General features: G+C 42.0%; 7 protein-coding genes and 1 non-coding gene across 12 annotated transcripts; 4 read left to right on the top strand and 4 right to left on the bottom strand.

Annotated features, from left to right (window-relative positions):
- The first annotated feature begins 12,799 nt into the window (after positions 1-12,799).
- LOC146641396 (elongation factor 2b-like) lies at positions 12,800-20,435 on the top strand. The gene is made up of 13 exons (XM_085397279.1): positions 12,800-12,953; positions 14,122-14,336; positions 14,563-14,744; positions 15,126-15,337; positions 15,435-15,613; positions 15,903-16,008; positions 16,276-16,528; positions 16,672-16,867; positions 16,960-17,326; positions 17,452-17,805; positions 17,913-18,095; positions 18,651-18,783; positions 20,061-20,435. Exons 1-13 carry the CDS (start codon positions 12,951-12,953, stop codon positions 20,252-20,254), a joined length of 2,577 nt encoding a protein of 858 aa, XP_085253405.1. The 5' UTR covers positions 12,800-12,950; the 3' UTR covers positions 20,255-20,435.
- On the top strand, positions 16,139-16,206 carry LOC146641397 (small nucleolar RNA SNORD37). The gene has a single exon (XR_014909833.1). It is a non-coding gene; the product is annotated as a small nucleolar RNA SNORD37 (small nucleolar RNA).
- Positions 20,436-25,526: 5,091 nt separating the features above from the next.
- Positions 25,527-30,468, top strand: hmg20b (high mobility group 20B). Of its 2 annotated transcripts, XM_085399130.1 has the most exons (9): positions 25,527-25,604; positions 25,942-26,097; positions 26,828-27,028; positions 27,159-27,279; positions 27,362-27,414; positions 27,501-27,567; positions 27,703-27,918; positions 28,128-28,260; positions 29,883-30,468. In XM_085399130.1, exons 2-9 carry the CDS (start codon positions 26,017-26,019, stop codon positions 29,893-29,895), a joined length of 885 nt encoding a protein of 294 aa, XP_085255256.1. In that variant the 5' UTR covers positions 25,527-25,604; positions 25,942-26,016; the 3' UTR covers positions 29,896-30,468. The 2 variants fall into 2 exon arrangements, with proteins under 2 accessions (XP_085255256.1, XP_085255257.1); XM_085399131.1 differs by lacking the exon at positions 29,883-30,468 and having other exon boundaries at positions 28,128-28,264.
- Positions 30,469-33,192: 2,724 nt separating this feature from the next.
- On the top strand, positions 33,193-80,357 carry unc13a (unc-13 homolog A (C. elegans)). The gene is made up of 42 exons (XM_085397461.1): positions 33,193-33,519; positions 39,335-39,364; positions 39,457-39,556; positions 41,270-41,387; positions 41,620-41,743; positions 42,095-42,165; positions 42,271-42,325; positions 43,068-43,097; positions 44,678-44,873; positions 46,053-46,172; positions 47,585-48,400; positions 48,914-49,007; positions 49,908-49,954; positions 50,123-50,201; positions 53,795-53,869; positions 53,969-54,188; positions 55,220-55,447; positions 55,950-56,091; positions 56,568-56,737; positions 56,869-56,984; positions 58,958-59,121; positions 59,248-59,401; positions 59,593-59,661; positions 59,972-60,061; positions 60,457-60,591; positions 62,650-62,783; positions 62,977-63,062; positions 63,935-64,061; positions 64,177-64,273; positions 64,981-65,124; positions 65,333-65,410; positions 65,544-65,621; positions 65,792-65,880; positions 65,965-66,111; positions 66,838-66,961; positions 69,797-69,826; positions 70,901-70,957; positions 71,106-71,186; positions 71,673-71,820; positions 75,832-75,924; positions 76,331-76,490; positions 76,572-80,357. Exons 1-42 carry the CDS (start codon positions 33,498-33,500, stop codon positions 76,858-76,860), a joined length of 5,427 nt encoding a protein of 1,808 aa, XP_085253587.1. The 5' UTR covers positions 33,193-33,497; the 3' UTR covers positions 76,861-80,357.
- A 22-nt stretch (positions 80,358-80,379) lies between these two features.
- On the bottom strand, positions 80,380-93,926 carry LOC146641393 (unconventional myosin-Va). The gene is made up of 35 exons (XM_085397462.1): positions 93,751-93,926; positions 93,024-93,134; positions 92,722-92,890; positions 91,109-91,253; positions 90,843-90,999; positions 90,460-90,603; positions 90,264-90,345; positions 90,058-90,165; positions 89,856-89,968; positions 89,509-89,777; positions 89,337-89,418; positions 88,979-89,119; positions 88,703-88,834; positions 88,496-88,579; positions 88,293-88,409; positions 88,087-88,184; positions 87,913-87,999; positions 87,308-87,628; positions 86,315-86,471; positions 85,872-86,111; positions 85,536-85,745; positions 85,351-85,444; positions 85,112-85,260; positions 84,804-85,010; positions 84,586-84,686; positions 84,332-84,446; positions 83,398-83,503; positions 82,938-83,060; positions 82,461-82,612; positions 82,083-82,172; positions 81,849-81,981; positions 81,474-81,771; positions 80,811-80,985; positions 80,641-80,721; positions 80,380-80,553 (listed from the first exon to the last, which is right to left on the bottom strand). Exons 1-35 carry the CDS (start codon positions 93,775-93,777, stop codon positions 80,392-80,394), a joined length of 4,980 nt encoding a protein of 1,659 aa, XP_085253588.1. The 5' UTR covers positions 93,778-93,926; the 3' UTR covers positions 80,380-80,391.
- Positions 93,927-94,055: 129 nt separating this feature from the next.
- Positions 94,056-105,303, bottom strand: mbd3b (methyl-CpG binding domain protein 3b). 2 transcript variants are annotated; one of them, XM_085397459.1, is made up of 7 exons: positions 105,163-105,303; positions 99,444-99,603; positions 98,292-98,429; positions 97,970-98,060; positions 97,614-97,791; positions 96,425-96,577; positions 94,056-95,172 (listed from the first exon to the last, which is right to left on the bottom strand). In XM_085397459.1, exons 1-6 carry the CDS (start codon positions 105,174-105,176, stop codon positions 96,430-96,432), a joined length of 729 nt encoding a protein of 242 aa, XP_085253585.1. In that variant the 5' UTR covers positions 105,177-105,303; the 3' UTR covers positions 94,056-95,172; positions 96,425-96,429. The 2 variants fall into 2 exon arrangements, with proteins under 2 accessions (XP_085253585.1, XP_085253584.1); XM_085397458.1 differs by lacking the exon at positions 105,163-105,303 and adding an exon at positions 100,583-100,914.
- Positions 105,304-105,514: 211 nt separating this feature from the next.
- Positions 105,515-108,272, bottom strand: LOC146641391 (cytochrome b-c1 complex subunit 10-like). Its single transcript, XM_085397460.1, has 3 exons — positions 108,093-108,272; positions 106,180-106,311; positions 105,515-105,751 (listed from the first exon to the last, which is right to left on the bottom strand). The coding sequence occupies exons 1-2, from the start codon at positions 108,152-108,154 to the stop codon at positions 106,191-106,193; spliced, it is 183 nt and encodes a 60-aa protein (XP_085253586.1). The 5' UTR covers positions 108,155-108,272; the 3' UTR covers positions 105,515-105,751; positions 106,180-106,190.
- A 510-nt stretch (positions 108,273-108,782) lies between these two features.
- On the bottom strand, positions 108,783-133,514 carry tcf3b (transcription factor 3b). Of its 3 annotated transcripts, none has more exons than XM_085397455.1 (21): positions 132,961-133,514; positions 130,068-130,164; positions 128,134-128,206; positions 123,374-123,447; positions 122,678-122,750; positions 122,108-122,148; positions 121,778-121,910; positions 121,247-121,293; positions 117,356-117,452; positions 117,172-117,272; positions 116,819-116,912; positions 116,634-116,692; positions 115,985-116,060; positions 115,472-115,533; positions 115,114-115,311; positions 114,280-114,391; positions 113,987-114,134; positions 113,666-113,719; positions 112,367-112,596; positions 112,121-112,272; positions 108,783-111,989 (listed from the first exon to the last, which is right to left on the bottom strand). In XM_085397455.1, exons 2-20 carry the CDS (start codon positions 130,140-130,142, stop codon positions 112,127-112,129), a joined length of 1,893 nt encoding a protein of 630 aa, XP_085253581.1. In that variant the 5' UTR covers positions 130,143-130,164; positions 132,961-133,514; the 3' UTR covers positions 108,783-111,989; positions 112,121-112,126. The 3 variants fall into 3 exon arrangements, with proteins under 3 accessions (XP_085253581.1, XP_085253582.1, XP_085253583.1); XM_085397456.1 differs by having other exon boundaries at positions 114,280-114,388; XM_085397457.1 differs by lacking the exon at positions 130,068-130,164.
- Between the last annotated feature and the right edge of the window lie 8,436 nt (positions 133,515-141,950).

Genomic DNA, 141,950 nt, shown 5'->3' with positions numbered 1-141,950 from the left:
CGACCCAGAGGCATGGAAACATGACGAGGAACAACAGATGACCTGACGATGAATGAATGAAAACACACAGACTAAATACTTGCAGGAGGTGATCAGAGGAAGTGGAAACATGGGGAAACATCTGAGGCTAATATGACTTAACGAGACAAAGGAAGCACAGCCAACTACAGTTTTAGATTTTAGGTTGTGAAGTATAGGGTTGGATGGAGGCAGATGATTCACTGTGGTGACACCTAAAGAAGACAAAAATGTCCAACTTCGCCTAAATTTGTGTTTAGCAAAAATTATATTAAATATTTGAGATCAAGAATCAGATTTTCAGGCACATCCTGGATCGTTATATGCAGCATTATCCTAGTATTTTTATTTTTCCCTTCATTTGTTTACGCAGGACAGATTTCATATCCTTGACTACACCTTGTGATGGAATGCAGGCTAACTCGAGCACAGGACTCCCTGAGACAATTTATTCACAGGAAACAATTGTGCAACAATTTCTTGCAGCAAGAATCTTTGTTTAGATGCAGATTCGGGTCCACAAATCATAAACCAATCGACAGAGTTCTGAAGCCGAACTGCACTAACACTGCTAGTTCAGCAATCAGGAGGTGAATGAAGTTTTTCCCTTAGCTTAAGAAGAGACAGAGGAAATCAGCAGATGAGCCACAGGTGTGATGGTCAATGTCGGGTGTACTGGCACAACACGGAGGCGTGGTTAATTCAAGCACAACCAAAACACACAGGAGAGTGAGAGAGCACAGAGCAGAGACAGACAGAAGAAGGGCTGGAGGACCACGACACGCCAAAATCGTTGCAACTGTGCACTTCTGATTACATGCCAGGAACAGTAATACGTTTATCCCTCTGGAAACAAACATCATTCTCTGTTTGCACAGCACTGCTCCTGTAGATGGCTTAGGCTTTTCCGTGCTAGATAACCAGCCCACGTTATGAAAAATTGGAAATTCAACATTATGAGAAAAAACCATTATGTCACACAATTGTGTTAGCATCTGCTGAAATTTGAAAAGTAAAATCACTGGCATGAAGTCATCCCAGTGATTTAGCATTTCAATCAGAATGCCTCAATCATTTGAATAAAGTCAAGTACAATGGAATTATACTGAATAGGTCTTTTACATCAAAGCCTTTGCTGTAAAAGCTCAGCTGCCAAAGACAGCAGACTGCATTCAACATGTAGGCTTTAAAATACAGTTTATTACATAATCATGATATTTTAGGGTTAGACGATACATTAGCCGTGTAGAAAGCTGCTGCACATTTTTATGTACTCAGTTATAAATCATATGGTTATAGCATTCAGTCTGTTGCCGCGTTCACTGCACTTGATCTCAAAATTGTCATGGTCCTGGGTCATTTTGGCCCAGCGTTTTGTGTTTCCTTGAAGTTCATTTTTGTGCTTTGTGTTTATTCTGATTTTGTATTGGTTTAGGGTTGAACCTGTAGTTTGGTGTGTGTATTCAGCCCTACCTGTGTCTGTCCTTGGTGCTCTGTTCATGTCCCCGTGTTGTGTTGTAAATCAGTCTGTGTGTTCCTGCTTTACTTTGAAGGCTCATGTTCTGGATTTCCTATTCTATTTTGAAGGTCTGTGTCTGTTGTCATTGTGTTCAACTTGTGTCCTCCGGTCCTCATGTGTATTAGGTTCAGCTGTTCTTCCCTCCTGTGTGTGATTACCTGATTACCTTGTGTGTGTGTGTGTATATTTAGTGGGTGTCAGTCTGTGTTCATTGTCGGCTCGTCTGCGTTCTATGGTGTTCCTGTCTCTGCGTCTCTCTGCCCCGCACCCCTTTTGTATGGTCTCAGGTTTGTCATTTAGTTCTCCCAGTTTAGGTTTCTTCAGTTGTTTTGTCATGCCTCACTGCCTGTTTCTGCCATTGTCACTTTGTAAATAAACATCACTCGTATCATCAGTCACTGCTGCATTTTGGGTCCTCCCTTTCCTCCACACCACACGGCTCACTCCGCCAGCCGTGACAAAAATAACTCTTGTTTTTTTTGATTTCCTTCAGCTTGCCTTGGTCTATTGAGACTAGTGTCAGTAAAGACGCTGGGATCCCAGCTACTTAAATGGATTTCTGCTTTGATGAATGTGTATGCTCGAGCAGAATGCTGAGTCTTTCAATCTCGGAGACCATGTCTCGATGTTTTAAACCCTGCAGTTTCAAATAGTCTGAAACTTCTCTGTAGTTGAGTCTACAGAGTAGTAGCACTGGATAGCTCTCAAAGTTTAGCGTTGTCACAACTAGACTTTTCATTCAAGGAAGAAAACAACAAAATTCTCCACCCTTTATAAACAGCAGTGATAAAAAAGGGTGCCAGATTAAACTTGCACCTTGACTAAACAGCAGTTTCTTTGGCAATTCAAAGACATCATTTGCTAATTGGACATAAGGAAAAGAGTGAGTGTGACGTGTAGTTATATAATCTGGAGTTTAAGTACATTATTGAATGTTAGAGCATAAATTAAAGATTTCTATTCTGCTAAGAAATGCTAATAGGTAGACTGAAAGCATTACCAAGAAACCCATTTGTGGCAGTGCTTGCTCAAGAGGTGTAACTGACATTTTGCTAAAGGGAGTTTGCATGCACAGTATATGTGTCTAATGCCGCGTTTCAGTAAAGCCTCTTTGCTGGCATCGCTCTGAAAGAGAGAAAAAGTGTCCTGCCAGAATTAGATCATGAGTCACTTTTAAATCACAGTGCTTTTTTTCATGTAAGTGCCTTTTTAAGGCTGTTTGCATTCAGTCACTTAATGCCCACAAATGCAAAATGTGAGATGAGTTAAAATGCAAACTGTCAGCTATTGTTAACTACTGCCATTACTTTTGTAATCAGTGCCTGCTGCATGATATAATGTTGGTATATCCTCCCATCACTCTCCGCTGCCTACTCTTCTCTATTGTTTCTCTGTCATCTTTTCCCTCTGCTTCCCACCCATTCTGTCTTCACTGATCCTGTCCTCTGCTTTTGTCCCAATCTCATTTCTCATTCCCCATTTCCCTGCCAAGTGTAGGTTTTGACAAACCTAACTGTGAACTAGTGGATTTTCTTCTAGTCCCAAAACAAAAAAGTTTGTCATTAAAACATTTGCCACCGGAAAGCAAATACAGCCATTTATATACATAAGGGAAAACTATAGAGATATTATATCAGACTCTAACTAACACACACCTTTCTATTGATTTCTCTGGTCTCTGGACACCCTTTAAACATCAGCACGTAAGCAAAATAATTAAACATCAGCATGTAAGCATTGTGATTAAATATCAGCATATTACCACTGTGATTAAACATCAGTCTATAAGCTCTGTGATTAAATACCAGCACATATGCATCGTAATTAGAAATGTTAAATTGTCCCAGACAAGAGTCAGACTCCAGTTTCCTAATCAAAAGTATGGCGTGCTGTTGTTGCTGAGACTCTACCTGCCTTCTAATGCAGACTGGTTAGAGTTTTTAAAAAATTGTCACCTCAAGGGGCTTTACACTACAAGGTAAAGACCCAACATTAATTCAGAGAAAACCCCAACAATCAGATGACCACCTGTGAGCAAGCACTTGGTGACGGTGGAGAGTAAAAACTCCTTTTTAGTAGGAAGAAACCTCAGAAGAGCCAGGCTCAGGGAGGGGTGGCAATCTGCTGTGACTGATCGGGGTTCAGGGGAGGAAGACAGGACAAAAGACATTGTTGTCTTACCAACTTAAACACATTAATAAATATGAACATCTGTTTAAAATGTCAACAGAGTGCATTGCTCAACACATGTTACATTCTTTATGCTACCTGGAGAAAGGTTTCACCGACAGAGAGTGATTTCAATCCATGTAAGTGAGTTGTGCAAAGTATCTGCTTGGAAATCTGGTAACACTAAACTGCAGTGCTCTAACAGCTGTTTCAGTCCTACAAGCACAACCTGAACATCCTGTTGACTCAAACTCCAGAACGAGTTGGCATCGGGGACAAAAATGCAACTTAAACAGTGACATGAAATGACTGAAGTGCTTTTTGAAGGGGACACATACACAGAGCGTTAAATACAAACTTCACAGCGGAGCGGGCATTGTAGTAGAGCGATTATCACAGCAGTGTTGTTCAAACAGCTCAAAACAGCCTCTGTTTACATTTTACTGACCAGGATCCTCTTGGGTGCCGTGCACGTAATGATTTTTTTTCTGCCCAGAGAGAAAGGACAACATCGGTTCTTTATTCAAGCAACTTAAAGAGACACAAATAAATCTGTCATTTTGGTTGTTTGTTTGTTTTGTTGGGTAGAGAAGGCTGACATGGTTTGGGCATGTGCAAAGGAGGGACAGTGGATATATTGAAGATGGAGCTGCCAAGCAGGAGGAAGAGGAAAAACCACAGAGAAGAGTCAAAGACATGTTGAAGGAGGACATGCGGGTATTGATATCAGCATGGGTTTTTTTGTTGTTTGTTTTTTGGGGGGAGGGAAGGGGGGGTCAATATGTAGAATAGAATAGAATGGAATTAGAATAGAATTCAACTTTATTGTCTTTGCACATGTCACAAGTACAAGGCAACGAAATGCAGTTTGCATCCATCCAGAAGTGCTTTTGCCATAATATAGATATATTAATCAGAATCAGAATACTTTATTGATCCCTAAGGGAAAATATTTTTCATTACAGTGCTCCATTATAAACAAACATTAACAGAGACAGACAATACACTAAGAATTACAAAATATATATTAGCAATAATATAGATATATAGATATATTACAGAAATGGGTCTGTTATAGGTATGAGGGTACAAAATGTGGGTCTATTATGGATATGTTACAATGTACATGGTATAGGTATGTTATGAATATGCTATAACTATAAATATGGATGGATGTGTCCTCTCACCACTACTGTTCTCCCTCTACACTAATCACTGTACCTCCAAGAACTCGGCTGTTAAACACCTAAAGTTTGCAGATGACACCACCGTCATTGGCCTCATTCAGGAAGGTGACCTGCATACCGGCAGGAAGTTGAGCGGCTGGTACTCTGGTGCAGTTAGCACAATCTGGAGCTGAACACTCTTAAAACTGTAGAGATGACAGTGGACTTCAGGAGACATCCCTCAACTCTGCCTCCCCCTCGCCATATCAGACAGCCCTGTGTCGACTGTGAAGATCTTCAAGTTCCTGGGTACCACCATCTCCCATGACCTGAAGTGGGAGACCAACATCAACTCCATCCTCAAAAAGACCCAGCAGAGGATGTACTTCCTGAGACAACTGGGGAAGTACAGGCTTCCACAGGAGCTGCTGATCCAGTTCTACACTGCGGTCATTGAGTCTGTCCTGTGCTCCTCCATCACAGTCTGGTATGGTGCAGCCACTAAACAGGACAGGAGCAAAAACGAGCAAAAAGTTGTTGAGCTCATTGAGAAAGGAGACATCAGAGGATGCAGGGGAGGGTTTGGTGGTCCTGTAGTCTGTAATGGTCTGGAGTCCTTGCCACATGTGTCGGGGGTTGGAGTTGGAGAAGTGTTCTTCTACCTTCTTTTTGTAATGGTGTTTGGCTTTTTTGATACCCCTCTTTAGCTTAGCCCTGGCTGTAGGCGTGTGCATCTCCTGACCTGAAGGCGGTGTTGCGGGCCTTCAGGAGGCGACGAACATCCCGCTTCATCCAAGGCTTCTGGTTGGGGTACATGGTGACCCATTTCTGGGTGGTGACACTGTCTGTAGTTTTGGAGATGTAATCCAGTACAGATGAGGCCCAAAGACTTTCCCTCTGCTTATTCTCTCTTCTTGTTAAGTAAAGAACATTATTCCAAATAACACACTTTACTAAAATTGTCAAAATGATGAGCATCATACCTGCTAAACATTAGCATAAAATAGCACATGTAGCAAAGTGAAGCATTACAGCTGTTAGCATCTTTGCTTCACAATACTACGACAAGCTCAAAGTACCTTGTTTTTCCTATCTTTACAGAGCCACCAGCAGACTATAAGTCACATGGGCTAACGACATTTGAAATTGGTAAAACTGAACTGAATTAATTATTGTTATTGTATTGCTATTCATCCATTGGTATATTTAATATTTCTTAAAAATCTATTGATATATTTCTCTAACATTATCTACACATACATCTTTTACAGCATTACAGAGAGCCTTCAGGCTACCTCAGCTGACACTAGAGGCTGGAGACTTACAGTGAGATCACTTGGATGGTTTTGCTTACCCACTAAAATAATGTAGATTACATGCTCGAGGAAGCAGCACCCAAAGGACACTGGGATTACCAAAGATGACCTTAAGCGGCCTATGAACTTTTATTTTTCAGGTGTGATGGCAGAAATGAAAATGTTCTGGTCAGTGAACATTTCTGGCTTTTTGAATTTTGCTTTGGGTTTGTTCACCTTGTGGCTCAAGCCACTTTATGTTTCATGTCTTTCTTGTCAGTACTTTAGTTACTCTAGCATTGAAGTGTCCACATACATGTTAAGATCACCTGATTTCATCGTTTTGGACGGAAACTGGCATGCAAGATTTTATGACATCCACATTTCCCCCGTTCTATGAATTCATCATATCAGACAAAAACAGGCATTTTTTTTACAATCAATGTTTAGATATCTTGAAAATGTGTCCACTGCAACAAATAGATTTCAAATAATTGTGTAATTTTCTTATTTTGGAGTGATTAAATGTTAATTTTCTCTTTAAAAAAAAAAGCAGTAGTCGCCCTCGGTAACTCAATCAGTTTCAAAGACATTGTTCTTGGATTGCCTTATAATGGATGTATTATTCAGCTATAGCTGACGAGAAGTCTAACTAATGGATTTCACCTTGCATGTAAAGTTTAGTGCTTCCAATCAAGACCATCTACCTTGAAACAAGCTTCAACATCAACTTCAAGTGCATTTTGTTTTTTTATAAGATTGCTTATCTGTAATCATAAATAAGATTTAATCACCCTGAAATGAAAATGAAAGAAAAGGTTAAGGCTTAAGAGAGCAAAGTGAGGCTGATTATTCTGAGGTCAAACTAAAGGAAATATCTGGATTTGGCATCTCAGACTAGTGTCACAGAAAGTATTAGCGGAATAATATTCCTTAAAAAAAATTTGAATTTTAACAAAAACCATTGCCAGGTATGTCTGATGTGATAGGAAACCATACACCTGTAAAAATCTGGGGTCATTTCAATGCATGTCCAGTTACTCAAGCTCAACTGCCTGTCGTCTCTCCCTGCCAGTCATTCAGCTGAGTGTTGTTTACAGATATGACAGCCCAATGGGAGCAGCAGCACGAGGCTTGAGAAGCAGCACAGGTATGTTAAATTAGAAAATTTTACACAGCCTACTTGTTGTCCTCAGAGGTAATTAATGCTGTCAGACTGGTGTGTGTGTGAGTGAGTGTGTGTGTTTTTATATGTGTATGCACGTGTCTCTGTGTGCTTTTGTTTGTCCCTGTGTGTCCATGTCCATGTTAGGTGTAACTGTTTTCTAATTCCGTTATTAAAACAGTCATCCCCCCAGCGCTCATCTCCTTCCACTATAGTGGAATTTTTAAGCCCTTTAAACAATGCTTTTTAGGGCTATAGCATGTCTGTACAATTCATGCAGAGCTCAATCTATCGATGGGTATCATGTAATTCTTCATGAATTATTTCCTCACACATTATCATTGTAAAAAGGTGTCAATTTTAAACGTGCACACTATGACGTGAATGCAATAAATGCATTTACATAAGCTTCTGAGTTCAGGCAGAACTGCAGGCATAACCTGGAAAATGGATGAATTATAAATAAGATTTGTGGATTGTGGATTTCGACAAAGATAACATTCATCATTCAAGTTTATTGCCATGGGAGATTAAACAAACATATCCTTTGAATATAAACAGGATAGCAGCCACAGCTTCTCTGGCTGTTTTCCCCTCAAAGTTATTTGCAGCTCTCTGTACGCACATGAAAGCCACAAAGATTGAAAAGAGCTCTGCAATTATGACGAACAAAATAAGAATAATACTTTGTTTTCTGGGGACTGGTTGGAGCAATCAGTCAAGTATAATCCAACACAACACCAGGGTCTTTATTTGCCCATGATTATAAGTAAAAACTGAGCTGAAACAGAGAGAGGTAACCATTCACACTCACATTCGTACCTATGGCCAATTTAGAGTCACAGTTATCCTAACTGTACTAATTGCATGTCTTTGAGTGGTTCATCTCCAGGTACCCTGCTTCATCCCACAGTCAAACACGGGGAGAGCATGCAAACTCCACATACAAAGGCCCCGGGTAGATGGCGAAGTTGGACCTTCTTGCTGTCAGGCAACCACTGTTCCACTTATTTTATATTTTAAAAAATATCCTTTCGAAGAGTAGTTTCATACCTTTTTTAATGCTTGTTTTGATTTTTAGAGGATAATTCTGTTAACGCTGCTTCAATGTATTTATTATTTTATGCATTTACATTAACTAAACCTTGAGTATATCCTTACTGCATCCATACAAAGTGGTTGGTTAGTAGTCAGGTGCTACTGAACAAAATCACCCAAGATCACCCCATAATCAGACCATGCAATGCAAAATCCCAAGAGCTGTATCCCACATTCTACAACCGTCAGTTAACACGCTAAATGTTAAAATTCATTAGAATAAGACTAAACAAGCAGGCTTCATTTGAAAGGGTTGCCCAGAAGAAGTTTCTGGCCTCTGGCTCTGGCAAAAAAAATACAACACCAAGTGGAGATGTTTGGTCATATTGCATAGCAACAGATTTGGTGAAAACTAAACACAGCATATCAGGACAAGCACCTCATATAAACTGCTAAGATGTAATTGTCATACAAGAGGACAATTATCTCATGCAACGCACCAAATTTACAATTTACAATACAAAACAAGGACTGAAAAAAACAAAAGAATCGAGGTGTCACAATGATCTCAGTGAGACTACCTGTTTAAAAAAACAGATTCAATAATAACAATATAGGCAGAATGTATGCCAGTGAGAAATGTGTGGTACAACTAGTGATGAAGATCATCATTAGGGGTTAAGGATTCACAATTCCATCATTTATTTATTAATTAGAACAAAGCTATTGTTGCTCTATCTTCGGGTTGCCTGTATAACAGGTGAGTGGCACATACAAAAACAATAGAAATGACAATCATGATAATGGATATGAGTAAATCTGAGTAGGCTTCTGTGTTAAAACCTGGAACTGATGTGCCATCTACTGGATAAAAAAAAAAAAAAACAACAACATCACATTAACGATACTCCCTCTTGTGGTGTAACGGAGGAATAACTACCCTTCCTGCACTATGTTATTTTTGGAGACTGGGGCACACATTATTTTACAACAATCAAAGAAAATACATATTTGAACAATCATACCATTTAACTAACTATAATATTGTAACTAAAGATTATTGGGGGGTGTCCTGTTTTGTCCACAATGTCTTTCTTGTCCTTACACAAGTCCACTCTTTTACAGTAACAAGGTCAAAATAACAGTCAAAGTAACAATTAAATTATGTTACATGATACAGGTAACATAATTTCATAACTCAGAAATGTATAAAATGCTTGGTACAACATAGACCTATTTACATGTTCAAACTCAGCACCGGATGTGCTTGGAAACTGTTCAGCTGTTCACAGTCACACCTATTCGTAATTTTCATGTTGTTTTAGAACTTGAACACTCAAAAACTGTAGAGAAAGACAACAGGTTAGTTACCAATAATACTCTTTCTATTTCCTCTTGTTTGAGATTGTCCTCTCTATATTTAGGGGTTTGTCTTAATTCTGTTATTAATTACTATTTTTTTTTCCCTACTTTCCTATTTTTTCTCACTAAAACTCTAACACTTTGCTCAGGGATAGTTTTAGGTTCAGGGCTAGTTTGCAGTGGTCACAGGGGGAATCCAGCTGGTACTTTAGGGTGAGCCGCCCCATAACCTGTCCACTGCCACTTTTCTAAGCCCAAGGTTTGTACACATTCTGTGTGAAAATACCATTCAAATGTAATCAAGATTCTTATATTCAATGAAAACAAACTTATGACAATAGTAATACTGTATGTGTATCCTTAGACATACAGCTGCTCCACTGTGCTTACACTGAAACCTGACACTGGCTTCGATAAAACACATAAAGGTAGCATAAAGGTAGCAGGTAGTTGTTTAACACCTTCCCAAAACAGCTGTGACTCTGAGTAAATGCAATGATTTATATTGTATTCATAACAGAAATATTAAAACAACATAACAAGTGAGAAAATGTACCATTTTAAGAACAACCGTAATATTTGACAGACTGAGACACCTCAGTGACCCACTTCACATTTATCATTTTTATATGTTTGCATCAAAAAAATGTTTAAAACAAAAACTGGTTTAATGAATCCCCAAAACAAACTACTCAGTCTCTAACTGACATTGGGTAACATTTTGCTGCATTCGAAGACAGCTGGAAAGTCGGATTTCATAATTTCGAATGAAGTTCTTAAGAAGGTTCTTACAGTTTTTGCTCGTTGCTTGAACACTATAAACCCATGCTTAGACTAAAGTAACACAACTTGAAGCTTTTGTTACCATACCTCAAACACATGTACCCATACCTTAAACAAAAGTGCTGCTTTGCACTCTGGTTGCAATTATGCAACACACTTACTCCTTTATGCAACACACATGGTCCTGCATGCTACACTCTATTTCATACATAAGACACTTCGTTCAAAAATGAAATTTCAGGGTGCCATTTGGAAAACACATGTATCCAAAATACAAAACACATCGGGTAATTGCAACCACTCAAATATACACCTGAAGGCACTTACTTGCAAAACTGAACACCAATTAGCCAACCACAAAAAGCCCTCAGTTTAGCCATTTCAAGAACTTTGCAAGCATGGATGGAGGGAGAGCAAGAGGAAGAGGAGGAGGAGGTCAAAGAGGCCATGCACGGACCCATATTTCTGATGATATAAGAGCAACTTTGGTGGACCATGTCATCAACCACGGCCTGACTATGAGGGAAGCTGGGCAGAGAGTCCACCCACATCTAAGCCGCTTCACAGTGGCATCTGTAATAAGAAAATTCCGACTAGAAAACAGGTCTGTCTTCATCTCACTGCCTTCTACTCCACTCAGATGGTTTTATAGTACTGTTCTACAGTATATCACCATATCAAGTGTACAGCGTACTGCAGGGTGCTAATGCTCCTTTTGCAGCCAAAGTGGTAGTTTCTGTGAAACATACCATGATTACTTATATTGAAGTACAGTGTTGTACAGTGGATGATACAGTATATACAGTAAAGTACTGTAAGAAAAATAAGCAAACCGATGACAATATGTGGTTGTATTTCTCTAGAATGACTCGAAGACCTTCTGGGGGAGGACGCCAACGCCTGTTCACACAACGGCAGGAACTTGCCGTTGTGGACCTAGTGAGGGCAGACAATGCCATCCGTCTCCACCAGCTACGAAAGCAAATACTTGCAGACAGGCAAGTGTTCAACAACATAAACCATGTGAGCATCACCACCATCAGACGCATCTTGGGAAAACACAGCATCACCATGAAGCAGCTCTACAGAGTCCCATTTGAGAGGAACAGTGACAGGGTCAAAGGACTTCGAGCTGAATATGTACCAATATGCCTTCTGAATGAACAATGGAAATGAAAGACTGCAGTGTTTTATATAAAGTAGACTAGTGTGTTCCCCCTGCTCTGTAAGTGTTTGCATATGATGCAAGTATGTGTCATTTTGTCAACAGAGTTACATTTTGACAAAGGAATGTTAGGTTTTGATAGCAGAGTTTAGGTTTTGAGAGTAGAGTTTCAATTTGGTGCAGATGTGAATGGTATATTTCCCAGTGTTGTGTCATGTTTACTTGTGTTTAGGGTTTTGGCACAATGAGCAAAGTTTTGCAAAATGTGTTCAGGCAACGGGCAAAAACTGTAAGTTTTAACTCGGGAAACTGGGGGGATCTCGGTGGCAGCCAAGAAAATAATGCTGATCTAATGGACCATCTTTTTTTAGAGGAAAAGAAATAATTAACCATCCAGCCATTCACAAAGGCAATCAACCATAATTGACAAAAGATTATAAATCATCATTTAAATTAGTTTACCGAGAGTATGTTCTATATTAAAATGATAAAGACAGGACATCGTATTAACTGTCTCCTTTCTGGGAAATGTTGTTCTGCCTTTAAGAGGATTATCTTCAGCTATAATTTCTAAAAACTCTGTCTTTAGTGTATACTCTTTACCAGTGCCATTTGGGATGCTGTTTTGCACAATAGCTGCCCTTTTTTTATTTCTTTAATCTAACTTCATGTTTTATTTCTTTATTTTTATCACTGTTGTATTTCATATTGTAAGGACTACACTGGAGACCTGTGGACTTTTACTTTTAACAGTGTTGTTTTTATTGTTGATTATCCTAATTTGTTTATTTTTACCTGTTAACATATCTAAATTTAGTATTTGTATGACTGGTACTCACTTTATTTTCCTGCTGACCTTGTTAGTGAAAGAGGCAAATATTTTACCGTTATCGAGCTACACTACAAGACGAAATCTCTGGATGTGTTTTTGTTTGTGTTTAGAGCATGGTTACTCTGGACAGTCCTGTGTTTCCTTTGTCGCCAAGTGTAAACTATCGTGATAACATATAAATCGCATGAAAGCACCCGGAAGCAGCTGGAAATTGAGCCACGTTTTCCTTTATTTTGTGCATGGAACGAAAGTTCGAGTGCCCGATTTCAACTTATCGAATGCACCATTACGTGATGACGCATGTGGCTGACGCAAGCAGTATAAAGCGCTATTTTCTGACGTCAGCGCCCTCTTCCCTGCCTATGCCCTCGTGAGGTGGGCAGTGTAAAATTCCTTGTCTCTTTTCTCCACCAAGAGAATCCAAAACCATCTGTCAAAATGGTGAGTTGATGTTATTTTTTAAACTGAGTAATGAATTGTTGGGCACATAAGCTTTCCTCGCTGTCAATATTAAGTTGAGTATGTGAATATTGTAAGGATGTATTGTTACTTGCATAATAGTGTGTGTGGTCTGTGCTCTGATCAAAATGGCAACCATTTTGTTATCTGCCGGTGGCCTGCAAGGCCCGCGAAGGCTGACTAAAGGCAGTTTGAAAATGTTGCTAAATCACACATATCTATTTGCCTACGTTAGTGCCTCCGTGGAAGGATTAACGTTTCTCCCGACTCTTTTAAAGGTTAAAATGATAAATTGTAACCGCTAATGTAGCTAACTTTACAACGACTGCGTTTTGCGGCATCGTTAGCCGTCGTTCCAGTAAATTGTCACTTATGGCCATACAAATGTCACAGAACCAAGATATGAGTAGGCTTTTGAAAATTGAAAACGTAATGGGTCAAGCCAAATGGTTAAAAAGTGAGCTTGACCTCGTTCTGATCTGTAGGAATAATTTGCCGGTACGTCGGCGCTGTCAGTGTTAGCATTTAGCATGGATTCAAAGTCTGTACACGTGGCCTGCTCACGCCGACGTTATGCCGGGTGTTTGTGTTTTAACAGCCTTTTGCCAACGTATTTTTAAGTAAGGTGATACTTTTTTAAATATGATGGTTTCAAATCGATATTTGGATAAAACCCGGGGCAGACGACTTGGATACTTTTTTAAGCCAAACGTAGACAACAGTAACGTCATCTTTGATGATGGCGGACACCCAACGCCCAGGGTGGAAGTGCAGCACAGCTGAGTTTACCTTATGTAAGCAACATTTTTACAGGGCTGAGGGCGCAGTTATTGTTAGATGTAGCAAATGAACGATCCATGTATACTAAGCAGAATTACACAAAGCGTGAGCCACAGAGCCTGTTGTTTAAAATAACGGACATAAAGGGGGTGCACTTTTACCGTTATCCCGTCTTTAGTATCTTGTCCCACATTAGTTGGTGTCACAAATGATGCCTTTAACCTCATCTGCACTTAACAGGAGAATCAAAATAAAATAATCACAACATTGTATTTTCAACTCACTTTCTTAAATTATTTTTATTTTAAAGCTTAGGGCCAAGAAAATCAGACATGTGTTAAATGGTCTAATCTTGACTCTGTCCCTTCAGGTGAACTTCACCGTAGACCAGATCCGTGCCATCATGGACAAGAAGGCCAACATCCGTAACATGTCCGTGATTGCGCACGTGGACCATGGAAAGTCAACTTTGACAGATTCCCTGGTGTCAAAGGCTGGCATCATTGCCTCAGCTCGTGCTGGAGAGACCCGTTTCACAGACACCCGCAAAGATGAGCAGGAGCGCTGCATTACCATCAAGTCAACGTAAGGATTTTTTTTTTTTTTTTTTTTGCATTTTAATTGATGTGAGATTTTTAAATTTAAGACAACAAATGTGCTGGGATTAAAGAATCTCATATCAGTTTCATATAGAGCTCAATTTTCTTAATACCTGTACAGTGTATCGTAGTATTTGGTCATTATGTGGTATGTTGGGCTATGTTGAGCACAGAATTTGTGGTAAAATTAAATGTTTTGTCTTAACTTGCAGAGCTATCTCCCTGTACTACGAGCTGAGTGAAAATGACACCGCCTTCATTAAGCAGTCCAAGGATGGCTCTGGTTTCTTGATCAACTTGATCGATTCCCCAGGGCACGTTGACTTCTCCTCTGAAGTGACTGCTGCTCTCCGTGTCACTGATGGAGCCCTGGTTGTGGTGGACTGCGTGTCTGGTAAGAGCCAAACCAAATATTTGTGGGCTTTTAACATTTTCACCTGCCAGTTCCAAGACCACAAAAAATAAGATACTAGGTGTAGTAGAACTGCAAGATATTTTTTTAGCTGTCGCCCAGCTATTTAATAGTGACCTGCTTTAGTGTTTGTGTTTAGATTGGTTAGGAGAGATGAGTATTGGCATTGGGTTTCAGGACAAGTTTACAGTCAACATGACTAAAGAACTGAGAGTAAATTGTTTCCATGCATTAAGAATATGCTCACACACCAAAGGAAGACTTGTGCCAGCACAGTCCTTGATACTTTTTTTGCTTATCTGAAATAAGATTTATAACTTTACATGCTCTTCAATTAGTTGTCGTATTATGTGTCCCTACTAGGCGTCTGTGTGCAGACTGAGACTGTGCTCCGTCAGGCTATTGGCGAGCGTATTAAGCCAGTCCTGATGATGAACAAGATGGACCGTGCCTTGCTGGAGCTGCAGCTTGAACCTGAAGACCTTTACCAGACCTTCCAGCGTATTGTTGAGTCTGTCAACGTAATCATTTCCACCTATGGCGAGGATGAAAATGGACCTATGGGTAACATCATGGTGCGTAGCAGTCTGAACGTTTTAATTGGAACAAAGATTTGTCCGTTTGTCTGAGTACTCAGCACAGTTGCTGATATACTGTTGTCTCACTTTCAAGGTTGATCCAGTCCTCGGCACCGTTGGCTTTGGCTCCGGCCTCCATGGCTGGGCTTTCACCCTCAAGCAGTTTGCTGAGATGTATGCAGCCAAGTTTGCTGCCAAGGGCAACGCCCAGATGACACCCGTTGAGCGCTGCAAGAAGGTGGAAGACATGATGAAGAAGCTGTGGGGTGATAGGTGCGTTTCTAATACATAGAACCTCAGCTGTAGTGTTGAGGGCTGTCGAGATGTCAGATTGAGTGCATGGGGGCTCTCTTAAAGAGACCATTTCAGAGGGAATTGTGCAGAGTTTAAAGTGTGATTCTGAGCATAAGGTTATGATGGGAAATTGCACAGGGTGGGTTTTTTTTTTTTTTTTTTTTTGCTTTTATACATTCTAATTTAATAAAGTAAATTAACAGTGGCTTCTGTTATATAAATGTTTTTAGTGTATCTGTAATGATTAATTACACTTTTTCTTTTCTAGGTACTATGACACAGCAAATGGAAAGTTCGTCAAGTCTGCAATTGGAGCCGATGGCAAAAAGTACCCCCGCACCTTCTGTGCTCTTGTTCTGGATCCCATCTTTAAGGTATGAAACCTTTGATAATGTTTAAATATTTAAAAAGGGTTAACTGGAAGAAGAAATGGCAACACTGGCGGTCCGACCTTATGTACTTGTTAGTCTGCCTTAGTCAGAATAAAAGTTGCCTTGTATGCCTGCATGTGATGACTCAAACATTCTTCACTTTGACCTGACTAATCAGTGATGACAACCTTAAGCCTGAGCAGGCGCAGATGCTTTATTAGCATGTTCATAATAAATTGCACTGAACTAATATAAATGGTTTCCCTCTAGGTGTTTGATGCCATCATGAACTTCAGAAAGGATGAAGCTGCCAAACTGATCCAGAAGATGGACATCAAGTTGGATAATGAGGACAAGGATAAGGAGGGCAAGCCTCTCCTGAAGGCTGTCATGCGCCGCTGGCTGCCCGCTGGAGAAGCCCTTCTGCAAATGATCACCATTCACCTGCCTTCACCTGTCACTGCCCAGAAGTACCGTTGTGAGCTCCTCTATGAAGGACCTGGAGATGACGAGGCTGCCATGGGTATGCAGCTGATGTATTTCAAATTTGCTCATGCACCAAGCAGTTGACATTGTTTGAAACACCTGCTTAAAATAACCCAGAATTTTAGTCGTTGGATTATTATTTTTAAGCTTGACATTGCTTTGCGTGTTAATGGTCATTAGGTATCAAGAACTGCGACCCCAAGGCTCCCCTGATGATGTACATCTCAAAGATGGTCCCCACCAGTGACAAGGGTCGCTTCTATGCATTTGGTCGTGTGTTCTCTGGGTCTGTGTCCACTGGCCTGAAGGTACGCATCATGGGACCAAACTTCGTCCCTGGCAAGAAGGACGACCTCTACTTGAAGCCAATTCAGAGGTTGGTTTCAGCATCTTCTTAATTAATTATTGGCAATAAATTTGTGAGGTAGGTAGGCCAGAACTGATTTGTCCTGCTCTGATCTCTACCAGGACCATTCTGATGATGGGCCGTTACGTTGAGCCCATTGAAGATGTGCCTTGTGGTAACATTGTGGGTCTGGTTGGAGTGGACCAGTTCCTCGTCAAGACAGGCACCATCACCACCTACGACCAGGCACACAACATGAGAGTGATGAAGTTCAGCGTCAGCCCCGTTGTCAGAGTTGCTGTGGAGGCCAAAAATCCCGCTGACCTGCCTAAGCTGGTGGAGGGTTTGAAGCGTCTGTCCAAGTCTGATCCTATGGTGCAGTGCATCATTGAGGAGTCTGGAGAGCACATTGTTGCTGGAGCTGGAGAGCTGCACCTGGAGATCTGTCTGAAGGATCTGGAGGAGGATCATGCCTGCATTCCAATCAAGGTAATATATTGAATTTAAGTAAAAGAGCACTGCACTTAATCTTAAGGTTTATACGACAGATGAGATATTTAGGCGTTATTTTGATATGTCCCTCTAAACATTTGTGCATTAACACTTTTTTCCAGAAATCTGATCCTGTGGTGTCCTACAGAGAGACAGTCAGTGCAGAGTCAGATATCATGTGTCTGTCAAAGTCACCCAACAAGCACAACCGTCTGTTCATGAAAGCCCGTCCCTTCGAGGAAGGCCTGGCAGAAGACATTGAGAAGGGTGACGTTACCTCTCGTCAGGAGCTCAAGGGCCGTGCCCGTTACCTTGCTGACAAGTACGAATGGGACGTCGGCGAGGCCAGAAAAATCTGGTGCTTCGGTCCTGATGGAACTGGCCCCAACCTGCTGGTGGATGTTACCAAGGGAGTGCAGTACCTCAATGAGATCAAGGACAGTGTTGTCGCTGGTTTCCAGTGGGCCGCCAAGGAGGTAAGAGCCTTGAGAGTATACTCGTGAGTGTAATATAAGCATTTTAAAAACGTTCTATCCAGTGATTCATGGATATTTGTTTAAAAGTGGTGTTTGAATGTTTTCAGGGTGTCCTCTGTGAAGAGAACATGCGTGCCATTCGCTTCGACATCCATGATGTGACCCTGCATACAGATGCTATTCACCGTGGTGGTGGCCAGATTATCCCCACAGCCCGCAGAGCTCTGTATGCTTGTGAGCTCACAGCTGAGCCCAGAATTATGGAGCCCGTCTACCTTGTCGAGATCCAGGTCAGTGTTTTTCCCCTGTGATGTTTTAGTTTCCAATTCGTAGCTCGTGGAAAATGGCACAGGGAAAGTTATATCCAAAGCTTGTGTCAATAGGTGGCTTGTACGGGACAGAAAAATAAAAAAATACTACAGTTATTAAAGTCATTAAAAGTGAAGTACGGAATACTTGGATTTCGGTGTTGGTGCAGTTAACACTTTGATAGACTGCTACGTTTAAAAGGGAGCCAGAAGGTTTAAAAAAAAAAAGTTCGGTATTCTGGTTCAGTGAATCAAATTAGCTGAGATGAAGTATTTCATTGCTTAATAAGTACCCAACTTTGACTAAAGCAGAGTCTCTAATAATACAGTTTAAATGGTTGAGTTGCAGGGCTGACGGTTGCTGCCAGCTAAACCTTGTAAATCTCTTTAATTCTAAATCTTGTTGAACGAGTTTACCACACCTTTCAATGCACTACAGAGTTTAGTAATGCTGATTTTAGTCTTTTTATCACAGCTCACTTTAATAGCATTAAACAAACTGAAGTCGGTACCACTCACCATCTGTTTGCTCCACAGTGCCCTGAAGGTGCAATGGGTGGGATTTACGGTGTGCTGACCAGGAGGCGTGGTCATGTGTTCGAGGAGTCCAGGGTCATGGGAACACCTATGTATGTCATCAAGGCCTACCTGCCTGTCAACGAGTCATTTGGTAAGTCCTCTTTTGTTCTGAAGAGTCAAACGGCATCATCATCTAAGCTTAATTTATGTTCAGGTTTCAATCCCAAGTTCAAAAATTACCAACAGGTGAAAGTTTGCTTGTTTTCTGTATTTTAAAATGAATATGAAGCTGTGTTATATTTAGTAGGGGTGCAACAATACTCGTATCGATATTGAACCGTTCGATACAGTACTTTCGGTTCGGTACGCATATGTATCGAACAACACAAAATTTTTAATTTATTTTATCAACTTTCCTTCTGACAATGCTGTCTGTGTTGAGTGCTCAGTGGATCTGCGCTCGACAGTGCAGCCTAGGCGGAATAGTCGAACGCAGATTCACTGAGCGCAGGGCAAGCTAGCGAGACAGAAGTTAAGCTCTCCTTGCAACATGGCAAATTGAACCTCCCCCACCCTCATTCAGATCTGGCGTTTGGAACTATTTTGGTTTTCATGTGACGTATGACCCTGAAGGTAAGCGCGTCATGGACAAAAGTAAAACAGTATGTTGGATGTGCCAATGTTCAATTACATTGGTGGGAACTAGTGCGTTAGCGCAGTTAGCTCCTTAATGTGTCCAGCCCCACACACGGGGCGATCTGCGGTAGCTCGTTAACAGAGACTTGCCGTGTTGTGGCGTTAACATCATTTCAACTAGATTAACGCTGACAGCACTAGTGGGAACACAACGAATATGACAGCACATTTACGCCGACATCATCCTAGTGCAAAGACAAGTGGAAGCAGACAAAAACAACAAGCACGCATGCTACAAACTTTACCAGAGTAATTTAGACAGCCGTTAGCACATGATTCTCCTTATGGGGACCTGATATGTTTAATATGCTGCTGAGACTATAGCCCAGAGGAAGCGTATAGTATAGCTTTTATTTTGGAAAGAGCCATTTCTCTGTAATAAACTCTCTTTTCCAAAGATGAGTGATTTCTCGATCAGAGATTTATTTTTTTTATTACTTTGTTGTTTCAGCAACATTATATTTAAAAACTTTACTTTTGAGTTAAAATATATATTTATAATTTTAATAAATGACAAATTAAAAAAGCATGAACTTTTTTTCTTTTCTTTTTTTTTTTTGTATCGAAAAAAATATTGAACCGTGACATCAAAGTATCGAACCGGACCGTGAATTTTGTGTATCGTTGCACCCCTAATATTTAGATGTGACCAACAGGGGGGAAAAAATGTGTTTTTCAAGTCATGTGATACTCTGAGTATACGAGGTATTAAATAATACTTTCTGTCACCAGGTTTCACAGCTGACCTGCGTTCCAACACTGGTGGCCAGGCTTTCCCACAGTGCGTGTTTGACCATTGGCAGATCCTCCCTGGAAACCCACTGGATGCCACATCCAAGCCTGGTGTAGTTGTCCTTGAGACACGTAAACGTAAAGGTCTCAAAGAAGGTGTCCCAGCCTTGGACAACTACCTGGACAAATTGTAAAAGCTTGGACACCCCTCTTGGCACTTGTCTCATTCCTCCATGCCCAACACATTTAAGTCTACGTTGTGGGACCGGACTGTACAGAACAAAGTGAGCACTAATGTTTGCCAAAAGGATTGACAATAATTAAGAAATGACTACAAAAATTGTAAACGATAAATAAAAGAAAATAAAAACTTTATGTATCAAGCTGCTTTCTTTATTGGGGATGATTGTGTGGGTAGTTTTCTTTTTTGTTTTGCCCACTCGTAAATCTGGTGAAAATGTTGAATTTGGAATGATTATTCTTTATTTGCTTTTAGCCTGGCCTGTACTTCTTTCTTTTCTATATACCCCTGCTGCCAGCAACACCTGTGGCTAAAGACAGTGTTCTGGTTGTTGGTCCATCCCATTCCAATAAATGTGATTACTCAGTGCCTCAAAGCAATTTCATTTGGCACAAATATTTACTTTTGACTACCATCTAAAAATCAAACTGGGGAGCTGAAACAAACTTATTGGCCAGAGACAACATTCTTTAATGTGCAGCACTCCACATGTCTAATAGGATAAAGTGATGGCAGTTTATACTCTGAAGATTAAAAAGACTGGTGGGTGGGTGTGTACATCCATGAGCATTTTGTTAACTGTTTGATTTTATTGTACTTAGGGCTGCTCAATTAATCGAATTTTAATCACGATTACGATCTGGGCTTTCAACGATCATTAAAAATGACTGAGCCGATTATTAGACCCTCCCTCATGCTTTACTCTCGCGCTGCTCCGTGTGGTAAGTCAAGCGCACCGCTCTCCATTTCGAACACGCGTCACAACAATTAAGAGGACCCGAGGGAAGCTCGGAAAGCTAAGCAGAAGTTATTTGGAGAGGAGAGTGACTGCCGTTGGTTGAAAAGAGGTTAAAAAAAAAAAAAAACTTCAGTGGTGTGGAAACATTATGGGTTGGCGGAGTTAGACGTGGATCAAGTAGACAGTGTGTAAACTTTGCTACGATGTAGTAGCTGCACCACAGAGCAACACTGCAAAGTTGACTAAACATAGATGTTTACATTTTTCATTTATTCAATTCAATCTTTATTGGCAGACTACATGTCCATAAAAACAAGACAAGAAACACACACACAACTCCCCCCCCACACACACAACACAAGGTATACCATTAAATATATATATGTATATAAATAAGTATATAAAGCATTTGTAAAAATATAAAACCATAATATACATAAAACACAATTACTTAAAATAAATCAATAAATACACAAACACTTTAACCAGTGCTTTCTGAGACTGGATGAGTAACGGGAACCACTCACTGTCGGATCTGTAAGTGCTAAAATTATACTGTTACTCGAACCATCCAGTCGTTCTCTAAAACTGAACATTAACTTTCTTAAAAGTGCTTTAAAAGTCCAGACACCCACAGCTACAAACATCTGACTGGCACTACCACTTCTAGGTATCCTGCAAAGGATTCTCATCGCATCATTATATGCAACATGCAGCTTCTGCATGCTACATTGTTTGTAGGATGACCACAAGGGGGCAGTATATAGCGGTGTGCAATACGCTTTAAACAAAGCCACTTTAACTGGAAGTGAACAAAAGCTGAATTTGCGTGCAATAGTATTTGCCTGCACATAGAGCTTACATCGTTGTCTGTATATGTCATCATCATCATTCATTTGCTCAGTAATAAAGTGACCGAGGTATTTCACCTTTTTATGAACTTCAAGAGTTTTTTGTGCCAGTTTAAACAAAGGGAAATTTAGCTGTTTATCCTGCTTGGTTCTACATATCAAAACAGCACTTTTAGCAGCATTGTACTCAATGTCATATTGCACACCATATTCAGTACAGACATTAAGAAGATCCTGTAACCCAGCACTGCTTGGACTAAAAACAACCAGGTCATCTGCATACATAAGATGATTTATCAGTGCTTCACCTAATATACACCCAGTGTTACAGGCTCTCAGCTGTATGGACAAATCATCGACATATAAATTAAATAAAATTGGAGACAAAATCCCACCCTGTCTGACACCATTGCTGACACCAAAGGGGGCAGAAATACTGCTTCCCCATTTAACCTGCATGTTCTGATGTTCTGATGAGCGTACCAGTGCAAATGTTTATATTGCAAACATTTGCACTGTTATCAGTATTTGCACACTATTTTATATTATTTTTTAAAGTCATTATTCAATACATTGTTATTGTTAACCCTTTAAAGCCGGTCAGAGCAGCACACTCCGTTTTGCGTAACTATTTTTAAATCCCTGTAGAACCTGAACCGCTAAGCTAGCGCAATAATTTGTTTTGCATATGAAACCGGAGGAGTTGTACTTACATCTTATGCCATCAGCTTGTCCTCGGTCACGGTTTCCTTCCACATAAAGCTTTGCAAAAATTGCATAAAAAGCGCTTGCAGGAACAAAAACATAATATTCCAGAAACACGCTTTGCCGATCCATCAGCTGTTCCTAACACTTTCCACTTTGAAAAAGACGTCAACTCGAACTATCGCATTTCCTGCCCGAAACCGGAAGTGATGTCATTTTTGCGGAAAATGTAGTTTTTTACTTGTAGGCCTTAAGTAAAAAACTATACTATACTATACTTATACTAGTGTTTTTATAAGTCATGTTTGACTCTATACTTTTCTGAATAGTTGCTGGGATGCTTAGAACTCGAATTGCACAGCTGGAAATAGTTTATTTTGATGCACGTGCTGTTTTCTTTGCAAATTTGCATCATAGGATTGTTTTTTTTTTGTTTTTCCTGCAGTATATAAAAATTGCTGTATCTCCAAAATAAAACTATGAAGACACTCAAAATAAATTTCCTGTTGTTGTAAACTATTTTTTGCAACTTTTTTGTATTTAAAGTTTTGAGGGATAAACCTCTTAAATTTCTCCAAGTAGAAATATATGTAAACAAAACAAAAACGATTTTCAATTTTTTTGTAGTTTATTGCACTTGTTTGCAATTAATGTAGTTACTATGGACTTAATGCATACATATTATTAAAATATGGGCTATAACAGTTGTATTGATGTATAGCAACTTGAAATGCTCCCACAAATGGCACTACAGCATGTACAAAAAAAATAATATAAGCTCTGGCGGACTTGGTTCTATGGTAGGTCTTAAAGGGTTAAATAAATATCGTCAAATAATCGTGATCTCAATTTCAGTGAAAATAATCGTGATTATCATTTTTGCCATAATCGAGCAGCCCTAATTGTACTGCAGTTTAGAACTTTGAAATCTAGTTAATGTCTCTTCAAGCCTATGGGGAAAATACACATATTTATTGGCATACAGTTAATAGTATATAACCGATATGGTTTTGTACAGAGATTTGCCTGCTCTGCTTATTGTCTGGTGGACATGAGTTCTCCAACTCAGATGTCACATGGATGTATTCATCTGTTGCAGCATGAGCAAAGTGGCTTTCCTGCATTTCCAGCGCTGCATAACAGCCACACCCAGAGCGTTCGGTGGGGCGGGGCTTAGTTGTCACAACGAAAACTTGTCGTTAGTAAGACTTCCTGCCTTAAACTACTCTGTGAGGCTTGATGCAACACTGGACATTATCTGTTTTCTAAGTCCTGTGACTTGTGTTTTTGAAGGAGTATTAGAAAAGTATGAATGGGTCTGTCATTCAAATACCGCAGGCTGACTGACCTAAAGCCTTATTTGGCTGCAAATCTCCTGGTTAAGACTTTAGAAATTAAAATAAAATCTAATACGGATGCACAAGAAGGAGCTTTGCCAGTTAAGTGTCAGGATGTTTGATATTTAAAGAGCACAAGTGTAAAAAAACAAAAATTGCATCATTGACTGATTTTGGTGAATTTAATGGTACACAGTTTTAGTAATCTTCCATTGAATCTCTGTTCAGTCAGTGAGTAAAAAAGAGAGAAAGGAAAAACAATGTTAAAAATCTGTTATGTTTTTTATAAACTGTCAAAAAAGTAGTTTGATATGTTTTGAACCGAAGTAAGGAATATCTGACGTAAGCACTCCTCTAATGCCAGCTGGTGACCGTTTGCAGTTCTGCTTGGAACATAGTTGCTATTAAATAAATTTGTGTCCCACATCATCTTTGAATTAGTGATGATCCTCAACAAAGATAAATCACGAATGACTGAAGAGGGTCCTGCACTTCACATGCACGGCTTCACAGCATTTTAATAAATAAAAAATCTGACCTATTTCCTTGACCAACACCACAAAAAGTAGAAAGAGTGCTTTTCACGTTGATTAATCCAATTCGAGTACATTTCCCTGCTTTTTCTTAAGGGATATGGGGCAGGTTGTTATGATTATATGCCAAAGTATTATTTCTATTAAGAAGTAAACTTAATATTTCAACAAGCGAGAGAAATTTTTTAGAAAAGAGATTTGGGAGAGAATTGCACAACAGCAAAGATGCCAAGCAAAAAAAAAGATCTTTAAAGCATCAAAGTTCGAGTTAGGTTTTCTTCATCAGATGCTGCAGCGGATTTTCTGTAAGTAGTTTTCAAGTAGTGGTATCCACGAGAATGCTTAAAAAACGTAAAACTTTAAAATAACTGCCTAAACAGGTCCCCGGAGGCTTGTCAAGATGGCTGTCGAGTTGCCAGACTTGCTTCAAGCAGGATTTTATAACAGAGGTTGAAAACCACCTTTCCTGTATGTGCACACACCAGCAGTTACATAATATGACCACCAGAGGACACCAAAGTACGTAATGGATTTTACAGCAGACGTGGAAAGCACGACCAACAGCTGACAAGAAGCCCAAGCGAATAGCAAACGAACTTCCGGTGAAGACTTAAAATAAAAAAGTACGAAAAGGTCCTATGGCCACGTTGTGCGCATGTTTCACTGATATGTGTCACATAGTGGTGAATGCTTCGGTTTAGGCGACCCTGAACTAAGAGCCACAGTGGAAAACATTTTTACTGTCAGCCTTACAGCAATAGAGAAGTAATCATGTAGGAGATCTGTAGAGTAGAAAATAAAGATAAACACTGCTTGTGTTAAGCTGTTTTGTAAAAAAAAAAAGTACGTAACTTACACAACTCCAACCATATCTACACGACGACAAAGCGTCTTACGTCACTACTTCTATTTTCGTCCTGCCCTTACAGCTCTTTAAAAATTCATAACATGTTTAAAACCCTGCCTTTGTATTTATTCCATCTGATCTGAGTGCGGCGCATACTGGTTCTGGGTGGAAACGGGGGGTGGGGGGGTGAGAGGGGGTCTTCGACCAGCCAACCAATCACGAGTCTCCCAATCGACCAATCAGGAGACAGGCAGGCTGTTCTTCCTGTTTGGCTGAGGGATTCATTATCGGGTGAGTAATAAAATCCAAAAAGTAGAAATATATTTGTAAAAATCTATAATTTTCCGTGGTGAAGAAACACTTCTACTTTTAGGAGTGTCTGATTTTAATTTTTACCACCAGAAGGGTGGGCGGTGTGGCGGTGTGGATTATCTTTTATTGTGTAGATTTCTGCCCGTTGTTTGTGTATGTGCGTGTGTGAGAGCTGCGACTAGTTAACGTTAGCCACACTGAACTGCTAGCAGTCAGGTTAGCTTGAAAATCGGCGTTATTGTGGGGAAATAGCTAATTATAATCGATGCTAGTAAATATATTTTGTACACTACTTAAACCTTCTAATTCTGCACAGATTTCTCCCCACGGAATTACTCTCTAACGGATAAACACGTTTTTATTCTGAGAGTCAGCTGCACGGACACAGATCATGGGAGGGATCAAACAAGAGCAGAGTGATGCATCACATCAGCCCAAAGCTTCACAGACAGCGGATCAACCCCCAGAAGAGGTGAGCACCGCTGCAGCTGACTAAAGTGGACTGGATTTGATGCAGTCAATTTCATTTAAATCTTTTAATTGGGAAAATAAGGGTGTTCATATTTGGTTAAATACTTTGCTTCAGCAGGTACACTCAGGTTTTTAAAAAAAAGTTTTTGGACTCCATGGAGGGTCCTGAAACTAAGGACACACTGTGACTCATTAGTCTGCCAGCAGGGTCTTGATGGAGTGCTTTTCTGTGTCTCTTCCATCACTGTTTTTGCATGCTCTTTAGATGTGGGCTTTAACTGGGCCATTGCAGCACCATGCTTTTTTTTTTTCAGCCATTCTGTTGAAGGTTTGCTGCTGTGCTTGGGATCATTGACCTTTTGCATGACCCAGTTTAATATACAGAGGAGTCAATGGTTGACTCATTGACTGCAAAACAAACCCAAATCATTACCCTTCTTCTGCCATGCTTTACAGATGTTTTGAGGTGTTTGTGCTGATATGCACCAAATGTGTTGTTGTGTTTTATGGACAAACATCTCTGCCTGGGTCTCATCGGTCCAAATGGCATAGTTCCAGAAGCCTCGTGGTTTGTTCAGATCTATATTTGCAATCCTGAGCCCTGCTGCCATGTTCTTTTTTTTAGAGCCAGTGGATCTTAGCTGATTATTAAGGCAGTCACTAGCTGCATCAGGAGGAGTTAGATTAGACTGTCCTTGCCTTTCTGAGACTGTTGTTTCATCCATCTGCAGCCCAAGAAAAGAGGCTGGCCGAAGGGAAAGAAAAGGAAGAAGGTGCTGCCAAATGGTCCCAAGGCACCTGTTACAGGATATGTGCGCTTTCTGAATGAACGGCGAGAACATATGCGGGCCAGATACCCTGATTTACCTTTCCCAGAAATCACCAAGAGACTCGGAGCAGAGTGGACACGATTAGCTCCGATGGACAAACAGGTAGCTTTTAAAAGTGTCCCATGCACATGCAGATTGTTCAATATAACACAAAATAACGTCATCAGCTGGATATTTAGTGATGTTTTGCACAGGGTGTTGTTGTATTTGAACATATTTCGTATACCAATAGCGTTATCTGGATGAAGCGGAACGAGAGAAGATGCAGTATGCCCAGGAACTGAAGGAATATCAGCAGACTGAGGCCTATCAGATCACCAGTGCTAAAATACAAGACAAGAGGATCAAAAAAGGTAACAACTACCCTCTGCTTACTGCTTTAGAGTTGCTCTGTCTTATGTGAGCTGTATGTAATGCACATACAATTTTTTTTAGAAGACACACCATCTGCAGTTATCGGCACTAGTTCAGGATCCTCCTTAACAAAGGTAGGTGACGCTCTAATCAGTTATTACTGTTTTCTTCGGTGTCACTTTCCCGTCAGTTGTCCATTTGCTGACTCTTTCTGTTTTAGGCTTCTGACCTCTCAAACAGATTTGACATTCCTATTTTCACCGAAGAGTTCCTCGATCAGAACAAAGGTAACAGAGGAACTGACAGCGCCTGACTAGTAGTGTTAAGACAGAACTGTGCCGTTGCTCTGTTAGGTAATCGGACATTCTCGATTAAACTTCCAAGCCCGTCAAACTCTTTTTATTTTTATTCTCTGCGTTCAGCTCGAGAGGCAGAGTTGCGACGCCTCCGTAAGGCCAACATTGAGTTTGAGGAGCAGAATGCAGTGCTGCAGCGGCACATTAAGGACATGTACAATGCTAAAGAGCGCCTGGAGGCTGAATTGGGGCAAGATGAGAAACGTACCCAGGCTCTCCAGCAACACTTGATGGCCATTAAGCACACACTGGTCAACAGTCTCTCATCGGTGCCCTTGCCAGGTCAGCATTGCTTGGGTCAGACTCATGAAGGGAAATGCAGTAGGAGGGCAAAACATTAGATAATGCTGCTGTTATTGAATCTCTCTTTTTTCCTGACTTTTAAACATGTGGCTATAGCAACAGCAAGGTTTAGTTTATACATATTAGAGTCTCGTCTGAAATGATCAAAATTAAACATTTGCAGTCAGTTCTGTATTTATCCTGAACAGGTACTGGGGAGACAGCATCTCTTGGAAATCTGGATTCATACCTGAGTCGTCTCAGCGGAGTGCTCGAGGGCAACCCTCATAAACACCGTGCCCTGCTTACCCAGCTTTGTGAGGTCCTATCTCACCTGGACAGGTAATCTAATTATTATATACAGTACTCAGACTGATAGGGTGGATAATTTAAAATAGAATACTGGGAGCTGTAATGGAGCGAACGGATACTCTGTGTCGTCTTCCAAGAGATATATCGATTTGCTTGCCAAACACTGGCTCTCTGCGAAAGCAAAAGGTTATACCTGAGTTTGAATAAGTCTTTACACTTGAAATGCAATGTGATGGACTCAGACTGGGTGTAAACACCATCAGTTTTTTTTCCCAGTTAGTGGTCTGGTCTTTGTTAATGTCAGCTCAGATGCAGCGTTTAGTGTTTAATGCTGCCAAACACATTTGACAACAGCTCAACACTTTGGCTTATCACATCCTGTTTTTGTCACAGATGTCACACCAGAGCTTTTTCTCACACTCCCTCCTGTGGCGACACAGGTGTTCGTGTCAAAAATATGAAGCTACGTCCAAAAGCTGGTTAGCTGCTTTGGGTTTTATACATATAAACAAACAAAATGTTGTTTGTTACTTGGTCAGCCTTATTGCTCAGTTATAGAAGAGCAAACATAAGACAGCCTCCTTTGCAACTAGGAAAAGCTGGTGGTTGCCTGGTGATTGCGTTGAACTTTTTCACATTTGACCAACTGTTGACCCAGATGTTGAGCATTCCCCACCATAAAACATCTGGGTGACCACTTTCGATCTCGAGGTGGCAGAACAGGTCACCTGGTGGGAGGCAACCTGTCTTCAAATCATCTGAGTCGGTACTACTCAGCCAGTCTGCAACAGCAACAGATTCGCGATTTTTGATTTAGTAGTGTATTATTATCACAGATCGGATCGAATTGCTAACCCGGTCTCAAAAGTTTTATCCCTGACCGTGTCTGCAAACGTTTGCAGTCTGTTGCCATCTTCAAAGCAACTTTTCTAGGTGCTCCAAAGTTGCTTTGAAGGGAAAAACTGATTGCAAGTGATGCAGACCTGATCCCTGACTTCGAACCAACAAGATTACAAGTTCATTGGACACGGTTGCACTAATTGTAGTCATTCGGCTGTCTCCAACCACTGTTTTCCTGGTGTAACTGTAGCATTCGCTTTTGCACTTTGTTAGTTGTTAGCAAACATTTTAGGCTCTGGTTGCCTGTCGTATGTTTACCTTTAGTTTATTCATTTCGGGTCACACCCTTTATCTCTTGAAGTGAAGTTGACTTTCCCTGCTTCACTAAATTGCCGCTTCTATAGTCGCTTCTTGCATGGATGCTTCTTTAAAGGCTGCATTTACTGCACAGGCATGAATGGTGTCAGTTTTCTCATCAAGAAAGTGAACAAACCAGTTATTAAAATTTCAAACCATTACTTAGACACTCATGCGCTGTTATTAAACATATTTGTCTACATTATAAATATAACTTTTACCTTCAGAGGTGGTTGTGTTTGAAATGCCTCCAGAACTACTGTGTAGGGCTCCACATTTACTGATTACTATATTATTTTCCTTCAAAATGAAGCACGCTTTATATGTGCATTACTATTTGTTAACAAATGCAACACACTGTAATATTGGTGCAAAAATTGCACGTGTCCAGGGTCTCCATTTTATTGTTTTGCTTTATATCTTGTCTCTAACGACATGTTTTCATTCCTTGCCAGTGAGAAGTTATGAGGAGGCTGCAGACAGAGACACACCCAGTCTTGGATCACGGACACGCGAGAGGCTTGGTGCTTTTAGGTCAAATCATTGCCAATCAGCAGAGCATGTAGATAGGAACAGGTACTTCAGAACAACACACATAATCCATGTCTGCATGCCTATAGTTTATGAATATGTGTGGACGTGTGTATTCCCACACATACATTTTGTGAATGTAAGTCTGTGCGGCGGGGTTGAGGGGGCTTTACAATTCATAAATGTCATCAAATAAAATGTCATTTTACTTTCTGCTGCCTTAATTAAGTCTTTTGGGAGTCACCTTTCCCTTATCGTGTAGTCGTCTACAGGTACATGGCATGTACAGCAAGCCGAATGATCAGTTTACTGTAAATGATTTGTGGCGTGTGTTTGGCGGAGGGATGCATAAGTAGTTATTTTTAAAAACTGGAAAGGGGTGAGTATGCATGGTGGAATTTCTATTGATAATGTCAGGTTCTGAAATGGACAGTTTGTTTGCCATGTTGTCAGAAAACTGAATATTTGTATTTTTCCAGATGTTCATTAAACCATTCTGAAAATGGAGAATTTATGCACATTTATTGCTGACATAATTGTTTAAAGTGCACAGCCTCGTGTTTAAAACAAATAACAAAACAGCACGTCACACCTGCAGAGGTAGACCCCACAGCAGGTAACTAATTAGACGTGGTTTTGTTACATTCACTGACTGTAAAACGAGGAACTGTAATGATGCAGGGGAAGCTCCGTCCCAGCAGAGGGAGATGTGGGCCCACACACGGTTACAGCAACAGCAGCTGAATCCTGGACTAGCTTCACTGAGGCGTGCTTCATATTTTGCGAGTGTCATGCCAAGGTTTAAAAACGTCATCATTTCTGGTATTTAGATTTTTAAGTTGGTCACAAACAGCTGATGTGCTTCCAGTCGGGCACACTAAATCAACTTACCTAATTACTACCTTCTTAAACTGGATGTTTTTTTTTTTTTGCACCTCTGAAATTTTTAAATCTCAAACTATTAATGGTAGAGGAACGGGGAAAATCAAGCACCGTCAAAACCATCTCCCAGCCCATCTTGAAGTATTTGATGAATTTTCTTTACTGTTCCCATCTTAAGATAGGAACAGTAAAGAAACACGGAGGCACTGGAGACAGTTTTGATGGGCAGGAGAGACACCTGTGCTGTCATCGTGGCCAAATGCTGCCTAACTACACTTTGGCTGAACGTTAAATTTGTGATGTTAGGAAGACCAGGCCTTCCTCCCGCATTTCATCTGACACTGAAATGCCCAGTTCTTCCTGAAACGATCAATATTTACTAACGTCATAGATGTCATGACAAAGGGGTGAGTGTGTGTGTCACATATCTGTCAATTTTTCATTTGAGTAATTCATAAAAACGCTGCTTCGATTGTGAACTCTTAGATACATTCATCTGTACAAATCACAAAATTGAACATGGATTTAAAAAAAGATGAGGATGGGTATATTTACTGTGGAGCTGGAAGTATAAAGCATATTTATCTTTTCTATGTTAAGCTCACCAGCACAACAAAGTCTCTTCTGCTTCCAGTCCAGAAATACACAATCCGTCTGTGCTGGTTTGAACAAGTGATTGTATGCTCTCGGGCTGTGTAGCAAGACATTTGGCAGTCCATAAAAGTTTTATTTGATTTGAAATCTGCAGGGAGTTTCTGAGAATGGAGTTATAACCACGTAATTTGTAGGAAGGCTGTACTCTGGAAAAGAACAGCACTCAGAGAGGTCTTTGAAAGTGACGTGGATTTGATTTTTAACCAGAGTGCAGAGACGGCAGACCGGTCGGCAGCAGGGGAGTCCCATTACCAGAAAGGGAGAGCACAGTAATGATACCTAAATACAGGAAGGCCAAAGCCAACCTGTGTTTACATTCTTCTACAAGCCGACTTTAACAATGCAAGGCTTTTCATGTGCCCAGACAAATCAAAGGATTACTGAATCCATTTGTGTGCATATAAAGGGGAAGGTTTTAGAAAACCTATAAGCATCTGCAGCTGATTGTATAATGCAGGCGATTGTGGAAAGGGCACCGATTTCCATTTTCTGCTGTGAGCCTTGACTTTGTCAAAGAAATTCAACTTTATGAAAAATCTGGTCAGATGAATGTGTTACTGTTTACACCTTTTCTTCACTATTTGCCATTAGTAATAGTATAGGTGATGCTAATTAATATAAACCAATATATTTGGAAATGTTTTGAGTCACCCTTCATTTCTTTATGTTTTGCTTCATAGGCAACAAATGTTTTTGACATTTTTAAAAGTGCTTTGAGCAATGCAACGCCAGCCTTTCTGGAGGGAAAGTTTTAAAGTTTTGGGGCATTGGCTGCTTTTTCACTCACTCTCAGTCCAGTCCTTGTCTTTCTTAGTCCGTCTGCCTGCTGCAAACGCAACAAGTCTTCATTTCTTCAGCTGAATCTATGAAAAATATTTTAAAAAGTGTTTTTTCATCAACTAGGTGATTCACAAACTCCTATTAGCCAAAAACTTGGCACATCTCAGCATGATGTGCAGTGTCTCCTTAAAAATCGTTGTAGTATATACATGGAAAAAGTGCCAGGTTTAAATCTACATCGGATCAACAGAATCTAAAAGTCCTTAAGAAAACTTCCAGCAAAAACCTGACACAAGATCTGAGATGTGCATCTGGACCTTTAGCCGATCCAGCTACTGTTCATTGAAGCCTCATCTGAAACGGTCTCAGTGGAAGGAAGAAGTCATTCTTAAGGAAAGGAAACAGGGAGGGAAGGCTGAGGTGCGCCACAATATACAAGAACTGGACTGAAAATAAATTTGTGCCAACAGGTGTGATGGAGTGATGAATCCAAATTGTCATAGTTTGATTCACCATGCAATACCATCTGGAAAACATGTGATTGGCTTCATTTTTCAGCATGACAGGGATCCCAAACACACTCCCAGTGCAATTTTAATCCACGCCTAGATTAAAATCCACAGTGGAACACTATCAGTCATGGATTCCCCCCCAGAGCCTCAGCATTATTGAAGTAGTGTGGGAACCAAAAGCAGCCAACATCCAAATATTGACTTCCCTCCCCCCCAAGCCCAATATAAAGAAATGAAGGGAGACTCGAGTAGTCTGCACATTACTGTATTTTTCCAAAAATGTCCAAAGTGTAAAGTTAGAAGTTAATAATCGGGGATTTCACTCCCCCTCCCCCACCTTTACACACCACCACCACGCGCTCTTACGTCACTGCCAGGAGCTGTCCACGCAGCGGTGGTGCTGAAGCTGAACAAGATGGCTGTGTGTTGGGGACCGGAGAGCTGAGAGCGAAGGGGTGAAAGAGTCTCAGATATAAGCAGTCAGCTCATTCAAACCAGAGCGACAGGACGGCGGAGCTGGCGTTCACCCTGCAACTGTGAAAACTTTCATTTTGATCAGCTGTAGCGAATCCCGTCGGGCTCTGGTCCTGCTCGCTGGCGACGGCAGGCTTCTCCATCTCCCGCCCAGCCATTCATCCCCGGACTGTATACTGCAAAGATTAGCTCTGCCAGTTAGGAAGCTGGATCCTGTACTAAAGGCGCAAATAAGAGATGTCATTGCTGTGTGTTGGAGGTAAGAGGAAAAACTAACAGTCTGTGCGCTGGCTTGACTTGCTGTCCGTTTCCTTGACCTGCTGATGTGAGCAGTTTCCATAGCTCCAGTAGTATCTTTACAGCTTTTGGAGGGTTGCTGGTGATACTTTTACAATAGCCACCTCCTGCAGATAACATTACGGAAAAAATCTGGGGCTGTTAAATGATCATTCGATGCAAATAGCAATCTATGAGGCAATATTTCCCATCACCTGCATGTTAGTTTGAATTTTTTCGCTAAAATATATACAGAAATCTTGCACTCCTCTTGCTGTCCATGCTAACGGTCCAGCCTCTTTTTTTCCTTTGATTTTCTTTTTCTTTCTTTTTTCTTTCTTTCTTTCTTTCTTTCCTTTCTTTTATTTATTTATTTATTTATTTTTTACAAAAGCTGGCATTGCTACAACCGGATCGATTTATGTAGTAGGCGTATGCTTCTGGCAGCTACTGTCAGACATAGTAAAGCAAGATGATATCCACTCTGCTCGTCCCTGTGAGGAGTGTTTTATTCTTTATTTTATAAAAGGTGATAGCATTTTGATTAAATATGTCGAATGGATCCCTCTCTCAGTTTCCACACATAAGCTCTGCAAAAAGGCGTGTTCCTTTAGGCTGCTGGGTTTCTTTACATTACGATTTCCCCTAACCACGTGACTCATTGCAATGCTATAAAATTTCCATTTCTCCCAATCCGTCCTTAAACATTGCGAGATTTTCCAATTGTTTCCTGTTATTTAAAGACCCAAAGGGTTATTAAATATTGTCTATGATGTTTGTAAAAATAGAAATCTGGTGTCTAGCTGTAAAGGCTGTCAGTGAGGTGTCGATAAAACCTCAGCTGTCACGCTTTTGCTGTAAAACCTTTGCAGCATTTACAGGAAGTCACATGTGGCTGGTTTGGGGCTTCATTTCAGGCATTTTGTATGAGGAAAGGACTTCAGATCTTCATTTATTAATACATTATTTATTTTTTAACTGATGAAATGTGAATCCCTTGTTCGTAAATACAAATTTACCCACGTAGCTTTCCAGTTTTCCAAGTCTGCTTGTGCTAAAATTTGGAGAGTGAATTTGGGGGTGAGCACTTCCTTTTCCCCCTACATAAGGAACTCAAAGTTTGTCTTGTGTGAGGAGATTTGTGCTTAAAATGACATTTTTCCTAAGAGTTTTTAAAAGTTTTCTGCTCTCCCTCCCAACAACAAAAACTTTCTCATGTTTTTTACAACAACGTCTTTACAACATATCCAAAGAACTGGCTTCTTTAGAGATGGCATTATAATTGCAGCTACAGCTGTGGGAGAACCACAAGTTTATGTAATCTAATATCTATCTATTTGAATGCATGCTGAAACTGTGCACATCTCTGCCTGTCGTGAGCCACTTCCTGGATACTGCTGCTCCTTTTACTTCTCGCTGAATTGATATGAGTTTTCCTGTTATTACAAATATTTTTTTATAACTATTTAATACTTCTAATGCTTAGGATCAAATATGTGCTATGCAGAGAATCTCTCCAGAGTTTTGGTGCATTTCCAATTCTGAAAGGCTTGATAAGTTTTGTGTTTTAAGGCTTGGTGAAGAAAAGATGAAAAACGGGAATTCCTCGAGCGTCTTCCTGAGATTTAACAAGAGGTTAGAACAGGCTCTTAGTGTTTGCAAAGAGGCTGCTTTGCTGCTGACACCAGTGCTGGAGCTGATTGCACAGATGTCAGGATTGAGATTCAGGCTCGTTGGTGGTCCCTTTATGTCCTGAAGCTTTGTTGGCATAGCAACCCCATTGGTATTTTAGGTCTCTGCTGGCATTTTCTCATTAGCTTCTAAACACACTGTAATAGGCCTGCAGCTAGGTTAATATTGATACTATGTTCTTCCTTTCATGGTGGATGGGAGAAGAATAGGGAATTATGGGATGAACAGTATGGGCTGTCATGCTGGACTGCAGCAGTCACACAGTTTGCCTGCTGAGATGTGTGTGTGTGTCTCATGATGTTAGATCTGGTCTGTGAAATGATGGATTGTGCTACAAAAGCTGAGTAAGTAGATGGCAGCCATCCTTACTGTCACGCTATGTAGCAAGATGCAAATTCAGGCATTATAGCTTTATAAATGAGTGAGCCATGGCACATGCGCTCATTAGCATTATTGTATAATTTAGCACCATACAAACCTTGACTACATTTGTCTTTTAATGTCTCGAAAACACTGCTATGTTACTGTACTGTAAATAAAGATCAGGAGCAATCATAGCAAAAAAAGATGACAGCAAAGGGCAAATTTTTTATTAATTGAAGTATGTGCAACAGTTACAATGAAGCATTCACATTCTGTTGATAACAATGCTTAGGCTGTAGATACTCTTTCCTGTATATGCTATATATAATCTTTAAACGGCTGACTGGCAGTTGTGCTCTCTCAACGCATTTAGCATAATGGCACTCTAATTCTTGTTGCAGGTATTATACTGTAAGGTTTACTGTAAGATAAAGACCCTATAGTATTCTGGAGAAAACCCCAGCAATCAAACAACCTATGCGCTAGCACTTTGCAGCGGTGGGAAGACAAAAGCATGACTGGGTGGGGGGGGTGTGAGGAGGAAGAGAAAAGAAAAAGAGAACAGAGGGAGACAGGTGAAAAACCATGGGCTAAAGGAGAGAAGACACAAATTTAATGACATGCTGCAGGCATATATAAACGCGCGGGGAGTAAAAGAGAGGTCAGTGGAGAAGAAGTGCTCGGTGTATCACATGAAGTGCTGCAGCTGTCTAAACTTATAACAGCATAACTACAGGTTGGTTAATTCACCTGATCCAGCTTAAACATTAAGGCAAGGTTTTATTCTAACCTTTAAAGCAGAGAGGGTGTCTCTGCTGAATCCAAACTGGGAGCTGGTTCCACAGAAGACAGAAAAAAGCTGAAGGTTCAGCCTCCCATTCTACTTTTAGAAACTTTAGGAACCACAAGTTCTGCAGTCTGAGAGTGAATCACTCTAAAAGGATAATATTGTGCTATGAAGTCTTCAAGATACTATAAAAACTGCTAAATTCAATTCTAAAAGAAAATAGAAATAAGCCCTCTCTCACTCTCTCCCTCACTCATCAGTCTCACTGCAGCATTTTTGATGATCACATTGTTACTTACTAATACCTTCGCCTAAAACATTGTGTCTGACCAGATACTGACAGATACTGGTTTCTGGTTTCTAAGGCTATCAGGACCAAATGTAGCAGCCTCAGTTTTTTGGGTTTGGGAGAAGAAAATTGCAGAGCAACCACCCCTTTATGTAGTTTAATGTCATCTGGCTTCATAGATAAATAAAGCTGAAGATCATCTGCATAGCAATGAATATGTATTCTGTGTTTTCTGTTAGCATTGCTTAAGGGAGGCAGGTATAATGTAAATAGAATTGGTCCCAGCACAGAACCCTGTGGAACTCCAAGACTCCCCATTTACATATACATTTCTTAAAATCTTACACTCAACTGTATCAAATGAGGGCTAACAGCAGAAACACAAAAATTAGTCCACTATCAGCCATCGGCCCTAAGAAGGTCATTCGTAACCGTCACCAGTGCTTCTTCAGTGCTAAGATCAATTCTGCAAACTGATTGAAACTCTTCAGTTATCCTATTATACTGCACATGATCGCCCCGCTGTTTTACAGCCACTCTTTTGTAGGTCTAAAGGCTAAGACGTCTGGCTCAAGTAAAAGCTTTTAAGTACTGGTTCAATTATAGCCACCTTGAAAGCCTGTGGTAGACATTAGTGACTACTTAGACCTTATTTACTAGTTAACATTATTAATAGACCATCAACTTCTAGTTGCACTGAGGTCACTGTGACTGAATATTATTTAGAAAACAGGGATGAGCTTTAATCACCAATTATTTTAGACTTGCAAGCTGTTTGTTTTTTTTTAATGAATGACCATTCAATCAGTGTTCTTTTCTTTTTTAATTATAATATTTGTAATTTCCTTCTGTGCGCTCCCTCTTCAGTACTACAGGTTGATATTGCTGTTGCTGGTCTCAGTATAATGGCTCTGATGAAATAAAAAGAAATAAAAAGCCCCTTTAGCTCCTCTGAACCAGGGCACGAGTAAAAGTATTTGTCCAATTTCCCCGAGTGAAGAAAAAGAAAATGAAATCCTGTAATCACCGTGGCACCGACTCAACATTTTCTGTGGAGGTTTTGCACAAAATATGTAACTCTCTTTATTTTTCACCCACACCGCAGCAGTAACTAGCTACAGCAGTGTTGGTTTAGTCTCATGCCTGTGAGCAAGTAACCCCTCCACCACCCCACCCCTCTTCCCCCAGCTCTTACACACACACACACACACACCTCTCCACTTTCCAGCACCCCCCCACCCCTGTCACACTGAAGTGGTTATTTTTAGTGTTGGGGATGCAGCTCACTCTGCCTGCATCCGGCTCCACAGAGAGATTAATGGAGCACAAGAGATAGAAAGGGAACACACGTGCACACTCACCACATGGCAGGGGAAGCTTGTAGGGGCGAGTGATTGACTGAGAGAGAGGGAGAGAGGACCGATGGCTGGTGAGGAGAGGACTGTATATGTGAGAGAGAGAGAGAGAGAGAGAGAGTGCTGGCAAGGGTGCAGCCGAAGGTGCATCTGTCAATTACTGCCTACTTAAAAGCAAAGTACCCATTTGAGCTCGTCTTTGTCGAATGCATGTTCAGTGCAGTGAACCTTCCTCACCCCTTTGGCACGACTGCCTTGTCAGCAGCTAAAATATCAGGAAGGAGACTTTACTTTGATGTTGGCTAAGAACACACATGCTTCACGACACTTCCTACTCTGGCACTGGTTTCTTGAATCTGAATAATATTTAAGTGATAAGAGTGATCCCAGGGGTTTCCTGGGGTGATGCTATTTTTAGAAGCCAATTTTTCCACAATGATTATCGCGCCTGCTCTCTGTCACTGACTAAGTAAATGACTCAGTGTCTTTCTTTGTCATCATCATATTTGAAACTGTATTTTTTGCCTTTTTTTTCTATTTACTTTCCTCCTCTATATTAGTGAGTCGGGCTGTAGGCTGTGCAATATAAAGAAATTCTTCTTTACATCCGTTCATGCGTGCATGTTGCTGAATTTCCATTAGATAGATTTTAAGTAGCCTGTATTTTTTTCTTTAAACCTAACGTCAGTGAAATGAAGCAATCATCAGGGATTAAATACCAGTCCGCTGAATATTAATACTTCACTCTTGAACATGGGGATGATGGGAATCGGCAGGGTGCAAGACTAAATGAATAATGAATAAGTTTTTGACGTCACTGTGGTTTTAAAAGTCATTTGGGTACCTCCAGTAGACCCTGCGTGGAGAAAATGGCTGTGGCACCTCAGCAGAGATTCGTCTGTTGTGTACAATAAACCGCAGAACTGTTCAGTGTTTTATCCATCAGCCTGTGTTGACAGGCATGATGGAAAACACACGGGTATCGTTCAGGCCATCTGTCCATCCAACAAGTCACTCAGAGACCCTGACGTCTCCTGCTGAACGGATGTAGTCTTTCATATTGAGAGCCTGGCATCTGCTCAAAGAGCAAAGTTTAGTTGTAGACCTCACACTTTCTCTGTAAAATGCCAGACTACTGTCAGTCACCAAGCAACCATACTTTGATGCACATGAGCTACAGGCAGAGGCTCGCACTGCAAGCACAGGATGAAGCCTTTGAGATCCGATGATGGAATATGATCTCTTAAAAAATACACAAAAAAAAAAACCCTGACAGGCTAATTTCCTTTTTCTTTTCTCAATTTGTTCACAGTGAAAAAAGGCAAGCTTGATGGACCACAAGGTGAGTTGTGTCACGGATGTACTGCATGAAGCTGTTGATTGTAAAACACTGGGGTCATCGAGACCAATGTTTGAATCTGTTCATTTTCGCAGAGAAATTCAACACATACGTGACCCTGAAGGTGCAGAATGTTAAGAGCACAACCATCGCTGTCCGTGGCAGTCAGCCATGTTGGGAGCAGGACTTCATGTTGTGAGTGCTTCTCGTCCTGACAATGAAAAAAAAAAAAATCCAGGGAATGAAGTTGGAATAAGGCAAACTTTCCACACCTCTCCGGCATGTGGTTACTTTAGCAGCTACCAATATAGCACAGCCAAGTCTCCAACCAAGATTGTCATAAAACGAGTTTCAGCTTTAAGAAAAGAGAAGAATGCATGAAACGAGGACAGTATTGTGGCGTTGATGTTTTTAACTGCCGGTTGGAATTGAGACAACCTTTTAAGAGTCAAAGCTGCATTACCTTATTAAACTATCAGCTCTATTGTTTTATTTCCATAAGACATTTATAATGTGAACATATTCTTAATTAGTGAAACTAAACCCGTTTTCTCTGCAGCCCTGAACTGTCCTAGACATTACCTGGTGCACGTGCATGTGAGAATTCAGACATCTAATATGAAGCTGTCTTTAACCTGTGTGATGTCCAGTTTCACCCACGTGAGGAGTGAAATTGATGTTATCAGGGTGCTGTGGGAGTCAGCTGTAACATTTGTGTCGCAGTTTTTTTTGTTTCTGTTTTTTGCTGCCATTCTGCCTCCCTTCCACTCATGAGTGATGGGATGAAATAACACCTCTGCTGCTGTTTGCTCTGCTCCGGCAGATTTCACACATCTAGTCGTGAAAGTTTCTCCCCATTCAAGCTTTATTAACACCTTAAAACTCCAGAATATCAATCCAACAGAAAAACTCTGCTACAGTCATGGTGCTAAATTAAATGTAAGGAATATCTTTAAAGAAGGGCTTTCCTCTACTTTTCAGCTTTCGGGGTCAGCACACCATCCAGCAAAGTCACCTGAAGATGTGTTCATCTCCTAAGGAAGCACTTTACGCTCATTATTAGGGTTTTTTCTTCATTTAAACCTTAGGAGCATCACTGTTCAGTAACGGGAGATGCATAGTGAGCTGATAACCTGCAAGCCAGATACGTAGTTGCATTACAAATCCATCCATCCATTCGCTTCCGCTTATCCTTTTCAGGGTCGCGGGAGGCGCTGGAGCCTATCCCAGCTGTCATAGGGCGAAAGGCGGGGTACACCCTGGACAGGTCGCCAGTCTGTCGCAGGGCCAACACACAGGGACAGACAACCATTCACACTCATATTCACACCTAGTGACAATTTGGATTAATCAATTAACCTATCCCCACAAGCTGCATGTCTTTGGACGGTGGGAGGAAGCCGGAGTACCCGGAGAGAACCCACGCAAACACGGGGAGAACATGCAAACTCCACACAGAAAGACCCCGGCCTGATGGTGGAATTGAACTCAGGACCTTCTTGCTGTGCGGCAACAGTGCTAACCACCGTGCCACCGTGCTGCATTACAAATGTTAGCTGTATATGAGCTTTTGAGTTCACTGTTGTTTATCACACATAAATATAGATAGTTTCTGTCTGTGCAGTCACTTATATGTTGTCGGGAGCCTGGCTGACTGTCACCTGTGCTTTTCCATCTTCATGCTGAATGACTCATTTCCCTGAGCAGATTGAATCATGGTGCATATCCATCACCAGATTAAATTCAGCTCCTCGAGGAATAAACTGTATTTTTGCTAAAAGTCTTGTGTAAACAGCTCAAGCCTCCACTCAGCTCATGACAGTATTCTGTATTTAACTTCTTTTTTTTATTCCTCCTCATTTTTCTGTTTGCTTGTCCTTTTCTTATTCCGCCATCTCTACTGAGCAGTGAAATAAACCGCCTTGATCTGGGCCTCACAGTGGAGGTGTGGAACAAGGGGCTGATCTGGGACACCATGGTGGGCACCTTATGGATCCCCCTGCGCAGCATACGGCAGTCCAATGAGGTTCACCACATTCATCTTTCTGACTCAGACCTTTGGTTTTATTGGCAATGCTTACTAGCATTTCTGAATTTAGCATACTCAAACTCACATATTAAGCCGTAGATGAGAAGATTGATGGCACTGGTCATTTGTACGAAGACAGCAAATTAGATCCAGGGCAGAGATGCCAAAATACGTATTGATCACACAGTAAGTGTTGCTGCAGTCATGTTTGTTCTTCTGTCTTTTCCAGGAGGGACCAGGTCAGTGGCTGACCCTCGACTCCAATGCGATCATGGCTGAGAACGAGATCTGTGGAACCAAAGACCCGACCTTTCATAGGCTGCTGCTCGACACACGCTTTGAGCTGCCACTAGGTTTGACATTTATCAGTGTTGTGTCAATAATAACGCTTAATTTATTTTGTATTAATTTGAATTCCTTTTTTTTTTTAAATGTTACTAGTATTAGTACTGCTGCTACTTTAGAACTCTAAAGACTGTCTCATGATTCCTATTAGTACTTTTTCTAGTAGTTGCCTGATACAGTTTTATTACTACTTCTACTACTAATACAACTAGCGCTCTAATGCCAGCCCTACTCTTTGATATAACTTGAGAAAATTCACTTTAAACTTTGGCAAAACAGTATCAGCACAAAATCTTACAGCGTAGCGCCCAATATTTCACGTGCCAAGTGGAGAATCTCAAGTGTTTCTGTTTCTGCAGACATCCCAGAGGAAGAGGCCAGATACTGGGCGAAGAAACTTGAACAACTTAATGCCATGAGAGATCAAGATGTAAGAATTTTATTCTGCTGAATACTCTTTACTGTATTACCACAACTTTTTCTGCATTGTATTGTTTCCTTATTCGTCTGTTGTTGCCGCTTTTCTTTGCCTCAGTACGCCTATCAGGAAGAGCAGGAGCGACCACTACATGCACCATCCACACAGTGCTGTGAGTGCCGCCAGCCTCCTCTTCTGCATTTACCTCCTCCTGCGCCCGATCCTGCTGTGCCCTTTTTATGCCTCCTGTGTTTCCTCTCCCCACTCCCTCTCCTCTGGCTCCTCAGCTTACTGAGAAGAGGCGTAGACAGGAGGTTGAAATGAAGCTAATAGATGAAGGAAAGGTTAGCTGGCGAGAGGAAGGAGAGCCGATGAGATTAATCACAAATGCATGCCTGCCTGAACACTAGAATGACTTACAGGTGATAGATCCGTGATGAATGTGAGATGACATACGGGGGGTGTCAGACACACTCCCACGCCTGTCCGCCTGTCTGGCAGTGGTGACACTGGGAGCAGGTGCATAACTGTGTGGATACTATGGACCTGTGGAGAGAGGGGTTTGGTTTGCATCACGGTGCTTGTGTTTGTGCAAAGAAGATGTGTGTGTTACCTAACTGCATCGAGGCCAGCTGCCTTAAAAACAGCTTTTTCTAAAGACCTTGTGTTTTTCTCTGCTCAAACACACACACACACACACACACACACACACACACACACACACACACACACACACACACACACATAGACAGCCACTTATAAACTCTCTCCACACATATTTACATCATAAAACAATTATTTCTGAGGGCTAACGATCCTCCTCGTTTGTTTACCCTGGTTTTGTTGACTGCTTGTGTGTTTAATTTGTGGCCCAAACCTAATTTGGTTTTTCCAACTCCTTTATCTCTTCGCAGGTAATTGGAGTCTGTGGGGAGATCAACAAAGTAAGTTTCTTTCATGCAGTTCTGCTAACAACTTGGAGTAATTCTGTATTTATTGTCCATGTCTCACTTAATGTAATGATCTCCTTGCATAGTATTCCTCAGAGACCATTAACTGCCAAAAAAGTATTTCTTCTCCACACATCCTCCCTGAACTTCCTCTCACCTCATACCCTTGCTTTTGCAATAATACCTCAAACTGTTAAAATGAAATTGAATGCAGCTCTAGCCAAACTCAGGATGCATACATATTTGATGAGATAAAGATGAGTTATTTTCGAGTGATTCATTATGAGACAGGAAGCACATAACCGAATAACTCCCACTTGCATCTCAGGCACTGAACTGTCTAAAACTCTGTTTCCACAAAATCGGAATCTTTTGCAAATCGTTTCAACCCGCTGGTCGACCTGATCAAACATCTCACAGCTGTATGGGTTTATTAGCAGCAGGTCAGTCTTTCATGAAGACATACTGTGGATAGGATGAATCATTTAATAAAAGACTGCGTGGGGGGAAAGTTTCACAATTTAAAAATAATTATACAGAATCTACAAATCAAGATCCAAAACTACGGTGGCCCTGAGAGGCCAAACGGACGGCAACTTAAGAAAACACCAGCAATAAGAAAGACGCAGCAAAAGCGCCCAAACACAATGGAAATAGAAAAACGACAATGTAAATAGGAAAAAAGAAAACATAAATAGGAAAAACAAAAACAAAAATAGGAAAAAACAGATTTCCAAAAGCACAAGGGAAGTGTTTCTGGGGAGACAATAACCCGACGGACCAGTTGTAGGAACCAAAACATGCTAAGAATTGCGCTGGGAGACAATTAAAAGAAGTGGAGGATCTATTGGTTTTGTGAGGAACGAAAAGATGAGAGGTAAGTGTGCTAGCCTAACTATTAGCCTAAAAATCCGTCATCAGTATTATATGAATCATGATAAAACTACCATGTTTTGGGTTCCTGCAACTGGTCCGTCCGTTTATTGTCTCCCCAGACACACTTCTCTTGTGCTTTTAAAAATCTGTTTTTTCCTATTTCTGTTTTCGCTTTTCCTATTTCTGTTTTGTTTTTTCCTATTTCTGTTGTCGATTTTCCTATTTCCATTGTGTTTTGTGTGCTTTTGCAGCGTTTTTCTTATTGCTGGTGTTTTCTTAAGTTGCAGTCCGTTTGACCTCTCAGGGCCACCGTAAAAAACAGTTTTCTCTGTTTCCTGTAAAAACGTGTCTTGTTATTCTTTTATTCTAGCCTAACAATCTTTAAGTATTTGTAGGTCAATACAGTTACATTGTAATTTAAATTAAAATAGATTAAAATTCCATTTAATTATAGGGGAATTACATAGTCACAGGCCTACAGATGTTTCCCCCCTGATTTTTAGGCTCTCATTTAGGATTGAATGAGAAGGAAAAAAACTGGATTCTGAGCAGAGACTTCAACTATCTGAAAAGAAACAAGACCACCCCCCTTCTCTACGCCCCAGCTCTTTCATTACACACTCAATGTACTCAATGGTCGTCATCTTTTTGTCTCGCCAACCTCACTTCGTTCTGTCTCCCGCTGTTTTGGTGAACAGACGAGGACCCAGACAGCGCAGTGGATGACAGGGACAGCGACTACCGCAGTGAGACCAGTAACAGCATCCCACCTCCTTACTACACCACCTCCCAGCCCAATGCTTCCATGCACCAGTATCCCATGAGGCACCAGCACCACAGACACTCCTACACTGACGACATCAATGAGCTGGACTATGATCACAGAGCTATGAGGTAACAGGCGTACTACTACTGAGACTGAAAAACAGGGTTTTATTTTGCCTATGTGCACCATAAAGTTTAAATGCAACATAGAGAGAGGAGTTTTTGGTCACACAGAAGATCTAAATGTTTTAACGTTGTGAATTTAACATCACGCTGCTCGTAAACGGAGCACTCCTCCCCGTCTAGCTCATAGCCATGAGACAAGTGAGCCCCTGCGGCCTTGTTTTGTTGCACTGTGTTGTACATAGTAACATGTCCCACTGTGCTCTCCTTCTCTAGAGAATAACCCTGGCCTCAGTGTATACAAGCATGCTGGGGTGCAGAGTTCTTGTATACAGGTTTTGTATGAAGCAGGCCTTTGTGGTTATCTTTCACGTGCGAATGCGTGTGCGCGTGCTTGCATCTGTGTGTGCACGTCGAGTGTGTGAGCATCAGAAACCCCTTGTGATTTCTGAACATAATGGTCGTCACTTTAGACATGTATATATGAAAGGAGGAGAGGCTCTAAACTCATGCATTTCTCAGAAAAGCTTAAATTGAAAGTTTGACCATTTGCTTTGTCAAGGCTGAGATGGATATAATAAATCTCAGCGTCAGTGAGACGTCTTTGTGCAGAAGCTTAATGGACAGGTTCATATTTTCAGCAGGTTGTACTTGCTGTTATTGTTTCTCCTTTTTATACTCTCTGTAAAGAGAGCCCTTCCCCATCCACTTCCAGTGTAAATGATGAGTGAAATCCATATTCCTTGTCCCGTGCAAATGTATTCATCTGAAGTTAATATGAGTTTTCGGTAATCTGATTTAGACGAGCAAAGAGGCCGTGTTCAAAAGATATTCGCTTATTAGTGCAAAATTCCCTAGAAGATGAAATTTCCCACTGAAATGACGGGAATATCTGCATTTGGTTGAAATAACCTCAGCCTCATATTAACTCCAAATTAAGATTGAGCCAGGACTGCTGTGGATCATTAAACGCTGGCGGGAAGAATAACAGCAAGTGATATTTTCATGTTCATGTGGACGCCTGACTGATGTTTTAAGACAACTTTGTGAAGTTGTCGTTAAGCAGGCGGCACAGAGGCTCAGTTTGAGTTATAGCTGTCTTTCCAATATTTGCACTGAGCTCTACTGATGCTCCTCTCCCACCTCTCCCCTCCTCCCCACCTCCTCCCCTGCTCCTCTTACCAGACGCTATGATAGTTTAGACTCGGCCACCAACGGGCGCAGTGATATCGACTCAGGCTCAGGGTCGAGCCGGCGCACCAGTCGTCAGTATTCTCTAGACAGTAGGCACTCGCTGTCCGATAGGTGGGTCTCTGTACCTCGTCTCTAACTTCTCCTCCTCTTCCTCTTCTTCTTCCTTTTGCTCCAGCCTGTGACTCCGTCTCGCTGTGACGTCAGTGGTGGACTTGTCCCGTCCTCCTCGCTCGCTGTGCTTGCATGCATGCGCTCTTACCCTATCTTTGTATATGTATATTCTGTATATTTTAGAGGAAACTACCGAACCTGCATCTATCCTTACTGTGTTCCTGTGAAGAATCACAAACGATCACGCTTGTCCCCTCAATCTTTAGAAGTTCTGTGCTGTGTCGTCTTTACATGTGTGGGTGAGCGATCGGTGGGATGCGTGTGTGTGGTGTTTCGTAACAGTCGGAGACAGAGAGGTTAATTGTCGGTTGGAGTTTGTAGAACTGCCCGTGTGAGTCTGTGTGAGCGTGCCCATCTGTTTTCATGACAGCTTGTTATTACAGCTTCACTCTGTATGTGAGACTTTAAGAAGGGCCCTGTCTTATTGTGGGTGTCCCATACTTGGTAATTATACACATTTAATTTCCACTTGTGAGACAGCAGGAGCCCGTCAGCCCAATAATGTGGCCGAGCAGAGAGGCCGAGACAGATTGCGTTCTTTTTCATCTTCATTTCATCATGTTTTGTTTTACATTCTTTGTGAAGAAAGAGGGCAGACATGTGTTTAGACTCACAAATTATGCAAGCATTTGTCACTGTCTGTGTTAGTCTTTGAGACGGAAGAGAGAGAGAGATTGCAGGATAGGTTATGAATAGGAAAACTGGGGGTTGGTGTGATTGAGTATTTATTTGTCCATTCAGCCATACTTTTGTGTCCTTTACTGTTCGTGCACTATGCATTATTAAACCAGCAGGACTGTAATCAATAGAGCCGAAAACAACAAAGCCGGTGTTTGTGTGCGTCTGTCAGAGTGTGTTTAAGGAAATAATCTTTCTATGTGTCTCATATCTCTCGCTGATTCAGTATAATGGCTTCATTTATCATTGTGAATTTATCTGCTTTTTTCCACCAGTCTGCTAAATTATCCTGAACCTCGTCAGGTTAACTTCTTTTGTTTTAAATTAAACAATTTAAACGTTTACTTTATGAAAAATGCATCGTTGTGTTTCTGCAATCTAGTGTGCTTTTGTATGAGTGTGATTCTGTACAAATTTGTGTTTGAACTAACAATCATAGTAAGCATTCCTGTTACTAAACAGATGAGTCCCCTTGCAGTTGCATCACTAGTCCAAAGCCCATTCTGGGTGTGATTTAAAGTCACTCCTCTTCTCCTGGTGGTTAGCTCTCTCCCTTTCCGGTCCCAACACAAGCTCCTTTAGTATCTCTGTGACACCCAAACGTGGAAATAGATATAGTTTACTTAATAACCAAAGGCTTATCTAACACGTGTTTTCGTTTCCCCTGCCTTCAGTCCCACAGACAGTCGTTACGCTTCGTCGGGAGAGCTGAGTCGAGGCAGCTCGCAGCTCAGCGAGGAGTTCGTTCCCGAGGACGGTGAAAGCTTGAGAGGTTCGGAATTCTACGATGAGAACGACTCCTATCATTCCTGCCACTCTTCGGTCAGCTACGGCAAGGAAGATTCCCCAGGTTGGGATGGTGAGGATCACCAAGGCATCTACAGCGATGAGGGAGGCTACCTCAAAGATGGAGGGGAGGAGGGGGCTCTGTATGACGAAGAAGAGGGAGACATGTATGGGGAGGAGGGAGATTACAACTATGAGGAGGAGGAGATGTCATATAAGGAAGATGAAGAAATGTATCCACTGGATGGCACACTGAGTGAAGACCAGGAGCCTCCCTATACCCCCACACCCACAAGCACTGCCCCCACCTTGATGCCCCCTTCTGATGGTCTCTCCTCCACCAGGCCGCCGTTGGAGAAGCAGACGTCACTGCATCAGCAGCGACTTGCCCAGGATCGGCCTCAGTCTCCCAGCACGGCTGCTGGCCTACCTCCGGTCTCACAGGACAGCACAATGGCCCCTTCTCTTGCAGATTCCACCAAGCCTCCCTTTGCACCCACACAGCAGGATCTCTTTGGCACAACTACAACTACACCCACCCCCACAACTACATCACAGGTTCCAGCTCCAGACAGCAAGCCTCTGGAGCCTGAGCCCAAATCTGAAGTGCCAAAGGAGGAACCTCAGCCCCCCGAGCTTCCTCCGGCAACAGAGAGTGTCCCTCTGGCTCTTGAACAGAAGAAAGAGGAGCCTCCTGTTGCAAGGTGAAGTTGCATATTGTTATAAAGGGAAAATTTCAAAATTACTTATGTAGTTATGTATAGATGTACTTCAAGTTGCTATGACCTACACATGAAAACACCAGTAAAGGGACAAGGACGGGTCACTACTCTTTACTGACACCAACTCAGTATGTGTGGTCTCAGCTCCAAAGACACTTCCCTTTACATCCAATTTCACTAAAATTACCTACCAGCAAGTATTAGCCTAAACAACACCTGCACAAAATAATTAATTTTAAAGTTAACACTAACCAACCACTTACTGTATGGAGATAAAATCACTTAAAATAATGTATTCACATACCAGGAAAAGCGTATTTTTAGACAGACACACTTTTTTATTATTTCAGACAAAATAATAATAATAATAATTTTGTATTAAAGCCTATATACCAATCAACATGCTTGTGGTTAACAGATGTTGCTCACCTCTTCATTTCACTGACTTAGCGTGCGGCAATTGTGAGCTGACTTCTTTCTCAAACCATATTTCAGCTTCCCAAAAAGGGAAATCATGGAGCCCGGTCCTGCCAGAGCTAAAGCCAACTGGCTTCGACTTTTCAGCAGAGTACGACTACAACTACAAGAGGTACTGCCAGGATGTGTCTGTGTGTGTTCAGTTTACTTGTATGGTCCTCTTGCTTGCAGTCACTGTCAGGTGAATCCCTTCATTGGCAGGAACGGATCTTAGAGTGCGGTTCTGTTGCTGCTCTGCTGATTGCCTTGTTGCATCAATCCCTGCATGTCCTGTTCTTACTCTGTATTTTTCCAGCTTTCGTTGACTAGTCTGTCATTTTTCCCAGTTTTTGGTCGCAGCTGTGGATTATATTGTCTTGTGTTTGATAGTTTCTGTTTACCCCCTGTATTGTTTTTGCCATTTCATTATTTTCTTTTCAGTTGTTTGCCATCCTCGTAGCGAATGCATGTAGTCCATTCTGATTACCCATGGCAGGAGCTGGCTCTCAGGTGGGTGTGCCCTGTAGTGTGTTAATAAATCTAATTTGTATCGTATGTATCTGTATGGCTCACAGATATTTATGATGAGCGCAAGACGCACATAGGAAGCTGTTGCAAGTCTGTTAAGCGTCCTTTCCAAAGCCTGGTGTTTGTATCAATCAGGGCTATTTCTGTGTATAGTGTGACGTTAGTATCAGTGCCGCATGTCATTGTTTGAAGAGCCAAGCGGACAAAGAACATGTCTTTCAATAATGGAGCAGATAGAATTAGAGAAATGATTACACGGATAGCCATCCCGCTGTAATCTTCTTCCACAAACACAGAACTCACTGCTGATGTCAATAATCCCCACACTCACTAAGAAATACACACAGTGTAGTTTTTTTCACTCTGTTGTAAATCATGACTTTGAGAACACCTGCAGTCATTGAGCGAACTACAAACTACAATTGGAACTACAGCGTTGTAGTTTTCTGGAAGGCTGCCTTTTCCCGGTTTTTCCATCTCATCTTTTCCTTCTCTTTCTCCACAGGCCCGAGGAGAAAGTGTTGGCATTGCCTCTCTGCTTTTGTCAGCAGGGTAAGTAACCATGAGGCTGACACCGCTGCAGCTATTGAAAATCTATAACTTATCGACCAAAAAGAAAGACCAGTGTCTCAGTGCATTTATTTTGTAACTTATTCACAGTGAAGGTTCTAGCTGTTAGCTGAAAATATAGCCGATGTTTAAAGTATGTTTTCTCTCCAGGATGGGTGGTGCTCTGTATAGTATTGACAGCATGCCAGACCTCAGGAAGAGAAAAGCAATGCCTCTGGTCAGCGATCTGGTGAGTTTCTGCACTAATCTCTTTATGTTCCCGTGACTAAGTGTCTCACATTTCCCAGATCCATCTCACTTGGCTCAGCAGTCCGTGCTCTCATCCTTAAATGTTACTCCTGTTTTCTGTCTGATTCTCTACTATGTTTATTTTCACGATCTTTTCTAATATTCTACTATTTTTACTCCTGTTGTTCTCTGTCCTTTACTCCACTGCATCCATGCTGTTAAAGAAAATGCATTGCCCTGCTGTTAAAGTCTGACAGGGCATGAAGCAAGGCAGAGAGGCCAGCGGCAGAGGCCAGAGGTTTTCTCTGACTGACGCTGATGTCTGCTACATGCTGTCATATAACAGACCTTTATTACCCCACCATGCCATGATCCCTATGCCTTTTTGACACTATCTCATTACCAACACATCTTTTGCAGACTTCTATTGTCACTTTTCTTAGAATGTAGACAGACGCACTCTGTATCTCCGTGTCATTCTAAGGAATGTGCGAATAAAAGAAAACCACAAGCGTATTCAGGTTTTGAGAGCACATTGGTTGTCACAGTTTGGGGTTTTTTATCATTTAATTATTATCACTCGCTTAATCCTAATTCACACAGAGGTAAAGACCAATCGGTGACTATCTGGCAGTGTTGGGAAGGTTACTTTTAAATCCACTACAGGTTACAGAATACATTCCCCAAAATGTATTTTGTAACATATTCCATTATGTTACTCAATGAGAATAATGTAATGGAATACTTTGGATTACTTGATATATTATCATGCTTTTTACAACTACATGAATGACTATTGCTCTGTGATTTATTACTTTTACTGAAGGTTACTCGCCATAGCAATGCCAACTAGATTTTTAAATCTTAATATAAAATGAGTAACAGTAAGGTGGATATTAGGTAAAGCTGCACTTTTTGCAGCGATCTCATATAGAAAACTATTCCGCGCGTATATAAAACAGGTCCGCAGCTCCGAACTGTAGTAAAGGTTCCTCTGGCTAATACGCCGGGTTCGTGTCGGGCTCATAGCCGAAAACAAGCTTTACTTTGTTGTCTGGGTCAACTTTGCTAAAAACACGAACACAGTGTAGAGTCGAGTCTTAATAGCTTACTTACAACTGGGCTACGCTGCCCATGAGGCTACATTCGTTAGGGCTATGCCTGTAACACTCTACCTGTTGCCTTCATATTAAATCATTTTTTGAACAATAATTTTTAAAAAATATTTCGTCACGTCATTATGTGGGCCGCAAGTAGAGGTGAAATGGGCCGCGAGATTGAGACCCAGGAATTAGAGCCTCTTAATGCGTGTTTTGTTAGAGTTTTCGCCGGCGTGGAATTACCAAAAATAGAGAGGGGACAGCCTAACACAGGGGTAGGGAACGTTAGTCCTCGAGAGCCAGTGTCCTGCAGGTTTTAGATGTGTCCTTGATCCAACACAGCTGATTTAAATGGCTAAATTAGCTCCTCAACATGTCTTGATTTTCTCCAGAGGCCTGGTAACGAACTAATCATTTGATTCAGGTGTGGTGATCCAGGGTGAGATCTAAAACCTGCAGGACACCGGCCTAACATATGAAACAGGAAAAGACCGCCGTGTAATCCCTTTATTTCAACAAAGTAACTGTATTCTGAATACCATCTTTTTAAACGGTAACAGTAACAGAATACAGTTACTCGTATTTTGTATTTTAAATACGTAACGCCGGTACACTCCCCAACACTGCTATCTGGTAACCACGTGTAACCAAGTGTTTGCTGGAGGTTGCTTCCTGGCACTGGAGGAAAATGGTTAAAATTTCTGCCTCAGTGCTGCAGTCACATTTCAAAAGGCACAACTTTCACGTTAAAAGTAAGCGGGTGACCGCAGTAATCTGTTAGCAATCATAAGCATGGTCAGAGACTGTCACAACGGGACTGAACGGACTCACGCGCAGGCTCTAGGTCTTGAAAGCACAAGAGTCTTTATTATGATGCACCAGGTGATTATTTACAAAAGTGAGGGGAAAGCCGGGCTCCGGGGGTCCACACACGAATGGGGAAGACACGCACACTCTCCGTCCACTCCTCTTCACACTCGCACACTCTCCGTCCACTCCTCCTCACACTCCACTCACTCGGGTAACACAGGGGTAGGTCCAGGGAATCTGTACACAGAGACACGAAGGGGTAGTTAGGTAAATCGCTATGAAACACTTCTGAAGTCATTGAGCTGGGGTTACACTGACAAGGGTCGGCAACGGTCCAGCGACGAGAAACACAGGGCTGCCGTCTTATAAAGGGGCTGGATCACTCGTGATGAGCCACAGGTGCGTGGGCCAAGGGCAGGAGCCCGCAGGTGAGCTCCGCCCAGGCAGAGGGAGGAGGGAAAGAGGGGAAAGGAGAGAGCAGGAAAAAAATAAAAAAAGGAATACAAAACATATGTAGCCGTACTGAGCCGACCGGGTAGGCACAGGGACCCTGACAGAGACATTGGGATCAGTTTAAGCGATTCAGCATCGATAAACAAAATAAGTTACATAATGCACATGATACATGCACCGCTATAGTTACAACTGAATACCATATTACCAAATAAAAGCATCATAAAGCAACGTTGAAATGTGTCTGAAAAACTGATCCTGCTGTTCTTAAATAAACCAGCTTAACTTTGCTTGTCATAAAGACTAAAAGTTAAGGCCTGACTAACCCTGTTAGGAGTTTCAACTGGTGGTTTCACACTTTGGTTTGACATCCTAAGCATAGCATGCTATTGATAGCTGTAGATATGCTGGTTTGTCACCTCTTGACAGATCCATGCTAGCTGCTGTCTATAGCTTTTGTTTTCACAGCACAAGAGTGGTTACGTCTTCTCATCTAACTCACAGCAGGAAAGCCAATAAGCATATTTAACATATGATATGTCAAATTGTTGCTTTGATGCCAAATCACATTGTGCACTGGGAGCTGAAATAATGCCGACTCTTAAATCAGCTGCCAGTCAAAGCTGAGTGCCACGCTCATAAACACCCACCATGCACTGACAGGCAGGTGCACCTCTTTCATCACTCTCATTTACACACACACACGCGCACACACACACGCACACACACAAACAACTTGTCAGACTGTCTGCTATTGATTTATCAGAGTGGAACACTGCCTGAATGAGCAGCAACTAGTATTTCATTCAGAAATCTAATATTCAGGTGGAAATGCAGCAGAGATTTTCTGAAAAATCCCAGTCTCCCTTGATTCCCTAATCGCTTCATTGTTGCTTTTTCACAAAACTACCACATATGCATAAAAAGTGCATCCATTTCTCAGCCATTCTTGCAATTTTAATTCTCTGTGTAAACCTCTTTCTCCTCTGTTGCCTTTTTCTAATACATTTCTACCTTTTTTCTCCCAACTTCACTTCACTGCTACAGGCTATGGTGAGTAACGAACCTTTTGTTTATGAAATATCTGCAGTTGGTTATGAAGATATACTCGTTTTCTGGTACCGACCAAAGTGGTCACTCCAAACAAAAATATGCAGCTGTAATCTCCTACTCTGAGATTTATCACGATTAAAGAAGATATTATACTGACCACCCTTCTTCCATCACACAGTCCTTGGTCCAGAACTCCAGGAAGGCGGGCATCACCTCAGCCCTGACATCAAGTACCCTACATAATGAAGAACTGGTCAGTCCACATTTATATTCTTTAATTAAATTATTTCAAATACTGCTCATAAGCTTTAACTCTGCTGACCTTGGGCTTATCTTTCTTACAACCTTGTAGAAGAGTCATGTCTATAAGAAGACCCTCCAGGCCCTCATATATCCTATTTCCTGCACCACCCCACACAACTTTGAGGTGTGGACAGCCACCACACCCACGTACTGCTATGAATGTGAGGGACTCCTCTGGGGTATTGCTCGCCAGGGCATGCGCTGTACTGAGTGTGGGGTGAAATGCCACGAGAAGTGCCAGGATCTACTCAACGCCGACTGTCTGCAAAGTAAGATGAACGCCGGGAGGCATCACTCCATTTCAGCCCCCAAAGCATTAATGAAGTGAAGTGACTAGTTTACAAACGTGACAATGAAATCTAAATTTAGCAGCTCATATGTGCAGCGGGTAAACACTCCCAGTCACTGCTGGCGCAAAAAGACGGTGTAAATTTCAGATAAATACAACCAGTATCTCCGGCTGGCTTTTATAAATTATCATTTTTAATCGTTTCACTTTTTTTAAAAACATTATATTTTTAAGTTTTTTAATACTGGCAGGTTATCTTTTTTTCACTGGCCTTCCATCAGAGACCCGATGCCAACTTCAGCTATCAGTGAACAGAAAGGCTCAGATCAGTTAGATATTCAGCTAAATTTAGAAGAGGTAGAGTGGGTAATCCACTGTCTGGGAGGGCCACTGTTTGATTCCTTGGCTCTGAAGCGTCTTAACTAATTGCCCATATTGTCATAAATGCATCTGTCAGTGATATATGAAGTGTGTGAATGTGGTTTTAATGATTACAGACATGAGAGTGAGAAAGGATCGCAGAAAATACCCTTTTGCTGAGTTTCCGTTTTAGACTTTTTGCGGTGTCAGTTCTTTTTATTTATATTTATTAATAATAGAAAACAATGTAGTCCATTTATTTCCTCTCCTGTCTATTTGTCAGTGCCAAGCACAGAGCCTTCCTCCCTCCTCCTTCTCTTCTTACTCCTACATTCCTATTTTCGTTGTTTTCATGAGAGGATATTACAAACCATTTGTCTTTTCTTGTGATCCGCCTCGCTCTCTTTCCATCTTTTTCACTCAGCATTTTATAGCCCTGCAAAAGCATCCTCTTATATTTCATGAAATACACCAAAGTTGTTATTATAGTGTTATGATATTCGTTTGAAATCATCTGAAAAATTGTAGAAATTTATCCACCATGATTTCAGGATCAGTAAGCGTGAGCTCACTTCTCATCTCACATGGCACCTTTTTCCGTTTTTGTTTACAAATCTGATTCTTTTACTTCTCAATTTTCTTGCCAACCAGGAGCGGCAGAGAAGAGCTCCAAGCACGGCGCCGAGGACCGAACTCAAAATATCATCATGGTTCTTAAGGATCGCATGAAGATCCGTGAGAGGAACAAACCAGAGATCTTTGAACTCATTCAGGAAGTGTTCACCGTCCTCAAGTCCACACATGTCACCCAGATGAAGCAGATCAAACAGAGCGTGCTCGATGGCACCTCTAAATGGTCGGCCAAGATCAGCATCACAGGTTTGTGTCTATAAAAAGAGACAAGCTGCTGTTTATATGCAGTGAACACAGGTGGCGTCTGTGGGGCAGTAGCTCAGAAGGTCAGTTGAATTAAGAGGCATCTGTTTCCATCCAAACACACGCACGCACACGTATACATAAACCCAGCGGTCCCCAACCTTTTTTGCACCACGGACCGGTTTATGCCCGACAATATTTTCACGGACCTTTAAGGTGTCACGGATAAATACAACAAAATAAAACTAGTACCGGTACCGGAAAAAAGAAGATTTATTCATAACACACGTGAAAAGACCCAGGAAAACAGAGTTAACGATAAAAATGATAACAAAATAACGCTGAAAACCGATTAAAAAACAATACATTTCACACCTGAGCCTCAACTCTCGCGGCCCGGTACCAAACGACTCACGGACCGGTACCGGTCCGAGGCCCGGGGGTTGGGGACCGCTGCATAAACCCACTGGCCTTACCAGCTTGGCTTTTTTTTCCTTCTTCCTAGTGTTGTGTGCCCAGGGTCTACAAGCCAAGGATAAAACTGGTTCCAGTGATCCGTATGTAACCGTCCAGGTTGGAAAGACGAAAAAGAGGACCAAGACCATCTATGGCAACCTCAACCCCGTCTGGGAGGAGACATTTAATTTGTGAGTCATTGGCTTTTTTGTATGGTTACTGTTAATTAACCTCCTAAGACCCAAACTCTTTTAATTTCTCTTTGCTGTTTGGGCTGATTGGGACCTGATAACTGCAAAAACAAAGAATTCTGTGATTTTTTTTTTTTACTTGATTTTTGGTTCTGAGAAAAATGAGATCCACATATGAAGACATTAGTTTTAAATTTCGATAGAGCAGTGGCAGTATAATGTCCTCGTAAGTGAATATCAGGCTCTTGTAGAGCAAAATTTAGTATTTTGGTCTGGACAACCCAAAATGTGATGTCCACATATGTGGATGCCAGATCCTAGGAGGTTAAATAAACAAGGTCTATTTTTAAGGCTGGTGATTTCTGTTTACGCTTGAAGAATATGATACGTACGAGTCACCCTAGTAATCTGCCCTTCTTGTCTAACTGCCAGTTTACTTAGTATATTTGGCTCACTCTCCGGTTTGGTCTTTGCAGTGAATGTCACAACTCTTCAGACCGCATCAAGGTGCGAGTGTGGGATGAAGATGATGACATTAAGTCTCGTGTGAAGCAGAAGTTCAAACGAGAGTCCGACGACTTCCTCGGTCAAACCATCATCGAGGTCCGCACTCTGAGCGGAGAGATGGACGTCTGGTATAATCTGGGTCAGTTGAATTGGCACGACTCCTTTTTCTCTGTACACTGCCCCGTTTAATATACTGGATCTCATCACCCATCATTTCTTTCCAACGCAGACCTGGTGACTGTGTTTCTGTGTGTTTTGCGCTCTTCACAGACAAACGTACTGACAAATCCGCTGTGTCTGGGGCCATCCGCATGCACATAAGTGTAGAGATCAAAGGCGAGGAAACGGTTGCTCCGTATCATGTTCAGTACACCTGTCTGCACGAGGTAAACTCGCTTTTTATCTGTGAGTGAACATGCATTTAAAGAGGGTGAATGCTTCTCAACCGCTTTGTTTTTAGAAGGGCGCATTTTGTCAGATTATCCTTCGTCCGCCGTTTGTGCATCATAGACAAATATCGTTTTTTTTCACATAACGGGCTGCCTAAAAATGTCAACTAATTTTAGCAGGTAAGGCATGACGTTCACACTGAAAAAGACTGTTTTCTGCACATAGTCGTGTCTGCGGTGTAAAGAGACAGCAGTCGTTTAAATGCGAGTCAAAATGAACCGCTTCTCTTTATTTGCTATGTGCTGACTGAAACCGTTACGCTAGGTTTACAGGAATCTTTGACAAACAAAATTAGCTTTTGTTATAAGTAGGGCTGCCACGATTTGTCGACTAGTCACGATTACGTCGACTATCAAAATCGTCGACGACTGATTTAATAGTCGACGTGTCGTTTGAAGCTTTGTAAGATCGCAAAAGACGCAGGAATAATAGCAGGATTTAAGAGTGTAATAACGGACTGAAACAGAAGATAGCAGCACTGCATGTACAAGGATGCCAGCTGCCGTTAAACCCCGAAGAAGAAGAAGCAGCTGTGTCCCAGAATTCATAGCGCGGCCCAGCTTAGTTTCCAACAATGGCGGTAGCTAGTTAGTTTTAATATTACTCTTATTATTCTTTCTGGGTCACAAAATAAACGTTTAACATATTTTCAGGCGAGAATGTAGCTGTGTAAACCTCAAATATCGGCTCAGTTTATCAGGACACCACATATTTTCAAAAGCGCTCCGACGTTTTCGGAGACGTCTGTTACCCACTAGCTCGATAGCTAGCCGGGGGCTAGGTCACTAGCGCCGTGAGAACACCGGACTCCCGGCAAATTGTTTTCAAACCCACCGCCGTCTTTCGCGACTCAGGTTAAATATATATGAGTCACTTAGATAAATTAAAAATGTTGTTGTTTGGCTTTTTTTTTTTTTTTTTTTAGTATTTTATTTGTTCCTGAGTAAATCGGTTTGGCTGAGATTAAAGTTATAGTTTTTACACAGCTGAATAAACGTCAAGCAGACAGCTGATTATCAGAAGTGTGAGATGCTGGAGAATATACTCCGGTGTCCTGTTATATTTCAGATAGCAAGGAGTTTATTAAACTTTACCAAAACAATCTGCAAATTTCATTAAAATTGAATAAACTATCATCTTGTCTTTATTTTTAGTTAGCACCTTAAAAGCTTAAAGCTGTAAGCTAATGATAGTTATATAAGAGCAGATGCTGCTGGTGCAATAAGCTGTAGTTTTACGTCCAGTGGATGATGATCTGATTAGTCGACTAATTGCATAAATAATCGGTGACTAGTCGACTATCAAAATAATCGTTTGTGGCAGCCCTAGTTATAAGTGTGTAATGTTGTTTTCGCGGCCTGCGTTTATGAATATGTGTGTGTGAAGCTGTCTTAAATGAGCCAAGCTAAACTAGTTAATTTGCTTGACTGATGTTCACTTTCATAACTGACCCATTAAACTTGAGTTAGTACTCTGGATAAAGGCAAAGATAGAGGCATCACACACACACGTTTCTGCTCTGGGTTCGTGCAGAAAATTCTGCTGATTGATTGTAGACCAGTCCCAACTTTGTATGGAGTCATTACTCAGTCCATTACTCACAACACATTAGCTGACCTTAACTGACAAATGGGCACTGTTATTGCCTCTCAAGTGCCTATAAACCCACTCAGAATATTTTACAGTGGTGTAAGGTTTTATGGATGAGACAGCACCTTGTGTTGGCCTCATAATGTGGGTTTATGGCTCTTTATGCAGCAGAGCCAACAGACACAACAGCTTGTGAGGTTATAGCGCGCTCTGTCTTAATGGCTGAACTGTTTACAAACGAGTGATAACTGTTTGAATTTTTTCAAGCCTTTTTTCTCTTTTATTTCACTCACGCCACCTTCTGCTTTCTTTTCCTTAGAATCTCTTCCATTATGTGACGGACATCCAGAATAATGGTGTGGTGAAGATTCCTGACGCCAAAGGGGATGATGCATGGAAAGTGTACTTTGAGGAAACTCCCCAGGAAATCGTAGATGAGTTTGCCATGCGTTATGGAGTCGAGTCCATCTACCAGGCTATGACGTAGGTTCCCGGCTGACTGCCCGACTCCAGAACGTCACCGTTAATAAGAAAGACCCATGTGTTCAGGCGCATCGTAGATTGTTTAGATAAAAATCTAACATTTGCCTGTCCTCCTCTCATTTCCAGCCATTTTGCCTGCTTGTCATCTAAGTACATGTGCCCAGGTGTGCCTGCAGTGATGAGTACCCTGCTGGCAAACATCAATGCCTACTACGCCCACACCACCCAGGCAACCAACAATGTCTCTGCCTCTGACCGCTTTGCTGCTTCTAATTTTGGGGTGAGTCAACATTTAGCTGGATCGATAAAGTTAGATGTCATACTTTTATTAATTAAATAGTTTTATATACTAATTTTCCCCTAACTATCGCAATGGCATAGTTTCTCTGTTATTTCCCTTTGTCGTGTCCTCTTTATCTTCATTATGTTTAATCACAGAATCTATTAGCACATTTCTTTTATTACCCACAGAAAGAGCGATTTGTCAAGCTCCTCGATCAGCTTCATAACTCTCTGAGGATCGACCTGTCCATGTACCGGGTAAGTTACTCTTTTATAATTTCTTCTGGCTTATAACTAATGATTCTCTGCGTCCTTGCACGTCTCTCTTTATCAGAAGCAATTTGAGGAGGCAAATGTGTTAATTAGATTGACAGTTCATTGGAAACGTGCACAGACACGTTGGGGAAACCATGTACGCCCACACAGTCAGAACAGGGCTTGCTGCCAGTGAAGATTGACCATGCTGGATCGTGCCCACAGATGCAAAAAACTGGACAAGCACAGATGTGAATTCATGTACTGTGGCTCGCCGTTTCTGATTTCTTTCCTTTTTTTGGCCCGATTGCAGAACAACTTCCCGGCCAGCAGTCCTGAGAGACTGCAGGACCTCAAGTCCACAGTGGATCTGCTCACCAGTATAACCTTCTTCAGAATGAAGGTATAGTCTCTTTCTCTTCCATTTTTATCCTAAAGCTTGGTGCTGAGTTGGATTTAAGGGTTTTCTTCAGAAGCAGAAATGGAGAGAATTCTGCAAACCAACTCTGCTTTCTTCACATTGTCTATTTAAGCTGCAGAATATCCCATTTTTCCCCCTGACGTGTCAGTGCTGCTGCCCTGCATCACTGCCTGATCTTTCAACTCTCCCACCTCCCACATGAAGGCTCCAGGGAGATTTTTATTTTCACTACTCCAGTCTTCTATGTTGCATATTTGGGAGAGCACTGTTGCCAAACTTTAACTATATTCTGCAGCTGTAATAAATTCATCATTTCAAATGTGAGCTCAAATGAATGATCCAGTCACTGCATGTCTGATTTTTGTGCCTGCGTTTAGGTCCAAGAGCTCCAGTCGCCACCCAGAGCCAGTCAGGTAGTGAAGGACTGTGTCAAAGCCTGTCTCAACTCCACCTATGAATACATCTTTAATAACTGCCATGAGCTCTACAGTCGCGAGTATCAGGCAGACCCGGTAAGAAGCAGCAGTGATGGGCTGAATGTCTGCGTGTGTGTGTCAGTGAATGTTTTTCTTTTTCCATCTTTGTCAAAAAAATCAACTTTGAATTGATATTTTTTGGCATAAACATAATAAAGTACAAAAAAGTAAAGCCTTGTTAGCACACCATGCATGCGTACATGTACTGGACTTCAGAACATACAGAATCAAACAGTTAGAAAAGTGCAGATGTTCAGGTGTGATGGTGATGGTATCTGCATTTGTTCATTTTTTATTTACTTAAAGGTACATCAACAGTCTTCTATAATTTGCTTACGGCAAATTATAGAAAAAAAAGTGCTGAATTATGATTTGTTTATTTAGTTTATTTGTTTAGTCCATTTTTTCCTTGGTTCATGTTTGGTTTTGGACAAACTAGATCTGTTTTTAGTTGATATCGTTCTGAGCTTCTGGTCGTTACCAAGCAAAACACATAAACTTGGTATATTTCATTCAGTGGCAAAAGGCATTGAGGTTTCCTTTGGAATTTTTGCTGTAGATTTCCAGTGACTGATGATCGTTTTGCTTACATTTAACTTCTGTCCGGTTCAGTTTCCCTTAAGCAAAATGCCGGGAATAATGACAGCCCAACCACAATCTCAGCGCCTTCACACCTGCACCATTAAGTCTGCTTAAATTGAATTCTGGTTCATTTTCCGTCTTGGTGCGGTTCGCTTCTGCAGACACGAGCAGGGTAATTGCACTTGCAGTGAATCTACCACAGACGCATTCGAGGAGGCGGTCTCGATCCAGTTCCAAATGAACTTCAGACTGATTCGTTTATGGTGGGAATATGATCTGACCCAACCACTGAATATATGCTGGGCGTTTGCCTTCTGATAGCCAGGCATGCTTTGCTTCCTGGGATGTAGCAGAGTACCATAAGCCTGCAGAGTACACAAACTTTAAAGAATTGGAAGAAGTGACATTGCAAAGTTATCCTGTAGCTCAGAATACTGTGTCTTCTACCTGCTTTTGCTATTGTTCCTCTTGCACATCTGGCCAACAAGCAGACTGAACTTTCTCATGCGGTTTGTATAAAAAAGACACGTTTTGCTTCGTTTGGAGTTTTCTTTATGTGAAAACAAAGTAAAGTCAAACCAGGGGAAAAAGCTTAAAGTTTTAGAAACTCATCAGCTGATTGAATTACAGGTGGAAGTACAACTTTAGTGATCAAAATCAGCGGTTTTACCCAGAAGTCATCACTACAAAGAGAATAATATTTACATTTTTACATTTCTAATACAGAAAGGATTTCAGTTTTGTCCTCATTCCATATGTAGACACTTGTGTGTTGTTGGTTTGTATGTGTGTGTGTGTGTGTGTGTGTGTGTGTGTGTGTGTGTGTGTGTGTGTGTGTGTGTGTGTGTGTGTGTGTGTGTGTGTGCGCGCGCGGTAAGTCCGTGTCTTAGTCTGGTGAAGCCAGGCTCTTCCATCCGTCACTCCTGTAGCCGATTCCAACAGCGATTTCTAGAACTTGCTTTGAGCCCTCATTAAAGCACCAAGCCCAATTCTGACTTCCCCGTGAATTTCAAATAAGCATTTTTTTCTCTTTGAATAAAACATTTCGTCCTGAGGGACTTTGCTATATTTTGTTGAAATCTCTGCAAGATCATTCTTCACTCTTCAAACCCTGCAGCAGCCAGCTCAGTGTTTTGTTTTGTTTTTTCTCAGCACATCTTCAGCTGTTTCAAAGAAGTCGACCAGACAGTTGACATTCGCAGTCTGTTTAAAGCTGTTTGAGCAGCAAGTGTTTAATATGTATGAGTTGTTGAGTTAACAACGCAGTCGAGATTTCCCTCCAAAAACGTCTCCCCGTTGCAGACGACAGAAATATTATTGGTAAAATTCACATTAAGATTACACAATTACACGACTCTGGACATCCTGTTGTACGGCTTTAAAAACCGTTTCACTGATCAAAATTCACTTATGTGCAGATTTTTCAGCCAAAAGGGGCAATAATAGCAGGTAAACCTCAGAAAGCCATTGTCATGAGTCATTATAACGCCACTCATGTTGTTGCTTTCCCAGGCCAAGCAGGGTGCTGTGCCCCCAGAGGAGCAAGGACCCAGCATCAAAAACCTCGACTTCTGGTCCAAGTTTATCACACTTATCGTCTCAATCATTGAGGAAGACAAGAACTCTTACACTCCTTGCCTAAATCAGTATGTCTCTAAGTTTTCTACACGGCCGTTCTACCTTTGTGTTTGCTTTGTTTCCTTGTACAAATTTAAACAGAATGGGTTTAATGACATTTTAATGTTATGTAGTTATCCACAGTTTCTCATAGTGCCATTAAAACTGCACTCTGAGGCTCTCGTCAGCTTTCCCGGTTACATGTTCTCCTTCTGCATCCAGATTCCCTCAGGAGCTCAATGTGGGTAAAATCAGCGCGGAAGTTATGTGGAACTTATTTGCTCAGGATATGAAGTATGCAATGGAAGGTGAGTAAAAACCGATAATACAGTTAGTATTGTGCTGTAGTCTTAAAAGTAGCGAGCATACAAAAACACAGAAAAGAAAAGAATTCAGTTAATATTCAGAGAATTTAATTAAACGTCTGTGCTTTTGTTTAACTATCGGCTGCTGGTAGTTCAGCACACTGGTTATTGGCCATAGCTGGACTCCCACTCAGTATATACAAATGGATATTAAAAAGCCACCTATTATATTAAACTCTCTTGAATGTTACAGTCATACAAACATTATACGCAAGTTTTGTTTTTGTATTAGCAATAAAATGATCCAGTTATTCTACTCGTGGCTATCTACATCCTCCAAAAACAAAAAACCATTTTAATCATTAAAACACATACGCACGCACGCACACACACACACACACACACACACACACACACACACACACACACACACACACACACACACACACACACACACACACTGAATGTGTGCTCCATGACAAGCAGCTGTTCTTGCTGACTAACTGCCTGCCTGATTTAAATCTTCCAGTACCGCTGCTGAGAGCAAAGATCTCATTTTTTTTCAAACAATGAAGCAAAATATATTAATTTTGGTAGATCTTGTGATATGCATATTCTGATTTCTAGCATGCATATTTTTTATCTGATATTTTAAAAAAGTATTTATGCATAAAAATAAAGTTTCTGATAAGACAAAAAGAGGATTTGGCTCTATCCAAGCATGACTGGAATCATGTTTGTGTATTTTAAAACTATTTATTCTATAAAATGATCTGTAAAGTGTCAGTTTTTCAGTTTCTCTGTGCATAACAGACCTGCAGGAAATGCTGGCCGCCTAAACAGTCCTGGAAATACGTGTTTTCTCCTTTTCACAGAGCATGAAAAAAACCGCCTGTGCAAGAGTGCAGATTACATGAACCTGCACTTCAAGGTCAAGTGGCTGTACAACGAGTACTGCAAGGACCTGCCCTTCTTCAAGAGCAGAGTGCCTGAATATCCTGCGTGAGTAGCATCTTGTTTTGTAGAAACAGACGCATCCGGTGAAAAAGAATTATAGAATATATTTTTGAAATGCTCGAATTTAGTTTGCAAATATCTAAATTGTTGCTCCCCGTAGGTGGTTTGAGCCATTTGTCATCCAGTGGCTGGATGAAAACGAAGAAGTGTCTCGTGACTTTCTGCACGGTGCTTTGGAAAGAGACAAAAAAGATGGGGTAAACGTTTCCAGCTCCCTTCCTCCTTATCTCTCCTTCAGCCCTCTTGAAGCGCTGAGTCGCTGTTGTTATTCAAGCAGAATTATTGTAATCCATCCTTTGTACTTCCTCTGCCACACTCAGAGTTATCATCCAAAGTTTCTTCCCCACTCCCGCCCCGCCTCCCACACGTTCTCCTGTCTCCCCAGCATTCTTCAAAGACTGAAATAGAAAGCATGGACTCAGCAGTGCAGATTCTTGGGAAGTTTTCAAAAAGAGTGCCCGTGACTTGCATATGCTTAAAGCCAAAGATGATTCTGTTACAGCAGGACATTGTAAATTAATGGCCTTATTCCAAAGGTTTGACTGCAGAAAAGCTGTCCTCAACTCATTACCCTGACTCCCTGGAGTAGCACCTACTCACCTCTAGCCAATTAAGGACCAGGCGGTAACCAGCAGCCAATTACAAGGAGACAGACAGGAGCTCCCACCTGTCACTGGATGGCTGTCTAACTGTCTGTACGGCTGGCTCTGAGAGGTCAGAGTCTCTGTACAGGCAGTGAAATATATCAAAGGTCCAGTTTAATAACGCATCTAATGGTCTGTCTGTATGGTCTTAGACGGGCACACAATCTCACCTGCAACCTTACTCATCCCCTTCTTGTGACTTTTTCTCCTTTAATTTTCCCCAGTTTTTAATCTTCCCGCGTATCTTTTCTGCCCTGCAGTTCCAGGTCACATCGGAGCATGCTCTGTTCTCCTGTTCAGTTGTGGATGTCTTTTCCCAGCTCAACCAGAGCTTTGAGATCATCAGGAAGTTAGAGTGCCCAGATCCGCAGATTGTAGGACACTACATGAAGCGCTTCGCCAAGGTAGGTGCAGTGAAAATGTCATTTGCAGGTTACAAAATAAAAATGCAAGACCGAGGTCTTCAATTTTTTTTCTGTACATGTTAAAACATTTTTTATAATAACAGTAATAATAATAAGAACTTTGATTTGTATAGCGCCCTTTAAGAAACCCAAGGACACTTTACACAAGAGCAGAAAAAAATATTTCCTTTGTTGTTTTCTTCTCCAGACCATCAGCAATGTGCTTCTGTCCTATGCTGACATCATATCAAAGCTGTTTGCCAACTATGTCACCATGGAGAAAGTGGTGAGTGGCCAAAGACATAATGACCCAATGTGGTTTTTCCACAGATGGTCTCATTTTATTCTGTTTGCCAAAAACCGAAAGCCAACTTTTGGAATAAACATAAAAACATGCGCATGTGTCCGCTTCTTTCTAGCCCTGCATCCTGATCAACAACATCCAGCAGCTGAGGGTGCAGCTGGAGAAGATGTTTGAAGCCATGGGTGGAAAAGATGTGAGCAACTCTTCTCCACTCGCAAACAGCCAAAACTTAGACTGTTTAATTATTCAGACATAGTTCCTAATGCTAGTATATCAGCCATGTGTTATTATTATCCTATCACACAGCCGCCAGTCAACCCAAACAGCTGAGTGAGTTTGTGTGTTTTTATTGTGGCATTTTAGCTGTGTGTTGAAGCTAGTGATATCCTGAAAGACCTGCAAGTCAAACTCAACAATGTCATGGATGATCTCAGCAGGGTCTTTGCTGTCAGGTGGGAACACGCTCACACATATTCATATCCAAATGAACGCTACAGATGCAGTCTCTTAAACCTTCTCCCTTTCATCCTCTGTAGTTTCCAGCCTCATATTGAGGAAAATGTTAAGCAGATGGGAGACATCTTGGCTCAGGTTAAGGGAACCTCAAATGTGGGAAATGCCAGCAGCGTGGCCCAGGATGCTGACAATGTCCTGCAGCCAATCATGGAGTTCCTGGACAGCAAGTGAGCCAATCTTTAGCTTAAAATGATTCCCTATTTGGAAGCAAGTTTCTTCTGACTGACTGCCTGATTGACTTGTAGATAGAAGATTTGAACAGTAGGTGGGTAGGGTAACGATGCTCGTGGCTAGAGCTGGAGAAATTCCTGCACAATAACATAATCAAGATGAAAGAGTAGAAAAAAACTGACCTTTAAAACACTCTGGAGACTGAGCTTTCATCTTTCAGGGATTACCAGTGAATACACTGATGTGATGGTTTGAATCTTTGGCTTTGTTGGTTGTGGTTATACGATATATGGATAAAAGTATTAGTCCGTATCTTTTAATCTTTGAATTTGGGTGTTTTCAGTCCCATTCCCACAGGTGTACAGTGTACAATCCATCACCTAGCCGTGCACGCTGTCTTTACAAACATTTATGAATTAACGGTTTCTTAAGAGTTCACTGAATTTAACTGTGGTGCAATAATAGGATGCCACAACCACCCTTGTTTTTGTAGGAATGACTTGGAAACGTTATTTGCCTGTGAATGAATGAAAAATATTGAAATTTCCCCAAATTTTCTGCTTTTCTGAGCGTTTTTTCCCTCATGAAGGTATTTCTCTTTTTCATATTACCTCTTTTTCTTTTGATGATCCGATTTTTCTTCAGGTAGACTGTGTCTTTTCCCCTCTGCTGCTTAATACTTACGTCTCTTTCTTACTTGTGTCTCTCCCTCCTCCTGCCAGCCTAACTTTGTTTGCTAAGATCTGTGAAAAGACTGTGCTGAAACGTGTGTTGAAGGAGCTGTGGAAGCTGGTGATGAACACCATGGAGAAGACCATCGTTCTGCCACCGCTCACAGACCAAACGGTAAGAGCGCATAGAAGTATAAATGCACAAAAGAACATACAAACACACAAAATAGACATATTTAGAGATGTTTTCTTGGCTAATTTGTGTAGACGAAAGAGACATGTACACATATCCATCGCTATCATCTCTTTACAAAATGTTTAATGATTATTTGAAGTCCTTGCGGATGTTTATAGCAACATAAATGAAGATATTACATGTTCATATGGTGACCCCCGCAGTATATAAGGCCTACACGTGCACAAGTATGTTCTACTTACACCTGTTACTGCCAAGGCAACATCAAAGGACAGAAAGAAAGAAGAAGGAGGTGGAGAACGAGAGAAGGGAAAACAAATGCAGACATTTTGTGTGGCCCATGCCTAAGCAAAAGATCAAACAGTTTTTGCATCACATCTACATCCTACCCTCTGCTCACCCCCCCTACACGCAGTATATGCAGCATTGCCCTGCAGGTGCCTTTGTTCATCCAAACAATCCAGACGAAACCCTTAAAAAGCAAAAGAAAAAAAAGGACTGCACCATATCATTCCTGCACCAGCTCATGGCTGCTCTCCAGTATGTCAGTTGTTTGGAGAGATTCCTGATTTATGAGTAACTCACATCAGAGTTGCATAAAAATGTTAGCCTAAAGGATCCGACCCACTTCTGAAAAGAATGATACATTTTGGAAAGCAGCCGCTCTTCTTTTGTTTGTTTTTGGTATATGTGTTATTTCTGTTTGGTTATTAACTAAAGAGCCTCATATCACTGATAATAAAGTGATAATCTGTGGCTACTGTGACCTTCAGTCACAGGACGCAGAGTTTAATGTGCGCCAAAGCTGCACGATCACACCCACAGCGACACTCTTCATGTGAAGCTGCTGAAAGTTAAACCTCGTATTTGCTTTATGAGCAAAGAGTTGATGCTGTAACGAGTTAGCTTAGGTGTTATGGCTACCTGCTCAGTTCTCTACCTGTGCTTAGTCCAGGCTCTAAACAGGTGTCAGTTGCTCCACGTCCCTCCAGGCCTGGGGCCCAAACTTGTGATTTTGATTGATGTGGGGCTCTTTGCAGCTTGACTGACCCTTCTCTCTGGTTGTTGTTGTTGTGATTACTATTACATCCTGCTCCCACCGCTCTCCCTCCACAGATGATTGTAAGTACAGCACTCCTGTGTGTTTGTCTGTCTGTCAGTCCACGGTGGTCAATTTCTCTGCTATATGTGGCTGCGATCTTCCCCTGTTTTTACCCCACATCACACCGTCTGCCTTCTCACGACCTCACCTCTTTGATCTGTCTCATGTCTCCTCTTTTCTCTTCTCTCCTCCAAGTCTGTCTCTCGTTTGAGAAGACAGGAGCATGGTGCATTCCTAACTAGTTCTAATAGGTCCCACCCCACCCCTCAGCAATCTTCACCGATTAGCCCCCTCTCCCTTTTCTGCTGTCTCTTCTTCATGAACGCTCTCCTCAAACAGGAAATGGTACTCCTCTCCTCTGTTGTGCCTGGGTTTGGCTTGTTTCTTCTCATGCATTGCGCCCTTTTATGGGGACCCCGGTGAGGTGACTGATCTCTCGGTAGCTTGGTATCTACTGTCCCGACCAAACTCCAGCACCCCTTTTCCGCCCTTTCCAATCCTCTCACCCCACTGTCCCCACCTTTCCTACCTGTTTGAACTGTGTCCTGCCTTCCTACCCCCTACTGTGGGTTTGTTGCTTGCATCTGATCTATTTCAACACTGCAGTCTTCTCTCAGTATCCTGTACGACACTGTAGTGCACTGTATGTCTCTGCGGACCTGTCCTGTTGGTCTCTTCTGGTTTGGTTTCGTGTTCTGTTGTTGCTATAATTACTGTCATTGTGTTTTTATAAATAGTCTCGATGCTATTTCTTGGGTTTAGGTTGTGCAAACGAGGTACACGGTTTGTTTTCTTAATGTCTTAGGACCAAATATTTCACTTTCTGATGCTGACAACCTAAAGATGTATGAAAACATTTATTTTAATGTCAAGTTATTCATTCTGATCTCTGGTAACTTCCAATAAATTATTTAAGAGAAGCTGGTTTAACATCATAAAGATGCAGACTCTAAAATTGTTCTTTGGATGGAAGTTACTGCACAGAGCTTTAATGCTGCATAATTATTGAAAATATTATCTTTCAGTGATTCCACTAAGAAACTGGTAAAACTATCGGCCTGCCATCACACCTAAAACTCACTAGCACCATCCTGTTTAATTTGTGCATAAATCTAAATATTGTAAAACGATTTCTTTCATGATAAGCCCAATTTTAGTCTTGTTCACGTGACTGAGCGCCCTGTATTTTTCATGCAGGTAAAATGTTCGTGTGCTGTGATTGATAGCCAGAAAATGAATTTCTTATTGAGCAGTAAAGAGAGTATGCATATGTTTCCCCTAGGTAAAATTTTTATTTTAACTTTGACCAAGATGTTATATTACATTTCTTTAATGGAAACTATTACGTGCTAAGATACATTTAGATTTTTCCTTTTTTCATGCTTCCTGGCACTGTTTTTGCTTTGGATTGCATGCAAACAGGTTACGAGTGGCCTGGCTGAAATATCAGACCACATGCAAACAATATCTCTGCAATGATCATAAGTGAACAGAGTGCAGTCAAAGCATTTACTCTCATAATGTTGGATTGGCAATCGATCAAAAAAAGAAATAAACTGAAAAAACTGACGAGGGTTTTTCCAACATTCGTTAACATTTTTAAAGCAACGTCTGAGCTTTTGATTGCACGCTCTTATGCAGCCAGTGAGCGTGAAGTCAGACAGCAGGGACTGGCCACTGCTTGAAGTATTAACCACATGCTCTCTTTCCAGGGGAGGCTGAAGAGTGCTTCTCACAGCGATGTAAGGACTAAACCCCTTTAGATCAATGTGTCTTGTCTCTCTCCTCCACGTCTTCTCTCCATGTCTATGTCTCTCTCCCTCAGCTCCCAGTCAAACAAAGCAGTGGAAATATTGTTTTTTTTCACTATCTACATAGTGCTTTTTATAGTGTGCTGTAAACATACCTCTATTGGATGTAGACATTTGTGACTTAAACACAGAAAGTCAGTGTGTTCAGCAGTCACTTAATTTGACTCAGACCTGGCTGGCTATGTGCAAAAAAACAAAAAGACAACAGAGTGTGGTTTAGCTTCACAGCCAAATCAAAGGGAAGCCAAGCTTGCAGGGTAAAAAAGTATATTCATCACAGCAGCCCCTGCAACCAAAGGCACATCTATCTGCACGACTGACAGTTTAGCTTAGAGTAGCAGTGGAGGGATGCTGGATTATTCTTCCCTGTTGCTTCCCCACAGTTTCAGAAGTGCACTCTGTTATTTGCTAATAAAGCTCTTCCTGAAACTTTTCTGCTATTCTTTTTTTATTGCATTATTTGAAAGAATACAAAACTACAGTTGGTTTTGGTAAACTTTCAAAACCGTATTTGTAACCACAGTCAGCAGTACTTAGGATACATCTTCTTACAAGAGTACTGCATTAGGCTGGACCAATAAATACCAGCACACACCACGGTGAAGCTTTATAGCTGCTAGATATGTGTGTGTGTGTGAGAGAGGGAGAGTGAGTGTATCTGTGTGCATTTGAGTGCACAAATATGTCTATTTTCCTGCCCTTACTACGAGCTGAACCACTTTCCCTTCTCCTTGTAGTGTTTGTGTGTAATGTTTTGGAATGATTAAAAGACAGATAAGTGTGATAACAGCACTTGAAGGAAAATGTACCGTGACACCTGTAAAGCGGTTCAGAGTGACTGTTTATGAATGTGTGTGTCAGAAACGTCGCTGTCCTCTGTGTGACACTAAGCCATTTACCGCCGCCGTTGTTTTGTCACGATAATAACAGCGCTCCTCTCTCTCTCTCTTTCTCTCTGCTTGTCTACCTTTCTTGTTCCTCCTTCTGCCTTTCTGTCTCTTCCAGGGCACTCAGCTCATCTTTAACGCTGCCAAGGAGCTCGGACAGCTGTCCAAGCTGAAGGTACAATATGTTTCTGCTACACTTACGCTCTGGGCCCGGCACCAGTGCTTCGGACTGAGTCTCTAATTGCTTAGAAAATATGCGGAAGAGCATATGAGGGGGATATATTGGTCATTTTGCTTTATGCCTCTCCCGCTGGCATCTTTAGGAGCACATGGTTCGTGAGGAGGCCAAAGCGCTAACACCCAAGCAATGTGCTGTGATAGAGTTGGCTCTCGACACCATCAAGGTAGAGATTCACTTTCATTTTCAGTGATTAAACATTGAATATTCTCTTTATTATCAGTGCAAGCGTTTCAGGAAACAAGAAGTCATAAATGTACAGTCTTAAAACCCAGAGTTTGGGACCAGGAAATGAGGGTTTTTTTTATCCCTTTAGGATGAATTAATAAAAGAAAAATAACACATAATTTCACTCCCAAAGCATTTTCCCAAGATAACACAGGCACCCACATAGCACCAAATGTTAAAACGATTGTTTAAAGCTCTACGGGGGCTCTAATTTGCACATCATAGAAGCGTTTTGAATTGTTATCTGCAGTTGTCAGTATTGACTGGTTTAGTGTTGGATTCATGTGTGACTGTGGGAATGTCAGGATTCGCTGATGATCACTCTGCTGTGTTTATAATTATTTGTGCCCTTTTATTTCTTCAGTCAGCTGCTGGTCGGAAGATGTTGGTAAAATGTTTTTTTCCCCGCCCTTTTATGTGACAGCAATATTTCCATGCTGGTGGTGTGGGTCTGAAGAAGACATTCCTGGAGAAGAGTCCTGACCTTCAGTCTCTCCACTACGCCCTGTCCCTTTACACGCAGGCCACAGACAAACTCATAAAGACCTTTGTCCAATCGCAGAACGCTCAAGGTAACGTACAAATCTGTCTGTGTCTGAGGGGCTTTGAATTTGCTTTACCTTCCAGTATCTTCAGTTGTTAAGTATGAGCTTAACTACCTACAGCATCTTACATAATTCTCTGAGGAAGGGAAATGTATTCCTTCTTCGCTCACACTCTCAGAGGAGCCCCTCTCGCTGCCCCCTCTGTTGATGTTAGGGTTTTCCCAAATGCCAAGTTTCTATACGCTCAAAGTATCTCACGTGCCTCGTAGAGCGTAAAATTGAAACTGCAACAGCACAATATTTCTCACTGTCCTGAAATGCTGAGTCTCCTGATAGCGAGCTTCTGGAACTGCAGCCACTATTCTGTAGATGATCTGACAGCTATTTGCAATGAAAAAATAAATACCTACCCACTCTGTTTTCCTTCTCTTTGATGCTGCTGCTCAGCCTCCGTCCTCCTGTCACACAGCTGTGTAACAGCCATCCCGTTTCTGCCATCAGACGCTCACACATAGTCCCCGAGCACTGGTAGAAATGCCTTTTGAGTGGATAATCATTTAAAATTGAATTTTTTAACTAATGCCATGTGGCTTTTGATGTTGCAAGACACAGTTTTTTCACTGCTTATTTGGTAGAAGTAGCTCAATTTCCCCAACAAATCAGGGAAAATGCTTTTTACATGTTGGTCTGTTTTCTACTCTGTAATTGTGAAACTCTCTGCAAACCTCATATTTCTTCGTGTGTCTCCTTTCTCTGTCTACTCCCACCTCCTGCCCCGTCTGTGGGACAGTGTTCGGCGGGAAGGGGGTGAGATTCACCACTAGTGAGGATGTTTACCCAGAAAAGGGTATGTGGCACTCAGGCTGAGGCTCTGAGACACCAAGGACCACCAGAGAGCCTCCAGAACAAAGCCCAGCAACCTCCACCTTTTCACCCACCCCCACCCCCACCCCCCCATGTGCATCCTGAAACTGTCCTGCCTGCTCAGATTCATCCCAACAGACAAATGCAATGCACAGACTGAACACACTCTCTGCCTTTTTGAACACACATACATGCCCACCACCACAGCAAGAATGGTAACTTTATGCATTCATGCATGAAACGTACACACTGATGTCTGTATGTACAGAACTGCGCTGAATACATACGCCGTGGACAGTATGTATGAGCAGACACGACGCATGATGCGCGGACATCAGACAAATATAATAGAAATGCATTAAAGCGTGGAGGAATTCTGATGCAGCATGATGTCACCCAGAGAAGCCAGGGGGCTGTGTGTGTGTGTGTGTGTGTGTGTGTGTGTGTGTGTGTGTGTGTGTGTGTGTGTGTGTGTGTGTGTGTGTGTGTGTGTGTGTGTGTGTGTTATTTATTTCCAGAAACACTGGGAGGAAATCTTTTTTTTACAGTGTCACTGTCCCTCCCACTGTGTTTGAAATGGCAGATGCTTGAAGAGGAAGAGTAGGATTATTATGAAGATGATGATGGCTGTTGGCTTAGTTTGTCTGGGAGGGCTCTCTGTCCTTCCCTACCCTGCGATCGCATCCAAAAGCAGGCAGAGATGGAAACACCCAGTCAGCTTCCACACGCAGCGCCACCCTCCCCAAAGCGGTGATGGGAAAGGGTTCTCAGCTCGTCTCCCCTTAACAGATCTAGCCAATCACAAACAGTCCATCGGGTCAGGTGGTCTGATTTCCGTCTCTTTAGATCAGAATAAAAGAGTCTGACTTGCTCTCAGATGCGGTATGTTCATACACGCTCACACAGAGACATATGCATTCTGCTGTTTGTGTGTGCACTTGGCTTCGCCGTTTAATTTGATGCTACGATGATGATCTGGTGCTGCGCAAGCCCTAGCACCCCGACAGTCATCTCAGATGAGCGGCTCAATATGACATTGTTAACACTGCAGTCTGTTACACGTCAAGTTGTGTCACTTTCCTCTGGAAAGAGACCAAAGATGGAAATGTGTAAGGAAAGAAAAGCATTCAAAGTAGATTTTTATGCAGATTAATGCCTAACTGTGAAAGGTATCCACTACCAACAAACACTAGCAAATGAATTTTGTTGGAATAGTTGAGATTTTGAAGTGTTGCTCTGAACTGGTGTGTTCTCAAGTTTGATTGTCTGACTGAGCTGAATCCCACTTTCTCATCCTTTACCTGTTCAAAATGGTGACACCAGCTTTTTAGTTCTGATGAAGTATGACTGGAAATAATTCAAATGCTCCTTTTTGCAAGTTTTATGGAAAATCATCTATTTGAGATTGAATAAACAAGCAGCAAAGAAGCGTATCTTTCGCCTTCCTGCCAGCTGGTGGATGTCCCTGACTGTAACAAGGAAGCAAATTAACTCCCTGTCAAACAGATTTCACTGAGTAGTTTCTCCAACCATATTAGAGTGGATGATTAGAGCAGGATGAATGATGATATCTATTTTGGTGACGTTTTGCAATATGGTGCAAAATGTGCCTCTGATTGCCGTGTTTGTTAACGAAGAAAGGGGCTGCTTTTTCCTGGCAACATCTTCCTGCCTCCCAGCCAGAAAAGTTTCTTTCTCATCTCTCATGGATGTCCTCTACTGAGTAGACAAGGCCAGATGGATGACTGCTGCTCTCTTTGGTCCTGTTGGCAGTGAAACCAGCAATCCCATAATGCTCCCCTGAGAGATGCAGAGAGCCGCGTGCCAGGAACACTCTGCCGTCTAACTCCCACAGACACCTTGTTTAGTGGGCGGCTGGTTAAAAACACAAACACACAGGCTGCTGGTCGTCGCCACAAAGATACCGTTGACAGAGCGAAGACGCTAATTAAAACACTGAAAATTAATGTCCATCTGTCACTGTATCCTTCTGGAGTTGTACGTGGATATAAACCGCTTGTTCACATGCGGCACAAGGAAAGATCATCATCCTCCCTCCCAGACAAAGGTGTTAGAGCCTGGTGAAAGCCATCTAGACTTGTCATCTTCTTCCTCAGGCAAAAAGTAGAACTCCAAGGACCCCAAACAAGCCCAGGTCTGGCGTAGCGTAGAGATGAAACAGTTAAATGACTTTGATGTTTGATTGAAATGCAATGAAATGACTGATTTTAACCAGGAAACATCTGAGCGGTCAGTTATGAGGGTGTGTGTCGCTCTCGATCCATAAACTTACATTAAATGATGAAAAAACTAAACAAGGAGGAATAAGAGCAATCTCTCTTCAAGAATGGAAATATAGACATTAAAAGGACAAAAGAGCAGAAAATATGAAAAATCTTCTATTCGCTCTTCTTGCAGAAAGCTTTATTAAAGCAGTCAGGCATCAGTACTGTCATCCTATACCGACGGGCCGGGGAGGCCGAGCTGCTTCTCCCTCCACGTGGTCCCTCCCTCTCTTGGCCCTCCTCTTGACCATGCTTGGGTAAAAGACTTTACCAAGGAATGGGTGTATCCATCTGAGCATGCCCAGACATGATCTGTGTCGGTGGGGGGGGGATCCACACCGTTAGCTGACCTTCTCCAGCTTCTCTCCTGTCTTCTTCTCTGCCTCTTACTAACCACCCCGCATCCTAACAGACACTTTGCATCTATGAGTGGGCAACAGTTACCACAGTGATTGCCTCTCAGTCGCTCAGGTTTAATCATAACGTAGAATGCATTACCAAAGGAGATAATACAGCTATTGCAGGCTTATTGTTATTATTATACACTACCAGTATTAAACACATATGCCCACTCATAGCTGCTTTGTCTGAATGTCCACTTCCAGACCACAACATATGCACAAGCAGAACTCTGTGCTTTATTTTAAACGCTATTATTTTATAAAGAAACATTTGAATAGTCAGTACTCTGCTTTATATTCACCAGGTTATAACTGAGTCCATTTCGTTGTTTCTTTTGTGAAACTGAAATGGAAGTGTAACTTTTTTTAAATTTAATTATGGAGGAGAATTCGAAATAGAGGGCACAGCGGCTGCGACATTAGCACAGTGGAGATTGGGAGACTCGAGGGTATTAATGGCACTTTTACTCTTTGTCCTGTCCCGTCAGGCTCTGGGGTGGACGATGCTGTAGGAGAAGTGTCCATCCATGTGGAGATTTTCACTCACCCGAACACCGGAGAGCACAAAGTCACAGTGAAAGGTGAGCAAAAATATTTTGTATCTTTGTTGTTTTCACATTTATTGGGACTGAATCTGAGGGTATTTCTGGAAATAACATTCAAGTCATAGTTTAACATTTAAACATTGCTAGACCCCGCGGGCAGGACTGTATGGCCATAACAGGGCACCAGAATATAGCTCTAGCTTTCATCTGCCATAGAAAAATATGATTTTGTAATGAATACTCTTCCAATTCTATTTTCATTATCTTGACCATAAACTGAATGTGAGGCCTGAGGGAGAGCCAGTATTGTCTGAGTTTCCTGTTCACTCGCCCTCGCTTACCGCTCCACTTTTTCACACATTTTCTCCACACGAATCTCACAGTCACCCACACCTTCCCGCTCTCTTTCCTTCCTTTAGCTCTGTCTTTCTGTCTGTTTCAGTGGTCGCTGCAAATGACCTGAGGTGGCAGACGCAGGGAATATTCCGGCCTTTTGTGGAGGTCTATATCATCGGCCCTCACCTCAGTGACAAAAAGAGGAAGTACGCCACGAAGTCAAAGAACAACAGCTGGGCTCCCAAATACAACGAGACCTTCACTTTGTAAGTGGTTGATGTGCATCGATGATTTGAGGGATTGTTTCGAGAGATTTTTGTAATATTCTCCATCGCCCCACTCTGCAGCACCCTGAGTAATGAGGTGGGTCCTGAGTGCTACGAGCTGCAGGTGTGCGTGAAGGACTACTGCTTTGCTCGAGAGGACCGCACCGTGGGCATGGCTGTCCTTCAGCTGAAGGACGTGGCCCCTAAGGGCAGCGCCGCCTGCTGGCTGCCGCTGGGTAAACGCATCCACATGGATGAGACGGGACTGACCGTCCTGCGCATCCTCTCCCAGCGCAACAACGACGACGTGGCCAAGGAATTCGTCAAGCTCAAGTCCGACCAGCGCTCTGCTGAGGAGGGCCGTAGCTAGGGGGCCAAATCGCAGTTTAAAATGCCACGTCAGGAACTCGAATCTGCCCAGGAGCTCTCCTGAGCCACTGCAAGCCACTGCCCCGATTATCCAGTGTTGTAAAAGCACACATAAGACAAGAGTCGCCACACATACTGTAAATACATTTATTTCAGTGGAAATGACAGAGTGCGAAGCAAAGGATCACTCGTTTTCTGAAAACGCACCAGTGTCTTTATTGTTACTGACTTCATCAAACATGTTTTTGATTCAGTTATACATAGAGTTTAATCTTAGAGCATATAACTACTTTCCTCTAATCCCAGAGGAGAGCCATGTCATCCCACACACACACGCACACCTCACTTGACTGGTCAGAGTGAGAAATATCTTGTAGCCTTTAATATTTTGGCGTTCTTTCTCACTCTTTCTCTGCCTTTTTAACCTTACCCTCAACTTTACCGACCCCCAGCTCCTCTCGTCCCTTCCCTAGTTTGCAACCACTTAGAGAAGGGACCGCAAGTGCCAACAAGGAATTGCTCAAATATGCCAAGACCAGCCCTAAGCACAACCGGACCAACTGTCCACCTGACCCGTAAACAACTACAACGGCTGCAGCCTCAAACATTCCAGATATTGGGTGGGGAAGACATACAGGGAACAAAGCACTATTTAGTTATGATGAGTTTAATATTTATTTACTTTTTTCTTCCAGATTATATCTATATTTTAATAATTCTATATATCATCACATATATATATATAAACTATTAAGGACATATGTAAAGATAAATACAGGATTGTTCGATGGAACTGTGGTCGGCTAAAGATTGTCCTCGTCCGTCTCTCTGTCCGTCTACCCTGTAACAGAGCACACTGCCTGACACCCTTAATGCCTTCCGTCTTGTTAACCCTTGCACATTATGTATGTCCTGTTTCCTATATGATAGAGAGCGGAGCCTGATGATCAAGCGCTGTAAATCATCGGACTGTATGTGTGTGAAAATGAGTGTGAATGTGCGATCCAGTGTTTGTAATACGTTCTAATGTCAACCTCGTGTGACCGCCCGTGTTGTCTGTCACCTGCAGATGTAATCACTGAAAGCCATCACAAGTGAAGGACGTCACAACGGGTGTAGCGGGAGTGCGATAAGATTCGGGGGATTTTTATTGTTTCGTTCAGTTTGTTTAATTTAGCACAGACCAAGGTTATATTGTGCGGTGGATATTTCCATCTGGTTTACTGCAAACATTCCTCAGCCAGGCAGCTCTGTAAGGACAGTCAACTGCCTTTAAAAAGTGCGTGCTAATTAAAGTCCTACATGTATAATTAGATGATTAAAAACACAGTCCCTGAGAAGCTAAAATAACCACGTGGGTTACACAACAGCACATTCCCCAACACGGGGAGAGCACATACCGCTAATGATCCAGCGCTTATCGCGTCTAATGATCCACCTGCAGATGCCGTAACCCTTAATCGTGAGTGAGAAACGAGACCTCTGCTAAAGGGCTGCAGATCCAGACCGAGCCAGGTCTGGATGTGACATTTAAAAGAGGGCCTACTGTCCACAGTACAGAGATGTAGTGTGAAAATAGAAGAAGCACAGGGGCTTTGCTACACATAAAAACACATTTATACTCTGAGCTTGTTTTACAGCAGTTCACCTGAAGCTACGGTCACTTTCATGTGAAACTAAATGTTTTAAAACGACTGCTCGCTGTCTAACATGTCTCTCAATGCGACATCTATTTTTAAGAAAATACCCTTTAAAAAAAATAATATATTTGTTGTTTTCTCGTGAACAAAAAAATCATGGGGGTGATGATAATAACAGGATGATCGGTTGGTTGGATGTTTTTCTGCCTCATTACTAAGATGCCCCCTCCCAAACCTGAATAATATCAAAGTCCCCATTATTAGAACAAGGCCTACAAACTGAACTCTATGCATCTGATCTATAAAGTCTCTGTAGATGAGTGATTTGGAATCAGTCTTATAATGTTTACATTGTGGATTATTATTCAAATTATATCAGCACAAGCGTTTGTCTGATATGTTGTAAATGCCGTCTCTGTTTCGATGGGCCAAACATCACAGCTGCGGTAGAGCTGACCAGAGACGGGAAGTTTGGTCAGCTCAGAGGAAACCGATCGGGAGGGAGATCGATCGCTGCGGTCGGGTAGTTGTAAATAGCTCGGATGTAACAAACACACGTCATACTATGTGAAGTGAAGTTTCGCTGCTCTTTTGTAGACTTGAATTTTGCTGCGAGTGACTGCACAGCTGGTGTTTATGTGCGACTGGGTGCCCAATCTGGAAATGTAGCTACTATTGAAGGGTATAGAAAGACCGCGTGCACTCTAGAGATCAATAACAGAGCGTCTGTATTACTTTAATGGGGCCTGATCAGGAGCCATTCAAAGTAATGCATCGTATATCATTATATATAACATGCTGCCTGCTAGTGAAAACTACTCACAGCTAAAAGTTAAGCAATCCCTTAATATGATCTTGTGTGTGTACAAGGTCTTTTATTAAGAGGGCACATCTACTTTTAATAGCAAAATCAATAACAGGTACGCAGCTGGAAATGCCACGAAAAAAAACAAAAACTTTATTGCTGTTGACAATGATACTTTAGGAGAGGAAATTCTTCCCCTTCCTCCACCTTCAGAGGCCCGGACTGCGTGTTGGATTATCAGGTTGGCACGTTGAACAGGAACGCACACACAGAGGTGGATGAAGCACAACGAAAAGCACACAGACACAAGTGGACACACATGCATGACCCGTCCTGAAGTGTCTCGCTGAGCAGGCCACACAGACAGATACCTGCACAGCGCTGCTGGTCCGGTACTTCCAGATACGGTGCATGATAGGAACAATAAACAAAAAGTAAAAAAACGTGTATTGTGCCAGCACGCATAATTATTTGATGTTTAACTGCCAATTGTTGTCTTCTTTATTTTGATATTTAATTATCGTTTTCTATTTTTCAAATGTTTGTGAATATATAAATATGTATTACTGATGCTGTGTAGTGGTACAAAGTACTCGCATGAGAATTTTTTTATACACGAGATGTTTCTAAAGATTCTTTCTTTTGGGCTTGTTTTTTATTATTATTATTATTATTATTATGGTTGTTCTTATTGGGGGTTGAGGTTGCTGGGACTGCAGTCTCGTTGTGTTTCTGCTTCCAATAAAATATGAAATAAAAGCTCGTGGTCATTCTTTGTCAAACTGTTCAAAGGAATAGCCACATTTAGTTTTATTTAGTTATACTGATTTAATTTTATCCAGGTCTTTAACACGTGCTCTCTTTCATGCCATTTTAGCTATTTTTCCGAGATGTACCTTTCTGAAATAACTCGCAACCTTCTATAAGATACAGACTACACCGATGACAGCCTAATTAAACAAGTTAATGCACATTTTAAAAGTCTGAAAGGAGAAATTCTCAGTAAGTCATTTCAATTTCCAAGGAATAACTTCAGCAAGTTAGGAGTTAAATTCACTGGAGCATTAATAAATTTGCATCCTGCTTCTTATGCTTTGCGCAGAAAGGAGATCTTGAGGGAGTCTGGGATGACTAACTGCTCCGCGCTGAGGACGGGGGGAGGCGAGTAGAGGAATATGACAGGAAACACTCTCCTCACATCCATTAAGAGCTGTGAAGGCTGACTGTTAGAGCGGCCTTTGAGAAGCCCCTAGGACAGCAAAGACAGAGAGGAACATGGGATGCAGTGTATTTTCCACATGAGGAACATGTTTAACCTTACATCTGCAGACTGTACCTGAACAGAACGTATGAAATTCAGAGTGACTCTTTCATCCAGATCGCTGTGGGGGGTGTAGAGAGTCAGAATCTTCACGATCTGTCAAACAAAATAAGAGACCAGCAGCCAATGAAATCATGCACACACGTTCGTCTCCCAGCAGAATCCAAGTAGACAAACAGACCCACCTGCTGGCTGGACAAGGCACTGCAAGTCCGGACGATCCCCTGAGCATCCGCCTCGGTCTTTTTCCCCACCTGCAGCAGCTGCACTGCCTGGATGAGGGGCTCTAGTGTGGCCACAGCGCCCCCTGCCTGTAAACCGCGGCCCCGCAGCCACTCCTCCAGGACGCTCACATTGTAGCTGTGACAAGAAAAGGATTTGAGATAAATCCGTGTTTATTTCTATAAGACCACACAAAGCAGGTGGAAAGAACAACATGCAGACTGTTGTGCAGCACGTGATCTAGCTCTGGAATACAACAAAGGCGAAATTAATGTTGACACTCTTTCAGGGTGCTGATTATTAAAGTTGAAGCTGTGTTTGTGGGGGATGCTGTATTATACATATGACATTCATCTCTGCAGTAGGTCTAGGCTGCTGTGGGCTAATCTCCTTTCAAATTTCCTTTATTTGGCCTTTACATGCTAAATGCTAATCTGAAAACAACTAAACCTCATTTTAGATCACACAACTGAGATACAAACAAATTGAGGTCATTTAATTTTAAAATTTATGGACTTCAAAATCAAGATATACTAGTTAATGTGGAATATGTTTATGGTCTGCGTCTTTATTTGCATCTCATGTCAGACTGTAAATCTAAGTGCAGGGTTAAAGTGTGTTTCTACCGTATTTGCAGGCCACGACTCCAGCTGCACATGTCCTTCCTCAGCAGCAGGCTGTTAAAAGCAGAGGCACAGATGAGGTAGGTGAGCTGGTGAAAGGCTTGCTCCATCAGGGTCTTGGGCAGAGCTTGTTGAGTCAGAGCGGTGTGAAGGGCTCCGAGCTCCCTCAGCACAGACGCCATCGTGGGAGCCTCGCCTCCTACAGTCCTGGGGTCTGAGCCGGCCCGCTTCCTGCTCACTGCCAGCTTCACCGCTGAGCCTGATAGACCTTGGATGGTTTCGCTCTCCAACAGGGCAGGGACTGAGGGAGGGGAGGGTTAGAAAATAGATAAGAGGAGCAGAGAAGGGGAGAGCGTCAATCATCACTTTTTGCAGTACCTATGATGTTTTGTAGACGGGTCTCGGTGATGGAAAGGAGCTGCTGATAGGCCTGGATAGAGAGGTCGCTCAGGGTGCGGATCAAGTCATTCATATCAGCAGACAGGGGAACCAGTGTGTCTGAGTCGAGGGTCTGAAAAGCAATCAGTCCAGTCACGTGTGAAAGTAATCAGTGAATCCTAAACTTTTATAATCTAGTCAGTGACGTAGAAAGTAAATGAAAGCTGAGCCTGCCTGCTTTGGAGAGTGCTGGGTCAACAAGTCGTGGAACAGACAGATGTTCTTCAACCACAGAGCAGCCATGTCTATGTCACTGACATGTTTCTGCAGAAAAACGATGAAAGGGAAAATGGTTACATTTTAATTAGAAATCATTGCTAACAATGAAAAATGAAACTGTGATTGTTTGAACAGATGTGTTTAAAACAGACTTTGCTATGGTTATGTTGGCATGAGATGCTCATGTGGGCCAAATTAATCACAAGGACAAGTTTCAAAGTCAGCTGTCAGTGTCATTTTGTAAATGGCTGCCTGCCTGACTCGACGTGAACCGTCCTCAAACATTAAACTTCAACCATACGGCACACCGAGAAGGCTCAGAGATCAGGTCACCTTCAGAGCTGCCTTCATAGCGGTGACAGCAGCGCTACAAAGAGAGCGAGCGCGAGCTTGGTCCCCGCTGCAGTCGGCCTGGCGGACACACAGGAAGAGCACGCTGGCAGGCAGACCGGGAGCCAAAGACAGGGCGCTGTCAACACGGATGTCTGAAGCACAAACAGAAAGGGAAGCAGTGGCAGAGAGAGGACAAGGCCAGGCCAATGCTGTCAGCTTCAAGAGCTGGCTACACTTATTTCTACAGTGACATCATACTTACCGCTGAATTATTACACATTCAAACCCTGCCCTCCAAATTACATTTTGACACATTTTACCATCATTGTAAAAGTGCTTGATTATTGCCTTTCAAAACATGTTTTCAATCTCATCCCTCATCTTAAACGCCTGCTTCACAGCTCCTCAAAACCTTCAAGAAAGAAGAGAAAAAGAGGTGGGTGAAGATGATTGAGGCAGACGGGGGGTTGATCTCACCTGTGACGAGATTCTTGATCAGTTTGGTTTCGTCTCTTTTTCTACATTCCAGTAAACCAGTAACTGCTGCTGGCTTCGACTGGGCAGGAGAGGAAGTCTCTGTGGCCAAAGCTGATGGGAAAACTGAAGAGGAAACACGCCGTGGCAGTGAAACAGAGAACAGCACATTGAAAACTATAAATGTAGAAGATTGTTAAACTGAGAGGCAGATTATTGTAATTATATTACTCTAATAATAAGTGTTCATTTACCATTGGTAATAAAGTCTCATGATCAAAATGTACACAAATCAAATCAGTGATAGAGCCGCCAGTCATAGGCCCAGTGAGGGAGCCTATGTTAGGCTATTGTTGCATTGATGTTTTTTGTTTTAAAATTCCACAGGAGACTCAGCGGCTGCAGATTTTTTTCCAGCCTGCAGTGACTTTCAGCTTCCGGGCTCATTCAGGTAAAGTCTCACCTTGTGTCAGGAGTCGCCTCAGTGAGACTGTGTTTCTCAGTTCCTTCAGCTCTCTCCTCAGCCTCACACATTCACGCTCTCGGGCTTCCAGCAGCTCCTGAACATCCTTTAAAAAACACATTTAAATTTGTGACTTCAGCCTCAATGTGAATATATAAAAATTATAAACGATGATCTGAAACAAAGTGACACGCAAACAGAATAAATGAATAGACGAATGAATAAATGATAAACGTTACAGATGGACAGCTTTAATAAGTGACAACCATCAGATCCAGAGAACTCTTACAGTTTTATTATGACCTGAGTAATGATACCAGTGAAATGTCCTGCCGTGACTATTTAGATTAGATTAGATTAGATAGAACTTTATTAATCCCTCGGGTGGGTTCCTCTGGGAAATTCGATTTCCAAAAAAGCACAGCACCGACAGAAGTTACAGAGTTACAGAATATTATATATATATATATATACACACACACACACACACACACACACACACACACACACACACACACACACACATATATATATAAATACAGAGACAATATAAATAAAATATACGAAGGGGACCGGGGCTGGGAAACTCCAGGTTTTAGATCTCACCCTGGGTCAACACACCTGAATCAAATGATTAGTTCATTACCAGGCCTCTGGAGAACTTCAAGACATGTTAAGGAGGTCATTTAGGCATTTCAATCAGCTGTGTTGGATTAAGGACTCATGTAAAACCTGCAGGACACTGGCCCTTGAGACCTGGAGTTCCCCCACCCCTGCTTTAGGCAATGTTTTCTGTTTTAACTTCTTCTCTTTTTTTACCTCTCCTTTTATTGATTTTTCCAGCCCTTCTCCTAGTGTTAGGCTTTCATTAAAGATCATTAAAGTACTTTTTTTTTTAAAAACCCTCTCATGTGGGGCTTTAATAAATTTATACCTGTCTCTGTGCAGCAGAGGAAGAAACAGACACCGCTTGGGCAAGCTGACTCCTCAGAGTTTCCAGTTCCTTCTCCCACTGACTGCACTGGTTACGTAGCTGGCTCTCCAGAAACCTGAAACACACACACAGACATGTAGATTAAGGACAGAATAACTAATAATGAGCTCATCCACCAAATATAAATCACTGCACAAAACTGAAAGCTAGTGCTCTGCCAAAATGAAGGAATGAGTTGGTGTTGAGAGACTGACTTGTTTGCCACTCGTACAGCATCATAAGCATGAGCCAGATCTTCTCCCTTCATCTTCACCGATGGGTCTTTGGCCACGTCCATCTTCTCCATCAGCTGCTCCTGTCATTACAAACATGAACACAGTGAGATAGTAAAGGACACTGCCTGTGCTGGTGATGCTGCAGTGACGATGTGAAAGTTAGGACTTCAGTCGTGTGGTCCTCTTTATTTCATTACCATTGAGGCTTCAGAGCTCCACATTGAGACTCTCTTCTCTGCAGAGGGGGACGTCACGCTGAACCTTCGGACCTCCTCTGGGGATGGAACAGCAGATGGGAATGGTGATATGGAGAGTGGGGTGAGAGACTGGGGGGACAGCGGCGTCGAGGGAGAGAGAGGTTCCAGACTCTGGGTGGAGTCGGTTCTTCTGTGGCCTTTGGTGCGCTGCGACATGAGGAGGAAGAAATTACAGGAAGCACTCAAGATTAATTTTCAAACGAACAAATTGCATTTAAGGCTGTCTCCCTTTGCAGCTAGCTAATGACCTCTGTGAGCAGACTCATCTCCCTGAGGTTGTCATATCTCTGCTCCAGTCTGGTGAACTCTCTCAGAAGACCCTGATACTTTCTCCTCTCCTCGTCCACCTCTGCCCGAAGAGCCGAGGTCACCTGAGACACAGCCTGATGCACACACTCTGCACATAGAGAGAGAAGGAAATGTTTGACAGACACAGACAGAAGAAAAACAGCTGTGACTGTACAATGCTAGTAAAGGGAAGGCCCACCTTCTTGTTTTTCTTCTTGTTCCAGCAGGGAAGCCGAGAGATCGTCTCTCTCTTTGCAAAAACTATCCCTTTCTTTCTGTAGTGCTTGCAGCTCCTTAAAGAATCAAAGTCAATAAACAGACCAAATCAGAAGCATTCCCTACTAGATAAAAGGAGGAAAGTGTGTTTATTGTTTGGAGACCTACTTCTTTAAGCTGGAGGATCTCCTGGGCAGCTTTCTCTTCAGCTCTTCTTCTCTCCTCTGCCTCCTTTTCGCTGATAACAGGCCCAGGCGGAGGCTTCTCCTGTAACTGGCTCTCTAGTTTTTGTATCGTTGCCCTCAGAGCCGCCAGCTCGGTGCTGGAAGCCTCTCGCTCTGCCATTAGGGTTTCTCTCAAAGCAGCGCTCTCCCTGGCCTGGATGCACACAAAAGCAACTTTGCCATGTGAATGTAAAGTGAAACGACCTCTTGACTCATACAATTAATTAATGCTTATCAAAATCACATGAGATGGTCAAATCCCTGCACAACTCTCACCCACCTCCTGGTCTGCTTTCAACTGCAGCTGCATCAGTTTGACCTCCATGCCTTTGTTGAGCTCTCTGTATCTCTCCACAGAGCGGGCCTCAGACTTCAGTTTCAGCAGCTGTCTCCTGGCAGCCTTGCGGCGAATGCAGCACTGCATGAACACGACCGCCGCACGTACGCGCCTGTACGCCTGCCTCGCCAACCACCCACGCACCGTGGCCTGGAGCAGCACGGCCGCCCTCTCTGCCACCAGCTGAGGAACCAACAGGTTTTTAAATGCATTCAGGTCAAGTGTTTATAACTTGTAATTGCGTGTAAATAGCCTCTTTTAAGATTAGAGCAAACATGGATAAAACATATTTACACAGGAAAATAAATCAAACCCGAGTATAAAGGTTGATGCCATTTTTTAAACATCTGCTGTGCCCTGTAATGAGGGAGACACTAAATGCTGACCAGTCTGTATCTGCGGCGCTCCAGCATCCCCCTGGTGAATGCCTGGATTGTGACAGTGGCGTGTCGGATCATGAAAAATAGCTGCCTGACCACCATCATACGATAAGTCTTCTGGATCACCAAGGCAGCCCTGGTGTAGCGCAGGATCAAAGCCAGTCTGCAGCCATGCAACAAAGAAGAGTTTCATATATGGAATATTTTATTAAGTTTAGACTTTTGTCATTTTGTCTTCTTTCAGCTGCTCCCTTTAAGAATCTCCACCGTGGTTCATCTGCCTCCATCTCAACCTATCCCAGCATCCTCCTCTGTCACACCAACCCTCTGCATGTCCTCCTTCACTACATCCCTGCACCTTCTCTTTTCCTCCTTCACGGCGGCTCCATCTTCAACATCCTCTCGCCCTCCTCTGCACATGTGCAAACCATCTCAGCTGTCTGACTCTGAGTTGTCCCTGCGATGGACTCATTCTTAATCATGTCCAGTGAGGAGCTTTACGCCTCAATCTCAGCTCTCTGTCTTTTCGTCAGTGCCACCGTCTCCAAGCCAGACATCATAACAGGTCACGCTGCCATTTTTTAAACCTTTACTCCCATTCTTGCTGCTATATTTCTGTCACAAATCACCGCTGACACTCATCTCCACCCACTCCACCCACTGCTTCACCTCTCTCTCTGCTTTTGATAGCTGACTCCAGGTATTTTCACTCATCCACCTTCATTTCCTCTGCTCCCTGCAGCTTCATTGTTACACCCATCTCCCTCTCTTGCTTTTACTTTCATTCTTTTCTCAGAGCATACCTCCAAAAGCTTTCCTTCACCTGCTACCTACTCTCACTACAATCATCTTCTAAATCTGGGTCATCATATCTAGTGTTTCAAACATTAACAAGAATTCTAGAACATTCCAATTGTTCTTTTAAAAGAAATGAAGTGGCTTAGCCTGACATAGCCATACATCATAGTAAAGAGACACAAACACTCTTGCTGTCCTCACCGTCTGGCCAGCGCCCCTCTGCTGTATCTCTGTATGGTGAGAGTAGCCCAGAGGATCCTGGTGTATCTGATCCGTGCCAGCCATCCTCTAACCTGACTCTGGATGATCACAGCAGCCACTCTCAGTCTCTCAGCTCTCAACCTCTCCAAAAGAGCCACCTGACCAGCCCGGAAAAATACTTTTGTCTTTCCAAAGCAGTACTGGTCCGGATCTGGGATGAGCTGAGGCAGGGCCTGTCTGCACGAGGCCTGGGCCTGGTCCTGGCTCTGAGGTCCCCGAAGAAGAATTCGATACCTGCTGAAGAACTCCTCATACGTCCATCTGGATTCACAGATCAAATAGAGTAAATCTCAGAGAAAAACAGTTGATATTTCTGTTTTTATAACATAAAAATCGATCAATCAACCATTTACAATAAGATAATTATTTAATCTCAATGAACAGTTATACAAATTGATTCTTTTGCTACTTCGTGATAGCATTTAAGTCACTGTTTTGATTAAGTTTTCTGATTTATGTGACAATCTTCGCACATGTCTCAGAGCCACACTGTCACGACACTGTGCTCGTATTATAAAGACTAAAGTCTTAGAATTACTCAGTACCTGGACGGATAACCTGCTGCACTGATGCGGATGGTCTCCAGTACCCCACAAGCTCTTAGCTGCTGGACTGTCCTCTTAGGGTCAAACCTAACATGTATATAATGTTATAAAAGCAGTACCCATTAAATCACACCAAAAACCTTAGCTGTGGAAGTAAGCAAAATAAGGACTCACAGAAAAGGCTCTTTGAGGTCATTGGGTTTAATACAGCGGACGTAGTGAGGGGTGGTGCTGTTGAGAGTTTCCATTAACATCTGTAAGGACTGACGGAACTGAGAGGCCCAAAAAAAAGAACAATGAGCAGGAAAATTATGTTTAGGATGAATGGATGTGCAAAAAAAATGAAAAGATAAATGAAAAAAGAAAGAAAAACATCTAACCTGAAAGCCTACTGTCAGCTTGTGTTCTCTGGTGGCTCGTTTACCTGAGCGAATGCTTCCATTGGCCACAGGAGACGCATTTCTCTGCTGCTGGAACAACTCAGCGACCAGCTCAGACTGAAGCGCGCACACACACATACAGCGCTGGTGAAACTAATGTTGCTTAGAAATTATAAATTCATATATATTTAGAACATATCTACCTGACTTGCTTTCAAAATGTTAATGAGCTCTTCAAAGACCGTGTCTCGATTTTTATCTAAAAAGCCATCGCATTCATATTGGACCTGACGAAAAGAAAAGAAACCATCACTGCAAACACAGACACACTGAAGAGAATTACAAAAGGCCCTCAGAGAGAGCTCAGATATTCACCTGAGACCTGACGAATCCAGCATTATGTCACTTACTGTGTCAGCAAAGTGCAGGACGATGAAGGCGCTGTTTGACATGCGAGGCTTCCTGAAGTGAGGGTGAGGCTTGCTGTTCAGGTGCTGGTCGTACAGCTTGCGCACCCAGCTTTCATCAGAACCTTTAGGCATCTGGATAATGCACAGATGGACAGTTATTACACATACTAACACAGTTGTCACAAATGTCTAAATTAGTTAACATGCAAATGCTTTTATCCACACAGGAAAAAAAAGATACGAGAACGAACAGAACTAGAGGATTGGATGACCGACCCTGCACTCCTCATCCAAGAGATCAAACATGCCCAGCTGTCCCTCTATTAGATCGATGCACTGCTGATTGTCACTGAACTCAATCCGGCTCCATGCCAGCTCCTCACGGACGTACTCCTCCTGCTCCAAGTGGAACACATGCTGCAAACACCACCAAACAAGTAATAATGAGACAGAATTAGAGAAAGACCATACCCATGATGGAAACCAACAAAAGACTGAAAAGACAGTGATGTGAGCGCAGGTGAAAGGACTGATTTCTTTGATATAACAGTTCAAAAGCAGCATAAACTAACTCTGACAAACACGACACAAACAGGAAGGGCACAAATCACAGAGGGAAAGGACGACAGCTTACTCTGTTGAACTGTTGCTGCAGTTTTTCATTTGCATAATTTATGCAGAACTGCTCAAAACTGTTCCTTTCAAAGGTCTCAAACCTGCTCCAAGGGAGACACCTGTCAGTCCACGTCAAAGGCATACAAAAACTTTAATCACACACTGCACAGTCACAGAGTTCATTCACTCACCCATAGATATCTAAAACCCCTACAAAGGATTTGGTCCGTCCTTGCTGGGCCCGCAGAGCTGAGTTGAGCCTCTGGACAGTCCACGCGAACAGCTGACCATAGATGTGTTTAGCAAGTGCGTCTCTGGCTTCTACGGCCTGCTGGCCAGTCATAGGTTTAACCAGCATCTCTCCTCCTACAGCAAATCTGCGATGGCACAGCCAGTGAGCCATCTGAGATCCCTCAACTCCAAGCAGCTTGGAGAAGACAGCCAGAGAGCGGTCCTCTGCCTGAGAAGCAAAGCAACTATTATGAAGGAATATGAACAAAAGACGAGTGAATGCAAAAGTATTCATGTAGATCATTACATCAATGTAACCCCGGTCAGAGCTTCGCCCACTGGCTTGAATGTTGACATTTCCCAGGTGGAGCACAGCTGACAGGATCCTGAAGAGTTCCATCTGTTGGTCAGGCTGCACACCTGCAATTTCAACATATATAACGTGAAGGATTTCCTGTTTTATCGTCAAAGATATATCGTACGTGCATGATTTGATGTAAACATTCTACCCAGAATGGTGAAAGCATTGCGAGTGCGCTCCAGGTCTGACAAATCATCAGTACCAGGTATCTGCATCTCTCCTCCCTGGTTAGTGTAGCGGAAATTCTCAGGAGCATCTGGACTCAATAAAACACACTCACACTCAGTGCACTGTGAACCTATTAACGTGGACACGGTATTCTTCTGAGAACAAACTGAGGGGGTTGCCTCTCACCCAGTTTGAGGGACCTCATTTCAGGCAGCTCTCTGGATGCACACAGCTGATAGAAGATATGGTAATTCCTCTCTGTTGATGCCTTAAAACAAACAAATAGGAAGAAAGCACGGATGATGCATCATTTCTACAAGACATTTGTGGTTTTGTGTGGCTTTTTGCTCTGGCCTAACTATATTGTAGCAAGTTAGTTTACCTGGAAGACCACCCGTGACTTCTCCAGCAGATAGGTCCTCATATTGGCCCCAATGATGTCCCCCTTTCTGCCAAAGCCAATCTCGATGTACTTCCCAAAACGACTGCTGTTGTCATTTCGGGTAGTTTTAGCATTACCAATGGACTGAAGACCAAAATATAGAAGTTTTTATATTAGTAGAATTTTTTATACTCTGTACCTTACAAAGTTGCACAGACCGAAATGTTGCATACTAATAAAAATAATGGTGAGCAGAGGTTATTCTTTGTCTCTTTACTAAGATTTTTTGTCACTGATTCAGGTGTGCAGCGCTTCCTAAATTTGATATTAAAACTTTTAACATAACGAACATACAAAAAGAGGGAAATATTTGGGTCCTTTACCTCCATGATTGGGTTGGAAGCCAAAACTCTCTCCTCCACACTGGTCTGCTGTGCTGCTCCTCCAACCACAGCGAAATATCTCATGGTGAACTTTGCAGAGACAGTTTTCCCTGAGCCAGATTCCCCACTGATGATGATAGACTGGTTCTTCTCCTCCCTTTGCACAAAGACACAGTGACCATGACATCCCACACAGTGTAGTTAATGCTCAGAATATTCAAAAAGTTAATTAAGCATAAGACCACCAAACACCCAGGACCCCTGACCTGATCATAGTGCGGTAGGCCTCCTCAGCCACAGAAAAGATGTGTGGTTCCATGTCAGCCATGTCCTGACCGCTGTAAGCGTCTATCACCTCCTCTCCGTATATTGGAAGTTGGTCATATGGATTTATGGCCACTAACACAATACCTGGAGACACGGGAAGGAAACGCAATCTCACCACGAGAACCTGAATATTAATATATACCTGAATATATAAACATGGCTGTTATTTAAAAACAGATTTTAGAATAAAACTTGAAATTCTAATATAATGAGGACATGAATAAATGCTTTTATTTACTATATAATAATGTGACACTGCTACGTTTCATTAACTTTTGTTCACTCTTTCTGGAGCAGGTCATTTCCTGCTTGTTGTTGGTTGCTTCTCTCAATCATAGCAGATACAATCATGTGAAGAAGAAGGACTTTATATAATCCTGCAAAAAACTAAGTAAACACCATGATTCAGTAGGTTGTAGAACCACTTTTAGTGGGCAATAACTTGAAGTAATTGTTTTCTGCATGACTTTATCAGGCTCTCACATCGCTGTGGAGGAATTTTGCTTGAAAGTATTGCTTCAGTTCACTGAGGTTTGCAAGGTGCGCTGGCCCTGTGGCTGCAGAACAAGCCCGAAACAATGCTGGACAGCTGGTGTGAGGTGTTTGTCCTGATATGCCGTTTTTGGTTTCCTCCCAAACACTGAGGCTGTGCTTTATGATCACACATCTCCATTTTGGTCTCATCTGTTTGTTCGGACGCAACGTTGCAAATCTAAGCTGTGCTGCCATGGTCTATTCAGAGAGCAGAGGCTTTTTCCTGGAACCTTTCAGACTTTTTCTAACTTTACCATCATAAACCTTTACATTTAATGTGCTAACTGAGGCCTGTAGACTCTCAGGGGACTTTGGAGGGAATTTGCTGGAAGATTTTGTTAAGCACCAGATTGCCAGAGACCAGCAAATTACCAAAACCTTAAACCGTATAAACTAAAGTTAATCAAGTGCATTCGATTAGCAGCACCTCGCTCGTACTTCTCCTTTTAATTGGAAGCAGTAAAGGTGGGCTTAATTTTCACGGGGCTGAACAGAGTCCTGCAAGCTTTCTTTTTCACATGGCTGTAGCTGCCCCTCCCTGAGCCTGGATCTGTCAGAGGTCTTTGCCCTTCAAAGTGAGTTCTTCTTTCACACCATGGCCAAATGCTGCTCATGTGGGATCATTGGATTATTGGATATAGGATCTTTGCCATCTCAGTGTAATATATATTGAGATGTCTGGTCATGAAAAAGGTCAAACATTTATATATAAAAATGAAGATTTAGTAAGATGAGTCATCTAATTCAAAGATAATGTGCAACTACATACATAAGAGTTTTTTTCTTTCCTTTTACAGTGTAGCAGTGAGGGTGTAGTTTGAGCCTTTGACCTCCTATATTATAGACAGCATTATGAGCTGCAGTATAATCATGCAGACAGAAGCACACAGGAGCTGTTTCTGGCTTTTTTCCAGCAGGAATTTAAAGATCCTCTCTCACTCTCGCCAGTCTATTGTTGGCTGAGTAATCATCCCTGTTTTTCTAAAGTTCCCTGCCATCTCTCCAGTGCAGTGCTCACCACAGTATGTGTAGATGCTGCTATAGTCCAGGAATCGAACCCGGAGGTTATGCAGCACAGCGGGCTCGTGGAGAAAGCTGAGAGCTGTTAGATCATTCTCGCCCTCCAGTATGTCGGGATTCCCCAAAGGTGGGAGATCAGAGGGAGAGCCCACTGGGTAATGGACCTCCTGTCATTGAAAGCGGAAGTTAGAAGTCTCGGATGTAAGACATCGCTGAGAAAGGGGTTTTAGACAGATGCAATTATATCAAAATTGAGCATTTGGTTTAATCTATAGAGCGTAAAACAGTACTGCATCTCACATTTCCATTTGAGAGCTGTAGCAGCAGGTGCTTCTCTCCAGACCTGTAGTCCTGGAGAAGCTGGGCTGAAACCCAGACAGCATCTGGATCAGGAACCCACACATTTGCCCCCTAAAAAAGGAACAGACTGTCACTGGTGTGCAAAACACAGACTGAGTGAAAAAAGAAGAAAAGTGCAGGATTAATCTGGATGTGCTGAAAAATCTGAAAGCTGATTTTATTTGCCATTTTACTTTTGTTGAACACTGTTAAGGTAGATGTCACACTTCCTGGACTCACCCAGTGAAGCTATTTGGTACCCATCAGCATAAAAAGCTCCTAAACTGTGTTAAAAATTAACCGCAGTCATCCTCCCTCCAAACTACCCGCGAGGATTAGGCATTGTTTAAAGCTGAGAAATCTAATTCGCTAATTCACTTATTAATGCACAGATTTTAAAAATAAGCTTCCAGTCTCACACATTTTTCATATATTCAGTAAACACTTTAATACCTCAGACTAACACACTGCTACCAGATCAAAGATCAGGAATAGTCCTAACTAGGACAATGAAACAGACTTGCTTACCTGACAAACTCATAGGATGCATCTACTTAGTGCTCAAACATAAGTAGCAAAGCTGTTTTTATACACTAAAGGATGTTTCTTATTCCAAGCACCTCGAAATTGCAGATTCCATAAATAATAATAAATCATTGCAAAGCCCTCAAGTTAATCCTAATCTTACCTTGCTGTACAATTCCAGTGTTGCCATCTTTAATGATTCAAAGCACGAGGACAAACATCACTTAACACAAGAGACAAGGTAACATCTGCAGGTCCCTCTGAGCAAACAGCCGGTATCCTCCCTCTCCTTGCAAAGCCGCGTCACATCCAGCTGACAGTAGCTTGCACTTTGTCCACATAAAGACACGAGGACTGGCAAGTTAACTGTTAATCTGCGAGGAGATGCAGTGATTGGATGTGCCGAGTGTGAAACATTTGTCCAGAGGTGATCATTGAAGGCATAAAAAAAAAAAAACACTCAGCACATTTTGTGACATACTGACTCATTTTAATAAGCAATACAATCAAATTCATCTCAGCAAACAGCCTGCTGATGTTTTATAGGGAATTTCATGATTTCAGCGGGACGCATTATTCACTGGGGATTAAAAAATACAAAATATTACCGCTCGCGTGATACAATGAAAAGACAGTGAGTCTAAAATTCAGCTAATTTGCTTTCTACCCAATTCTGTGCGTGTGTTTCAGAGGAGGCAGCGTATTGTGTGGTAACACTGACACATTAGAATTATTTTTAAAAAGAAAATACACGAACTGAAGCCGTGATCGTAACAAAGCTTTGAATAAGCAGCGTCTCACAACATCAGTAAGCACCTATAACGATGATGAGAGTTAAAACAGTAATAAGTGTACAACGGAAAGAGGTCTCGCGTCATTTCTCGCCCACAGTCCCGTCGTGCGCTCTTTTCACCTCAAAGCCAAAAACCTAAAACGCCTTTCAGAACGACTGCCTCCTCTTTGGTCAATACTGAACGGGACTCAGCACAATGCAGCTGGCGCAGATGTTTTCTCAAAATGACAACAAAAACTGGACTCTGCCCGTTCCAACGGACACAAACTAAACCGTAAGGACGAGCTGTGCGTGTGCTGCGTCAGGAGTGTATCGTACAAATTCAAGAAAGAGAGATGGCAAACGTACAAAAACATTCACTTCCAATCTGCCCGGAACAAATCGAGTTTTGTTCAGATTTGACGTGATTGTCACAAAAAATACATACTCATTCAAAGCTTTTTAGTAGAAAACACACTTATCACCGAACACTGAATTTGCCACGATTTAGATAAGTTATTATTTTAGTATTCGAAAGTTCATTTGATTTCATTTATTTATTTTCATTTCCTCAATAACAATCACGTGGGCTCTAAAATACGGCCGAGGAGTCCATCCAGTGGAGTTATTGATGAACGGATGCATTTGAGACTTGTTTCTGGGGTCAGGCGAAGGGAAAAGGGCTCTTTAGGTCGTACTGGAATAAGTCGGGCTTAGGTTTAGGTTCTTCAGAGCTGGACTGGAATGGGGAATCCTACTGTTCATGGTCGTAGATGTAGGCGTGGAGCGACCCCATCTGGACTTTGCAAAAACCTACAAAAGAAAAAAATATTAGCAAATCGATTTACTGCACAGGTGATATTTTATACAGTGTAGTGTAATGACTGCACTAAGTTACAGAACAGGAATGATTTGGATCATCACTGAGAAACGGTTCTGGGTTTGCAACAAAAAAAACAAACTGCAGAACGCGTCAAAGCTTTTGTTCCAGTCGTTTTTTGTGGATTTTCTCCCCCACATTTATCTTACAGGCCTATAAAAGAGACAGGTAACCCCAGTATATTACATTTATACACGTTTTTCCCACCTCTGGCTTTAATGCTGCTCATCCGCCTAGAACAGCGGTGAGTAATTAATTTTCCCAATGGGCTAAAATAGAAACTGGGACTGTTGCGGCGAGCCCCCCCGATAACCTTAAAAAGACAAAATTAATATTAAGCAGACGTGATTTCAACTTATTGCTGACACACCGTGAGCTAGAATGTCCTGTTGCAAGCTGCCCTGTTCTGGAGATGCTGGCGCTAACACATTTCCACACTTGTGTCCGTTTAAATCAAACCTCTTTTATTTTTTTGTAAAGATGCAAACACTCCGGTGAGAACCGAAGCAACCAGGCATGGACCCTTTGGAGGGTCTCTGATCCAAATGAATTCCAGAATGGTTTGTTTATGGTGACAGCATGATCTGACCGTTATCTGCTTAACTACCAGGTGTGTGCAGCAGATTTGAGCTCAACACTTTACTGTGGTGAGTCATGACAGACACAGACATGCAGAGTACACAAACTGTAGGAACTAATCCAATAATGAATACAAATTCCTCACATTATCCACTAAATCAACTAAGACTGGTAACTGAATTCAAGCTTTTTTCCAGGCGCTCACTTATTCATCCAGGGGTCACCCCCATTAATGCGTATATTTGATATATTTGATTGATTTTTTACACGGGTAACCTGCCCTGATGTGACCCTCCCGGGGATCCGTCTCTCTTCCCCATCTTGAACAGTGTTGTGTCTACTTAGCACTAAATGTCTGGTGCACAAAGTACACCGCATATGTCACGACTCAAAAAAGTTGTTGTGACCGGATTCATCCAGGAACTATTTTCATTCTGCAGATTAGTGTTATCTACCTTTATTATAAAAGAGAAGTGTGATGTATCTATCTACAACCAATATTCACACAATTGGACAAAATAAGCCTGGACAGATAAACAGTGATACAGAGTTTAAACACATAAATCTAATCTTTGAGTAAACTGTCATTTCAGTGTTTCCACCAACCTGTGCTATACACTCTCCATGTCTTCACTGCCATTGCCCTCTTCCTTTAAAGCCTCTCCTTCATTGGCAGCCTCCTCGACGTGGGCCAACATATCGGCCATGAGTGCCTCTTCCAGCCGCTTCCTCACGCTGTACACCAGCTCCTCCTGCTTCCTACACGTAAACACAACAGGAAGCTGTTACAGTTGGCAGTTACATCTGGCCATAACAGCCATTAAACCAACAAAGAGCAGATGGTGTCTTTACAGAGATCACTGGTCACTTGCTATGGGTTGAGGAACACTGACCAGAAGAATACTGGAATTGGGCTAATCAGAGATAACAGAAAAAAGGCAAGCTTACTTTGCATTTGGCAAATAGCCCCATTTTTCTAATGCATTTAAATTTGGGATAGAAAGAATCGATACCTGTTGCATCTCTCTTTAGCTTAATGACCTTATAGTACCATATCACAGCATTAGAGCACTTCGCTCTCGCACTGCAGGCTTACTTGTTGTTCCTAGAGTATTTAAAAGTACAATGGGAAACAGCCTTCAGTTTTCAGTTCCCTCTTCTATGGAACCAGCTTCCAGTTTGGATTCAGGAAACAGACAGGCTTCAAACTTTCCTTTTTGCTAAAGCATATAGTTAGGGCTGGATCAGGTGACGCTGAATCCTCCCTTAGTTATGTTGCTGTAGGCATAGGCTGCTGGGGGATTCCCATGATGCATTGAGTGTTTCTTCTTCACTCACTATGTGTTAATAGACCTCTCTGCACTGAATCATACTTTTTATTAATCTCTGTCTCTCTTCCACAGCATGTTTTTTAATCCCGTCTTCCTTCTCTCACCCCAACTGGTCGCAGCAGATGGCTCCGCCCCTCCCTGAGCCTTTTTCTGCCGGAGGTTTCTTCCTGTTAAAAGGGAGTTTTTCCTTCCCACTGTTACCAAAGTGCTTGCTCATAGGGGGTCATATGATTATTGGGTTTTCTCTGTATATATTATTGTAGGGTCTACCTTACAATACAAAGTGCTTTGAGGCGACAGTTGTTGCCATTTGGTGCTGTATAAATAAAATTGAATTCAGTTCAATTTTACTCCACTACTGGAGGTCTTACTTCCTGGAACTGAAAATCACAGGCTCAGGTAAACATGAGTAGATTTTTTTTCTGAAAACCCAAAACACGTGTAGACTGTTTTAAGAAACCCACCGGATGTCTTCATCAGTGACTATGAAGGCCTTGCACAGTGGCTGCGCAGTGTTGAGCCAGACTCCCGGGTTCTTCTCCACAGCGGCGGACAGCTGCCCGGTGATTGGAGCAGCGCTCGTGTGCAGAGCGCTGGCAATCGCCGACAGGAGAGTTTTATCTGTGCAACCTGGACCGACGCCTGTGGGACCAGCATGTGGTTACCAAACACTTTCCAGAAACTGTTAACTACACCCATGTTTATTTATATTTTATCAAAGTTTAGCAGTTACTGAGCTCAGTCGAAAACTGCTCTTAGAGGAAATACCAAAATGTCATTTTAGGACATAAAGTGCTTGGTGAGGCTGATGAAGTTTTACCTTGCAGGCCTTTAGGCAGTTCCATTGTTTTCACCAGCTCCTCTGCAATGTCATAAGCATTCAGACCACTGAGTTTCTTCTCCCAGAATAACTGTGAACAAAATAAGGAAGAATGTTTCAGCTGCAGGCAGTTCTCAACAGAAATACATTGTTCCTACGAATGCAGTAACCCCCCCCCCCAATCCACCAGTATTCAAGCAATACTGGTCTGTCCAGTTTCCTAGCTACACACACTCTTCATTATCTGATCCTTTAAATTACAGTATCAGATTACAGGCCTCCTGATTTCTCTGGCTTATTGTCACAGTAACAGTTTATTCACCTGTCTGGGCTGGTCAACGGCTTTCTGAGGGTCCGTCTTCACTTTGTTGTTGGGATGGTTGGTAACCTTGGTAACGGGCTGCTTAAAGATGGAGGCCGTCTGTCTGACTGGGAGTGATGTGTTCAGGTCAGGTTTACCCTTAACAAAAATATCAAGAGAGGATGAGAAGGACAAGAGAAACAGGATCCGTCTCATTCAACTAGAGAGCTAAAGCCTCTGCTTCATAGGCTCAGAGACCGGTCAGCCGCTGCTTGGTGATGGCAAACGGTCGCTGGGGGAAATCAGTCATGAAGAAGAGCGTGCTGAACCAAAAACCTCCAACTGATGGTTGTGATCGCATGTAGCTCGTCACGGTCGCCCATAGCTTGAATGACTTGCCTGCAAACACCATTTTACTCTCTGAGCTGTAATTAAATTTGAACTTGTACCACAAACTATGTTTCATCTCATTCTCTCCGATCTGTATCTGCACTCAGCACATCCCTCATTTCTGATTTAATCTTACATGTTGTATCCACCAAAGAAGCACTAATCAGTTTCCTGAGCTGTGTTGCGAGCAGTGGACGTCAGACTCTAGCTCAGATCATAAAAATGTAATCATGTAATCTCACCATCATTGAACAGTTTGTCCACTCTAACTGCACAGTTTTGTTGGGTACATTACTAAAATGTGACTTTTCCGCAGGTTTGATCATAATGCATTCATTCTGCATCACTCCAGACCGAACTGTCAGGAGAATATTTCGAGAAACTCCTCGCCATCACCTTATCTGGAGCGGTTAGCTGTGCGACCCACAGAAAGTGTGGGCCGCACAGCTAACCTGTTACCACAGTGATCGATGCAGGTTAACAGAAACATCTCTGAGTCTTGCTTTAAGCTCAGTCTACACAGCTACACTGTTAATCTTGCTTGTACACTCCTTAGAGCTACTGATCCAATCTGTTTATTGAGACGAGCAACATATAATCCGCAAAAGAGATTAACTTTACAAAGCAGTGGCTGCATGCGTCCTTCCTCCACTTAGATCACAGACTTCACACTCGGGATTCTGGCATGCAGATAAAAGGGCAGACAGTAAATAGAACACAAATCTGGAGCCCGCTTTAGCACTGAGGTCAAGCGGCTGATTTTCACGAGGCCAACTGTGTCACCTTGTTCTGGCTGTTGTTATCGTATCGCAGTCTCTGGCGATTCTTGTTCAGCTTGCTCATCAGCATCTTCCCCGTGCGGAAATCAAAAGAGCTGAGGTCCATCTGGTTACCAAGGTAACGGGCCAGCTGAGGCTTGCTCCGAAACTTCTTCCCAGATGGACTAACGAGGAAGACGCAGAGATGAGGCGGGGGAAGAAAAAAAAAAAAAAAAGGTTAGCACTGCCTCTCAGCAAAAACAAAGGTCACACCGAGACTGAAAACACGAAAGACAAAAAACAAACAGAGACGACACAGAAAAGTGTAACACACAGACGACAACATGCAACAAGTCAACAGCAACAAAGAGAAGCAGGAGACATCCAAATGAGCGGATGAGCACTTTGTGAAATGGATGCAGACTCCACCTTGGCTCTGTCACCTACCAACAAGCTGCACACGTCTCAGGAAAAATGGGCACATATGAAAATATATACTGAACATGTGTAACTACACCCCACCCTCCTCCATCAGTGATCACAATGTGAACATGGCAAAACTAAAACTAGTCAAATGTTTCAGGGTGGAAACATTAGAGCTCTGCTGCTGGGAGCAGCAACAGCATCATCTTGAGCCTGAGAGATGACCAAACAAAGGAACAACTGTGGGTGGATACGTGCTAGAGTAACTCATGCAAATGCATCTAACATCACACACCACAGTGAACACCAGTAGGATTGTACATTTAGCCTACCACAAACTATACAACCGACCCGCCTCCCCCCTCTCTTGCCTCTGTTCCTCATCTTGCTCTTCTCCTCTGCTAAATGAGAACAAATCTGAGGTTTGTTGATTCACTTCACTGGGAAATAAAAGGTCATTAGCGGAGATTACACGGAGCTTTATTTATCTCAACACCTTGTCAGGTATGAGGAGCTGCTGCTAGCCTGCACACACTCCTTGCAGTCCCAACAGTTGTTGAGGACTTGGCCCGGCTGGCCTTGTTGTTGTCGTGCAGCAAACAGAGCCCCCCTCCTTCCCTCCCATTCCCAAACTTTACATCGACACCGAACACACTCCTGCCCCGCTTCCGTCCGCACACTCGGTGTCTCGTGCAACTTCTAAGTTTTGTTTTTGTTACAAGCCCTTAGCTCGTGCAGTACCTAAAATAATAGACATCGCTCTTTCCAGCTGACAAACCGGACTTTCTGGTCACTTCTTCCATTTTCCAGCCTTTGGGGAGAGCAGTGCAATCCCACCTTTTCTTCTCCATTTCCCACGCGAGTAATCTCTAAATCCACTCAAACTTACTCCAGATGACCACAGTGGCTTTTAGGAAATGTGCCGATGTATATTTGTATATAATGTTGTTGGGACGGCAGGCCTATGGCGTCTCACGCTTTTGTTTCGACCATGTTACTACGCGCGTCCTCTGGAGTAGATCTCTGCGCGAACATCTCGGCTCTTTGTCGTAGCGCAGATCGCTCCGCCGCGGACCTCAGCCACATCACTACCTGACTGTCTCTCCGGGGCACGAGGGCTACATCCGCAAGGAAAACAGGACAGATACGTCAAAGCGTCGCGACACAAACAGGAAGCTAGTGCGTTCGGATTTCGGTAGAAAAGCACGTCCTTATCGAAGCGTGAGCTGATTCTTGGGTAAAGTAGAGCAAGCGACCGGGGGAAAGGAAGATATTACTGATGTTTAAAAAGGGGAAAATAATCCTCCTAAACCTGGAGGGTCAAATGTAAGGCCCGGGGGCCAGATTCAGCCCAGCAAAGACTCCAATCCGGCCCACTTGACGGCTTTGGAAAATGTGCAGGAAGACATAAATCTTTGGACTTTTGAAAGTTTTTTTATGCAAGATTTGCAGTTTGGGTTTTTTTTGCTGATGAAGCACTCCTTGAGGCCATACATACTACTAGTGATGGGTCGTTCGCGAACGAAATGGCTCTTAGAGCCGGCTCTTTGACGTGAACGACGCGAGCCGGCTCCTTATCGCGAGCCGTCACGTGGGTTTTTTTTTTTTTTTTTTTCTTTCTCTCAGCCTCTCTCTCGCACTTTTTTCCGCTTCACTCTGCACGCGAGTCTTGTGCTTTACGCTGGGCAGAGGGGGGAGGGGCGGTAGTTACACTCAGTAGCACAGGAACAGAGAGAGAGAAAGAGAGGCAGGGACAACAACATTAGAAAGGTATAGTAATCATCCACAACTATTTTCGGTTGCAGATGATAAAGGATTGAGAAAGTTTATTCATGCAGGTCCATATGACAGAGAATATGCATGTTCTTTTAGTTTTCATATTATAATTTATATTTAATTGTGTTGTGGTTTGCAGTGTTTTGTGTTCTTTTCACTTTAAATTTGTGAAAGGAAAAAGCTGAAAATTTAAATAGTTAAAACTTGAAATGTGAATAGTTGATTTTTGTATTATATGATTTATTTATTACATTTTATGTGGAGTGAATAAATAAAAGTATATTTACGGTGGCCCCTAGAGACAAAGCACATACAAACTTCAAATCACGTACGAACTCTGAAGCATGTACAAACTCCAAAACACGTAAAAACACGTACAAACTCCAAAACACGTAAAAACTCCAAAACACGTAAAAACACGTACAAACTCCGAAGCACGTAAAAACTCAGAAGCATATAAAAACTCAGAAGCACATAAAAACTCAAAACACGTACAAAAGACAACAGAAGTGCTCCAGGATGCTGGGCGCAGTGTTGAGCCTTTGTTATCTTGTGGCTATACAAGCCAGCAAGTACCAACGACCGGATTTGGTGTGTGGTAATAACAGGTAAATGAACTTTTTTTTTAAATTATTTGAATATATATATGAGTGCCTGTGTATAAATACACAAACAATACACACATGCTTTCAATTGTGTAATTTAAGTGATCTAGTAGCTCTGCTTTGGAAGTTCAGTTCATGCTAGAAATGTGTTTTGGAGTTTGTACGTGTTTTGTCTCTAGGGGCCACCGCATATATTTATATATAAACATATATAAATAAAACCACTTGTTTTTACGTTAGTAATTCCTTTTGTGCATAATTTTATATTATTGTTAATAATAAATTAATTAAAGCAACAAAACAACCTGAAGAGCCGGTTCGGAGCCGAAAGATCCGGCTCTTTTTAGTGAGCCGAACCGAAAGAGCCGGATCTCTAAAAAGAGCCGGAAATCCCATCACTACATACTACAAGCAATTAAGTGATAGATAAATAATTCAAAACATAAAATTTCCTTTTTTTAACAATCAGTCCAAAAAAGGACATTTTCTGTGAATTATAGTAACTTTCTGTTTTGTTATTGCAGGACATTCTGGCTAATGAGCTGCCTGTAATTTTACACATTAATTTTACACAGTCACGCTAAAAGATTAACACGTTTAACAAAGTAACACGTGGATAAACTGAGACGTTTCTTTTTCTTACATTATCATATTTCTCCAATAAGTGGTTACATTTATTTACACTGACGAAAAGGGCAGTTTCACCGGTCCGGCCCACTTAAGATCAAAGTGAGATCCATGTGGTCCACAATGTTAAGTAACCGTGCTCTATACTGACCCCTGAAGAGGTCAGTGTTAAAACATGCATTGTAACGTAGTTACATGGCAGTACACGCAAGAGTTATTATACTCATTTTTTATTTGTATTTAGTTTTACACATTTATTTCTAGTAAAGTTAGCTGCCAGAGGGATTTTTTGTTATTTTAGTTAGATTTCATTAACTATAATAGCCTTATAGTAACCTTCCATCCAAAAAGGTAAAATTTTTACTGCTGTAAGTAAATTAAGTCTTATGATTTGGTAATGAAAATATTAAACAATTTCAATTTATTGTAGTAACAACCAGCCTGTGTTAAATACTTGTTCAATAATAACTTAGAGCATCTGCATCAAATGTGGCGGCATGACTGAGGAGGACACTGGATTACCACCATACTTGTTTCAATGGAAGTCATCATCAGCTCACCAGGCTGTCTTTAACTCACAGGCTTATTTACAAATGAGTGTTCTGTGTGTTTATGGTTATTATTCATAATGGTTCATGATATGGTTTCAGATAAGCTGTTTATGCTTGGATTTGTTGTGCAGGCTATAAAGCTGGCACCATTGATTTCATTTAAATAGCAAAGTGAGTTGCCTTCAGGTTGTATTTTGCCTGTCTGTAATATCTTAGCTGAACATATGAAGTTCAATTATCTGAACTGGTATTAAGTTTGGGCTCTCACATTCACATTAATTTTCCTAATGTTTTATACTCGGTTGTCTCTCAAAATTTTAATGTTAAAATCTGAAACTTGGGTGACAAACCACTTAATCTTAAAGATTTCCTTAAATATTTGAGTAACAGTTGAATAATGAGTCTTTTCAAACTATTTATTACATGAATATTTTCATATTCATATTTGAATATAAACAGAACAAACTTACACACGTTTAAACCCAAAACTTGTGTGTGATATCACCAAAGACCGTAAAACGGATACGTTCATGTGTTTTAATTTATTCTTGTTCTTTTTCCTCTAATTTAAATATTCACATTCATTTTTTTTAGTTTTATAAATCAAGACTTTATAGAAATTGATGTGTCTTAATTGCATGCATTACTCAGGGAGATGATCCAAACATTCTCGTACACCCGGACAATGACAAATAAAGATATTCTATTGATTCTATTAAAAACAGCTAATACTGAAAATTGTTATTTGAATGCATTTGAGTAGTTAAATTCTTGACTTTGAAATGTAAGGTTTAATAATAAATAAATAAATTGAGATCTACTTAGCGTTTTTCAGTTTTTGAGTGATTGTTCATGTTGAATTAAAACAATGTTTTATCAAATATGTGAATGCAGTTATGCGATTAAATATATAATTATAATATTATGATTGAGTATAGTATGACTGCCTCCCCCTTGCTGTGCTTAGTTATACCAGAGTTTGGGTTATGCAGCTAAATCCTACAAATTCTTGAACTGAAGCGACCCTGTATACGCTTTTATTTTGACAGATCTTACAGGAAGTTGTGCGTTCTACGTCCCCGTAGCTTGACGTCAGTGTCATAACACCAGAGCAACGTTAATCTATGGGAAACATAAATTAGGCTGCAGCTACAAATAGACCGTAAACAATAAGCACGAAGCGGCGCTGACAACAACCACGACCGGTGCTAAATAATTAAATCCAGCAAAATAAACACATTTATTTGTGGTTTCTTCACCAAAATGCGCAGGTTTCTGTGTGAACTGCGTGAAAGTGGAGAGCCGTTTCACCACGACAATGCCGACCGTTGTCATTCAGGCTCGGAGCCGGCTTTTATCAATGAACAAAGTAGATGTCACCGATGTACCGCACAGCATTTCAACTACACGTCACGCTTAGTTTCTATAAGAACAATGCAGGAAAAAGAAACATTATTTCTACTTTGCACGGCTAAAAATCTGCGCCGAAACAGCACCGTGTCGACGCAGTCCTACCTCCGTGCTTAAACCGTATTATCTGTGAATCTCAGAGATATTAAAGCATGCTGCGAGGCTCCAGGGACGCGGACAGCCTGGCTTCAAGCCGGTGCATGGATGTTTGCAGAATGCGAGGAGACTAGACGGTGGGATTTGCCTGATCGATGGCAAACATAGTTTCCGAACATATTCCGAATAACGCATCAAACGCTAGTCATAATTACACCCACAGCTCGCGGTTTTATTGTCCTTTACGTGTACTTACTCGTTTTTATCCATCTTGAAGACACTATCTGGTTTTCTCCCTCTCGCTATGTTAAATCCCTTCTCCCCTCTCTTCTTTCAGTCCCCTCCCCCTTCGATGTTAGAAATGAAAGACATTATCCACGCAAATTTCGCAGTCTGCCTGATAAAAAGAGCATAATGTCTGGCTCAAACTGGCCTCTTCTGGTTGAGCTGCTGGGCTCGTTAGGCTGAATTAATATGCAATTTTAAATTATTTTTACAGCACGAGAAAAGCATGCTGTGACAGCTACTAAATGAAATAAAATAAATAAATAAAAACATCCAGTTGATTTTAATGCAAGTAAATAAACGAAAATTTCTCACCATACAAATTTGAACAAAGCATTTTAATAGTTGTACATTTAGAGAACAAGGAGACATACTGGGAGTAAATTACATTTATTCACATTTAATAACACTGAATCAAAAACAGCAGTTTATAAAGAGAGTGCATCTTGAAGTCCAAACTCCTAACAAGCCCTCAGTAACTGACTGTTGAGACAGGGCATCCCACAAAAGCTCAAGGTGTGAAAGGAATCCACCCAAGTGCCCATCCCAACGTTGTGGTCCTGCAGGCAGACACACGGCCCGTTTATTAGAAAAGTGTACATGAACACGTCAGGCTGAATGGCTAACTCCTGTTTTTCTCTTAGGAAACCTTCTGCCTGATGCAACAAGTGAAGGATTTCTGACATGATAAAGAGGTTGGGATAGGGCGAGGGTTCCAAAGGTCTGCAACTATTAAATAGGGTCTGTTTTAACCAGTAACACATGTACAAAAATGACAGAATGGATATCAAAGATATTATCTACAATATCTGTAGTACACCCAAACATTGCCACATAATTCATAATAATAAAAAAAGAAAAACTAAGTCATTTTCAAAAATTAATCATACAGAAGCATGGAGCCTTTATTCTTGCATATTACTTCAGTGAACAGGAAAAGAAGAGCAGAATGATCTGCACAGCCTTTATACACCTGTAACACACTCACATGTTAAGAGTTTACTCGTCTGTCTTGAACTTCCCTCTAACGTACGGCACATAGTCTAGGATTAATCGCCAATCTGTGAAGTGAATGAGTGCCACGCCGCCCACTGTTCCCCAGGCAACCATGTTTGGGACCCTGGAAGGAAGAAAACAGGACTCCTGAATAAGACAGAAATGTAACCACACCCTCAATGCCAGCTTAGATTACACCCCTCAGTCACCATACGACATGGTAGTAATAGTCTGTTATTTATTTTGTACTGGATGCCGTTTTTATAGATACTATTATATATATATATCATTATTTATTTATTTTTTATTTGGATGACCATAAAAATAAATTTGCTTGCAAAAAGATATGCACAGTGTGACAAAGTGGATGAGCAATTGTCCCAGATGTGCTGACTTTTTTTGCACATTATTCTGTCTCTGTATTTATTTGCTATTTGTCAAAGTAACATTGCTGCACTAACTATCCCGGGTTTGTTTGTGTAAGCATTCTGTTGCTGGCAAAACACACATTCTGCAAATTAAGGCAAATACTCAGTTACATGTTTCTTTATGTTTTATTATGTTACAGGTTAAGTCATTTGTTCATACTTACTTTGTCCTTTCTTTTCAGTCTTCATGTAGGTCAGGTGTGGGGAAAGGCCCACCTAGCATTTCCTTATTTTAAAGTGCTGATGATGCCACTCATGACATCAGCAGGTTGAACCAAAAGGAGGGGTTTCTTTTACCATAGAAATGCTTCCTTTTGTTTGTTTCAAGGTCTGAAGGGATTTGCTGAATCTTTTTTTCCCCTAAATAGAGCCGTTTAGTTGTGTAAAGGTGCTAATTAGAAGTGTGAGGAGTTTTTTTTGTCATTTTTAGTCATGTACTTTTGAGTTTTGTTAATTGGGTTACTTTGGGGGGAAGTTTTGTTAAGTTTCACGTAGGATGGAGTTCACTATAAATAAATTGCTCACCTCTGGAAACTCGAAATGTCTGCTGAGTCTGCTTCTCTACCACCTTCCATGATGTTCGAGTCTGACTACCTCACACACTGACAAAGAAAGAGGAACTCCTGTCTGAATAAAAGGGAATGATTTACTAACAGAAAAAAAGAGGTGTTAATGATTTGGAGCGATACAGTTTGTTAGGGAGTAAAACATTCCCAAGTTTTATATATGAATAAAAATACAATATACTAAGATTATATCAAATAGGCAAAATGATGGGGGCTGGCAGCTTACTAATGCCATTCTGCTGCAGGTGCTGCAGGCAGCTCTAAGCACGCTGGAAACAACGGAGGCGGCGCCGCCCTGCTGGCCAAACCTTGTGTTACACCATTTCTAACAATATTTTGGAAAACACAATCTCTTAATGGCCTATAATCAGTCTTTTACCTCTAATACAGGTACACAAACATCAGTTTGACTCTAGTTTTACTAAACAATGAGTGAGGATTTCCTGTTATTAGTTATCCAAACTGGATAATATTAATGTTGTAAATGGTTAACGAGCAGTAACTGTAAACATTCCGGTTTAATTAAGAGTATGAAAAACTGGGAAATCCTTACATTTGATGCAAAAATAACAAAATATAATAATAATAATAATTCTCATGTACACTATTTTCCATCAGGCCAGTATGAGCGGTTCTGTTCTTACTGGGAGGATCTGGATGTATCATAGCATAACAGACATAAACCTTGACTCCCATATCACTAACTGAGCTGTAAACCAACCCAGCTGTAACACTCAGCCATTTAGTTCGCCATTAAAAAAAAAAAAAAAAAAAAAAAAAAAAAAAAAGCATCTCTATGGTAACAAACAGCTAGCCAGCTAGGCTAAAAGGGGTGACGCAGGACACACAAAGGAAAAAGAAAAAAAAAGCAGGACCAACCCCCCGTAAACCCGCTCCACCTCTTAACTTACCACGTCCTCGCAATACCTATGTACTTGGCTCCGATGATTTTATTTAATATTTTCTGAACCATTGTGACCTTCTCGTAGTTGCTCTTGTCGCGAAGGACCCCGGGCTGTCTCTTCTTCTGCCTGTTTAAAAATAACTACCACATCCGCGGTTGCGTGCAGCAGTGCAGGGTCGTTTCAGGCCACCATTTTAAAGACCTGCATTTACAAAAGAGGGCTGTTTAAACAGGTTGGCTTCAGAGCTCCAGTAACGGCTCACATCTGCTCTTTAACGTGGCGCCTTTGTTGCATTCTGATGGCGCTCGAGTGAGTTTTTACCCTGTCCGAATATTGGCAATAGAAAATATGGACAAATTAATTTAACCCTTTATTACAATGGTTTCCTTTATTTTCCTTTTTTTTTTTTTTAAATGTATACAATATTCAAAAGCCAGACATTGGAAAAGGTATAATCTGTTATTAAAATGGCACATTTATTGCTACATTACTGTTATTTACAGGACAGTTCTCAACTATATATATTTATATATGTAAATATATATATGTAAGAGAGAGACAGGCTGAGTCAGGCGCTCTGAGGACCAGCAGTCAACAGTGTCCTTGCTCCAAGATGTCAAGCTCTGTGCCTGTGAATGTCGTTAACACTCAATGGTCCAACCCCCTTTTATTTCAACAAAGATGTGACAAAACTGTCGAAAGAAAGTTTTTAATTATGCTCTCGTGTGAACAAAACAAGTCCAAGCCCATCAGCTGAAACATTTACAAGCTCCTGCAGTGACTGGGGTGGCTGTTTGTTTGTCAGATTTCAAACTGTGTCTATATCAAGACTTCAAACAAGAAAGAAAAAGCTCCCCCCGCCACAGAAGTCCAGCCCAGGGAATACTAATTTACATCTAATCCGATTCTTCTCTTGGAATTGCCATCGCAGTATCCAGTACACAGATTGATCATGTGACAATAGACAAAACTTCAAAACACAACTTTTTGACTTAAGTGATCAAGGATGTCCCAAGAGTCTCCATCAACACCATCAAAGAGCTGGAAGAGTGAAAGGTTGGGGTTTAAAATTGTCACTAGTGACGACACATACTGAAAGTCACTGCAGCGAAGGGCTTGGACGCCACAATGCAGAAAGTCTTTACACCTGAAAATAAACTGTCCACGCCGACACCATGCAGCACATACCGAAACAGGTTTCTGTGCATCAAAGGCAGACAAGCAGAGTCAGAAGCAGCACCTCTTGAACCCTGCCACGCTTTAGCAATACAGGACAGACAGAAAACTCAGGACCTGGACCCGTGACCTTCACTAACACAGCAGATTGGACAATCCAGTTGAATATTTCAGGGGAAAAAAAGAGGAATAAAAACTAAACAAGATCTATGTAACATTTATTTATTTTAACTAGATACACTGAAAGAAAAATCTCTTTATACCATTTAAACTTCTTCCTGAAAACTGAAAAAAGCATTAGGAGAAGGGAGGGTGGGGGAATGAACAAGTACCTCTTTAATCTCCATGATAAATGAAATGATATGGTTCACAAAATAAAAACTGTCTTAAATGAAAAAAATAAAATAAAATACAAGTTCAGGCACTGATAAGGCATCACTCTCCCATCATGACATCTTAAGTCTTGAGAATGAAAAGGCCACACTATTGATTTGTATAGGTCTTTTTCTTCATCTCTTTTTGTAGAAATTAAACACACAAAATGCTCCACCTCCCATTTGTGATTACATGTTGGTAAAAAGAAGCCATTCACAACATGACATGACATGGGAATAACATCACAATAACACTGTTTTTGTTCTCCATATTGCCCTTAACCTTACACCCAAACACGGGCATCTGCCTCCAAAATAAACGAGCAGGAAGTTGAACAGCGAGCTGCACGCCAAGCGCCGCTCGATTGAGGACAGACATCAGAAACAAAGAAGAGTGAAGTGAAAACTATTACACGGTACTGACAAAACCCAGGAACACAACTTTGAAAATGAAGGCGATCCACATTTGTATGGTAGCTACATTCAAAAACCAGTTGCATAATTACTGTTAGAGACAAAAATCCCCTCCCCCATTTTTCTCCAGCGCCCCCTGCTGGGGTCAGAATGCCTCAGCAGGTCCGTGGCACCGATTCTGCCCACGCGCTCCCAAATGGACAGAAAGAATTCTCTTGGGTAGCTGATGAGACGCTTCACAACTAAAACTGGAATAAAAGGACACACCAAACGCTTTTAACATTTTCCATTTGTCATCCCGTCAACCCTTTTCCACCGCCATCCCAGTTCAATTATGAATTAAATGTCAAATATCCCCTTATACAGCTCATCTACAATACACTCTAAACTTCAAACTAATATTGCCATTTATGTAAAAAATCTACAATGTATAGACTAACAAAAAATATATATTTTTATATATATTTAATTTTGAAAAATGAAACAGAATAATGTATGAAGTGAATTTACACATCACACTTCTCTCGGTAAGAAACGTGAAAACACACTTACTCAGGAGAAAGGTGAAGGGCTGCAGTTCAGTGGGAATGCTCATTTAGGAAACAAAGCTTCGGTTACACAGAAGCTCGTCTGCTTTAACGCCCGTGGACTGATGAGATCCCTCCGTTGTAGAAACCCAGATTTTCTTTTTAAATTTTTTTTTTTGTAATTTTTGTTTTTCTCCTTTTGCTGAACTTCAATTAAGGGGAAATATTCGAGCCGTTAAGTCTGTTGGCACCATCAAAACCACTTCAAAGATACAGCACTAAAGGGCGCTGTTCACTCAGCGAGTAATTCAAATGGCTTTCATACAGACTTTCACAGGGACTGAAACGTGAAACAGGTCAACACTCAAAGTCCAGCCTAAAACTACATGACTGTGCTTTCGTCTGTGGATGCTTTAGTACATAAAGCGGTACAAAAACCTGGATCGATAACAAGCAACTACTGGAGTAACACTTGAATTTGTGGTCAACAAACAGGAAGAACAGTTTTGTTTTGTTGACAGATTCTCCCACTTGGATAGATTATCGTCTTCAAGGGAGAAGTCTTCAATTCCAAGTCTCCAGATGCCTCGTGTGATGTGACCGGGCTCCGGCCAGAGACTGTCTCTAAGTCAGAGTTCCGTCTTTCATGCTTCAAGCTGCGTTTCAACTGTCAAAACTGTGACCTTTGCCTTGTGACCTTTTCCCCAACCTCCACACACACACACACACACACACACACACACAGAAAATAATTTTGACAGTTCAACTTCAACTATGGGCTTGGTTACATAACATATGTAAGACTGTACCATCACGCTGGGAATGACATACATTAAAAATAATTGCTCATACACATAAGCAATCCCTCACAATAAATGTTCCTCACATGTAAAGCAATTTGCTTAAATGTCAAATAGAAAACATGTAACAATTAGGCACAAATCCTTGATTCAAATCATTTGTTTAGGTCTCTCTCTCTCTTCTCCCCCCCACTCCCACCAGAGCACCTCTCGGCAGTGTGTGAAGCCCCAATGTGTGGCAGGACAAAAAAATAAAAATAGTACTCCTGTGTTCCATCATCATCATCATCATGTGGAAACCAGGAAAAAAAGAAAAGAAAAAAAGTTTACATGTAATTAAAAAAAAAAAAAAAAAAAAAAAAAAGGCAGTTCTTCACATTTGAGCTTGTAGTCATGGTTGGGAGTGCGACAAACAGGCTGTGTCAGTTTTGGCAGTATGCATGTGTGTACGAGTGTGCATCTTGAAATTTGAACGGACAATACACAGACATGTCCACATACACACGCTCTCTCACACACACACACACACACACACATACACACTTGAGAATAACGGGTGGAAGAAATCTGTTAAGGCCACATCCTCTGACAGCCAGAAAAACACCACCAGATCTGGAAAAAGGAAGGAGCACAATGACATAATGCAACGACATTCCTGCAAAACACACAAATGATAGAATATGACTGCGGGTATTGTATACTTGCAAGTAGGTTAAATTCTAACACGAGTCTTTTGGGCCTACCTGGTGTTACATGTGGCCAACTGGATTGTGGCCATCTCCACCCATGCTAGGATGGCCTCCTGAGAGCTGCATGGGTGCTTCACCCACCACCCCAGACACCTTCTCTTCCTCGCGGCGTTTTAAACACGCTGCCTTTGGGTTTAGGTTACGCTCTGAGAAAGATGAACACAGAAATGAGCCTTCTTAGTCCTCGACAGAGGTCCACAAAGCTGGGATTTTCATCCATAAGAGTACATGCAAACTGACCTCTGACTTGTTGTTCTAAATTGAGGATGACATTAACAGCTTGGTGAAGGATGAGAAGTTTGGTCTGAGGTTTGTCGTGGCTGAGGTGCAGCTGGCACATCCTCCCAAGCTCCTTAAATGCCTCGTTGATGTCCCGTACCCTAAGGCGCTCACGGGCATTGTTAGCCACTCGTCGTTCCCTCTCGCGCTCCATCTTCACCTCGGGGGGAAGGTCCTCATCGTCTTCCTGACTGGTTTCAAGCAAAAATGAAAGGATGAAACTACAAAACAAAAGTGCTCATTCTACCAGTTCACAGTTTTAACCCTCTCAGGCTCAAATTAAACTTTCTGTTGCTAATGCACATCCAAGTCCTGCAGTGGTACTTCTGAGTAAAAAAAACTCATAAAATATGTATGTGGGGTAATCGGGTTGTTAGTTTTTAACTGTTGCAAATCGGCAACGCCTGCCTCCAGAGGGTTAAGCAGACTTGTTAAAGTGCTGGGAAAACATTACTGAAGAAAAGTGCTGGGGGCAACATGTGTCTTGTAATGCAACACTTGAGTTGCATTATAAGCCAGCAGTTTATATGTGAATGAGGAAGAACACTATTTACATTGTGGAATTATTTGCATCACTTTGAATTTGTGGAGGGAAAAAAAGGGGCAAAAAACAAACAAATGCAAAATGCAAACTGTGTACAGACTAACGGCCTCTGGACAACATAACCAACAGGTGCAAAGAATCACAAGGCCTTTTTTCTTTTTGATCCTGCAAATGCACCTTAGTAAAGGGCTCTAACCTCATAATACAAAAGTTCATTTTAAAAGAAACAATTCCCAACACTGCTGAAGAAGCAGTTCATATGATCATTTAATTAAAATGCTTATCCCACACAAGTTCAATTAGAAAAACATTATCTGCTGTGTGTGAAGTGTTAGCAGATTTAAAATCTATGTCTTGTAAGAAGCTAAGCATGGTAAGCAGCTTTAGCCTTCACCTTTACAACCCCGAACTTCTTAGGATTTTGTGCAGCGTTGTTCATTACTGTGATGCTGGACTTGGGATAAATGTCTATTGTTTCATCCTTGCATTTGTTTGTAGTCTAAAAAGCATTTTGGGTTCAAATTTCAAAACTTCCAGGTGGTAACTGTGCAGAAATGGTGACTAATGAGTAGCAAAGTTCAGAATGAGAAATACTGTGACGACTCTGTCGAGCAGAGATCGTTTAGACATCAGCTCCAGCGGCATTTGTTTGCTCAGTGGTGCCTGGCAAGAGCCCACAAAGCATTAGAAATTGATTCTCTATTGGAGAAACTTACTCATCTTTCTGGTCTGAAAGGCCAGAGAGCATCTGGAGGGTCAACGCCTCCTTTCTGAAAATGTGACATGAAGGGAGAAGGGGGAGTTTGACATCGTTAAAAACCTAACAGAGCCTAGGCAATCACTGGGAAACACAGGAAAGAAGAAATGCCTGAGATGAATTAAACTTGTATAAAAGTGACAGCTGACTCCCTTTATATTCTTTTAGTGACAAAACGATCCTCACCTTTGTTTGACAAAGTAATAGTTTAATTCTGTAAAAATCAGGCTCAAAGTTTTTAAAGTTTGAGGTGAAAAGACTAAACGTGCAAGGACCTTACCTTGTTCGACTGCGTGCCGCTTTGGTGTCTTTCTTTTCCTCCTCTGACTTGTCTGCAACAGATGAATTTTCATCGTCCTCCTTGTCTTCTCTTTTGATATCTGAGCTGCTGGAGGAGTGTGAGGAACGAGCCAAACCACCCGGGAGACCTACGGACAAACACAGTGCGCGAAGCTTTAATATTTTCAGTTTCAGGAGTGCATACAGCACCGGGGAAGCTGATGAAGTCCAAAAGAAATCTGTGTACATGTAAAATAGACATTTTTATAATTAATAATCATTAATCAAACTTACTGGTAAAGCCTTCTGGCTGGCTTACTGCTGGTGTGGGTCCAGATGCGTGATGACCGTGAAGGAGAGTGCTGCTGGGAGGAAGACCTGTGGGCTCCTCATGTTTCCCACCCTGCTGGTAAAGGTGGAGAACGGTCACGATAGACTCACGAGGACAGATCGAGCAAAGCTGATACACAGACTACAAAGCCCCCCCCCCAACCGAAATCCAGGGGAAAAAAAAAAAAAAAAAAAAAACCAACCCAAAACTGACATGACATATATTGAAAATAACTGAATACTTTTTGACATTAATAATAAAAAACAAACTTATTTGCTAATATTTTTTGGAACTGGTTTGACATAACTCGGAGACAAAGTATATAAAATGAACTCTTGCTGTACACCGTTTGGCCAGCAGATGGCACAAAGCATCACCACTGTGATGGTTTTTTGTTTCTGGTGGAGATAAAACCCAGACTAATTTTTCTGACTGATTTTTCCCCCCCATTTAATCCAAATCCTTTCTTGGAAAATAGAAAATATTTATCTGTTCAAAAGGACAATTTGTTGTGCATCATAAAATTAAACACACAACAAACTTTCCCCTAATTGTAAATCATTTCCCACGTCTCAGTTTTCTAACATGTTTTAAAAACCGGAGCATGTTCGTTTAAACCTCGACACTGACAAGCCTCTTCAGGAGCGTACCCAATTTGAATCTCTATGAATGAAAACGTAGACCGCGCCAATGCTTAGACGAGGACTTTTGTCTGCTTTGTGTTTAAAAGCAGCATCACGAGCCCACACCTCTCTTAAAAACAAAAGAAAACATGTTGAACAGAGCAGGTGACTCACCATTGCGGGATGTCTGTTGCTGAGGGCAAGACTTGCATTGGGGAAAGCCGGAGAGAGGCCTCCGAGGCCCCCGTTGTGTACTGAAGACAGCAGGCTGTGCATGTCAGAGTGGGCGCCCTCTAAGCCGGGGCCCTGGCCCACAGCGTGGCTACGGAGCACGTGGATGGCCTCTTCCAAGCGATCCTCCATTTTACTCTGCTGTATAAATACATGAAAGATGTGCTAAGCTGTCAAGATGAAGGTGGGACATCAACTATTAAAACAAGTAACGGCATACAAAGGCTAGAAGAACACACCCATACCGGCAACGTTAGGTTTTTAATTACGATTGATGAAGCAGAGAAATATTTTGGCATACCAGTGCATGTGGTGGCCCTTCATAGTTGGGTGTGGTTGGTCTTTGCCACTGAGACTGAGGTCCTGCAGGGAGAAATATTGGGTGTCGGTTAAGTAGCATTTCTCAACTTTTCACCAGGTGGCACTGCAGACACGTTTTTCTGCTGAATAACATTAAAAACGCACAAGAAAACATTCACTCAAGTTCAACACACTCATTCTTCGATGACAAAAATGCAATCGGGTCAGACTGAACAAGTGAAATGAACTGTACTCATTAAGGTACTGTCCAGTTCACGCTGATTCATTAACCAAATCTGTGGTTGCACGGCAGAGATAAAACCACCTTAACTCAGTTTACCAACCTTTTGATTTGCTAAATCTACACAGCCTTGAGGTTCATCAGCACAATGCGGAACTGATACAAATTTTCCACATATTTCAAAAAAGGATAAACTTAAACATCTGTCATTTTAATTAGATTATCTTTTATTGTGAGTTTTTTGAAGTACTAACACCGTATGAGAGAATGTACCTGCGATGGCCTGAGGAGATCCAGGAGTAGATGGAGCTGAGGAGAAATTATTACTGTTGTGGTCCGATGGGTAAATCTGAAAGTATGAGCAGATAAAAACTTCAAATTCAATCTCCTGGGTTCAAAAGGTAAAAATACTCATAGGTAAACATGTCCATACATCTTTTAATGTCTAAACCTTCTTCTAAAAAATAAAAGTAAACAAAAATAAATAACATTAAATATCTAATGGTTAGATATTTCTTATTGTCATGACCTTGGAAATGCTTAAGGACCCAGGTTATTGTAAGCAGAACAGCAAAACAACTGATTCAAGAAGGGTTTATAAAAATTTAACTATGCCACTTGAAGCCAAAAAACAGCTGTTTTGGTTTTTCACTCCCCCTTCAGGATATTTTTTTTTTTTTAAACAATCAATCTGTTTAGGATAAAACTCTTTATATCCAAAATAATCCTACACCATCTAACTAACATTTTTGCCATTTTCAGACACTCCCCGAGCTGAATTTCCACTCATGTCTCCAACAGAATTTACCATCACTGCTGATTTTCACTTCGTTAGAGGATATAAAACTCTCGGGAAAATTATTTAAAGTGTTTTATTGCCCAGCACTAATTTAAAGCAACAAACAGAGAGAAAAGAACTCACTGAGGCAAGAGCCTTTCCAATTTCATCTCCTGAACTGCCAGCTGTGGTGCCTCGGTTGGCTGCAGAGATAAAATAAATGCGAGTCAGATGACTTGTTAATCTGAAAAAACAACTCAGTCTGACCACGTAGCCGTCGAACCAGTGACGGAGAAGTTTGCGACGCGCTCTTTTCAAAGGTTCTTTACCCATTATGCCTTCTCCGTTGATGGTGGGCGTGTGGTTGTAGGTGGTCGGGGCCGAGTGGAAGCCGTTGACCTCGCTGCTGTGCAGAGGATAGTTCTGTGGGGACAGAGGCAGGGGTGATGTTTCTGGGATACAGGTAGCGTCATAAAGCACAAAAGCCGTTCACAGAAAAAAAATAACCCAATCTGCATCGTGTACTTGGCGCCTTGAGAATGGATGTTCAACATGCCGTACCCAAACAATTAACAGCACGTTTAAAATAAACCACGATGACTTATACTGTTGTTACATGTTGTTATGTGGATGTTACCACAACATCAACCATCAGCATGGGATTGAGGCCATTTCTACTCACCATCCTGTCCTGTGGATTGATTGCAGAAAAGGAGCCTGGTTGTCCAATGTGAGGGGAATTACCCAGCATGGCAGAGTAGCCAGAAGATGACCAGGGGTCATCTAAGAAAAAAAATGTTTGGAATTAATATGAAAACAGTTCAAAGAAGATTACAGGGCAATAGTAATATTTTATGAAAGGTTACCTTGCAAGTAAAAAGAGGTAGGGTAGACTCCAGGCTTAGCACCAGGATATCCCCCATTTTCTCTGGTATACTCGTCACCAGATGTGGAAGCATACACCTAAACAAAGAGACGTGACAAACAGTTGGACTACGGTTATACAACACTACAATACACACCAGCGTTCATGTGTGTTAGCGGTTTACTATGAATCCTGAGCCATCACGAAAGATGAAGTACTGTGGCATTGATCCATCTCGTCTTTGCTATGGATAACCATTTAATTACACTAGCGCCAAGTGACCACAAGATGGCAAGAGGGAGTCTGCCAACGGTGGAGGAGGAAGGCCGGCTCCTCGCCCGTGGAGGAGAACACAGTGGCCATGGCATGCTGGGCACAGCGACGGCTTAGATCCCAGTGCACAGTGAGCACTTCCTCTCTAGCTCCTAGGACCCCAGTGACATCGCACTGCCTGGCCTGCAGCCCCTCCCTATAACACACTCGGTATCAGCTCGCACACATACCATGCATTCAGTGAGCCAACACACCCATCCATGCACAATCCAAAAGCTATGTCCTCAAACTCGCACTAGAGCGTCAGAGGATTGAAAATGACAAAGAACAGCTCTGGTTAATATTGTAGACATTTTAAATACTTGCACCTTAAAGAATTCAACTGCACATTGTTCCTAAATATTGCAAACGACCACTGATGCTAGGCCTCCGAACACAGCAACAGAAGACGGACATGAGACGCCTTCAGTTTCCAGACTATCAGCCACCACTGAGTCCTCCTTTTCCTCTCCTCCTCTGTACTACATGCAGACAGAGGGAGAGAGAAAGAGAATGGAGGCTATGCTGCAAAGAATGCTAATCCAGAGAAGGGATTTTTTCTGTAATTTGATTTAACAGGGAGAAGTGGAAAGGGAATGGAGAGATGCACTTCTAATTACAGAGCCATCTGCCTGTTCCTGGACCACATCCAACTCCACAGGCAGCTGGGCTGAGGAGAGGGAGAGAAGAGAGGGAGAGAGATGGGGGCTGGGATCCAGTCAGCAAGACAGAGAGAGAGGGAGAGAGAAAGAGGGAGAGATTGCAGTGGGTAGGGGGTGGTTAAGGGGCAAGGGGGAGGACTGAGGGGGGAAAAAATGAAGGCCCTGATGATTTATGAAATGGGTAGAGAGATAAGGGGTGTTGAGGGGGACAGGAGAAGGTAATCTAAATGACTTAAACAAAGCTTGATATGGCCAGGGGAGTGTGAAGGAAACAGGGGATTTAAAATGATCACGGTTAATTCAGGGGAAAACATGATGGAGATGGCTTCATTTAACAATAGGCTTTGAGTTGTTCTTTCACGGGGAACAATGTCGAGTGAATCCTGCCGCTCTAGATGGGAACACAGGACTACACAATGACTAGTGCTGCTGGATAATTGTATTCTCAGGAAGAAAGGGATTGCTAGGGTAAAATCCTCAACTAATAGGGGTTTAATGTAATTCAGGTTATGACCGTGTAAAGGTCTCTACACCAGGAGGAGAGAGAGAAAAAAAAAGCAAAAACAAAAAAAACACACACACACATATATATAAAAAAAAAAAAAAAAGCGGCTTGTGGCAAGGGGTGGGGAGTAGATGAAGATTAACATCAAACTAACCTCAGAGCGCTTTATTCAACCACAGGGGTTTGTGGTTAGTATACTGGACAACTAGGGGGCAGAAGAGAGGCTCCTCCATGTTTTTTGTTTGTTGCACATGAAAAGAGGCGTACGATTTGCACGGTTAGAGGATCTTGTGCGCAGGTAACGCTGGGAAACTGAAGTCAGCTAGCTCGAGGGCAATTGAGATATGGCGTTTACAAAGCAAAACGATTTCTGAAACTCAAGTGGATAAAGAAAAGTAGAATATGCTGATGAGGTGGTTTAAAAAAAAAACAAATAAATAAATAAAACAGCGGCAAGAGAGGAGTGTGGGAAGAAGGAAAGACCACAGGATCATCACCAGCTATCATTAATCTGGGCTCAGACACGGGGCTAAGAGGCCTCACAAGCACTGCGCCTCACAACTGGGTCACTCACAGGGGGAGGCCCACCCAGGCCATCATGTGGTGAGGCGTAGGCAGAGGGCTGGGTGAGGTGGGGGAGGGGGGTTCACACACAGAAGTCTCATCATTCGCACTAAAACCACGCAGCCATCGTTCACGCTGCGGGGACTGACTGAGGTTCAGACAGTGAGAGAGTGGGAAGAGAGAGAGAGAGGGCCTCGACCAGACAGAGCGTTGACACTCCATCTCTGTGATGTAGTCGCTTTGGCGAAGCCTGTCTGCACGTAGAGGTTTCGGCAGCCACTTCAATGCGACAACACCCACAGGTGGGAGATGGCAGCAGACGCAAATTTCATAAACAAACAAGAAATCAAAAAAAATCTGGCTAAGCACAGAGTTCGCCGAGTTCAACTTTGATCTGTTCCCATAGTTACACTCAGAGTCAATCTGATAAACACCAATCTAATCAATGCACAGACTGTAAGTCAACTTAAGAGTCAAAACGCAGCTCTGTTCAAGTCTCCCTGAATTTCCTGTCAGACTACACTTCAAGACGTCTTGTATGGACCCTGTCAGACATGCAAGCCTTTGAATGTGCCTTCTTTATGCGTGTAACGCTATCAGCCTTGGTCTGAGTGAACGCCTGAATAAAAATCTACGCAACATACAATAAGATTATTTTAAAAACAAACAAAATAGGGCAAAGATGGCTAAAAATGTTTGAGAAATTGATTTTAATCTTTTCTTCTGCTTGTGTTCATAGCATAGGATATGTTCATCTTCGAAGTCAGAAGACGCTTGTGCAGTGGCAACATTTTATATTGATGATCCACCAGCAGCTTAGACATCAAGACAGAGTCAACAGCAACACAGGCAAGCCACACACGACCAGGTTTCTGAGTTTAAATAACCTGCAATCACTGCACAAGACACATAATGAAAAAGATTCCTAGTCTGAGTAACAGCAGCACATGCTGAGAAAATTCTTTGTCAGCATTCACTGACTGTATATTCAAACATGTAACAATGACTAGTATCTCCAGCTATGGTTGGCTGCCATCATCCTCACATCAGCTGCATCAGCAGCTGCCAACTCTTATAATGTGACAGTACAGTCTGGGCCCTGCGAGACACTTCTTTACCTTCGAGCAACAATTTCTCAGTTTTAAATATGTTCAAACAAGAAATGTAAACACAACTTCATCCTTTTTGTTTTGTTTTCCCAGGCTCAAACGTTACAAGTAGCCCAGCATTGAGGAACTAAAACATAGACACTGTCATGTAAAGAATTCAAACTTTGGACAGAATTATTATAATTACATAATTAGCTATACATCTACCTGTTTGCACACTATAAAAGGTGCAAAAAAAAAAAAAAAAAGACAAATTCACAATATTTTACGGATATTTGTTTGACTTTGAGCTCGATAAAACCAATGAAACCTTGAACTACATCAGAAAACAAGACTTGAGACCCAAACCTTGTGCAATTTGTGCGTCAGCAAACCGCGAACCACGTGTTCTATCAAAGTGTATCATTCAATCTAGGCTACAGAAAAAGGTATGTAGACATCAACAAAGCACCTAAAAGCCTGCAAAATTACTTGACTACATGACAATCAACCCAGAAAACCACTTGAAACCACTTGACTATACAGACAACCACAGTGATGATGTTTACTGGGGCCTGAGTTGCCTAACTGTCAGCTCGCTAAGAGTCTGACTGAGCAGAGGGTCTTTACCCCTGTCTGTCACAGAACTGTTCAAGCAGAGCGAGGACAGCAGTGTGTGTGTGCAGAGAGAGAGAGAGAGAGAGACGGCGAGAGAAGGGACTGGCTGCGAGCGGTGTAGACGAGCAGAAATAAGCTCTTACCGAGGACGGCAGGCCAGGGGGTTTCCGAATCTTCTTTGGCTGGGTTTCTACATACAGGCAGCAGAGACATACAGAAAATGTTTAAGAGGCAGGAACACAAATACGGACTAAGTGAGGGTACATGTCATGTTAGCATGTTTGTATTTTTAAAGCTAGACCAGAAAATAAAAATAATTAAAAAAACAAAAAAAAAAAAACCAAGATGCAGCAAGTGCTTGCCGCTCTGTACGCGCATCAGTTTGAATGAAATGCCAAAGTGCATTCGTGTGCATACACTGTAGCTTTGTATTTAGATTTATGTTCAACAGAACGACAAAGAGAAAACCGTTTTGGTCCCAATGATCTGACGACACATTTTAAACGTCACTTTGGGCTACGGGTCATTGTAATGGACAGTTTTCACCATTTTTGGAGCTACCGAACATAACGCAGTTAAATGGTCAATAAATAATCAGCAAATGAATTAATCCTGAACGACACACATACAAAAAATAAGTACTTAGTAGCCACACTGCATGCCCCATGACGTACCTATGGCTCCTTCAGGCGGCCTTCTCCTGGGGTTGTTAGGATATGAAGGATAAAACTGAGAGCCAGACTTCAGACCAGAGGGTGACATGGCATCTGGGCTGGGCATCGCAATGTCGCTAGGAAGAAAACCAGGCTAGGGGAGGACAGAGAGAAGATTTACTAATAAGCCACACAGAAGCGTGGGAAAGCATGGTTTCTTTTCTAAGAAACCAAGACCGTTGTCAATTCAAAGTGCCCGACATGAAAAGAGAACTGAAAATACGGGGCGTCTTACACACAGGCAAACTACATGAAATTAGGTCACACATGTATCCTCGCGGTTAAACATACCTGGTTTCCAAACGAAGAATACGGTGGTCTCTCATTTTTACCTGTGAGGTGAACATGATGGACATTTAAACATTAATTCAAGTGAAACCCTGAGCTGTATACGCAGATTAAGACGCAATGGACTGTGCTAATACAAATGAAAAGTAGGTTTTTCTAAAGTACAAAAAGTCCAGAGATGCCCTCCCTTTTTTTCCCCTCAGTACGCTCAGCTGCATAAAGCCGCCCGCCAGACAAAACCCTAGGGAAGGTTTCTGCTTCAATACCCCAACATCCCCAACACTCAACGAATGAGCACACACACACACACACACGCACTCACACACAGATATAAACATATGCATATACATACACATTCTGCCATCCAGAAGACAGCTCTATGGTCATAAATATATGCACGACTGTCCAATCGGTCTCCATCAGTTTCTTAAAGCTGGCGTTTGACAAGGCAACATTCATCTGGTACCAAGGATGACGTTTTTATATTTTGTAAACTGATACGACTCAAGTGCTAAAACTTAAACAGATAAAAGTCACATGTATCAAAGTTTACTTAAAGGAAGCAGAACATACCAGCAATCCCTGAACTGATGAATGGAGAGGACAAGGCTTCGTGCTCACTGTAGTGGGATCCTTCTCCATAACCCTGTGGGAACAATGGCACACATAAGACGACTAACCATAAAAGGCCAAGGATGGCAGACACTAACCTCAGGCATATAGACTAACACGCTTACATGGCCAGCTACATCTTTTTAGCACCCCTGCGTGGCTTAGCGCTTACCCTCCCTCTGCTTTTCTGTCTAACAGGATCCATGCCAAACAAATCTGCATCAGCTCGAGGGAATCAAACCAACTTTCTTAATTATCAACTTGTGGTAATCAAAGCTTGCTGCATCCATTTCACCCCCCTGTTCCTTGTATTTACACAGAGTTGTGCCAAGACAGTTATGGTAGATGTGAAGCTTGCAATTACCGGTGGGCTTCGACAGAGGTTTGGGCTACCAGAGAGCTTGCCAATGCAGGATCCTGGGCCAAAGTTATTAGGTAGAACGTAAAACTACAGCTTCAAATTGCATATGGCACACAGATGAGAAAAGTACTAAGCTGTAGTTGTGGTTGGGGGATAGGACGTTTGTGTTTTCATCTATGGCGCAGCGGTTAACTGAATGTGAGTGAGTGACAGTGTCGTGGCATCTGGTGTTAAAGCTTTGCAAACTTAAAGTCATGAGCGACTGAAGAGGCCGAGTGTATGCATTTGGAGCTTACCCGTCCTTGGCTGAACGAGGGGCTGTTCTGTTCCGCGGAGCCCCAAGACCCAGAGCCGCTACGCTCGTCTATTGCTGCAGAGACACACAATGAAAGGTAGGGAGGAACGGCATTAGTCCAAACAAACTAGATACTAGAAGAAGTGAGCAGTCCAAGGGAAGAACCTTAAACCACTTTAATGTGCATTATTACAGACATGAACGGTTTTGACTATAAGTGGCCACAATCGGCATTTCATAAGGAAGCCAAAGAATTCACACTGATCAAAGCAAATTCTCTGTTATGTTAAACGTTTTCCAAAGATACACGTAGGATACATGCTGTTTTTTATGCTCACTAAATAACAGGACGTTTACCATTAGCATTCTAATGTAATCCAATTGTTGAGAGAGTAACATGTCATCTAAACCACATTTAAATTCCACCCAGTCAATTTGACAAACAATGTGTGGTGCCAAAAATTGAAATGCTATTTTTTAGGTAAAGAAAAAGCCGATGCGGAGCACAAAGAAAACACAGCCAAAAGACTGGTGGAGCAGAAAACTCCAAAATACCCCCATCATCCCCTTCTCCCTGTCTTATGCACTAATGCTATCCAGGCTCTCTGGAGACACAAGGCTTAATTGCATGCTGATTTGCATAATTGTGCATATTAATGCGGTTTCCTTATGAATATTCATATTTCGTCTTTGATTTTTTTTTTGCCTAATTAAAAAAAATGTGTGTGAGAAAGCAAAAGAGAGCGAGCGAGTGGAAGGAGAAAGCAAGGGGACGAGGGGGGGGGGGGGGGGGGGGGGAGAGAGAGAGACAAGAGTGAGAGGGGTCTGGGTGAGATCAGCAGCCCGGCTGACGAGCGAGAATGAGTGATGAGACTAACAGAGCGGTGCAAGCACCTACACACGCTGCGACAGCCGTGATCTATGGAGCCGATGCCAGTGGCATGGAGAATCAGGCGAGCCGCTAGGAGAGGGCATCCGAAAAGATCGGCTGTGCCGAAAGGCCATGGCACTACTAAAGCGCAGCTCCACCGTCAACCATGTCCGATGGCACAGGACGTCAGCAATGAGCTCACCGCTAAATAAAGATGACAGACTTTGAATGGAGACACTTAAGCCAAAGCTCCATGCCAGCAGAAGTAGTACCAAATTAGTGAGACAAAAATCTAGTCTAGATGAGAGGACTCAACAATGTCTGCTTTTAGCCTTGCAAATTTTCATTCAAACTTCTCTTTTCCACTTCAAGACACTCTAGCGTCATCCAAAACTGCTGTTAGACCATGAGTATTTTCACAAATACAGAAAAGTAACTGGTGACACACATTTACGCATCGCCGCTGTCGACAATAACCTGCACTCTGCACAGAGTTGAGAGAGTAACTTCATCTTCGCAGCTATTTTCAATACCCCACTCATCCGCCTGTGAAGCCTCCATTTGGACAACGGGGGTGCAGAGGATGAAGCGAAAGCACGGCTGTGCAGGAGAAGTCTGACAACGTTGTTTCACACTTAGTGGAGTAATTAACTCGGAGGCAATTAAACAAAGGTGGAGAGCTGCCGAGGTGACACTGACGCCTAGGAGAGCCCAGCAACGCCAGAAGAGAGATCTTCCTATTGTTGTTAATCTCCTGTCACGTTTCATGTCAAACAAAATTTCAGTGGTACTAAATTAGAATTAGAATAAACCGTGTATTACATTATAGGTGCTATTGTGCTGCTCCACATGCTGCCATAAATATTTTTACGTCCAGCACAAAAACAAACAGTGAACATAGTAGCTATCAACTGTTATCAGCTGTTGCTGTAATTGATCATCATGACATCACGTAGTCATGATAATGCTACTGGGTAGCAGTGCTCACACATTTCCTTACGTTCTTTGACAGCACGCCGTTTGTTTGTGCTGCATTTTATCATTTTGCCAGAAGAATACTTTTCAGTGTTTCTATAGTGGTATTTGTAATCACTAATAATGACAAAAAGTCCCACTGAAGTACATCAGTAATATATTATTTAATTATTCACCTTTTTAAAAACATAAAATTTCTAATTGAAAGAAAATGACGATGAAAACAGTTCTGACTAAACCCTTACATTGGCGTCTCCTCTCAGCGTTTACACTGACAAGGCCTTCCAACGTTACACAAGGACAGCAACAGAGTACTTAAGAAATGAAGCTCATGCCAATTAATGCATCTAATCTCTAATCAAACTTCAACCATTTTCAGTCTAGAAAGGCAATGTGACCATTACTACTTTACTTTTGAAAAAATAAGCCATCAAAATTATTTAAACTTGCACTTACTTACTTCAATTTCTTTCAGTAAGCAAATAATACTACCACTAAACACACAATTAGTCTGGATTATCATTAATAAGTCGAAGGTTTAGCATGAAAACGACAGGTTCTCTGGATTTCTATCACGTCCATCTAGATTTTGGCATGACCAGTGCAAATGTACTCAACATAGCAAGGCAAATACTGACTCACAAGCAGAGCCCAGAAAAATATTTATTCACTGAGCCACAAACTTTCTAAGAGCTGCGAGCTCTGAAAACATTTAATTTAGCTGAAGGAGGAAGCCACTCGCCTTTGAGATTTCCCCTTTCTGAGGGCTTCGATTTTCCTGCTGCGACAAAGTAAAGTACAGAAAACTACAGTACGCGACAGTCCTGCAGCTGTGTGCAGGCGGACAAGTTGAGGTGCAAAAGGTAAATGCAAAGCTAGCCAGTTAGCCGCCTAGAGAGGCTACATGTGACAATTGTTTGTTGTGATCTGAGGAAAGCGAGCTTGTCACGTCCCCTGTATTTGTGTTTGTGTGTGTGTGTGAAGGGGGTTGGAGACGTTGCCAGCAGCTGCAGAGGTGACAGAGGGGACGCCTGCCTGAAGGCTTGTGGGCTTGGCCAGCTCCCACCACACCGTCACACTCTGCCTCCCCTACTTCTTAAACATCCCACACTTCTTGCCAATCCTCTCCTCTTTCCTCTAACATCCACTCTACTCTCCTCGACACACCCACACCCAGCCACCCACACACACACACAGGCCACTGAGGAAGGGAGGACGCCTAATGCAATTAGCACCCCTCTGAGCACTTTTGTGCTGATGAATAGAGGTGGTCTGGTGGGCCACTGGGCTACTTGCGGCCGTTCCCGCGCTGCTGGATCCCTGAATAGACAAGCCGCCGAGGTGACGTCATAGATAGGCGTTGTGGTTTAATGGACATCATTTAGAAAATAAGTCGGTTTCCTGGCCCACTGTTTCCCTTACAGTGGCTAAGCTTCAAAAACAAAACAAAAAGAGACAACTAAACGCCACATGTACCCATTCCACCTACAAATAACGCACATTCATTTAATGCTGTAGTTTTAATAACATGTTTCCTCGTATAGTCGCGTTGTAGTCGGTGCACTGTGCGTGTTATAACACGACACAGATCTACGAGAACCTCTTAGGCTGGAATTTGCACATTAGCTTTTTGGCTTTCTAGTGCCATTAGAGGGTACCTGCCGATCTCCAAAATGTTAAAGGTGGCAGCTTTAAGTATCACATTAAAATGGGTTTCAATGACCGAGGGTCACACTTTGGGACGTGGGGAGGGGTGAGGAATTAACTCCTCACTGCTTAGTAATTGCCTGCTGTAATAGAAACAAACAGAATCCTGCCTTCCACAGGCTGATCCCTCTATTCAACAAGCTCTCTCTCCCACTCTGGCCACTCTCTGCATGCTGGGCCAGTTTAAGAGGCTGCAAGCTGGGGGTGAGGGACATTGTCTCAGATTCAAGCCATTTCCTGCAGATCAGTGGGGGTAAGAGCCCTGTGCTGTGTTGGGGGAGGAGTGTTTTACACTTCAGGGTGGGGGAGTCGTTTCAAGTCCATAAGCCCCCTTCTTTGCCTTTGTTCCTCAGTGGCCAAGTTCTCACTCTGGGGAACACTGGGGAGTGTGACTCGATTTCACACACCAGGTTGGCAGGGTGACAGAGTAATGAAAGTAACATGACTTACTAATAACCTTCAGGAAGAGAAAAAAGCTTACTCAAAGCCTTCAGGTGCTTGAGTGGTTTAATTGCGGATAGTTTCACCTTTAAAACTGAAACAAATACGAAAATGGATAAACAGACATAGAACAGGCTGCAGGGTTTCAGTGAGCATCTTTTTTTTTTTCCTGGGACTGCTTCCATTACATTACTCAGTGTAATACATGTAAACAGATATAACCACAAACACTTTGCTATACATTTTTCTTTGGCAGAAGGCTGATCCAATGAAAACTATTCAGTCTGTGGATTAGAGAGAGGGGGGGGGGGGGGGGGGACGTCAGTTCTGAAAATATAGCTACAGTCTCAAATGAAATTCTGTAGAGCAGCATGCACCACAAATAAAATTTACCTATACGAAGGAAGTGGAAAAGATCTCAAAACATCGGTAAATAAAACTGAAACTGTCTGCACGATAAATACCACAAAGGTTAGGTTAGAAATTTTCGTCACCTCAGAGGGTTGACCTTTAATGTGTGTGCTCCATTATGTCATCTGTAAATTACAAAGAAAAACTCTTTTTCCCGTTACTCCAGTTTTACATTTATAATACCGTTAAAGAGCACCGATTTAACAGCAAATTTGCTTAATGTTGCCGTGTCAAATCCCACATTCAGCCACCGTAATGTCAATTTAAAAAAACGAGTGGTAAGATTAAGAACGGTGCACGAATCAAAACTAATACAGTTTAAGAAAAATGCAGTGAGATCAAGCCGAAAAGCTTACCTGATCCACCAAACTGAGAGCTGGCGAGTGTCATCGTTCTGTTTTTCCCATTGGCTACTGGAGGCGCGAACATCTACAAGACAAAAGCAGTGAGATACCATAAGTAACAAGGAAAATGATGGCACACTTCACACATCCTATTTTCACTAATGGCTAACATCACATCACACACACAAACACATCGTTCAGTTGTGAGTACCCCTCCCCACCCCCTCCACCTTACAGGCATTTCAGATTTGGATGAGTCTAAAGTGAGATATAAAGGGGATTTTAAAAAACAAAACAAAAAACTCGATTTAACCATCTATAACTTTCAGCATCAACAGAAAAACCTAAAAATCTATCAAGTTATAAATATTGATTTTAAACATAAGTGAAGTTTTATTCTATGGCAAACAACGCATAAAACAGTCTAATTAAGTTAGACCCCAAACAATACAAAATACTGCCCTTTGAAATGAAACTATAATGACGTAACTGACGTGTGTTAATAATGTCAGCAAGCCACTCTGGGTTTTACCACAGGACCATCTTTCAGTGACACGGCCAAAGTCTGCTGTACAAACCAAACATGCCTGTAACTAGGACAGAATAACACAATCTTCCATTGCCGCACGTGATTTTTTTTCCTTTTTAAATGTATGACATAGCCAAAGATTCTGATTAAAAGACCATCTTTTCTTCCATTACGTTTAACTGCCTAATACACATTTAGTTTTCTTTATGACACGGCCAATCTCACTTGCTTTCCTATGAGCAGACAACAAATAAACAAAGAGGAGGAAATTCGTTTGTGTAACGTTCAACAGTTTCTCACCCAATTATCAATGTCATATTTAAACAAAACATCTGCTGATACAAATTGGCAGCTGATCAATCTGGGCTTTCCTAACAAACCCAAGTGACTAACAATGAAACCTGCGACAAAGCCCTGCTCAGAACATAGGCTAAGTTTCTTTGAACTCTAGCACAAACAAAGCAGCTAACTGCAACAAACAGCATTATAATGGTGCTTTACTAATAACATATGCACACAAAATACATTTCTGTTGTTCTCTGCCGTAGCAAAACAACATCAATTCAACTTTGGGGGAAAAAAAGAAAAAAGAAAAAAATCTCATAGGACATTACGTCTGCTAACGACAGCTCACTGAGAGTCGGAGTTTGGAATTACCGATTATTCTTTGCATATAATAATTATCCAGGGCTTGCAACTTAGCCTCGCCAGCTATTTGGGTTATTGAGGAGAAAAGAAAAATCTAACACAGCTCCACCGGGGCTCCATGATGTTTATGTCAGCTGAAAAAAAGCTTCACAATAAACTGAAACGCGGGTAAATAAAGCTCAACAGAATTCCTCTATCCACTTTGTAGATAATGTCTGGAGCATAGCTCTCACAGCATCTTTGTGAAAATGTCATCTTAAAGACTAAAAATGTGACAATAAGAAAGGTGGAAGCTGTCTGCTCAGCCACGGTCTTCTATCACAATATTTCCCCCTAAGAACCTCCTCACAACACAAACAGCAGTGAGATTATTTGTACCGTTTCCTGTAGCTGCTCCTGACTCAATATTTACATTTTAAAGTGGATTCTGTTTGACGGCAGGACGATCAACTTCCTCGTAACCTATATCTCTGCATCACCTCAGTAATTGGGTAGCCTAAAGTGTGACTTTATTCTCACCCATCACCTGGAGTACAGCATGACTTTTACCTGCACTACTCTGATGCCAAGAATGAAATATCTTGATCTGACAGAGAGGCCGTTATACAGAGATTTTAACATTTCTATTTGTAACGTTAAGCTTTTTTTTCCCCCCCCTTGGTCTTTATCCCACATCCCTCTGACCTCCGCCTATGCCCAGACCTGTATCGCACTCTCCTCCTCCCATAGCCACCCACCTACCACTGCCACCCAGAGCCCGCTCTCTTACCGCGCTGAAATCCAGGAGGTCGCTGAGTTCCTTGTCAGTTTCCACTGCAGCCATTCTTTGCTGCTGTTCGTTCATACCCTTCAGTTTCTAATAAACCCTACGAGAGAAATTTGCAGATACAGGATTTTAATGGCGCTAGCAAACACAAAAAGAAGTTACATGTTCCTCTTAAACAGAGATGATGGCAAAGGATGAGTTAAACTATCCTACTTTGTCTAGCTCACACCCCCTTCGCTTACGCTTTTTTATTGGCGGGTTTTTTCTGTCTCATTAGACACCAGTGCAGGGGTGCAGTATGTCAGCAATTTGGCTAAAAGTAATTTTCTCATGACCTTTTTTTTTTTTTTTAATTCAAAAAGTTCCCCAAATATGAAAATTATATGCAGGTCTTATTTAAATGTTGCATATTTGGGAAATAACTCAATGAAACATGGGCTAGCTACAGCAAAAAGGACAACACAAACCTACTGACCACTACACACCATAGGCAGGTCTACTTAAAAATGCAAATTTCCCCTCAGACATTGCCTTCCCATCCAGGCAGTGGAGGAGACACCGCCATGAAGTGATGAATACTCTGCCTTCAGTCAAATCACTTCTAAGTAATGACTTTAAAAAAAAAAAAAAAAAAAAGTCTTTCATTTTACGCAACCCTGGCAAATAACACAGCCATATGTCGATCATTGCTACATAAAAGAATTTACAATTACAGACATAATTGGGACTATTGTTAGCCCAAGGAAATAGGGGTGAAAAGCAGAGCTAATGACTGTATGCAAACACGTCATTACCAAATTACCATATGTCAACTCAGAAAGGACCTTGTCAAATGACACAGTGAGCACGAAGACTGGATTTACCCAGTGTTTTGCATTCCAACGCAAGCCTGAGGGCCGCTCTCTGATGCCGAGCGGTGTTTCTCTACGCCTCACAGGGAAACTGGGGGTAAGGGAAGCAACTGGAAGAACAGAAGCACTTGGACACCAACAGGTGGTGTACTTTTACAGCCTCTTTTCCAATTCAGCACTAGCATAAACAGATGTTATAAATAATAACAAAAAAAAAACCCCAAACAAAACAAACAAAACAAAAACAAGAAAGATGCACATCCTGGAGAAATGCAAGTGTGTGATGTAAACACGGGGCAAATTTGGAGTTTTCTTAAGAAATAAAAAGTCTAACTAAATCCTTTGTCTGCATACACGAGAAAAGTTATTTCAAAGGTAGCCAAACACTGCTGTCCCAGTACAGAGAAGGCAGAACAAGTGAGACTAATTTAACCTTGGGACGAGGAAAGGAAGTGAGCATACACAAAACACTGCCCCAAGTGTAAATAGGCTAGAAATATGGCTGTCATTGCCATCCCAAACTTTTAGAATAAGACGCCCTACAAAAGGAAAATCTGCCATGCACACACACACACACACACACACACACGCTGCTAAAAAAAATAACTTTAGCACAGAGTTAAATGGAGCAGAGCACATGGAGGGGCTTAATGTTAACAAAATGGCATCTTCAGCTAGTGCTGGATCAATATTTGAAGAAAGCACATTGGGGGTCTTTGTCACCCACACAAGGCAGAGAAGGCAGGTCACTCTCCACAAAAGGACACTGCACTTCCAGTTATCACAAAACACTGAGCCAAACCGAAAACAAATCACCACTTAAACTTTATAATAAACCCTAACGAGTTGGGTTTAGATAGCTTCCCGAGTTTTTGGCTTTCAAACACAATGATAGGCCAAATTAGGTCCCTGTTACTTAGCCAAGAAACAAGCATTTGAGGTTGTGTCCAATCCAGCCTGCTGTTAAAAAACAAAAAAATAAAAATAAAGGGGGGAAGGCTATAACATGTTTATAACAATGCTATTACTACAAGAACACAATGAGCATGTTCTACTGTTGATTCAAACACTGCATGAAAGTAACGGATGTTGGGGCCTCACGCCATAAACACGTTAATAGGAATAGTTTTACAACAATGCCAGAGAACATGTGCACCACAGGATGCAGGCTGCACATTATTTGATCAGATCCGCTAGGCCATATCCAGGGACCAACCTTCCCCCCCCCCCCCCCCCCTCTCTTTTTTTCCTTTCTTTCTTTTTTTTTTTTTTTTTTTTTTTACTGTCAGCTAAACCCACTCACGGCTTATTCTGATCCGCGGTGACATCGTCCACAAGACCAACAAACTACACGTCTAATCAGTGTGTAAAACAAGTACCACGGCCCTGACCGCCCAGAACAGGAGCGAGGCTCCAAACTTCATGCAACAGATACTAAAGCTCTTTCTTTCGCATGTTATTAGGGTCCAATCGTGCATTATGAGGGAGCAGAGTGGAAGAGACGGTGGGGGTGGGAGCATGAGGAATTTCCTGCCAAATGTGCAATAAAATAAGTCTAGCTGGTGGCCAGACACTTCCATAAAGGAATGTTTAAAGGGCTACCAAAGGGATTTTATGGAAAGTTTTTCCCGGCCTGTTTGGAAAACACACGTCGGTACGCATCACAAAGTTCAGCCAAAATGCTGGACAACGTAAAGATTTTATATTTTCCCTCGGTGGCTCGGAGCTAAAGCGGCTAAGGCACACGGTGGAAAAAACAAAAAAAACAAACCGAGGCTCGTCGGGCAGCTCGAACATTTAACGTTAACGGGCTCTTTTTGCAGAACAAAGGAGTAATTTCCTTCTCTCTGTGGTCGATGCGGAGACCATCACACACTTGGCTCGCCACCTCAAACCAGACAAAAACTTACATCCCCCCGCTTTAACCACACATTCCCGAAAACTTTTCGACAATTTGCAGGCGTCAAAATACGCGTCAATGAAAGCCGTCGAATTCGTGCAACTTCCCCCGAAACACGAAGTGTACAGAGTGTGTTTTTTTTTACCTCTCCTCCCCGTGTGTCTGGTATCCAAGAGTAAAAAGAAAAGCGGAGACTCGCAAGGAGAAAAACATAAAACTTCAAGAGTATTTCGACCTCAGTGCATGAAACGCATTGGAGCACAGTAGATGTCTTCCTTTTGTCCCGGGAAGCCTGTTTTTTCCACACAGCGCCCACGTGTTTGCCTCTCTGTAACAAGTCTGTGTGCAAACAAATCTATTATAGTAACTAATCTCACGTCTTCCTTTTTTGTTGTTACAACTGAGATGATTTCATTCTTCTCGTAGACATCTTCACCACCTCCGTCCACATTGTCAGACGCAACAACGTATCCCTCCGCACAAACGTGACGGCCTCAACGCCAGCGGTGTCCGATTTCAAACGCCTTTCGGAGATGGGCTGTTTTTCAGAGGGGGAAAATACACACTCAACGTTTTCCGGTACTCGAAACACGGGAAACCTGTACCCGCGACGCTTGGTTTGGGCTCCGGTATCTGTAAGCCTCAAAATACGGGAGCGCTACGAGCACTAGCGTACCCAGCGGAAGGCTATCGTAAGAAAGTTACCTGCGATTACACAGCAGCAGCTCGACGAGATGGCACGATAAATGCGAAAGAGCTCAGCCAATGGGAGCGCGTGTGTTCATGATCGACAGCAAGGGAATCGAGTGCGCGGCCGGAAAGGCCGTTAGGGGCCGCCTTCTTCTTGACGCTCACTTTCCCTGTGTGCTCAGGGAGGCTGGCTGAGGGGGCTCCGTGCCCGCTGACATTTTATTTATGCGGTTGGTGTGCACGCTTTTCCATTTATTTAAAAATCAACATTTCTAAACGGCGGCTTTACATATATCGATTATTTCTGTAATTGTGTACTACTACTGCTACTTTAAGATTTCGCAATAGTTATACAATACTGTATATAAAACTAGCTTAATTTCTCTAGCTAGTTGTTACACTGACATATGCATGTTATCTTTTACATATAGGGTACATGTGTATAGATTATTTATGTGGTGGTTGCTTACCTTCATTTGTATTAACCCAGCACATGTAAGCAGTATTTAATGTGGACATTTCCAGACAATGTCCACTTTCTCTAGAGTGTTTAAATATTAAAACATCAGCTCAGTTGCACTCATGGCACTAATAAATCTGATGCTTATATAATGTGTGGTGTACTTTCAAGACCCTTTCTAATAGCTGGGGGGTTTTCTAACCAAAAGTCTAAAACACCAAAACAATACTATATTCAAAAACTTAAATTAAAAACTTACACACATGTTATCAAAATAAATCTTCTGTCTCCACACACTCAGCCAAGTGTTTCTGCAGGCTACTAGTTTTTAGATCCGGTCCGCTTCTTGTGAATGAGCTGACAACCATAAGATCAACATGGCCCTAGTAACTGCCTGCTCCAGAGCAGAGCGGAGAGGAGGGAGAGCAGAGTATAGGATCACAGAGAAGTGGGGGTGAGAGGGAGAAATACTTCAGGAAAAAAAAACAGTTCAAACAAGGAGGGCACACGGAATGATCAACTGAAATTAAACAGTGACGCTAAAATGTCGCTTTTATAAGGTAACCACACCAAAATGTAGACGTAGACGCTAGATCAGCAAAATTGTCATGTTCATAATGAAATGCAATAAGTTTAGATAATGCCGTTACCGACTCTAATGCCACTGCCTTTATTCAATATGCACGCAACCTGCCAGTGTGATTGTGCTCAGATGAAAACACACAATAACCTCTCTTTTCAAAGGTGTATGTAGGTGTTAGACAGCTGTTGTTTTTAACCTGAGGGCATACCATGTCAAAGAAGAGGGAAGTTAAGAGGGCTGTCCTTTGTCTTCTGCCTATAAACTAGTTATTATTTTATATACATTTGGGACCGATAAAAGAGTGAAATCCACAGAAGCATCTCTTTGCTATCAGAGTTATCACTATCAGCTACTACAAGAAGGCTATCATTTGAGTTACTGTGTGGGCAGGATGCCCATTCTTTGGGTGTGAGCTATAACAACAAAAAGACATTGAAAATACAAATTCAGCATAGTGTTATTATCCACCCTGAGGCCCCAAACTGTCTGTTTACACAGAGGTTACCAGCAGGGAGTGGGAATTCGCTGTCAATAGGACATATAGGTAAATAATCCATCGGGTGGGTGTCCCCTGGGTATAAGAAAAGCCTTGCACAGAACATTAATTAGTCTCGTGGACCATCTTAGGAATGTAATTGGGTTACAGCTCGGAAGAAGCGCACATATGGGCCATAAATACCTTCACAAACATACCGTGCACCCATTCACATTCGTTGGCACATACAGGTACTCACACACATACAGACAGCAAAATATAAAGGCAGCTTTAGCATCACAGAATAATCACGCAGCTATCAGCGAAAGGGCACGCCGAGTTATTTGTCTAACACCAATTTCGAATCCCTTCATTGAGGAACGTATTAATCAAAAGATTAGACACGAGCAGATGGAAACATCTGTTTGGGGAAATGAATTTCTAGTGGAGTCAGAGAAAAATCTCTCGTATTCTTGCTTTTTCCAGGAGACGTTAGGCCTTGAGTAAGAATAGTGCTGTTGTCAGTATTAGCAATGAGGCTTGTAAGCCCTCCAAGTAGTTTGTAGTAACAGCTGGGTCTGACATGGAGAGCATGTACAAGGGCAGCCAGGCTGAAGAGAAGGAGGGGAGGGGGGTGGTAAAAAAGACTTTAAAAAAACATATATATGCTGAGGATCTTCATCTTAATGAACACACAGAGCGTCCAGTGGAAATGTGTTGTATAACGGGCAGCTGATGACTGGAAACGCTCTTTCAAGAATTGTCTTCTCATGGACCAAATTAACATCATAGAGCTAAGGACAAAAAAAGCTTACTTAATATGTTTTTCCTGATACTGAGAAATCTAATTTTATATTCAGCTGTAACAGAATAATTAGTCCAGGTTGGAATATGCGAATGTTATACCACTCACGCAGACATAAAAGAACACATAGTGACTTCTTAAAGCCCACTTTTCACGCTGAAACGATGTTTGGTTATCCACACTAACTGTGGGTAATCTACCACATGGTAACCTAAAAGCCCAAGGACTAAACAAAAACAAAAATATGTCATCTATAATCTGAAAATACATTCACAGGACAATGGACGGTTAACGGCACAATGGGATGGATGCTGTCACACATTCCCTCTTTGATTCCTTCGAGCCATTCCCAGCTTCATATCTGTAATTAACGACAGATGCACGTGGAAAATTAGCATATGTTTGCCACATTGGTGCTAATCGGTCATATATTTGTGCATATTAATGAAACACTCTATCTGTGTACATGTATTTTGAATTGCGTAAATTCACACAGGAAATTACGGCGTACAATAATGTGCACTTAATCCTCTTGGACTGAATCAACAATGCTTTGCAGAACGCTAACTTACAGGGCCGTCCTGCATATGTCACCTCTGATATAGCTCGCATAGGAGCCAGGCGCGCAGGCCGAAACACATCACTAGGTTATATCACACGCGAGGATAAGCTCGTAAACATACAGTATAGGCAGCGTGCATAACGCAAACAGAGCTCCGTGGTGAGGCAAGCTGCTCACCTCACTCCATACTGAGCCCCTCGCAGCCTGTAATAGTAGAAGCTTAGGTTTGGATGGGGGGAAGGGCAGAGGTGCACAGGTTTCTGATCAGACAAGAAAACTAGGCCAAGACCAACAATCCCTCTCTCTCCCCGAACAGCCGCGGCCCCTCCTGAAAGATACAACTTTGTTACACGGCTCTGGCAATCACTTACAAGGCTGTCATTAATGGAAAAGCAACAGAGTGATTTTTAGCCACAGCATGTGTATTTAGAGGCATAACCACTTCTCATAGCCGGCCTATGATTCATGCTTTCTTGCCCCTTTGGAAGCTGTCCTCCAATAAGAGTTAGAGGCTGGGGGTAGGAACGGATAGATTGATAGCATTGGCTGAGTGCCCGTGCTCCGAGTCTATCTGTGCTGAAGGGGAGGAGACGGGGGGGGAATCTATCTGTTGTGCTCTCTGTGCTCATGATAAACTGACTCCCGTCAAGCTTCTTCCCCCCTATTACAGCTCGCCTGGCAGAAAAACACCCAAACTCACCCTGACTTCCAACACGTTAAGCAACAATAAAGTGTTGGGGGGGGGGGGGTTAAAAAGGGCAATAATCCACAAGGTTATGCTATCAGTTGTCAGCCAGTAGCTGGACGGCATATGTAAAACAGAGCAGTTGTTTTGGAAAAAGTGAGAACCACACGCCAGCCCGAATTCGAACAAGTATTCAAAACAGCCAAATTTAAGGGAACACAGTGAACCCAGATTTCTGTGCTTCACAATTGGGACCATTGTCAGCAGCAAATACAATGTCTTCCTTCCTTATCCGCAAACTGTAATTCCCACAGAGCTCCACAGTTAGAAAGAAAATGAGTTTGAGGGATTGTCCATGACATTAATCCTCACAAACACTACAGTGCTAGGCAGGATCCAATACAGACAGACAAACACAAAATCAAATCAACAATCTATTTACCAAAGGAAAAACTAAATCAACAATCTTTTTGGCTTCTGTCTACTCTCATTTGACAATGGCTTTCCTGGATGCCGCTTTCCTCTGTTGTCTCTGCTGATTTTATGGGACCCCTCCCTGCCATCTTGGATTCCCATTATTGTGCAGTTGTATGGGTGCCCCTGTTCTGCTACCCACGCTTCAGGTACAGCGAACAGAGCACAGGCTTCCTGTTTACAAAGCCGGGCAATTGAGAGACCCACCACCAGACTGTGCAGCTGAGGGGAGTGGAAAAAAAAAGAAAAAGCAGATAGGACTCTGCAGTGGTGGTTGATATTGTGGGGAGTGGAGGGTGGGCGGGGGGCGAGGGATGAATAGGAAGGTGAGAAAAATAAAGAAAGAGAGGCAGACCGAGCAAACTGAGCAAGTGCAAACTAGGCAGGAGTATTCCTACCTCGGTCCAAGAAAAAAACCTCAAGCCCCACTCTGAAAATAATACAGTAGTCACATATCGAGAGGGAGGTGTGCGAAAAGTCACATGATAACAATCAGATCAAAAGCTGAATTGACTCTAAATCAATTGAAGTAGGCATGTCAGGGCTGCCCGGGACACGAGGGGGAAGAGAGGGAGTGAAAGGGAGATAGATGTGAGCCCGTGTGGGGGAGGGAAGCAGAGATTGTTGGTGTCGTGGGAGCACTGCAACAACAATAACAGCAGTGTGTGCATGTGTGTGTGTGTGTGAGCGACAGAGTGAATGAGTTAGAGTGGAAGTGAGGATGTGTTATGGCTCACAAAAGTGATGAAATGACATCTCCTTTACTTCAGCACACAGCTGCTATTGCAGCAAAGAACACACTGTCGAGATATCTGACCTTCTATTTTCTCGGGTAGCCGCTGGTCAGAAGTGTCTGCCTGCCTGTCATGCTCACCTCTAATTAGCTATAGCTGCACAATGACCGCACTGTGTCCATTGCAGCCAGATTCCTGCCTATAGATACTCACATAATCAGTGTAATCTTATTTTCAGGGGTGTTCACTGAGGGGGGGAAAAAAAGCTGAAAATCCAGCGTGCTGCAGATGTGTTTCGAAGGCTGTTTGTTGCACATTTATATTCCCTAAATACTCTTGATCATTAGATGTATTACTGAGTAAGTGGTTAAAATAATAGAGTAAATACTTTAGATTAAGCTCTTAGGTAAAAAAAAAATCTGATATGAAAACTTGTGGGTATAAAAAATATTTAGGTTGAGCCTTCTCTTTTTCGTTGTTTTCTCGATTTCTTTCATCTCTTTTTCTCCTCCCCTCCCCCTTTCTTTGCAGATTAGAATTCATTAGCAATCAAAGAGCCTCCAGAGAGCCTCAGCTCTTAATTACCTACTCATTTGCATTTTTGCATATTAATGACTGCAGGGTTTTGGTACGGTTTTTGCCGCAGTGGTTTAAAGGCACCTCAGTCCTCTGTTCTCTGGGGAAGAGCAGAGATGTCCAGAGGCAAGGCTCCAAGCCTGTCCAGTCCCCCCTCTATCCTCCCTGATGGGAGCTGGATGGAGCAAGTAGATGAGAAAACGGGGGGGCGGGTGGATGGCCGGAGGCATATGGGACGGGTGGGGTGTGGTGATTTGGGGGGGAAGAAACTACTGGGGTGCACAGGTTAAAGGTCAATGTCCCTTATCAGCATAAGAAAGAACACATGTCTTCTGCACCGCCTAATTGTTGTCATATTGAGCAGTTTAAACACCTGATCTGAACAAAATATACCCTGAGAGAAACTGGAAATCTATACTGCAGAGATCCCTCACGTGGCTTTTATTGAGGACGGCAGCTAGTTGGGATGAAACTCATGTCCCACAGTGTGCAGAGGCAGGGGCATTTTATATCCCAGGAGAAAGGTGTGTAGTGGTGAAAATGAGGCTAGAGTGTGTGTGTGTGTTGCCGTTTCCTTTTACAATGCAGCCCCTCTCTAAATGCTCACTGGAAGGACAGTCGGCGGCTTACTCAGCGAGCCCTAATGACGATGGCGCGAGCAAGATTTAGAAACCCCACCTTAGCGCTCCAGCGTTGCAGACAAACATGTAAACAGAAAGAGTTGCAGACACTTGTGTGCACGTTCACATGCGCAGACTGAGGGAATAACACCGCTAGTAGACAACAGCTCCCAGGCATCTCCTGGCCCCCGAAGTGTTGCTTTTCCTCTTATCCAATATGTTTTGACTGCAACAATAATGCCTGAACATGGAAAATAACATCACACCCCGCTGTGATTTTAGATACCTTACAAACATAACAATTAATGACTTGGAGCCCTGAGACATCTGGCCAGGAGATTCAGCATGACTGAATGAAACATCTCATACTCTCACACGTTACCCAGCGTGCATTTGTCTTACTGTTCATGCTGAAGCTGGATCCCGTTGTTGGAAATATGGAAAGTGAGCATTTTTGGCACTTAAAATAAAAATGTCAGCAAAAAGACCATGCTTCAGTGTAGTGTTAGTACATGCAACATGCATGACACATGTAGTTTGCATGGTGCATCCCTGAATGCATACTGCTCACAGAGTGGGCTTAAGTCGACTTAACTGCTATTAGTGGGGCATTATAAAATGTGTGTGTGCACGTGCAGTCAGGGCCTGAGGACTGCAGCAATGTGTGGGCTATTGGGGTGGGGTTAATGAGCTATTCTGTGACCCCTGTCACCCCGCGGGATTGCCTTGGGGAGACAGGCTGAGACAAACAGGAAGACAGGGTGACAACAAGCCTGTGGTTGCAGTCTGCCTCAGGACTTCTTGTTAGAATTAGTCTTAAAAATAGTAGAGATGGCCTCACCTTAATTCATATGCTTAAATAGCATCTTAGCCTTTTCCTTTGGAACCAAACTAGCTAATTACAGTTCTCTTATACTACATTTATAACTGAAATATAAGAAGCATTATGGTGTGCACAGTAATCTGTTATTTATTTAATAACTGGGGAGGTCTTTATTCTTCAGTCATAATGTACACACTGTGTTGTCATGTCTGGTGAAGAGGATGAATGAGCCTAAGAGATGTATGGCAGCAAAATGAGGCTCACTCAGCCTTAAAAAGACAATAGCAGCGACAATACTGCCACCTTCTGGTCAGTTTAGAGAACTGATTTCATAGGTGGCAGCCGTTTATGAGGAAGGCCGTAAAACATAAACACATAATTTAAGAAGATCACATAGAATAAGAATGCTATGATTACACATCTTTCTAAAGGTAATTGTGTTAGCTTTGTGTTGACAGGCAGGTGTTGCTCTAACACCTTCCTGTTACAACTGTAGAATTTAAAAAGTTATTTGATAGCGAGTACTATAACACTGTACACGCTGTATAATTAACAGGCCTTTGTTTTATAACACTTCCACTTAAGAGCACTGTTTACACAAACTTGTGTCAAAACACACACACACACACACACACACACACACACACACACACACACACACACACACACACACACACACAATTATCCACACAAAGCTTTGCAACCATCATTTTTAATAGAAAGATTTTATATTCTTTAAACCAGACAACCAGATGCCAGACATTTTTGGATATATTAAAAAAAAAAAAAAAAAAAAAAGGAAGAAGAACAGAACAAATAAAAGACACAAAATGGAATTATATGGTTTAGACTGTGGATTTAGTGGTCTCATGTACAATTTCTTTGTGTTGCCAAAAAGTGCAAATTCTCTGAAGAAGAAAAAAAAAAATCACCTATAGTTCACCCTGCAGCTTCCAACAGATACACACTGACAGATTTCTTAGCAATGAGCAGAAAAACAAAAGAGGTTATGGAATAAAAATCCACACTGAATCATGTAGAGAAAAACATCTGCTGCACTCTGAATATGTCTATTTATATTTTCTCGTCGCTGTCACTGGAGTTAATGGTAGAAGTGAGCAGGTATTCCACCTCTGGGATAAATTTGTGATACACAGAGCGATGCATGTGCCCAGCAACAGGAATGAAAGAAAAAAAAAAAAAAAACAGCGCACACACACACACACACAGACACATGTGGAGCAGCTGTTTTCTGCTTCGTGTGATTCTGTGTAGATTTTCACTGAAATGTCCAGATTTGAGAACTGGGTCACTTTAAAATGTACATCAGAAAAAAAACAAAAAAAACCAACTCTATAAAGAATTATAGTAATCACAGTTAAACTCAATCTATAAATAGTAGCCTATTTGTCTTCTCTCCCACGTTAAACCATTTACTGAACTATAAATTTAATGAATGCTTATTATGATCGATAGTATTCTTTCCGCTCTACTGCAGTAATCTTGATTCGTCGTAGATGTTAAGGCCAAAACGTACGTCTGTACGGATCTGAGAATGGAAATGACGGTTATTTGACCATTTCGTCCTGTTTTTCATAATCATTTACGCTTAATATGGATACCAGATCCAACCTTTACCAACAGACAA

Source organism: Rhamphochromis longiceps, linkage group LG23 (assembly GCF_057381845.1).
Source record: "Rhamphochromis longiceps isolate RC_006_pf linkage group LG23, R_longiceps_female_GT1.1, whole genome shotgun sequence".
Classification (NCBI taxonomy): domain Eukaryota; kingdom Metazoa; phylum Chordata; class Actinopteri; order Cichliformes; family Cichlidae; genus Rhamphochromis; species Rhamphochromis longiceps.
Note: the sequence above shows the minus strand (reverse complement) of the source record. Positions and strands in the feature narration are given on the sequence as shown.

Excerpts from the sequence above, each read along its gene's own strand:
- mbd3b (XM_085397458.1), bottom strand. The coding sequence starts at position 100,692 with ATGGAGAAGAAAAGGTGGGATTGCACTGCTCTCCCCAAAGGCTGGAAA. Across the intron at positions 98,430-99,443 it reads ATAACAACAGCCAGAACAAG|GGTAAACCTGACCTGAACAC; the intron begins GTGACACAGTTG and ends ATTTTTGTTAAG. Across the intron at positions 96,578-97,613 it reads GTCACTGATGAAGACATCCG|GAAGCAGGAGGAGCTGGTGT; the intron begins GTGGGTTTCTTA and ends GTTTACGTGTAG.
- LOC146641396 (XM_085397279.1), top strand. Across the intron at positions 15,614-15,902 it reads AAGAAGCTGTGGGGTGATAG|GTACTATGACACAGCAAATG; the intron begins GTGCGTTTCTAA and ends TTTCTTTTCTAG. Across the intron at positions 17,327-17,451 it reads ATGCCTGCATTCCAATCAAG|AAATCTGATCCTGTGGTGTC; the intron begins GTAATATATTGA and ends ACTTTTTTCCAG.
- unc13a (XM_085397461.1), top strand. The coding sequence starts at position 33,498 with ATGTCATTGCTGTGTGTTGGAG. Across the intron at positions 33,520-39,334 it reads GTCATTGCTGTGTGTTGGAG|TGAAAAAAGGCAAGCTTGAT; the intron begins GTAAGAGGAAAA and ends ATTTGTTCACAG. Across the intron at positions 46,173-47,584 it reads AGGCACTCGCTGTCCGATAG|TCCCACAGACAGTCGTTACG; the intron begins GTGGGTCTCTGT and ends CCCTGCCTTCAG.
- hmg20b (XM_085399130.1), top strand. The coding sequence starts at position 26,017 with ATGGGAGGGATCAAACAAGAGCAGAGTGATGCATCACATCAGCCCAAA. Across the intron at positions 26,098-26,827 it reads CGGATCAACCCCCAGAAGAG|CCCAAGAAAAGAGGCTGGCC; the intron begins GTGAGCACCGCT and ends ATCCATCTGCAG. Across the intron at positions 27,919-28,127 it reads CTCATCGGTGCCCTTGCCAG|GTACTGGGGAGACAGCATCT; the intron begins GTCAGCATTGCT and ends TATCCTGAACAG.
- LOC146641393 (XM_085397462.1), bottom strand. The coding sequence starts at position 93,777 with ATGGCAACACTGGAATTGTACAGCAAG. Across the intron at positions 89,120-89,336 it reads TGCAGCAACAGTTCAACAGA|CATGTGTTCCACTTGGAGCA; the intron begins GTAAGCTGTCGT and ends TGGTGTTTGCAG. Across the intron at positions 88,000-88,086 it reads GACCTCAAAGAGCCTTTTCT|GTTTGACCCTAAGAGGACAG; the intron begins GTGAGTCCTTAT and ends TATACATGTTAG.
- LOC146641391 (XM_085397460.1), bottom strand. The coding sequence starts at position 108,154 with ATGGTTCAGAAAATATTAAATAAAATCATCGGAGCCAAGTACATAGGT. Across the intron at positions 106,312-108,092 it reads ATAGGTATTGCGAGGACGTG|GGTCCCAAACATGGTTGCCT; the intron begins GTAAGTTAAGAG and ends TCTTCCTTCCAG.
- tcf3b (XM_085397455.1), bottom strand. The coding sequence starts at position 130,142 with ATGAACGAACAGCAGCAAAGAATGGCTGCAGTGGAAACTGACAAGGAA. Across the intron at positions 123,448-128,133 it reads CTCTCAGTTTGGTGGATCAG|CAATAGACGAGCGTAGCGGC; the intron begins GTAAGCTTTTCG and ends GTGTCTCTGCAG. Across the intron at positions 113,720-113,986 it reads GCGGCACGCAGTCGAACAAG|AAAGGAGGCGTTGACCCTCC; the intron begins GTAAGGTCCTTG and ends TCACATTTTCAG.